At 33.9% G+C, this 144,179-nt stretch overlaps 2 protein-coding genes and 1 long non-coding RNA gene across 6 annotated transcripts; 1 reads left to right on the top strand and 2 right to left on the bottom strand.

The window, feature by feature from the left end:
* Positions 1-1,690: 1,690 nt before the first annotated feature.
* LOC149797742 (uncharacterized) lies at positions 1,691-2,825 on the bottom strand. Its single transcript, XR_016421551.1, has 2 exons — positions 2,641-2,825; positions 1,691-2,089 (listed from the first exon to the last, which is right to left on the bottom strand). It is a non-coding gene; the product is annotated as an uncharacterized LOC149797742 (long non-coding RNA).
* Positions 2,826-28,184: 25,359 nt separating this feature from the next.
* On the bottom strand, positions 28,185-135,846 carry LOC149797740 (armadillo repeat-containing protein 3-like). Of its 3 annotated transcripts, none has more exons than XM_089962683.1 (24): positions 135,824-135,846; positions 120,936-121,000; positions 118,468-118,585; positions 116,156-116,281; positions 114,749-114,820; positions 112,813-112,988; positions 106,886-107,012; positions 100,694-100,833; positions 98,505-98,640; positions 96,283-96,396; positions 94,807-94,959; positions 94,174-94,282; positions 88,115-88,291; positions 86,389-86,461; positions 85,674-85,810; positions 83,169-83,293; positions 77,198-77,336; positions 73,216-73,323; positions 65,727-65,741; positions 54,192-54,248; positions 48,338-48,547; positions 41,156-41,318; positions 38,236-38,331; positions 28,185-30,000 (listed from the first exon to the last, which is right to left on the bottom strand). In XM_089962683.1, exons 2-24 carry the CDS (start codon positions 120,981-120,983, stop codon positions 29,890-29,892), a joined length of 2,730 nt encoding a protein of 909 aa, XP_089818809.1. In that variant the 5' UTR covers positions 120,984-121,000; positions 135,824-135,846; the 3' UTR covers positions 28,185-29,889. The 3 variants fall into 3 exon arrangements, with proteins under 3 accessions (XP_089818809.1, XP_089818808.1, XP_089818811.1); XM_089962682.1 differs by lacking the exon at positions 135,824-135,846 and adding an exon at positions 122,664-122,744; XM_089962685.1 differs by lacking the exons at positions 54,192-54,248; positions 65,727-65,741; positions 135,824-135,846 and adding an exon at positions 122,664-122,744.
* On the top strand, positions 126,046-132,400 carry LOC149797741 (uncharacterized). 2 transcript variants are annotated; one of them, XM_089962680.1, is made up of 6 exons: positions 126,046-126,635; positions 127,198-127,393; positions 127,934-129,939; positions 130,458-130,684; positions 130,907-131,084; positions 131,549-132,400. In XM_089962680.1, the coding sequence occupies exons 1-6, from the start codon at positions 126,158-126,160 to the stop codon at positions 131,782-131,784; spliced, it is 3,321 nt and encodes a 1,106-aa protein (XP_089818806.1). In that variant the 5' UTR covers positions 126,046-126,157; the 3' UTR covers positions 131,785-132,400. The 2 variants fall into 2 exon arrangements, with proteins under 2 accessions (XP_089818806.1, XP_089818807.1); XM_089962681.1 differs by lacking the exons at positions 130,907-131,084; positions 131,549-132,400 and having other exon boundaries at positions 130,493-130,586.
* Positions 135,847-144,179: the final 8,333 nt, after the last annotated feature.

The raw sequence follows: 144,179 nt of genomic DNA, 5'->3' as shown, positions 1-144,179 counted from the left end.
CATTTGTTGGACACAATTTCTGACAGGTTCGAAGCAGCATTTGGCAAAGCACTGAACAGAGACAAAAAAGTATTAAGATTCAGTACCATAAAGTGCCTCGTCGCCTGCTGATGAATTTTCAGGATACCGACAGATTGTTCATCAGGTTTAATGGTAGTTTGTTTGAAATTTTGGGTGGGCATCCACAGATGGTAGCCCAGAATATGAGCCCGAAAATCAACAGTAATATAGATTTTTACAGGGCTTTAGGATCCCCTGTAGAACTGAACGAAGGACTCAATTTGATCTTTGTGTACTCGGATGTGATGGAGTACAACGTGGTGGGACACACGTCCATACGGTTACTGCGTGTCATTCCTTTCAAAGTGGATTCTACCATGGCCAATGACCACGAACGTAGAAATACCTATCACCTTCACCACGAATTTGTACATCCTCACTATCTGCTCGTCAGTAAGCCGTATTTCGACACTGTCAACATTACTATAAAAGGAGATCTGGGACAAAATATGTCATTCTCGAAAGGAAAATTAAGATGAAACTTCATTTTTGAAAACGATTCTCTAACTAGTTGTAACTCATGTATCCAGTGTACCGAGAAGTCGCTTGACAGCGAGGACATGGTTTTGAAGATACGTTGAAATCGGCCTTTCGTTTGGTGGCCCCGGTGTTATAACTGATGGTGGCACGAGGATTGCATGCCTTGAAAGATGCCGCATTGACGCACGGCAAAGAATTTCTCCAAAATGTCATCATCGACAAACAAAACCTCAAATAACCTTTCTTGAGAGCAGGTAAAAATGTCTTGCTTAAAACGGGCAAAGACATTTTGAGTCGGCGAGAAACTCCTATAAATGCCCTGGACGCTGAAGAGTCAGGCATTCCTGCTTCCCCGACGTAACGGCAAGGTCATGCCTTGACCTTGCCGTTACGTCGGGGACGCAGGAAAGAAAGAGGCGACTAAGGCACCCCTCCAGACTTCACACTCATAAAGCTAGAAAGACTAAACAAAAAAGAAATGCTCAAGAATAAGACGATTTTTATTATTAAAAAGTCACAGAGAAGGAAAGTAAGAACGAAAATGATGCATCGATAGTCTTGCGCTTGTTCCAAGTCGGAACTAAATCTGTTTGCCAAGCCACCCACCATGATGACGATGCAAGAATCCCAATAGGTCGAATTTCGTCCTGTCTCCTCTGTCAAGGCCTCAGGATCAGCTCCCATTGAGTTTGAAATCAAAGGACAGCCCGAAGATTACATTGGTCTGAATAGCAGTTACTTGAAAGTGAAATTCATGGACACATCGACAGACGGTCCCGATATAAAGGACAAAGATTAAGTAGCTCCTGTCAACAATTTCATGCATTCCTTGTTCAGTGGAGTAGATTTGTACTGAAAAAAAAACTGATCGAGGCCCCGAGTGGCCGAGTGGTCTAAAGCGCTCACCGTTACAGATCACTGCCATCTCACCTCTGTCTGCGTGAGTTCGAATCTCAGCCTCGGCTAACGTTGTGTGACGTTCTGTCGTATTGGGGTGGGGTTCTCCCAATATAATTTAATTAAATTAAATTGAAAGTTCCACCCTGGCTCGTTAGGTTAGAAAGTTAAATTAGTGATGATGTAGATTTACAGCTCTGAGCCCCCAGTCAGAAATGCCGACGGTTAAATTATAGAGAACACGAAGATGAAATTCAATCAATAACAATTTAATAAATGTGATAATTTAAAACGATAACTTCCAATCACTCGTCTTTCCCTCGACCAAGTGACAGCCTAATTCATCCCGTGATTTACAGTGTGAGTTCGATTTTCCCCCTGTCCTTGCATCTACTCATCTATTTCTTCCCGCTGATTCTTCCTTCTTTCCGTTCCTCTAACTCCTTCTTTGTCTCTGTTTCTCTCTCTACTATCTCCTCCTCCAACTTCGCTCCAGACTTCAACTTCTCCTTTCTTCTCCTTTCCCTCTCTATTATCTCCTCCAATTCCGCTCCCAGACTTCACTCCACCTTCTTCTCCTTCCCTCCTTTCCTCCGTCTCTCTATCCGAGACAACGGGACCAAACTTTAACTGGTCTGTCCCTCAAAGCTTCCTGTGAAAAACCACAAGGCGTTAACAAATGTTTTATCGAACCTCACCTCACACTATAACGACAATTAACCATCAGATAGCTGTCACTGTTTCGGCCACGCATGCATACACATCGAAATTCCCACACACTTCTTGCAGGGTAAACAATGGCGTAATAACACAGTATCAGCGAATTGTTATACAGACATCAATACATTGCGTCACGTCAGTATATACACATATATATTTAATCTCATCGTACTACAATCTGACAAAATCAGACGCATGTCTGTACCTTACAAATATTCAACAATGGCAAAATCTATAATCATATGAACATATGTGTTAGTCTACTATAAAATACCCACATAGTAAAGTACAATATTAACTCTTACGACGGCTGGCAAGCTATATAATTCTTTACAAATATCAACTCATTTCTTCAAATATGCAAACATATTAACAAAACAAAGAAATTCTTTGTACTACGATTCTAGTAATAATAAAGTATACATACGACCTACAATTAAAATGCAGTCGCATTCCACAAAGACCGAACAAATATCTACTGACCGTTTGAAGCTTTCTGTACTTAGACCTTCCCGCTCTAAGATTTTCCCGCCAATAACGAATGGCTATTCGGAGTTACGCTAACCTCTTCTCTGGGTAATTTCTCTCAGCGAACTAACTTTTGCCGGAAAACACAGGGATATCATTCTACCCAAATCAAGGTCTCCCCCTATCTCGATTCTGATTGGGTGGCGCTGTGCCATTGTCCAATCGTCTTAGCGGCCAGTTCAACCTGTCTGTCTGTTTGCAGGGGAAAGAAGTTAGGACACTCCCACTTCTTCAGGCAATTTCTTTTGATCTTGGAAACATTTCGACACCTAGGTGTTAATTGGCTGTCTGTGACTTTGCAACTCCGAAGTCCAGTTCTTCTATTCTAGCCACAACAATCTTACGTAACGGATTAGTGCTAGCCTTCGGCAATGTTCGACATCAAACAATGACCCGTCAGAATTACCTTGATTATACATGTTTCAAACTGGGCTACTCTGGGTCGAGGTAAACATGACACGTTGGTACGTGGGAAAGCCTGCCAGTAGCTTCTCAGGGGTAGGTGGTTCTTCCCGGGGTTTTCAGCGTTCGTCCTCCACCAATTATACTGGCCGCCATGTATAGCCTATCTTGTGCTGACAGTGGCGTTAAACCCTACAACATTAACAACAAACTGGTCACTAGCAGCATGGACACTTACCCTTACCGAGCGTACCTGGAAAATCTCTTGACGTACGGAAAAGAAACCAAGAACATCCATCTGGATGCTTGCGTGGTATTTAAACCTGGCACGGCAGGCAAGTTTGCCGATACCGATTTGATTACAGATAAAGAAACCAACCAAAATATGGGATTCAACGCCCGACAAAGGAAAATTAAAGGACCCAACAAAAATTTAGACTGATGGATCTTTTGCATTTAGACATGTGGTTGCAAGAGAAGTATTTGCTGAACGGAGGTGATGTCCGCCTGAGACTGATTCGTAGCAGTGCCGCTTTCTATTTGATAAGTGATTCTGTTTATTACGAAACCATCATCCAAGAAGCCAGACTCTACGTGCGACGCTTGCAAGTGTTACCTAAATTGGGAAACGACATCAGTTACACTTTGAGTAGAACGACCGCCAAGTATCCGTTACCGGCCAACTTTCACCATTCCTGCCGGACATCAATCGATGATCGAAGATCATCTGTTCCAAGGATAGTTACCCAAACGTTTGATCATGCGTATAGTCAAAAATACAGCCTCCAGTGGAGCCTACGAGGAAAATCCTTTTGAGTTTCAGCACTACAACGCGTCCAAGATCGAAGTCAGTCGAGATGGCAAAACCTTGTGTACCAGGCCTTTCAAACCTGACTTTAGTGACGAGAAGAAGAATTATTTGAGATCGTACTTGTCCCTGTACGAAGCCATGGGACAGTTAGGAACCAACACCAGTCACGGCATTACGTACGAGGATTATGCAGAATGTTATACCTTGTGGGCCTTTGATTTCACCCCAGACCAAGGCAGCAACGAGGGACATTTCCACACTATAACATCTGGCCAGATTCGTGTGGAACTTCAATTTGCAAAGCGAATACCCGTAAACAACACAGTGAACATCATACTGTATGTAGAATTTGATAATAGGATTGAAATCAACAGTTTGAGAAACGTCATTCTAGACTATTAGAAGCAATGGGAGCCTGTAATCTCTCTTTGAATGTTGTAGAATCTATAGAAATTGAATGGGAGGATACCGTGGAAGTAGAACCCCAAGAAATAGACGAAGAGGACATAGTGATAAACTCCAGATGGCCAAAACAAGAACAACATTTAGTCTCCTGTTTTCCAAACACCTGGCAGAAAAAGTATGAAACTGATCAAAAAATATTACTGTGGATGTCAGAATGATCATCCCAGTCAAATTCAACACAATAAATCTCTGATTGATGAGTCCAGAGGAAAAATTGGACGAGTATCTGGACGAAGCTTGGAGTCTCATCTCGGAAGAAGCCGTGTTGCATCAGTGGTATAAAAACTTGCGAGATCATTTCTCTCCTCCACTGATGACTCTAGAGATCCATCACATCGAAGCTCTCTTGGCACAGAGTGCGGAGACGAAGCAAAGAAACGGTTACTTGCCAGAAATTTTCAAACAAAAAGTTCGGACTGAATTAATAACTTATCATTATCTGTGAGAAAAAATAAACCAGGAAACAAAACAACAACACAGAAATGGGTATCTAGAACTATTACCTTTTGAACCACAGTTCGTACACTGCTTTATGGAATCCTGTCGGGTGTGTTAAAGATGAACTTCCTCATCGCAAACCTCAAGACCATCACGCTTATGTCATCAACATGGACGACAGTCATTTCCCAGAAACCTGCTGGGTAGCCGTCTACTTTCCTAAAGAAGGTTGTGTGGAGTATTTTGATTCATATGGATTGCCACCTTTGGAAGACGACATCATTGACTTTATGAGAAGAAATTCCCAGACGACACGATTCAATAATGTGAAATTACAAGTCACATATTCCAAGGTGTGTGGACAATATTGTGAGTATTTTCTTCATTAACGCAGTCTTGGATATTCTTTAGAACATTTAGTGACTTCTTTTGGTCGTCACTCTTATAGAAACGATGAAAAGGTAGATCAATGGTTTTGTGACGATTATGGCTATATTTCGTCTTTAGCTAGGAAACGTAGTGTATATCAATTGCCCAATGACTTCCATCAGTGGAAGTCTAACTTCACTTCACAACGTTGTCAAACTTGTCAAAAATAGTTTGTTATTTGAAAAATGTTTGTTTGTTTGCTTGTTTGAAGAAATAAAGAATGTTTTATGGTTAATTGCTGGTTGTTAGTTATTTGAATAAAAAATGTTGTGTTTTGAAAAATTGTGTCTGTCGTTTGTTTTCAACTTTTTTACGATACATTCTCTTTGACTTCTCTCTATCCCTCACGCTCAAATCAAACTATCATAGCGTTCCGACTCTAAACATTGTAGGAATGTTTTCTATCGCGTCCGCGCTTGAACAATACAAAGCGAGGCAGTCTCCAATCTGACCATCCATTGTTAACTCGTCAACCTATGAAGATGCCTTCTAATTTAGCTAAACTACTCAAGCCTGAAGAGATAGAGAATGTCAGAATACTGAAAGTGGTCGAAGACCTGATAGGAGAGGTCTTCAGAGAGGAAATCAAGAAAGAGTAGAAGTACAGACTTTAGAAGCAGAGAGAACAGAAAGAACAGAGAGTACATCAGCAACAACAGCAACAGCAGGAACCAGACAGAGGATTTGTGAACTGTCGTGTAGACACGAAAGAGTTCTTCTTCTCTTTCCGAAGAAGCAGACCTTATCATTTGGGAAAGCATGTCGCCAGACGGGGACGCAATCTTGGCCGATAAAAGATTGCCATAACTCCCCGTCCAGAAAAACAGCTCTTTTCAGGGCTACCCCAATACTCTAGAAAAGACATACTAGTTCAATTGTCAATTGTATGGTAGTAAAATAAAAATATAGAAGTGTGTCTATAAGCACTTCTTTTCTTTGATTTTTGTCCGAAATAAATAGAAGTGTGTCTATAAGCACTTCGTTTCCGGTACTTGTTATAAATATAGTCTGTGTTTTTGTTTGTGGTTAGCGTTAGTAGGTAAAAAGTAAGCGAGTGTTTCTTTTAGGTCCGCGCGTTCCATGTTTGTTTTGGGTAATAATATGGGTCTTGAAAGTTTTGGTATCAGGGAATGTTTTCCCTCACGTCCGTGCTTGACAAATATAAAGGGAGCGCTCGTCAGTCTGGCTACCCATCATTGATTCGTGAAATAGGAAGAATGAGTAACAGAATGACAAAACTCTTGGAACTTCAGATGTACCTAGAGTATGACAGGCGCCTCCTGGATAAGCTGCCCATATAGGCCATCAAGGAAAGTGCCAAGCTTGAGGAAGAGGAAGAAAAAAAAAAGAAAGAAAACGAGAAGGAAAGGAACGAAATTATCCTGTCTCACCTGATGCTAAGACACAACTGTCAAGTCAAGCCGCTGGTGATGACACCTCCACATAGACAAGCACCACAGCCATAACCAGCACAGTGACCCGTGGTCCCACAAATAGAGAACTGGGACCAAAAATTGGAGAGGCAAGAGCGTGAGCCTCAGCGTCCGCAGGAGGTAAGTAGGCAGCATACTGGTGTGCAGAACAGGAGAAGGACGGAAGTCTTCACTATCCCTCAAAGCGAAAGAGAGTGAAGCCAGTCAACCCCCCTCTGAGCTCCCAACCACAACTGTGAATTGGGGCCGCCGTTGTATCTGTGGTGCCCGGCCTGGGAGATGTCATCATGAACCGGGTGCATCTGAAGTTCCTAAAAATAACACTTTTCAGGGCTACCCCAATTCTCTAGAAAATAGACTATTCAAGTTGCCAGTTTCTGAGAATGTGGAGTAGTGTGATTATAAACACTCACTCCTTTCCTAATGTGTGTATGTGTTTGCATGAGTGGACGTACGTTTGTGTGGATACTAGATTTTGGGTCTGTGTGAGTTCACGCACGTTTGTGTGGATAGTAGAGCGTGTGCCTGTATAAGTTTGCATACGTTTGTGTAGACAGTAGATATTGTGAGCTTTTTCTTCTTTCCGTGCGTGTATAGTAGATTCTGGGTTTGTGGATAGTATATAATAGTTTTTCTTCTTCCCGTATGTGGATAATATATTTTTGTTGATGTTATAGGGTTTAACGCCATTTTTCAGCACACGATATGGCGGCCAGTATTAATGGTGGAGGAAGAACCCGGGAAATCCCCAGAAAGAACCACCGACCCTCGAGAAACTACTGGCAAGCTTTCTCACATACCCACATTGGCCGAATCCTAGACTCGAACCCACGCAGACAGAGGTGAGATGGCAGTGATCCGTAACGGACGGACAGCACTTAAGACCAATCGGCCACTCGGGGCCCCGTATATTTTTGGGTTTGTGGATAGTATATAATAGTTTTTCTTCTTCCCGTATATAGATAGTATATTTTTGGGTTTGTGGATAGTATATAATAGTTTTTATTCTTCCCGTATATGGATAGCATATTTTTTTTTTTGGGGGGGGTCTCCTTCTCGTGTGTGGATAGTAAATTAAGGGGTTTGTGGATAGTATATAAGTTTTTTCTTCTTCTCGTGTGTGGATAGTATATTTTGGGGTTTGTTTTTCCTCTTCCCCTGTGTGGATAGTAGATATTGGGTTTGTTTTTCCTCCTTCCCGTGTGTGAATAGTATATATTGGGGGTTTTGATAGTATATTTTGGGTTTGTAAGCGTTCGCGTACGTTTGTGTGGATAGTAGATATTGGGTTTTTTCTCCTTCCCGTGTGTGGATAGTAGATAATATGTGAAGTGAATCTAATGGATATTTTCCTTTACGTCCGTGCTTACAAATATAAAGTCATGCGTCCGCCATTCGCGCCATTCCACGGAAAAAAGAAAGAAGAGGATGGCAAGCAACCATATGAATAAACTGTTGAAACTACAGAAAGTAGTGGACACGCTTGGCATGGTGGAAATATTACTAGAAAGAATTGAAAATGAGGCCTATGGTTCACACATTTTAAAAATGGAATTAGACAATTTAAAAACGGCTAAGGAGTAACTGAGACAGATGATTAAAGAAGAAAAGGAGGAGGAAGATGAAGAGGACATACAGAGAAAGAATGGAATAACAAAATAGAAAAGGAAGAAGAAAATGAAGGAAAAAAGAGATAGAGGAGAAGGAAAAACAGGAGGGGAAAAATAAAGAAGAAGAAGAAGAAGAAGAAGAAGAAGAAGACAAAAAGTGTAGTACAAGAAATAAGAAGCTGGTGAAGGAATAGAAGAAATTAGAAGAAAAGATCCTTTTCAGGGCCACTCATTTGCCTCCAAAAGATTTGCTTTCTTGCCTAATTTTTTTTAGTCAGTTGTATAATTGTTTGTGTGATAGATTAATGTTCATCAATCTATGTATGTTGTATGTGTTATATATGTCTATGTTCCGCCAGTCCCGTTCCCGCCAAGCATTCTAAGTTTTATTCCGCTGTTTGCTCCGATTGAGGTCACCTTCTTGCAACATTGTTACCAATCTTCAGTATCGTGATGTCACCCCATCTGTTCCATTCCTTTTGTCCCTATACAGCCCCATGGTTTGTCCATGTTAAATTCCCATTGTCCCCTATCGTGCCCACGACCTTTTTGACAGGGTTTCCCATTGTCCCCAGACAGCCTCACTATACTACTATTTATGTTTGTTTTTGTTATAATAAGCACTTTTATTGCAAAAATGTCACAAAACCACTTAATAATACGGTTGAATAGAATTAAGCACCAGGATGATTTCGTGTTTAAAGGTAAAGATAATTAGAAAACATCATTTGCATTGAATTAGTAATCATTAGAAATCAGTTTTGCATTTTACCTGACAGAATAGTTTTTAGTCCTTAATTTATTCTTTCTGTTAAACTTGTTTGGTGCCCCTGCAGTCTGGTATCTTCTCAGTTGGAGACCAGTAATTAAAAATGTATCCAGTAATAATCATGTACACAGTTAGCAGCATGATGGACATTGTTGAGCACGTTTTAAACAAACTGCGTGTATCGGTGCTTTGTGAACTGTACACAGATTTTGGCATTGCCTCCAATAATGTTCTGGTGACATTTACTTGAATTTAGTATTCGAATTGCTTCGAATCTGTGACCTGAATCGTTTCGAATCTGTGACTGAATCGCTTCGAATATGTGACCTGAATCGTTTCGAATCTGTGACCTGAACATATTTGGTTCATATCATCGTAGATTATCTTTTGAAATTTCTGTATTAATGTATAGAAATCATTCCGCTTACGATGTCTGAGTAGCTCGGATCAAGTGCGAATCCTCGGATCAGACGCAGTTCCGCCTTAATTTTGGAAATCTGAACGAATCCAGTTGTGTCTATACTTAACCTATCAAACATCCTGAGACTTCAGCTTTAAGACAGATTGTTGAATTTGATGAGCATTATCCGAAGTTATCATAGAAGTACGTTGCCTCTGTGATCCTTGTTTCCCGGTACCGTTGGTACTGTCTTAACAAAAATAAGAGTCTCGGTCGCCATATTTTATCAATATTGTTATCTTCTGATTTGATTTCGATTCTGTCTGAGAAAATTCATCGTGCCAGACTTTGTATTAGACCGCCAGTCTTTCAGACATATAAATCTGATGAAAGTTTTAAATGATCTGTCGATTATGATTTGTTGGTATTGTTCCAATCTCATTCAAGTAAGAAATTCCAATTACTCTTATTACTGTAAAAACATCACAGTTTCGAATAGTGTCTAATGTCTAAAATGACATTTTTCATATTCTTTTTGTATCTTGTGGTACTCAGATAAACACCATTCTCTATCTTTCAACGAAGCTGGTGACATTACATGTACTCCCTTTCTGATATGTAGCATACATCTGTAAAAGAAAGCAGGCAACATTTCAAATGATGTCCAGAGTCCATGTGCAGCAATGGAGAAATACGAGGGATATTGGATTACATTACTTCATTGATATAATAAATCAAGGGCTTGCAATAAATGTATGTATGAAAGGGGTGGGTCACAGAACTGCATCACGTCATAGAATACACATATAATGTGGGAAGTGAGTGTTGGGTTTGGGGGTTGTTTTTTAATATTTTCGTTAACTATTGCATTATCTACCACTTTTTCTATAATAAAAATCCTATGGATAAAGGAGAGAAAATGCCTCATGTGAGAAAGAGGTGACACAATAATCATAATGTACAATTAGCAAGTTATACCTATTCATATGTTGTTGATAAGTTAAATGCATAGGTGATCTGTTATCAGCTGAGCATGATATAAAAAGAAGAAATTTGAACCGCAAACACCTAATTTCTGTCAGTTCTCATCGTGCCAACAGGTAGAGCATTCAGCGTCCACGAGTCTTCTCCAACCTTAGAGGTCTTCTGCTAGGAGGCCTGTTGTTGTTCATATCAAAATCACCAGTATGAACTCCTTTTCCAAATCGTCTCCAGGTCTTTTTTAGGCCATCCTCCTCCAAGTTTCCTTTTCTAAGAGGTCAATAGTTGTAGAAGCAGGGTTTCATGGGGAAGAAAAATTGGAACCACAAACGCCTAATAGTTTTGTCACAAGTATTACCGAGTGGCTTTATCCGAGTCTATTTGGATGCCAAGTGGTGCTTTCCGAGTTTACTTGGATGCCAAATGGCGTTATCCGAGTCTGCTTTGATACCATGTGGCTTTGCCCGAGTCTACTTGGATGTCATTTCATTGGTTTTATATTCCTGCTTTGAACTTTTGAATCTTCCAATTGTTGGGATTTAAGCAGAGTTGATCCCGTTTGGAGTCTTGTATTCATTTCCTGTATCCAAATGGGCATCAGCAGCAGGCGTGCTATATAAAACAGGAATCGATTTAAAATTGTATAGCTGTTTCATTTGGCGAATTAGATCTCAGTGAGATGACTAATTCAATCAAAAATGTACCATTTCTCAGAATACTATTTTCCGAAGGAAGATAGTGGCGGGTAAATTGGTACAATTCATTTCCGTGTTTTCACTTCAAAGGACGGGTGATGAAATGAACCTCATTTGGAAACAAAAAATATTAAAGGGTTGAAACCAAATTTTTATTGGCATATGCATCATACTGTTTCGTCTTCTTTGTGTGCCATCCATTTCAAATGAAATGGAATATTCACACTTAAATGGAGGACGTATTAATGTGCTATATACAAATATTGCTTTTTTTTCTTCAAATTTAATAACCTTATTGGTTTTTTTAAATTAAAAAAAAAATAATTCTGATCATGTTTGCTAAATAACAAGAGATCAGTCATCGAAAATTACGAATTTTTTCCAACATTGATATAATACCATCCTTTGTAAGCAAGACAAGAAATGATAGACAATTATAAAACTTGGCTTACGGAGAAAATGGAGAACGGAGATAACACGAATTAGATAACTTGAGGTATTGATTACAGACAACGATCAAAGGAGGCAACGATGTCGGTTGGATATGGAAAATGATGTTTGATTTAGGGAGCTAACATTGAAAGATAATACAGTGATACAAATTCAAAACAAACACTGCTTGATACGACGCTCAAGTTGAGCTTTTCGAAATGTATAAAATATAGTAAAGATGGAAACGGATAAGTAACACAATATCGATAAAACGCCTTTACGACACGCATACAAACATACACACACGCACACACACACACACACACACACACACACACACACACACACACTTATGCGACTAATGGCATCGGGTACATATATCGTTCACCTTACCAAGGTGGTTAAAGTATCGCCTAAACATCTATAAATTTTGATAGAGTTTTTAACGAGTTGACAGTTTCAAAGATCAGAAAACTAAACGGAAAAGAAAATTTCAAAATAATTCGCCCCATTTAGAGTGTTGTCTTAGCATATTAAACACCCAGAGACGCACAGATTAACGAGGTAAAAAAAAAAAAAAACAGAATTGGACAGACAGGCTCAAACCCCTTGTCAAGAATTTTAAATTAATCATGACAAATGTGTTCCAGTCGAGGTCAGCATGAAGACAAATGTGTTCCAGTGAATACAAATAACGAACATAAATCAAGACAATATAGAAGTAATGGAATTTCAGAAATTGTAAAGAAACATTTCTTAACAAGAAAAAAAATATATATTTCACAAATTTTACATTTTATATTTGTCATATTTATTTATGGAAACCAAACCTTTTCCCGAAGACTGTATAATAAAAGGGGTATGTATGTATTACGGATCTGTGTATCATCTTTTTAATTTATTACATAGTTCTTTAAGTCATTTGAGACTATGAAAGATATATTTTAAATTCTATAATTTAGTGGCTAGTACTATAGTAAAGTAGATGCACATTTCGTCACAAGATATTCATTCATAAAACCAGGCTAAGGTCAAATCTGCAGCTCAACCGGTCAATTATGCTGCAAAAATATAAACGTGGGTCACGTAAAGAATGCGTGAACTTAATAATGGAATTGCCCTGCAGATAGCAGAAAGATTTAAATTGTTCGAGAAACTAAAGTGAATCAGATTTTGTTTACTTACAATGCAAATGGACGCTATATAATGAACATAGGCACCACTTATATATTCTAATCCAGTTATGCTAACTTTGTAAGAGTCGTTGAAAAGAAATGATTTATTTGGTTCCTTAGATATAGGAAATAGCAGAGTGGGAAATTTTTAATTTAAGTAATCAGTACTTTGGGATTATGAGAATTTATTAAAGAATTTGAATATCTAATTTCATCAGATTATTTGAAACTTTTCCAGAACTTCAGTGATATTCTACGTTCACGTGATTTCATTGTAGTAATAACATTGGGACTAATAATTTGTGTTAATTTCAGTGGTGTTATCACGAAAGCACATAAGCACTTTAGAGGCTTCATTTGGCATATACCTTGGAACAGTTTCCGGATTAGTGAGAAATTGATAGAATAATTAGGACTTTTATGAACACACTGTTTAATTTTATATTTTATTTAAATAAGCTTAAATTTTGGAAACTTGAATACTTATTTGGGTTTTACCTTGTCTCGTTAGTAAGTTTAAACCCCTAGATGTAGCTGTATGTATGTATGTATGTATGCATGCATGCATGTATGTATGTATGTATGTATGTATGTATGTATGTATGTATGTATGTATATATGTACGTACGTACGTACGTGTATGTATGTATGTATGTATGTATGTATGTATGTGTGTGTGTATGTATGTATGTGCGTATGTATGTATGTATGTATGTATGTATGTATGTATGTATGTATGTATGTATGTGTTCCTGATTGCAATCAAATTCTGTTTACGCACAAAGATAATTGGCCGTCCCGAATTATATTCACCAATTAGAGATGGCAATATTTCAACACATATATTTTTGGCACAAGTGATATCAGAAGGCGCCAAATTGATTCTCTCTGGTATACTCTGGGACAAGAACACTGACTTGCGAAATCAGGCACGAGACTCTGTTGTCTGGATTATCACTCAGTGGAAGTGGAATCTGAAAAAGTAATTAATTTAAAAAGCAAGCTTGAAATTTCAGACATGATTTCGGTTTTCGCCATTATCGATCCTATTTTTGGAGTTACTGATGTTGTTCTTTTCTAGTTCTGAAGCAATATTGTTACAGGTTGTTACAGGTTTGACCCCCCCCCCATTCCAGCCCTCTATTCATTGACGGATACTCCTAATTTTCTTTGTAACGCGCTCCCGTGTTGGCGGCCAGTATATTTGTTGAAGAGGAAGCACGAATCCACGGGAAGTTATTGGCAAACTTTCTTACATACCTACGTTGGTCGAGCTGAGACTCGAACTCACGTGGACATAGGTAGGATGTGTGAGTGAACTCAAAAAGGCAGGCGCTTTATACCACTCACACATCTGGGGCTCCACGGTGGGATTGAAGCGATATCGCTCTTAACGATTTTAGATACGTCTAGGACTTCTTCCATTTTCTTAAAGAAATGCGCATACAATAGCAGACAATATCCACTGTTGCAACCAGCAATCATGTGAAAATAATCACCACAGGCATTTTAAGAAATGTATCATAATAAGATTACAAATTACTCTTAACAAGGCGATGATACTTCTGGAGGAAAATGTACAATTTTAATGCCAAAAGCTTGCAATTTGTGTATAATGTGTCACATTGTAACTGACATAAAGGAAATATCCGCGATACGAAAAGGATCTAATCAACTTTAAAGCTAGTCCAAATAGAGTATATATCGTGTGTAATACACGACAGTCTGACCAAGAATCAGTTCTCAACAGTTCTCAAAACCACTCGTTGTACAGCTATAGTTGTTAAAATATCGGTGAATACTTCTTTACGGCAGCTTTTGTCTCCGTATTCTTCTTTTTCGAACTGATACATTTCACATTTATGCCATTTTCTTAATCTACTTTCCTTGCTAGTACAAATTATTAATCGTGTTATAAGCTTATTTAAATGTTGTCTCTCAGAACGAGTAAATACAATTCGTTATTTTAAATACTTCAGATTGTGTTGAATCAGTAGCTATAAGTATAAAGAATAAGATAATATGCATACAAGGTTGACTGAAGTATTAAATCTAAGATGACAACGTAGAACGTTTCATTATTACCTATCAGGGTGTCAAACCTACTTTTAAGTCCGATGCAGCGTTCGATGTCTCATTGTCATGAATGTTATTATCTGCGAATTTCTTCATACTCTGCAGATTGATCTTGTCGTTGTTTGCTATAACGCCTAAATGCATATAAATCATGTGTGTGTGTGTGTGTGTGTGTTATTTTGGATTTTTAACGTAGCTTTAACAATTTTTCAGTCATATCGCTACGATGTCTGCAGTGTGGCAGTTTACAGTGATGTCTAGCACTGGAGCATCATGTCCCATACCCAGTCACATTATCCTGACACCAGGCCGACCAATCCTAACACTAACCTCTTAATTCTGAGCGCCTAGCGAGGCAGCTGCAATACCATTTTTATAAGTCTCTGATATGACTTGGCTGGGGTTTGAACCCGCGACCTCACACATCCGAGGCAGGCGCTCTAACCACTCGGCTACCGGAGCGGTAACCTTGTTTCTAATTCCATGGAAAAAGACATCCATGACTTTATTTCTTTTTGACGAGTTCTTGCATACCTTTAAAACCTATTTGTTTTTTAAAACATGGATTTAAAAATTAAATGCCTAAACTAGATCTTTTGATGGTCAGAATATAATGAATATAATATGGAATTCAATGACCTTTAATGTCATGCTTGCCGTCTATACTCGCTTATAGCTCGCGTATAATGCACCGGCCGATCTGGGTCTCTGAAGTTTGTTAGGAGTAACCAATTGAGCAAACAACATAGACCCTGATTTACCAGTGCACCATGCGAATTGGATTGGACTGTTTACAACATTTAAAGTATAGAAATTTACGAAAATTTTAAGCGTTGACATTGTAAAAAGATGCCGATTGTAAGCGTCGACGTTGTAAAAATCTATCGATGGCAAACGTTGACGTTGTAAAAGATGCCGACTGTCGGCGTTGACGTTGTGACAAGATGCAGATCAAGTTATCTGCGCTTGATTATCCTTGGTCGTTTAAAACATACCATCTCAATGACTACAACATTAATGTTTGGAATCAGATTTTTTGTTTAAGACTGCTTCTGCCACATATCTACATAAAAGTTTAAAGAATTCGGAACCTAATGTACACCTTTAACAAGTGATGAAGACTTTAACAGCAACAGTGCTTAATACGTAAAATTATAGTCGACGTGCAAGCATGTATCGCACTGTCATAACAAATATGTGTGTGTGTGTGTGTTAACTTTAAATTTTACATCGGATACGATCGCATTTTCCTTCACCGCTTACCTTTTTCGTTCGATTTTCACTTCGTTTTTAACTTTGATTTAGCGGGAGGGTGACATAAAAGACGTTTTTAAAATTATTTTCATGTTGTAACCAGAATCAATATTTCAAGACAACATTTCTATCATCGTTGATGTAAACTGAATAATGTGTGGCTAAATTTAATTTGGTCAGAACTAATATCTTAATTCATTATTTCCACTAAATCAAACAGGTCTTCCATATTTTACGATCGTAATTCGGGCTGTTTATAACGTCAAAGTCCATCATTCGGACAAGAACTAATTACTTTCGCTATTCTGAGGTCAAGTAACAGACCAGAGTCATATTAAATTTACAGAAGAAACTGGGACCCTCGCGGCGATAACAAAAATCTTTAGATAAACACATAAAGATGTCATTTTCTTTTGGTAGTTATGATCGAATCAATACAAACCAGAAGGATGAATGTACCAAAGGTACGTCATTTCTAACAACTGTACAAGAGTGTTCTAGCGGGCAATGGGGTGGGGATAATCAGTCTAGGGTATAACGATTATGATCAAATTTTACGTAAGCAAATCCTATCATTTCATGCTTAAAATTTGAAGTGACCAGGGTACTTTATAAGTTGTTTATTATTATTATTATTATTATTCTAGGATATAACGATTATGATCAAATTTTACGTAAGCAAATCCTTGAATTTCATGCTTAAAATTGTTAGTGACCTGGGTGCTTTATGATTTTACTATTATTATTATTATTATTATCATCATCATTATTATTATTATTACACCATTCCTATTTAATGAAATTGTTGCAAGCTGTTGAGCAATTGAACCTGCGCATTTCCTTTAATTTTATTTTTCAAAAGAGCTATATGAACTGATAACTTATAAAATCTAAAAGATAGTCAATATTCTATTTTTAAAAACAAGGGGATGATCCGACTCTTTCCAAGACATGCATTTACGGTATCTAAATCGAAGAAACGGCAGAATGGTCAATGACAACATCTGGCTGTACAACATACTTGGAAGATATAGATTAAGACATCCACCCTGTAATAGTAATAGTATCAGTGACAATGATGACGACGACGACGATGATGATGATGGTTAGTATGCTGTATTCTTTCGCAAAGAGATATTAGGACGACACTAGTGTGTGTGCAAGTGGCATCCAGGTTTCGAACTTTCAGCTTGTACATCAAAATATAAATATTTATAATTCACGGTATATGCAGTTTTGGAGAAAAAGTAAAATAAATCGAACTAATTGGATCCGATTTATTTAACACAAAGTGCTAAATTTTTATCCGTAAAACTATATTGGGGAAATGATTTTTGAAAGCATTCCAATAATATAAAGGACATTACCATTTATCTAAATGATTTTTTTCCTCACATTACTTTATTCCGTTACCATTCCATTTGTATTACAGTGCTTGATATTGTACTGACTACAGATTGTCAGCTGCAAAACGTTGTTTATTGGACTGATATTCAACTTAAAATAACTAACGACTAATTGCAACTAAATGTTCATGTGACATATGCATTTCTGTTTGAAAATTAGGACTGCATATAATATGTAATAATGCATATAATATTTCAGTGCTGTGTAGAGGCTATAGGTATTATTGCAAAACAAAACACATAATTAAAATTGCGCTCATACCCTTTTCAAAATGCGAAGAATTTTGAAGAATGAGACCGACATTTTGCGAAGTTTGAGGGAGTATACGTGTATACTATACTATACTATACTATACTATACTATACTATACTATAATATAATATAATATAATATGTAAATCGATCTGTTGAGTTAAAGAAGTTGTTTAAAAAGAAGAAAAACAACAAAAACATGACCAACATGGCATTTTTGCTTGTTGCTGGGGTATTAACAATAAAATTGTTGTCCAACGAAAGCCTCCATCATAGACGCAACTCTGGAATAAAGGGCCTAAAATTGGTACTCATTTACAGGTGCATTTTTTCAATGTACATTTTTACACTAAATATATGTGTGTGATTTGGATTTTTAACGTAGCTTTAACAATCTTTCAGTCATATCGCTACGATGTCTGCAGTGTGACAGTTTATAGTGATGTCTAGCACTGGGGCATCAAGCCGCAGACATGTAGCATGATGTCCCACCCAGTCACATTATCCTGACACCAGGACGACAAGTCCTAACACTAATCTCTTAATGCTGAGCGCCAAGCGGGGCAGCTGTTAGTACCATTTTTGTAAGTCTTTGGTATGACTCGACCCGGGATCGAACCCACGACCTCCCGCATCCGAGGCGGAAGCTCTGACCACTAGGCCACCGGAGCGGTCCTTTGAGATGTTAGTCTTTCTTATCAATGCAGTCCGTGGTATTCGAAATGATTTTCACGTCATAAGGGTCAAAATGTAGACAGACAAACAGGGATAGATAGATAGATAGATAGATAGATAGATAGATAGATAGATTTATAGGTAGGTAGGTAGGTATGTAGATAAGTAGGTAGGTAGGTAGATAGATAGGTAGGTAGGTAGATAGATAGATAGACAGGTAGGTGGGTAGGTAGGTAGAGAGATAGATACATACATAAAAACATACATATATACGTAGGTAGGTAGGTAGATAGATAGATAGACTTGGTTGACCCTCTTTTTATAAATGTATATCTGTACTTCATTGTGAGAACACTGAAGGGTATCCATTAATACGCGACTCAACCGACTAACCTATGTGGAAATGAATAATCGACCAATCCCTCCACACTAACCATAGCAAAAAGATGTAACAACCCTCACCCCCTTTGAAAAGTTCTGAAAATAGTCCATCGAAATCCGTCGACTCCTTAGAGACTAGAACGAATGAAATATAAATAATCTTTTCTTCTTTCTTCTTTTTTTTCTTTAATTTACACAGCTACAGTGTTATAGATGCGTTTTGCACCACCGAACTGCGTTATATCACAACGAAATTACCTCGGCCCATACTAGCAGATCAACATAACTAGTGGGAAGTAGCTTTCTGCCCGTACAAGTCTTTAATGTCACCGGGAATCAGACGAAGAAATAATAGAAGCACGAGTACAATAGCACTTAGACAGAAAACATCATGTCCATTACGACAAGACAACATTATATTGACAGCATGCACTGAATGCGTACGATATGAAAATCGCTGAAATATACTATTATTAATACTCCGCATCTCGTCTATAATAGTTCCACTATGTTCAATGAACCATTTCAAGACGTGTTCGTCAGAGCCTACAAACGTGTGAATATCACTAGTAAGTCTTGTCGTCTATGCATGGATTTTCTGAACAGGACAACCCTGTCGACTGAGATAGCCAGCCTGAGTTTATCCCGTGGTAGGGTTTGAACCTGCAACCTTTCGGCCGCGAGTCAATCACGCTAACCAGTAAACAACCATAAATCCTAACACACAAACAAACAACGTTGGAGAAACGGCTGCGTTTATATAACGAAGAAAAAACTACTTTTAAAAAATAAAATATCTTTTTAAGGTTTGTGGGTTAGCACGTACAATACCAGCATGGAAATTCGGATTGAAATCATCGTACATGTATACTTTCTGTTATTCTGGGAAATGTGAATATCTTCAAGATCAAGCTTTACTTAATTTTATAATACACAAAGACATACGAGCGACCAATTAATGCTTACGGCAGAATAAGATGGAAAACTCAATCTGTCTCGCCAAAAAAAACCCCAAAGACAATCTATTTCTTCGGTAACAAGACTTATGTATGAATAATTTACAAATATTCATACAGAAGAATGGCCGGCCGCGAGGTGTGTGTGTGTGTGTGTGTGCGCGCGCGCGTAGGTGACCGAGTGGTCTAATCCCTGGGTTTTCTCCGAATTCTTCTCCATCTGTTATACTGGCTGCGATGTATAACCGATCGTAAACACAAAAATGGCGTTGAACTAAAAACAATAACAAAACAATTTTATATTTCAAAAATGATAAAGAAATCAGGCGTTTCGCTTATTTCTACACAAGCATAAATTTCCATAATTGGAGGATCAAACGTCGGTATTAACCAATTTAAAAACAAAACAAAAAGAACCCCAAAAGATCTTAACATCAGAGAACCGATCCACCCATGACAACTCTCTGAGCGCCGAGTTACGACATCGTGGGCAAAATTTGGCGACAACGATATCTGGTTCTGGTCTTCTGAGCCATGTCCCCAATATGGCTGGCGCCAATTTATGTTTACACGAAATTGCCTAACTTTCCAATTAGGTTAACAAAGGAGACACAGATTGAACCGGGCTCTGATATTAAATATTTCATTCAATTCCATCAATATATTATTTATCCGATCAGCCTTCTGACTTCGCGAAAAATGGTTTTAATCACATTACTCCGGGAAACTGGCAGCTGGAATGGTAATAATACGGTTCCGATAAAACATGAAGAAAGAAAACATAAACAAAAAATTCTAATTAGGTTAGCGTCTTAATCTCAAAATTAATTTGTTTATTATACATTAAGACTGGTGCTTCATATTGATTAAGTATAACCTTTGAGAATATTTACAAAAAATATAACCAACACATGAATTGATTTTTTTTTTTAAAAAAAAGAAGTAAAGAAAAGTGTTCTGGAAACACGAATACCCCATCATAGTGCAATAAACTACATGAAACTAAACCTTAAATAATGTGTGACGAACGGACAGACGGATGCACAAAGGTACCACTACATGCCATGCCATGGGACAACAACAAAAATCTATAAAGCTGAACGCTCATGGGTGAAAAGTCCTACAATCATTGTAATTAGTAATTATTAGTGTTATGTTATGAATCATTTAGTGCTTAAACTGCCAAAATATGCCAAAATTATTATACCATGCTGCACACAATGAAAGTTTGCTCCAGTTAGAACTTTCGAGTATTATAGCGCTTAAACGCAACAAATTGATATCGAACGCTAATGAAACTGTGTTTAATCAAGCCGAGTAAAGTCTTTGAAACTAACACTGTTTTAGTGTAAAAGAAAAGTTCCTGTTTGTCTTAGAACTTCCCGCCTGGAGGTCAACAACATTTTACACCGAGTTTTGATCTCGAGGTTAATGTTCGACCGTTCCGGACTTAATCGTGTAACATTATTTTTGTATGGACTTCGAATGAATTTCCACTTCAGATTCAAGTGGCTGCAAGCTGCTTAACGTTGGTCCTACCTGAGCGCGCTAGCTGCTATCTTAGTGTTTTATTGTTATGAATCTTGAATATAATTTCGTTAGCTATCTTGGAGTTATGCTCAGGCACTGCCATTAAATAAAAGATATGTATAGTGAAAAGTATAGATCTGGGTTAGTATAGGGATAACAGACCAAATTAAAAATTTCATCTCAGGTTAATAAATATGGTATTTTTGAGAAGGTCACAGCATCAGAAATAACAAATAAATTATACTCCTTTTCACGGTTTTTGCTCATAGCAAGTGCAAACAACTTATTTTACTGCCTGCATACAAAAGAATTCTCCAAAAAGTGAGCATTTTTTTGTAGTGTATATGTTAAAAACAAACCCAGTAATGGAAAGTTTTGGGGGGTTAATTAATGAAGCATGACACTAGAGAATATAACCAAACTGTTCTTGTGTGTGTAGTATATAAAAGGAAATTTTGGGGAAATGTGCCTCAGCCAATCAAGAATTTGCAGTTTAATTACTCAGAAGTTAAAATTATTAGTGTATGTCCAATCCAAAAGCCATATGTGTAAAGCTTGTTTTTTATTCATGTGAATGTGAAAAACAAAAGGGATTGGTAACATCTGCCTCCTTACTTTTCAAAAGAAATCTATAAGGACAATGTAACAAGACAATCCAGGTATTTATTCCTTTTAAACACCTACCTGTATTAGACTTTGTTTAGATTAATTCATCTAAAAAATATTGTTCTTATGACAGAAAGTTTACATACAATATTTATTTTTCTCTAATATTTCCTGTGAAAAGTAAAATACAGTACTGTAAATACTTTTTATTTGTATTTATTTATTGATTTATTTTGCATTTGCTTTATTGCCTAGTTGGATTGTGCTAGCATTTTTTGTCATTAATAGGAACTTATTTTTTAAATAGTCTAAAATAACAATAAAATCACAGACAAATGAAGATGTTTATGCAGGGGGTATGGATGCTACAACAGAATGAGCTGTGAGTAACCTTAAAAACTTCAAAAGTTTCTTTTAAATTATTACTGGGTTGGGGGGTCTTATAAGTTATTCTTCAAACAGAAAACAATCACATCTCATCTGTGAAGATACAAGTATAAATTTGTATTAATCTTATTCACTACTACATTAATTTCATATCCAAAGGTATCAGGCAGGTTTTATACTATTTTGTAGCAGTAATAATAAAAACAAATTACTGGTTACAGGTAGTGGTAGCAACAATATTATATTCAATGAGTATATAGTTGCTACCGAAGGAGTCTGACACTTTGTCAGGAAAGTATCTTACAATAAATCACCTTAATGTACTATAAACATATGTATATTTATTATACTGATAAGGTGATTTCGTGTTGTCACAGATTTCGTTGTACTTCATTGATAAAATGTCAGACTGGTTGCTACTTCTACCAGGTGCTCAAGGGAGAGAACTGATATATTTCCAGTAAAGATGAGACGGAGGGTATGTTATTATACAACTATATTCACATGAAATGAAGAAAAGTACCATAATATTCTTGGCACATTCTAATTTATATACATAAATAAAACCTCTCCCGCATGAAACCTTCCCTGATCCACACATTTTGTGGATTTTTCATGAAAATATTCTCTGAGCCATATCAAATTCTTTCCAATAACCTATAGTTTAAAAGAAAAGCTAAATGGTTTCCTTTGTGCAGGTTATCACGTAAAATGTTCCTGCTATTCATGAAATTATCTAATAAAAATTAAAAGAATGGGAGCTCTGTAAAGAGGGGTATCCTCTGTACAAAAATAGTAAGATGGTGGCACTCGGCCCAACAAGCGCCCTCTAGTTATATTGTTATCGCTAGTTATTAGCTTTCTTTTATCTTATATATATTACTATCTTATTGTGTCATTCAATACACCATTGTGATAGTTCTGGATCAAATTGCATTCAATTTTTTCTTCATTCGCAACATATAGACCAGCAGACATGATAATAACATGCAAAAGATTTTGTTATATTCAGATGTGTCTCTTTGACTTGTGCCACCATAAGACCAATGGATATAAAGGATCAAAATCAAAGTGATATAAACAATTCACTCAAATGAAGTCTACAGTCTTTTTCTGCTCACCTATAATTGTATCAAAATTACTTAGTTATTCATCACATGATTCAATGTTTTGTTTGTGAAAATCTGATCATTAAAAGTTTATTTCGCCATTTGGTGGCATTTATAAACAATTCAGTTACAAGAAGTCAACAGTCTTTTTCTGTCCACCTTTAATTATCAAATTTATTTAGTTATTCATCACATGATTCAGTATTTCGTTTGTGAAAATCTGATCGTTAAAAGTTTATTTCGTCATTTGGTGGCATTTATAAACAATTCAGTTACAAGAAGTCAACAGTCTTTTTCTGTCCACCTTTAAATATAAAATTTATATAGTTATTCATCACATGATTCATTATTTCGTTTGTGAAAATCTGATTGTTAAAATTTTATTTCGTCATTTGGCTGCATGTAGTTGTTGAACCAGGATAGAAAATCAAAATGTGCACCACAATTTGTAAACAATACAACTGCATAACAAAGTATTATAAATAGCTAGAAACTACTTCAGTAGTTGAAGGGAGCCACTTATCACTCTGCATGATTGGGGGCCCTGAGTGGCAGAGTGGTCTCTAGCGCTCACCGTTACGGATCACTACCATCTCACCTCTGTCTGCGTGAGTACTTGTCTCAGGCACGGCTAATGTTGGTACGTGAGAAAGCTTGCCAGTAGCTTCTTGTGGGTCAGTGGTTCTTCCCGGAGTTTTCCTCCACCATTAATACTGGCCGCCATGTATAGCCTATCTTGTGCTGAAAAATAGCGTTAAACCCTACAACAACAACAACAACTACAACACTCTGCATGGCGAAATTGGCAATTAGGACCATGCCAATTATGATGAAGTTGACAGCAGCAACAATGATGAAGAAGAAATATAAGGCTACCAAACCCGCTGTGGTCTTAAATCATGCCATTCATTGTGCTATGTGGTCATACGAGAGACAGACAGACAGAGAGGGGTATTTATGGGCCTGACATGCTGCCTGATAAATTCATTGTAATAAATACATACATTAAAAAAATAATTAATTAAACTAAGCAGGAAGTAGATATAGCAGGTGAGAACATTTAAGGACATTTGTCAGGTTATGATTTATAAACATCATCTTTTACTAGATTCAAAAAATCATTTAATAAACAAGGAAATCACCAACAGTGGAATGACAGGATAGCAAAGCTTTTTGTTAAACAGTGTAGTATTTCTTATGATTGATGCTATATACTACAATTACAGCACTGCAGTAATAGCACCAAAATAAATGGAACCAATTGCAAAGATTAATGCAGATCACTGGACTGGAGTGTGAAATATAGGTCACAGTTACTTTGTTTTGATTTTTAAAAAGATACACATCACCATGCATCTTCAAAGTAATGTACATAACTACATGGAATAGTGCTTAAGAAACTGAGCTTAACACAAACATTAATGCAGGTCTTTGGATTGTGAAAAATAGGACATGGTGGCCTTGTTTTGAATTAAAGGTGCAGTACTCTTAATGTCAAATCAACGTACCAAGACACAAGACTCTGCAGGCAACTGCATTTGAGAAACCAAGCTAACTATAAAGATTAGTTTCTATCACTGCGGTGGGAAATAAAGGTTATAATGACATATGCTTTACTCAAAAGACAAACCAAGAGACTTTTGAATGGAGTCTGTCAATTCTGGCATGCCACTGGATGGGAAACATGATTTACTCAACAAGACTGGTATCTTCAGGTTTAAGGTTGATATGTATTTTATCAGCTTTATCAAATCATTTGTAAAAGTCTGCACTTCTGTCAGGATTTTCTGTCAAATAATTGCATTGCTATAATTTTTCCAAGATGTTGTGAAAATTCTTGATTCAGCCAATCTTAGTTCAGCCAGTAAAGTTTGAGACGTCTCCACAGAACACCATATCTCAGAAAAGTTAAGTTATGGACACATTCTGCTTTTGTTTATATTCCCAAATATAGAGTTCATATTGTAAGTTCATACAGTACATACACAACATTCCCTCTAAGCTGTGCATGCACGCAGCCGCTTAGATATCCCCGTGCAACTGAATTGTTCTCCGTACAGCAGATCAAAATTACCAAATATTCAATCCAACATTAATGTTAAAATTATCGTAATGCTTGCACAGTACAGCGCGCACATCTACCATTCACTTAGAGGGAACATTGTACATACATGTTACCTTATGAATATAAGTCTTGGGAGACCTTTAAGGTAATGACACCCAAAATTATTTTTAAAAAGCCTTTTCTTCATGGTCTGTAAAAGCTGGAACACAGTAATATCATGATAACTTCATGTCCTATAAGTTCTTGGACACCTTGAAAACTTTCGTCTTTCCTGTGTTACTGATCAACATAAGGTATCCATTGTAACATTATTAAACACTCCCACCCACCCTAAAATGGCCTTTCAATCTTTATGGGATTTCCTATATTAATGAATAGATGGAATTGTTATAAATTAGGTTCATTTAAACTGTTTGAGAAATCAATAAATATATATATAATTTTCATATTTTTTCATGTTGTTTCAGATTAAAATATTTACTTGGACACGGCCAAGAATTTAGCATTATTTACTTTGACAAGCCAAGCATTTAGCATTATTTATTTTGACACAGCCAAGCATTTACTTTGACACAGCCAAGCATTTAGCATTATTTACTTTGACAAGCCAAGCATTTAGCATTATTTATTTTGACACAGCCAAGCATTTACTTTGACACAGCCAAGCATTTAGCATTATTTACCTTGACACAGCCAAGCTTTTAGCATTTTTACTTTGACACAGCCAAGCATTTAGCATTATTTACTTTGACACAGTCACGCATTATGCATCATTTACTTTGACACAGCCAAGCATTTAGCATTATTTATTTTGACACAGCCAAGCATTTAGCATTATTTACTTTGACACAGCCAAGCATTTAGCATTATTTACTTTGACAAAGCCAAGCTTTTAGCATTATTTACTTTGAAACGGCCAAGCATTTAGAATTATTTACTTTGACACGGCCAAGCATTTAGCATTATTTACTTTGACATGGCCAAGCATTTAGCATTATTTACTTTGACACGGCCAAGCTTTAAGAATTATTTACTTTCACACAGCCAAGCATTTAGCATTATTTACTTTGACAGGGCTAAGCATTTAGCATTATTTACTTTCACACCGCCAAGCATTTAGCATTATTTACTTTGACACAGCCAAGCACTTAGAATTATTTACTTTAACACATCCAAGCATTTAGCATTATTTACTTTGACACAACCAAGCATTTAGCATTATTTACTTTGACACAACCAAGCATTTAGCATTATTTACTTTGACACGGCCAAGCATTTAGCATTATTTACTTAGACACAACCAAGCATTTAGCATTATTTACTTAGACACAACCAAGCATTTAGCATTGTTTACTTAGACACAACCAAGCATTTAGCATTATTTACTTTGACACAACCAAGCATTTAGCATTATCATAATGATGTACCAGTGTTAACATTAACTTTTTTCTTTAATATTTATGCTTTGTATTTATTCCATTTAAAACATTTAAAGTCATCAGTAATTACTATGTTTTCTGCCTTGAAAATTTAAATACTGAACTCACTAAAAATTACTATTAATACAACAATGAAAATAGAGTCCAGGTGTAATTCTGTGCATTCATTAACTAACTTTGAGTACATTACAATGTCATCCACAGGGATGCTGAAAATATTTTAACCTGCACTGAATTAAGTACACTTCCTGGTTTTGAATTGTATGCACCAATGCACCAAACCTAATGCCAATAAAAATAATAAAGAAGTCACAGAACTAATACTTTGAAATTATTTGCAGTGATAATTTATTTTGGTTCAAGTGTCTTTTTTTATGTAGATGTTTATTTTGGTATGGTATTTATGCAGATATAACTAAGTAAGTGTCCAGGGTACCAGTCAAACTACCGGTACTGCACCAGCAATGGCTAAAACTTCAGTATATGATAGTCCAGTGTACACTGGAAGTACCAGTACTATGCCAGCAATGGTTACAAAATCAGGATATGATAGTTCTGTGTACATTCAAATTACTTGTACTATGTCAGTGATAGTTATTTCACAAAAATTATACAGAATGATGAAATTGAATTTAAAAAAATTGAAAGTTGATGGACTGTTGTATGTATTGTTTCTACATGTATTTATGAGTGCTTATGTGAGTGTGCATGAGAGAGAAAGGATCTTTGGATCTTTTTTTTAAAACATAGCTTGAACAATGTTTCAGTAATATTGCTACGAGGTGTGCAGTGTGACAGTTTATAGTGATGTCTAGCACTGGGGCATCATGCCGCAGACATGTAGCATGATGTCCCACCCAGTCACATTATCCTGACACCAGACCGACCAGTCCTAACACTAACCTTGTAATGCTGAGTGCCAAGCGAGGCAGCTGTTAGTACCATTTTTGTAAGTCTTTGGTATGACTCGGCCAGGGATCAAACCCGTGACCTCCCGCATCCGAGGCAGATGCTCTAACCAGTGAAAGAAAGAGAAGGCTGGGTTAAGAGTTATTTGGTTTGGGTTAATGTTGCAAAACAAAGGTGGTAAAACATTTAATATCTTATTCCCTCTTCACCCAAGACAATTTCTAGGTTTAAGACATTTACCTGACTTGGACTACTTTTAAAAATAAAAGATGTGTTGCTACGCGACAAATACATCAGTAATCATTTGGCAATGTTAGAAGGATATAAGTGGTAATAAGCACAACATACTCCAAGTACTTTAAACTATACAAGTCTATTTTGTACTATGTATTATGTACTAAGTCAACCATGAAGTCTTTAATTTACTTTGCTTTAATTTCATATTAGCAAAATAAGAAAATATGCACATTAAACAATTAGCATAAAACAAACTGTAGTAGTGTATAACAGTTTACTGACATGGTAATCGAACAAGAGATGATTACTGCAGTGTGACATGTGGCAATCTTGCCAATTAGGCCTCAAAATTTTGTTGTTTGTAAGCATTGGAACAATGAAAAGGTAATATTAATATACATACAAGTCTTTGGACATAAAAAATAATAATGTTTGCCATCCCAAGATTTATATTCATTATGTAGAAGATTATTTCTGTTCTCTATTTCAACTTTTTTTGTTCCTGAAGAGTTAATCCAAAAATCTATATTGTACTGATTGCATGTTTTGCTCAGACAGTAGATTTTCTTTGTAGAATATGGCATCTTATCTATTTCTGTAAGCATTATGTATGTGTCTATATATAAATTCTGTTAAATTTACCATCTGAATTTGTTATAATTGCAGTTACTGTAGTATTGGTAATTTTTATACCCTCAACTTTTTCATTCACAATAATTTTTCTAAGCTAACTGTTCATACACCCTAAATTATCAACCTTTTCATTTTTCATACATCATCACTGTGAAAATAACAATTATTTCTAATTTTTGGTACAAGGAATTATTACATATTTTATATACAATTTTGACAACTTTAGGTACTTAAGAAAATTAGAATTAATTTTTCTGCATCATATTTCTGTACACCTGAAAAATTAACTTCAAAATACACTGATGTTTGAGAAGTTTGTTTGTACTATGGGGTCCTTGTAAGTGATAGGTACATATGAGGATTTTTTTTACACTTCTCTTGAACTGATCTGGTGTAGAAATTCAGCATTTGCCTTCTAGTATTTAAAGTTGCATGGCAGAGACGTTGACCAACCTGACTAACAAAGATTGCTTATACTAAAGAAATATCATGTTTTCATATTAAAAGTGTTACAAAAGATAATATTGATGCAATTTTATGAAATGAATTTTCAGTTAGCTTTGATATAAAAATAAAAATTTACTCTTAACCATAAAAATGATAATGAAAATTGTTTTTAGTTCATTAAGTGCAGCAGTACGTTTGTATTATTGATAAAAAAATCCAAGTAGTTGAGGTAAACGTGAAGCATAGGCATGCACTGCAAATACTTGACAGAATGTTTCTAATTTGAGTTTTCTATAAAACTTTAATTAAAGTGAAACAATGATTGTGTCAATAAATTTTGCAAAAAAAAATAAAGCCCTAAAAATGGATGTAGTGCATCATACATGCTAAATATTACTCAAGGCAGAAACAAATTATAAAAAAATATATTTTGGTATTTTAGATGAAATATTTTCAACTCTGTACCATAAGAAAGAAAATCAGCAAATGGATTTGGATAACAATCACTTTGTTTTTCTAGCAACTGAGAAACTGAAAGTATTTACTAAAACAAAAGAACTTACATGCATTGGAGTTCATGTTTGGAATACCTTTCAATATTTTCCGGTCCATAACAACTGCAAAAAATATCTAAAATATTTTCAAAGTAATAAAACAACTTGGTTTATAAACTCTTCAGTCCTGGTGACAAACTGTCAACATGAAAAATTAGTTCTATTTTGATGGTGACAGACTTTATTAAACTGAAAAATAAGCATGATGAAGGGTGTCTAGTACAGAAAACAAAATAAGAATTTTCTTCTCAGATCTTCTGATATGTGACAGCTTCAGGAGAATCTGTTCTCATCAGCCGGCCGGGTTCATGAATCAAGTCAACCAAATATGCCCTTGGTGGAAACTTTGGAGCTCCAGGCTGAAATCGTTACAGAAACAAATGAGATTGTGTTTGATTAAGATGGTGTCAGAATTAATTCAAGAAAATACAAGAATAGGCTTGTCTTTTGCATGTAAATTGGTCGCCCCTTTGGGGCTCAGTCTAAAAAAAGCTACTTTTTTCCCTCCACTTTATCAGTTCATTGTGATCATTTTTACCCCTCATTAGAAGCCACCCCAATTATGTGGACATCTTTTTATCACCACCGAATAGGTATATTATGACAGGTGACAGACTATTTATCATGACTTGATTATATTGACTTTTATCACAAGATGCCTACAGGAACATCAAATTTCTGCTGACACTTTGGCCCCAACATCTTTTTTTTTAACCAATGCCTATGGCTGATTTCATGTTTTTCATCGTATTCTTTGAAATATTATTAGAGATATCTGTCTCAGTTTGTATGTCAGATGGTGCTATTCATGTATTGTACACATATTGTTTCTGGATAATTCCCAGGCTGAGATGCTATTGACTGGCCTTAATCACATGGACCAATTTTATTTAATTCCTGCTTGCCACACTAAATGTTCCAGCTATAATATATAACTAAGTTTGGAAGAAAGTATCCCTTCTACCATAATTATGACAAGATTTCCCTGAACAGCACTTATACACCCACCTCATGTTTCACAGTCATTTATGTTGGCACTAGTAGGCATGGTTGACCAATAGATTATTGACCAGTAGGTGTCATTGACCTGGACCTCTAATCCTGAAATAAATTTTGTGTTCAAAGAACATTATTTTCTTATTACACTTATCACGACCATGACATCTGACCTCTAGACTCCAGGATTGGTTGGTTTCTTTCTTACCATAGGTACAAGCTATCCACAAAGGCTGGTCCAAAAACTTACTCTAGTGCCAACGTTATTCTCCAAAACCAAGCTTTCTTTAAGTGACAATGATCTTGACCTTTGACCTTTTTTTCCTCTGAATTCAATAGGTTCTTTACAAACCTTAAGTGCAAGCCTTCCACCAACTTTGGTCAAGGTATGTGGTCATCAACTAAAGTTATTTTCCAGAAAAACATTTTTCAGTCCATTACAGTGACTGGTTCTTTTTATCATTCTCAAAAATATTTCCGTTGGTCAGTAAGAAAAATACAGAAAAATGAAAAATCTCAGTCTATTTTGGGGTATCAAGTTATTGTGAAATATAAATGCTTGTATACATAATTTCCTTAATTTCATTACTTTACTGGGTGTTAAGGGCACATCCACACATGAAAGGTTATAGTGAGTCATGGCCATTAGAATAAAGTATCTTGTCCAGAGACAAACAATGGCAGCTGGCCAGTCAACAGTAGGCACTTTCTGGACAAAAGTCTGGCATGCTAACCACTCAGCCACCATTACACTCCCCAATTTCATGCAGAAGCTGCTCCTATATGCTTGATGTTAAACATGACTAAATATGACGACAAAAATTCTCGGTAACATATTAAATAGATACAAAATATGCCAACACTCATCCTGAAAACAAATAGAAACAGCTTAAAATCCTGTACAACTGACCATTTTATATAATTATTCATAAAGAACATGTAAAATAAGTAAATATTTTACAGAACACAAAGCTCAAGTGGAAAGTTTTGGAAATAACTTTATTATTTGGAACAAATTATCAACACTGCCTTTTGTTTGGTACATTTTTACCATGCTCAATGATTTTTGTATATTGCTGTGATAGCTGACCTTCAATAACATTCTTTATTGGGTATAACATTTTTTTAAAAAGCCAACAGTTGTACCATATTTCTGCACCAATGATTTCACTTGTAAAGTCATTAACAGCCTTCATGACTAACTGATGCTGATGTTGTTTTGCTGCTCTAATTCAATCAAATGGTATTTACAACCTGGAAGTTGTTTCTTGAATTTTACATTTCCTTTTAAAATTTCTGTCAACTTAAAATAGACAAAAACATAAACTTGACGGGCAAAAATCTACTTTCCATGGCAACTTGAAGAGGCTTGAAAAAGAATAGGATAGGTGCATTAGTTGAAAATCACTGACTCTGAATTTTGTTTACCCACAAATTTTCTGTACAAGGAACTCAATCATGCACCACAGCAATTAGAATTCTTGCAGTCACATGTTAGTCACTGACAGTCTCAAGGTAACAACAGTTGACAAACAGCAGACCAGAATGTTTGAACATGGGTGCCTGCAGCATAGGTAAAAGGGGGTCATGTGACCCCCTTGGAAATCATACTGCATATATATCTATATATATATATATATATATATATATATATATATATATATATATATTCTGTCAAGTTTAATCATGCAAATGAAGCTGAAAATATGTCACAAGATTCTGTTCAAAATGCTATTAAATATTAGCTTTAGTTTCAGACTGCTTACTATACTAATTACGCAACTAACTCTCCCGGCCATGACTGAATGACCGCACCCACCCCTGCAAAAAATCCTGCAGGTGCCCATGTGTGTAAAGTCATCTGTAAAAAAAATATGCCAATGCAGAGACCCAGCAGAAGGCACATTCCTAAATATCATCATGTATGAAGTTAACACCCACCTTTTAATCCCACCTGGTTAACAAGAACAGTGATTGATCAACATTCCAAATTTGCATGGCAAAATCAACAATATACAAATTATGACTCAGAAATTGATTCAGTCGGCTAGAAATAAAGGAATAAGATAGCTTAAAACAGTATTATGGCGCTAATTCAGGTGCACAAAGAAAAGTGTCACTGACTGAAAACTACCAATCACAACCAATGAAAACAAATATTAAAAATATTTAATTTTATACAAATAAGGTCAGCATAATGAAAATAGACAATAATTTTGTTTCTTTAAACAAAATTCTTGGAATATAATAATGATAACTCATTTTAAAATATGAATTTCTATAAACAGTATTCTTCATGACAATTGATACCAGGAATGAGTCATTATTTATTTCTCTTTCTGTCTAACATTTTCTCCACCGAAATACATGCCTTAGTTTGGGTAATTTTATTGCCAAAAACTCAAAAAGTCCATGCACAATGAGGAACAGACAGATAATTGATCTGAATTTTCTTATCTCAGATGCTTTTAAAATAAGTAGAGGAAACGAAAACTATACATGTATTTGATCAATGACTGACATGTAAAAGACATCTTCATTCATAGGAGTCATTGTAACATGCTGGCAAATAAAATTTTATCCTCATTCACATGGCGAAAATTCACCACATTTGCCTTCTTTCCAGAAATAATGTCCATTTCCATACATCTACTGGTTCACACAGGACTCATTTAAATAAAAGATATTATATTGTAATTCACTTAATTCAAGCCAAAATTTATTTATTGTTGATTTCTAACACAGATAAGATAATGAATGCAAATGTTTTGCAGAAACAAGCATCTGAGATGCGATTAAACATATTTAAATGTTGCACGCTGCAGATAGTGTGAAATTAAACCATATACTTCTAAGTTGTCTCATATCTTGAACCTGTCCCATATTTCTAACATGTCTGATACTTTTAACTTGTCTCATACTTCTAACATGTCTCATACTTCTAACTTGACTCAATTCCACTTTTTACTCATACTGAAGCCTCCAAAACATCTTTCAAAAGTAAAAAGGAATGAAAAAGGAGACCATTTTAACATCTGCTACCATACAACATTACCAGTGGTTAATTTTTTTAAATGCTAGAATGAAATCAACTCATTAAAAGAAATGTTTTAACAACACATACAGCTGATGCAGCCAGAAATTACCCCTCAGCTTTTGATAGTGAGATGGCTTTAAGTAAAATCACAATCACATGTTTGCAGACCAAATCTGTTATTGTAATAAATATCAATGTTAACAGATGTTAGTGTGTCTTTCTTTTTAACTTTAGAAGAAAAAAAACAATGACATGCTATAGAAAAACATTAGTAAACAATAAAATTCAGTGAAGTTCTGACCCTGCCTATCGTGGTGATGTCATCATCCCTTAATCTCAAAAGGAGGGGAAATAAAGGAGTGGAGGGGAAATTAAGATGAAAAACTTAAACATAACCTTAACTTCAAGGAGAGTATTCCCACTGATGATGTTCAAGCTGACCATGTTTGATCCCTTAATCTGGAATAACTTTAAAGGTATGGAGCATTGGTAAAAGTGATGAAAATGTAAAATATTCAGCTGTGACCTTGAACTTTAAGATAGGACTCATGGTGTGTTATGGAGCAGTAGGGAAATGTGTGATGTAAATGTGACCTTGACCTTGAAGGTAGGACTTACAATTCACAATATGGTACATGACATACCTTCTAGGTATGATGTACAAGTATACCATGTTTCATCCCTTAAATGCAAACACCAATAAAGTCATAGAGCAAGATGGGGGAAGGTCATAGAAAACAGACAATACTGAGAATGACCTTCACCTGAAAGATGAAACCAACAAAGTGGTATGAAACACAACCTGTAATGATGATGCATAAGTATACCAAAAGTTCCATTTCTTGACCTCAAATGGCTTTATTAATGTTACAATGCAGAAAAAATGTGTGATGGACAGACAGAAACAGGATACTATGTTGAAAAAGCATGGGATAAAATCACCAACACAACGACAACACAAAAATTCATATCACCGGCCAGATTTTGTCCTGAAACATATTTACAAATAAATTATGGGAAATAAATGTTAATCATTTAAAGCTGCAAGACAAAAATTCAACTTGAATTATTTCTTAATAGATCAAGCATTGAGTGAGTATTACAAGACTCAGATGAACTTTATATATTTCTTTTACGCTTACCAGGAGGCCAGCCTAATTTGATTGTCAAAAGAACATGGTGAGCTTATTCTCAAATATATCCTTAGTAAACATTTGTCAAAATTTCATAAAAATGGGCTTGGGTTTATCATTAAGTATAGGCTTATCATCAAGCGTGGGCCTATCACTGGATAAATATGGCAATAGGCATTTATCTCAAAAGAGATTAGTTTACAATATTTCATCTAAAAAAAGTGAGACTGCATCATTGACTTGAGTTCAAATGAATGGAATAAGTCCCCTTGTTGAGTTTTATTTCTTGATGGGGAGTTTTCAAATCTTTAAAATATTTCACAATGCTGCACACATGAATGCTTCCACACTTGTGCTCTGATGTCCCTTATAATCAACTAGTTTCATTTTAGAGATAAATTACAAAGGTATCTGGCTGTCCTTTACATGAAAAAGCTACTTTCCAAATAAATTAAAAAATATGACTGGAAACTAAAAATGTTTTTTAAATAATGATTTATCCATTGCAAACCGCACCATGTAATTAGATTAGCACAGCGGATTGAATGAAATGATAATATATTTATATATGAGGCATTTATGTATGAGGCATCTAGTTCCAGTACTTTTAAATTGCTTTCATTTTATTTTCAACCTATCATTAAACATTTTCTTAGAAAAATAAAATCACCACTGGTATTTTGGTATCAAACTAGGCTTCAAATGGTATTGTAGCCATTTTGTCTTACTGTCTGAAAACACAATACGGCTATTGTTGAATATCTCATTTCTACTGGGGATTCCTAAATCAAGTAAACTGCATTACATAAAACCATAAAATAATGTACTACAGTGTATATCAATGTGTCATGCAGGTGCAATTACACATCTTAAATTGAATATTACCTGTTGTTCTAAAATTAAATACTTATATAGTTAAAACAGTCTATTCAATCCTGATTATCGAATGCTTTGTTCCTTAACTGTCATCAAGAAACTTCCAGATGAAATATTTTTATTTCTGTGGACTTTTTCAACGTTGGCCAGGTACAAATCCAGGTGAAGGAAAGAGCATGTTGGGTCAAATTATCACAATATACGATAGTGCAAATTTTATTTCCAACATGTGTAGCTTACATTGTGACAACACAGCATGTGACATTCAATCCATTTTGTACTGAATCTCATCTTTAAGCTGACCTCATCCAAAAATGAACACATATTTTAACACTGGGTTTTGCAGTATTTTTGTTTTTCTGGGGCATATAAATAATGACATTCCAAAAAAATATGGAGGTAGGAGGATAAAAAAAAAATGTATATAATCATCATTTAAAGGTATATGTACTCAAATGCTAAAAACTGACACCCATTTCTGACATAGTACTGACTGCATACACGACCTGTATGACTTTTACTATAGGCTGGATCATGTGACCAGTCATGTAAATACCTGCAGTGAGTATGAATGTTCAGTATGCCATTTTTTCTTTTTCATACTTGAAACAGGTATTTGCCAAAAGAGGAAGAATTTTTAATAATGCTCTCATATGGCAAAGACACTGTAGCATGAGACATGAAATACAGAGTTGTACTGTATTTTAATAGCTGCTATGGATAGTATACTTTAGACTAATTCAGGCTGATTTTTTAGCACAAGGGAGCAGTCATTTTAGTTAGTGGTGTGCTTAAATCATGTACAATTTCCAAAAGTACAATATCCAAAGAAATATCATCCACATTACATTAATGTAGCATAGAGGTATCCAACATTCTCTCCACTGTTCATGTTTTAAATGCAAACGACTTCACCTTACATACGTCACTCTCTCAAAAGTACATAATAACTGGTGAACACCCCCATAATGACTATCCATGACTCTATTGCACTATGATCACATAACGACTACCCATGACTCCACTGCACCATGATCACATAATGACTATACAAGACTCTACTGCACCATGATGACATAATGACTATCCATGAGTCTATTATACCAGTTGACACTAGTGCACCATGACCACATAATAACCATCCATGACTCTATTACACTATGACAACATAATGACCATCCATGACTCAATTGCATGACTCTCTCGCAGCATGACCACAATAATGACTATCATAACTCAAACATATATGATTCTATGCCACTTTTATTCAAATTTAGACAGCTGATTTAATTTGTCATTGAAAATGGGAAATCTTCAATTTTTATAACAGCTGCAATTTTCTGTATTTATTATTCACTATATTAATTATTTTTATGTCACAGTGACCTTGACCTTTAGATTCCATGTTCAATATGCCATTTCCATACCCTAAGAGCAATTCCTCCACAAACTTTGGTCAATGAACATGGATTAGAACTAAAGTTGTTATGTAAAACATGTTTTGGTCACTGTGACCTTGATTTTTTTACCCTCTGTGCCCAAAATCAATAAACTTCTTTCTCACATAATGTGCATGTTACCCACCAACTTGGACAAGGGGGAATAGTAAAAGAATTGTAATTTGTGTGAAGACAAAATTTTTCTTCTTTCATTCACAGCAGGAGAAAGTTTTAAAACAAGTATGGCAGGGATTAATCATTACATTCTAATTTCTTTTTTTTAAACCTACCATACTGCTAAAAAGTGTAGAACATTTTAAAAAACTGATATAATGACATGCAAATCTCTTCATGTTATTTACAAATGCAAACAAACATGCATACAAAATTTGATTTGTCTGCCTCAAGTTTGGCTTATTAGAGCAAACAAGCTTTTTGCCAAAAAGTTCCAAGCCAAAAAGAGAAAAAAATCCCAACAAAAAACTGTAACAAAAAAGTTTTTTTTTTATACCATGATCTGAAATTTCATTTGTCTACGTCATGTAGTTTTTGTTTAATTATCTTGACAAGGCAACCTAAATCTCTGTTAAAACATCTATAAAAAAAAGTTGAGAATTCAAATATAATCACCTGAAAATTCCGTTCATCGGCACATGAATATGAATATGTCATAAACTTTCATTTGTCTTTCTCCTATATGCCATAACCTTTCATTTGTCTACTTCCTATATATATGCCATAACCTTTCATTTGTCTACATCCTATATACCATAAACTTTCATTTGTCTACTTCCTATAGCTTCTGCTGAACGTTGTTAACAAATTTGTTGTCAAATATGTCCAAGGACATTTAAAATACAAGAATGAGAAAGCAACTTTAAAAAAATCATCATACTGACCTCAAATTCTACAAATGTTTTTACCATAATAAAATGTTGTAAATTGTATAGGTCCAAGTTAAAAACCTTTGTGCTACCATGCTAAAATGGATTAGAGATGGATGTTCAGATATAAGGATGTGCACAACATACAGACAACAGGCAAAACAAATCCCCCTGTTCTGCTATTACAGTGGGCACATACAAAATCCTAAGACTATGTATCAATACATACCGTATGGTCCTCATCTGGCAACATGACTTCATTCCAGGCTCTGTTATACTCCCCTCTTGTGAGTGTACAACTCACAGCTATCTTGTCAGCTAGGGTCTGAAAAGAAAATATTTAAACAGTGAAAAATTTTAGCCAATGACTTCAAATTAGACAGTTATTTAAGCTAACGTATGTATATCTGTATTTTTTGTACCTCCAGGTACATGATTTTTTTTACTTTTCATAATTTGTATTCATGATTGTAAACTATAAAGAATATCTTTTGTTATAAATCTGTGTATGTGACCTGGCTTTGGTAAGAATGCAAATTACATAGGATCTATAAATAATAGTTTACATAAGTATGGACAGTTATTAATAATAATCTTAATAATAAGATTTGAAATGGTGCTAATAGTATAACTTCTCAGTGACTGATGGGATTTTGACGTTTAAAGAATAATTCTGTAACTTCCCATTGGTTACACTAGGTCATATGAATCAGCCCAATTCGACACAAAATCAGTAGTGTATGCTGTCATGTTGGGTCAATTGCGAGATACAGTGGCAATATATAGTGTATAAAAGGAGAACATTAAGCATTCAGATACATTCTGCTTTCTGAGTCATTCCCACTTTTTCTGGTCCTCTTGGAAGTTTAAAAACGTGTTTTATGTTGTACTTAGATACTATTCGAGAGGAAATACATTTGTTTGGACTGTTCAGTGAAAAAAGAAAGTGCTCATTATTTGGACTATAATATTATTCTGAAACTGTTATAAATTATTCAAAGGAATTATGGACAACACCATCCTGACAATGTCATGGTTCTAACTTCTTGGAGGACCAGTACATTTCTGGTTTTGAAATTTAGAAGGAAGTTTTCATTCACTTAGGATTTTTCTAGACCTTTATAATGACTAGTTTGGATTAACTCCATAATACCATATGGTGCTCTCATATTTTTCATTTATCACTTTAATAATTAAATTGTTTTTAGGTTATATAAAATTTGTTGGTTTTGCTTCATTTCTCTTACTCAAGTTTGTGACCACTGGGCTGTAACATAATATCAAGCAAGATTCTTCTGAGCTGAACAATTATTTAAAACACTTTTAAGAGAAGATTTGCTACTACAGTAGACCAAATAATAATTAAACTATTTAATCACAAAAACTTATTTCAGATTCAAGACACAAAAATCAGAAACCAAACAGTCTTTCTATCAATGAATATTCAAATAAGGACTAAAAATATGAAGCTATGTCTTAACTTTTCATTACACTTCATTGTGGGTAAAATCCTTAAAAACTGAAGCTTTCATGGACTTATTTCATAATGTTTATCTCCCATGATACGATCAGGAAGTTAACCTAATAGATTTATGGGGTGGATTTGTTATAAGGCAAAGGTATCCTTTGCAAATATTACTCAAATGTTTGAAAAAAACGTGAGCTTGTCATCAAACATGGGCATACCATAGGATAAATATGGAAAGTACTTCATTTGTTTGGTAACAGGTTCAGGATAGAGAAACTGTGGGTGGACTTATCATCAAACATGGACTTATGACAGAATAAATATGGTAAGTACAGAATTTGGTACCAGGTTTTAGACGGAAACATTGACTAATGAAGATGACCAAGGAACAGGTCAGCATTTATGCAGCAATTTTGCCAGTAGGTGACTGTCATGTTGTTGCCAATATAAACTGTGTTGCTTTTGGTTCCAGGTTTCACACAGTCTTAAGATTTTAACAAAATATGACTTTAAACACTGTTGGTTACAGCTGTACTATTTTTAATGGTTTGTTTAATAAAAGCAATCTTAGCATGGTGACTACTATTTTAAAAGAGATTGATATTTAATCCACAATCATCAAAAGAGATCTTATTTAAAGATGATAATTACACAGACTGTATGAATTAAAGTCATGGAAAAACAACAACTTTCATCAATGTATTTTCTGGATGACAGAGTATGGTCATTTTAGTAATTTAACAGTGACCATATTGACCTAAGACTGAATTTATAAAAATAAAAAGCCCACAATAAATTGGTACATCAGCATCTAAAAACAAGTACACAAATGTTAAAATAACATACAAATCAAAGACTATTTTAAAACCACTTTTTCATGAAATATCAGTGATATCATATCTACATTCAATACTTGTACATATCTCATATCTACAATAAAAATATCAGTGATATCATATCTACATTCAATACTTGTACATATCTCATATCTACAATAAAAATATCAGTGATATCATATCTACATTCAATACTTATATCCATGATATCATATATATATATATATATATATATATATATATATATATATATATATATATATATATATATATATATATATATATATATATATATATATATATATATATATATATATATAATGGTATCATATCTACATTCAATACTTGTACATATCTCATATCTATATTAAATATATCAGTGATATCATATCTACATTCAATACTTATATCAATGACATCACATACACATTAAATATATAAATGATATCATATCTGCAATCAAAACTTGTATCCATATTATCATATCATATCTACATTTAATATATCAATGATATCATATCTATATTCAATACTTGTATCCATCATAGCATATCTATTACATAAATCAGTGATATCATATCTATATTCAATACTTGTATCCATCATAGCATATCTATTACACAAATCAATGATATCATATCTATATTCAATACTTGTATCCATCATATCAAATCAATATTACATAAATCAATGATATCATATCTACATTCAATACTTACATCACTGATATCATATCTACTTTCAATACTTGTATCAGTGCTGTTACATTAGAGTAATTAATAACATTTACAAGAAAGATGATCATTAGCTTTTTACATGCAGCAGCTTACAAATGGAGTCTGTACCTTAAAAAGAAGGGCTCGATGAACATGGATTCCAGCTTTCAGCCTTCCGATAGGAATTATATTGGACTTCAACTCGAATTTCACCTGGCTCAGTGGAAGCTCCCAGCTGAAGTTTGTTACCTGGCCTCTCTCAACTGGCCCACCAAGCTTGTCAGCAACATATCTATAAAAGTAACAAACTCTATTAAGATTCTTGATATCAAAAATGGTTTTGAATGTCATGAAACCTCTCCAAAGGCACACCTATTGTAAAAAAAAAAACAACCAATACCCTAAGTAATATTCATAAGAAAAGTTGAAATTGTGATAATTTGAGATATAAAAAAAAGATAGGACTTTCATTAATTTAAACCAAAACACAGTCATTTATGGATATAGTTGAAAGTCAATTTTAAGAAATGATTGCCTTAGTTATATAAGACTATGCTCAACACAAGCTCAAAAGACCCAAATTCAATATGATGTTTGTCGTACTGTGGGCCCTTGTTATAGAACTTTTCATGGAACTCATACATGTGTACTGTGCTATAGGTGAAAGCCATCTTATAATTGGTACATTACATGGAAAGATACAAATCAATCAGTACTATGGGATCCCTGAATATACTTGTGACATATCAGAGACAATGGTATAGTGAGTTGTGTTCTGTGAGGAACTAATGTATGCACAAGACAGGTGGGTTCAACCATTCCCACTCATCTTTAAAAGAAAAACTACAATTTTGACTAAGATGCCCATTCAAATCCTACCCTCCTATTTACCCGTCTGTCCACTAAACCATTGATTCCAGAAAGAGTGTCCTTCAAAGAGTGAACACATTTATCTGGACTGTACCTAATTGCCTGTCTAGTTTCCATCAAGGACAAGAAGTGTCCTTTTAGGAAATGAATGGACAAGGGGTTGATTAGTATATATGAAGATAAGCTTGGTGTAATTAGAGATTTCAAATGAAAATCATGGACTGATGATATTAAATAAGCATGTTCAGTGTAAATGCAACATGGAAGTATTGTTAAAAAAATTAAAAAATGCAAACATGATCTAATTAAAGTTGAGTCTTTATTTATCTAAATAGGTTTAAACAGTAATTTCAATAAAACATGTATATCTTTTCATAGATGCAGTGACTAGATTGCAAACTCTCTCAGTTGAATAATGGCTCCCGTTGTATGAATTTCATAAACAAATTATTAAAACTTTGTATCATATCTAGTGGAAGATCAGGTAATGAATATGGTACAACTCTCACATTTTGAATGGTATGTCATTATGTAAGTATGGTACAACTTAACATTTTAAATTGCATGTCATTATATGAGTATGGTACAATTTTTACATTTGTAATGGCATCTCATGGGTAGGGTACAATTATCAGATTTTTAACTGCATGTCATTATATGAGTATGGTACAACTTTCACATTTTTTATGGCATCTCATGGGTAGGGTACAACTTTTACATTTTTAATTGCATGTCATTATATGAGTATGGTACAACTTTCACATTTTTTATGGCATCTCATGGGTAGGGTACAACTTTCACATTTTAATGGCATGTCATTATAAGAGGATCTAAAAAAGATTTTTCTTAATTATATTCTTTTGCTGATGGATAAACGAGTAAATATTTCTCTATGCTTGGAAATTCTTTGTAAATCTTACATTTTTTCCCTCTCCTTTTTAACTGAAAAAATCTTAGAAAATTTCATCTTGGAATTTACAATTATGATGGAATTATAATTTTGTGATTAAAATAAGTGCAGTCTTTATTTTACTATAATATACCATATGTACTTGCTTATATGTTGAGTCAAATTCAGACAACAAAGACCTATTTTTACCATCTCATAATGCACCAGAAGATCAGGGTCTATGTTCTTTGTTCTACTGATTACTCCTAACAAACTGCACACGCTCAACTCTGCTGGCACATTATTTGACATCAGATCAGCACATGTTGTTGTTGTTGTAGGGTTTAACGCCATTTTTCAGCACACGATAGGCTATACATGGCGGCCAGTATTAATGGTGGAGGAAGAACTCGGGAAAACCCCAGAAAGAACCACTGACCCACAAGAAGCTACTGGCAAGCTTTCTAACATATCCACATTAGCCAAATCCGAGACTCGAACCCACGCAAACAGAGGTGAGATGGCAGTGATCCGTATGAACAGCAATTTAGACCACTTGGGGCCCCGATCAGCATATGTACACAGCTCACTCAAACACTGTTGTATCATCATAAATGTCTGGCATCAAAAGTTGTGTGATATAATGGTGTCATTTGACTGTACAGAGACTCTAGGCATGCTGTGTGATATAGTGGTGTCATCTGACTGTCACAGTAGAGAGTCTCTATGCATGCTGTGTGATACAGTGGTGCCATTTAACTTCACAGTACAGAGAATCTTGGCATGCTGTGTTATTTATTGGTGTCATTAGACTTCACAGTACTGAAACTTTTGTAGTGCTATGTGATATAGTGGTGCCATTTGACTTCAAAGTACAAGGAGTCATGGCATGCTGTGCAAAAAAGTGGTGCCATTTGACTTCACTGTACAGAGACTCTTTTGGCATACTGTGTGAAATAGTGAGTGGTGCTATTTGACAGAGACTCCTGACTTGCTGTGTGAATAGTGGTGCCATTTGACTTTACAAGACAGAGATTCATGGCATACTGTGTGAATAGTGGTGCCATTTTACTTCGCAGTACAGAGAGTCTTGGCATGCTGGGATATAATGGTGTCATTTGACTTAAAAGTACAGAGACTCTTGGCATGCTGTACAAAATAGTGGTGCCATTTGACTTCACAGTACAGAGACTTTTGGCATGCTATGTAATATAGTGGCGCTATTTTACTTCACAGTACAGAGAGTCTTGGCAAACTGTATGATAACAAGATGTTATTGTCACAGTAAAGATTCTCTTGGCATGCTGTGTGATATAATGGTACCATTTGACTTCACAGTGTAGAGACTCTTGACATGCTGTATGATATAGTGGTACCATTTGACTTCATAGTACAGAGACTCTTGACATGCTATGTGATATAATGGTTCCATTTGACTTCACAGTACAGAAACTCTTGGCAAAAGTATCTGAACTTAATGATTGCTACTACTACTGGTAGATCAAAGAAATGTTTCAGTTACAACATTAAACTATCATATGAAAATTACATGAAAAAACAAGAAAAAATTATGTATATTTTTTTCTGCCTGTCCATGTCTCTCCTACAAGATATGACTGTCAATCAGCATTGTTTTTGGTGAAACTTATCTGAGCATGAGTTTATTTTGACAAGATGCAACACACATGACCAAACATTGCTGACAAACTGTGTAAACAAGGACTTTATCAGTATACAAACATAAATTATTTTCTATAACTTCATTTAAAAAAAATATAATTTGCCACCAAACCTTCATTTGCATATATTCTAATAAAATCATAGAAAATAATTTATTGTTGTGCACTGAAAAGTTAAGTGTCACTGAAAATTTCAGATGTTTCAACAACAAAAACCTAGAGCACAAAAATTGTCTGTGGCAAACACTATAATAATTTAGACTTTGCCAAACTTCATTTCTGGAATTAAACTATGGTCACCTGCATCAAAAGAGTTGTCTTAGACAGACTTGTTCCCTATGGCATTTTGTTAAGTTCACTCACTGTGCTTTCCAGCATCATACAGTATATATAAATATCCTTGGGTTGAAATGCTGACAGTTGAATTTGGGACAGCCTTCACTTACCAACTGAAATAGAATGGTCACTGGGTTCTGAAAGAAAACTTACCTTTCAAATTCACTTGCAGCGGCCTTTTGGATCATGGATTTTGCACAAAATGTATGTTTGAATGTTGTTGTGTTGTTGTGAGGTTTAATGCCATTTTTCAGCACATGATAGGCTATGCATGGTGGCCAGTATTAATGGTGGTATGTTTGAATGAAAAGTTGTATTGATAACTGGGGGAATAGATTATCACCATGGTTATCACTTATTTGAGTTATTTCAGTTAAAAATCTGAGCAAGCTGTTTCAATTGTGGTGGTTCAAAACAGCAGGCTAATGTGTTGGAAATCATTTCACAAATTGTAATTGAAATGAAAATATGTGAGATGTATATAAGGTAAGAACCTATATGTAGCCATTTACACGTATAAACATTCAATACAAAGGACGACTTTATTTATATAAGGACACAATTTTCTGTTGGGTTGACGAGGGAGAAGGGAGGGAGTGGCCCAAGTTCATTGAATTTCAAGTGGGAATTCAATTTTATCTCATATATAAATGCAGTAATTATAGGTTACCGCATTTGTATGGGAAAATATGAATGAGTTTTTCGGATGTAAATACTGCATCGTGAACCAAGGGAATGTAGTATATCCATCTGACAAAACGAGTTCATATTTTCCCATACAAATGCAGTAATCTTTTTATTATATGCTCATTTTCTTATTCTACCTAATGCTTAATTATATTACGGTAACAAAATACACTACAAGAAACAAAGTAACTGAATGTATGTCATATTCCAAACTAAATACACAAGCACTGATTCATCATTACACCAACAACAACATTATTACTGCGCACATAACTCCGCCCAGATAAATTTGAACTTAGTCGCACGCTCGACATAACTTTCAAAAGAAAATGGTGTGTCTAGGTGAAATTGAAATTTGGAGTCATATTGTGAATGAATACGCATTGCAAAAACTTTTCCATTTGATCTGGAATGAACAGATTTTGGTATTTTTTTTGTTACTAAGAAATTGTATGATTATGGACTGGATTTATATGTGACAATTCCACATGAAATACATGGGATTGAAGAAGCAAGGGAGAAGCATGTTGACATCTGCAAATGTGTTTCTGTTTCTGTCACTGAATGTCTGAAAGCATAATGTGGGAAAAATATGAAGTCCTTCAATTGCAAGTATCAAAAAGACGCTATGGAATTTAATGCTTATTTCATGTTGAGTGCAGTAAGAAGGATGTTACTGCACTTATATTCAAAATTACACTACAATTTCGAAATGTGTAATGAAAATTGAGAACCTATGACATGGCTCATGTAATTCAGATTTGCAGAACTAAGAAAGTACATTTTGAGGAAATTCGATTTTTTTTGCCATTCTTATTACCAGCTAAAGACAGTTTATGCATTGTCACTTGTATGTTATCTGTAAGGACCCTTTCTGGTGTCTACTGTATACCTAGCCTAAATCCAAAACATTGTATCAAAAAAGTTAATGCAGAATGCGCCAAAGCAGCTGGTATGTGGCAGTCCACGAAACATCTGCTTTACTTCATTCAGAAACAAATTTAATCAACCAAAACGGAAAGCACCTACTATGCGAGTGTACATGATTTGTTTACAAATAAAAAGTGCTGGCATTTGCATCCATTGTTTGTTTACAATAGAAAGTAGTTCCTTTATGCACGTGAATGCAATATGAAGGTGTGCAATATCGTAAAATACTGAATGATTCTGACAATGTAAAGTTAACGGAGGAAAAAAATGAGCATATAATAAGTAAATGACTTGCATTTCACTTATAAGTAAAGTATATTTTACTTGTAAGTAGAGTATATTTCACTTATAAGTAGAGTATATTTCACTTATAATTAAAGTGTATTTCATTTATAAGTAGAGTGTGTTTCTCTTTTAAGTAGAGTATATTTCACTCATAAGTAGGGTATATTTCATTTATAAGTAGAGTGTATTTCATTTATAAGTAAAGTATATTTCACTTATAAGTAGAGTATATTTCACTTACAAGTAGAGTATATTTCACTCATAAGTAGAGTATATTTCACTTATAAGTACAGTGTATTTCACTTATAAGTAGAGTGCATTTCATTTATAAGCAGAGTGTACTTCATTTATAAGTAGGGTATATTTCATTTACATGTAAAGTGTATTTCATTTATAAGTACAGTATATTTCACTTATAAGTAGGGTGTATTTCACTTATAAGTAGAGTATAGTATATTTCATTTATAAGTAGAGTGTATTTCATTTATAAGTAGAATGTATTTCATTTTTAAGTAGAGTGTATTTCATTTATGAGTGTACTTCATTTATAAGTAGGGTATATTTCATTTACATGTAGAGTGTATTTCATTTATAAGTAGAGTATATTTCACTTATAAGTAGGGTGTATTTCACTTATAAGTAGAGTACAGTATATTTCATTTATAAGTAGAGTCTATTTCATTTAAAAGTAGAGTGTATTTCATTCATAAGTAGAGTGTATTTCGTTTATAAGCAGAGTATATTTCACTTACAAGTATGGTATATTTCACTTATAAGTAGGGTGTATTTCACTTATAAGTAGAGTATAGTATATTTTATTTATAAGTAGAGTGTATTTCATTTATAATTAGGGTATATTTCATTTATAAGTAGGGTATATTTCATTTATAAGTAGTTTATAGTTCATTTATAAGTAGGGTATATTTCATTTATGAGTATATTTCATTTATAAGTAGAGTGTATTTCATTTATAATTAGGGTATATTTCATTTATAAGTAGAGTGTATTTAATTTTTAAGTAGAGTATATTTCACTTATAAGTAGAGTATATTTCATTTATAAGTAGAGTATATTTCATTTATAAGCAAAATGTTTAATAAGCATATAAAATTCTAATCTATTACTTACAGGTCACTTATAAATGACCTATAAGTAAAGAGAATAGTCACCTATTAGCCCCTTTATAAGTAATGAATATAAATTACCTCTCCAGTAAACCATGTACAAGTTTTTTCCATACAGGTAGTGTCAATACCAGTTCCCTCTGCCCTTCATGATAACACTTTACACAATTCCATGTCTTACTAAAAATTATTCTGATCAATGAAAGAAACCATATTTATATATTTCAAGTAGGTTACAATGTCGAGAGTAATAGTTGTCTCCTTAAATGCTGAGTAAAGTGTTTGATGATGTGGCCTGGTCACAAAGATGTGCCATACATTCTCTGCCTCTTTATACGGGCTACGGTCTTCCCATTACCTGTATTTGGATCAAGGTTTGCACCCCCACCCCCACATGGGCAAGGCCCACAACTCTTGCCTGCATTATATACAGTCCCTCCGACTGTCTCTCTTTAACAGTCTCTCCATCCTTTCCCTCCCCCACCACCAGTTCGAAGTTCTTTCTACTTACACAGCCAAAGCCTTGACTTGGTCCTTGGTAGAGGCAAGAGGTTGCATCCTCTCCACCACCTCCTCAATCATCTTGACCAGAGCCGGATCCGAGGGCATTGTAAATGGCTTGTTCTGTACAACATTAATAGCCTCCGCCTCTTTCTGTAACTGGGCCTGACTTTCTTCTTCTTTCTGTTTTTCCTCACGCTCCTGCTGCTTTTTTGTTTTTCTAAGGTCAGAAAGCAAAGCGAACATCATTTATTTTCAGGGTTAATAAAACTGAAATTGACAAACTGGAGCAAAGAATAAAGCTGAAATCAAAGATCTGCCAAATCATTGAAAACTTGATAAAAGGATTATGTGCCAAGGATGTATCTTGACTGCATAGAATGAGGTCATTGTTAAATTGGTGCATGCACAGGCAGAATACAGGTAACACTCAATTTACACCATAGATGCATTCTTGAGGTTTTGGTGCATATTGAAATTGGCATAAATTGAAAGTAACTGTTCATTCTTGGTGGGTGATGAGATGCAGTCACATACACGTACATGAGCTGTGTGTGAGTTACACCATATGGAGCCACCAATGGCATAAAAACAAGCACAGTGGTGCAAATTGAATGTTATTTCTACATTATAAAACACAGTAATATGTAAACACATAATCAAACTGGCTTATATTGAGTATTACCTGTAATGGGTTTGACAGGAAATATAGGATCTTCTACTTTTTTGTTCTCTACAGCATAACATTCTACGATTTACTGTGTATATCCCATCCTGTCAGGATCATGGATATATAACAACTCAAATGTGCCTTTCTGTGCTTCATAAAGGGCAAGTAATGGAAGAATGTTGTTTGCCATCCATTAGTCCTGATTGCTGTGGGATAAGTCCTGAACACCATGGGATAAGTCCTGATTACCATGGGACAAGTCCTCATTTGACACATTGGCCATGAAATGAGTCCTGTTTTCTGTAGGATGGGCCCTGTTTGCCATGGAAAGAGTTTTGTTTGTTTGCCATGGGATAGATCCTGATTGCCATGGGATGGGTCCTGATTGCCATGGGATGGGCCCTGTTTGCCATGGAAAAAGTTTTGTTTGTTTGCCATGGGATAGGTCCTGATTGCCATGGGATATTTCCTATACTGATGTTCCACCTAAGTGGGTTGTGATATACTTTCAATGAGTGCAGTTTATATTTAAAAAATTCAAACTTTGTATTTTCAGGATTTTACATTTTTGGCTTACCTTTGCATGACCCTTTTTTAAATGTTTTTCCAACTTCTTTACCTTCATACACACATGCACACACACACACACACACACACCCCTCTTTGTGTATTCATTGTTTGTAATGCCAGCCCTACATTTAACTACCTGCAATCTATATAATTTACTACTGACATAAAAACACAGTTGCTTCACAGAAATGATGACCTTTCACATGTTCCCTATTAGATGAACTTGATTGGCTTTCAACATATCACTGGCTATATTGTGCCTAGGAAGTGCAAACTAAGTGGCTTTTCCAAGCATAAAGCAAGATAACCATCCCTGGCTGGTTTGGGCAGGTACTAAACCCAAGACCACTGGACTACGAGTCTGGTGCTCAACTAACTGATCTGTTGAATTAGGGCAGACATGATTCTCAGCAAGATTAGAAGAATAGCCTATTTCATGTCTTACAAAGACAATCTTAACAGAATACAATTTACAACCTCTTTGGGGAGCCGCAGTGTCTCATGGCTAGCATGCTGGCCTCATGACCAAAAGGAAGTGGGTTTAAATCCTACCATCGGACCAACATGGGTCTGCTACCGTGGTTTGTCCTTTGGCAAGACACTTTGCTCCAATTGCCTCAGCACTAAATAACCTACTTGTGCTGCTGTGCCATAAAGCACCAAACCAAACTCTGATAGTTATAAAAGAAAACACTGATTCACACTCTAAAATGTGTGTCCCTAAGTCTCCATAAACATAATCAAATATTAATGGAAAATTTCCTCACATATTGCATATATTTAGAAAAATCTCCCAAAATGAAGCAAAAAATGTCACAGATGCATTACATTCATTAAAATAAAATTCACCAGTTTACAAATCAAAACCAACAGTAGACATTAGACACATTAGCTAATTCAAGATTCCAGATTTAAAATCCAATCTTAGAATATGCACAATTACATATTTTTATTCAGGTACATGTATACATATTTCAGTAAAAATCAGTTTTATCTATTTAATTTTCTAAAATATCATTTCTTCCTAAAGACCCTGGCTAGTTTAGCACCCCCACCCCCCCATGTGCAAGTTCAGTATAGTTTTTTCAATATTTTAATGCATAATTAGGGAATCTCTAAAAAAGACTTTTTATCAATTGTGCAATGTATTTTTAGGCTAAACATTAAAGGTCATGGTGGTGAAACAATTAAGTATTTCAAGGATAGTTAAACTGTAACAATAATAAAAACAAGAATCACTTTAACTCGCACTCCAATATCCCAAATACCATATGTACTCACTTATAAGATGAGTCCAACTGCAAACTGCACAGACCCTGATCTGCCATCACATAAAGCACAAGTGCATCTGAGTTGATGCAAACTGTTAGAATTAATCAGTGGAACAAAAAACATCAACCCTGATCTGCCAGTGCAATATGTGATGCCAATTTAGGATCTAGATTGCTTGAAGTTAGAAATGACTTTCAACTGAGTAAAGATGGTAGTTTAATGTCTTACCAGTCTGTATTTTGACCAATAATGTTGTTTTTTTAAAAATATCTTGGCAGATTGAAGAAAGATAAGTACAGATTAAATCATCACATTCTGAGAGTAGACTTAAAGAAACAGTATTCTGTATCTATTGAGTCAATGAAAGTGACATTAACAAACACATCCTGGCACACTGATGGATGACAAGTAAGAAGGCGGAAATATTTAAGTCTCAAAATGATTAATGACAAGTCTCTGTAGAACCTGTCTTAGTAAATTATGTATGAATACTGAAAATTTAGAAAACTGATTAATAGCCATTTGAAAGAACCAAACTCGTTGATGTGAAAATTGTGTAAAATGTATGGAAAATTTCAAATAATAAAATTAAATTTAAAAAGATTCAACATAAAATAGACAAGAACAAATGAATCTGTCTCCATAAAGTATAAAGCTTTAAACTGCATTATATGTAGCAAAAACGTTATCTTTGTCAAAATTTTTAAAGGGCATCTCATTTTCCAATCCCCCTAAAAGGCATGAAAGATTAAATTTTTTGCATGCAATTTTCACTTGTTCAGATATCATGCACAGAAATGTAACAAAACGTTCACAAATTTATCATTTCCTTGCTACTTCCATACATTTATTTCACAAATGATATATAATTTTGCATACTTCTGATATGTTAAAGACCTTACAATGTCACATATTTCTTAACCATAAAAATATGACATGCATGATGTAAAATAAAAATGAAGATTTGATTAAAACACTGACCATTCTCAATTTTCTACAAATTTTATTCTAAATTTAAAAAAGAAAGTAGCTTATAAAAAAAGTGATTAGTTTCAAAATCTCAGTACTACCTCACTATACAGCCCTTCATTATAACACAGTTCCTGTTGTAAGGCTGGTACGGTTACAGCACTATCTCACTACAAGGCCCTTTGTTATAATGCAGTTCCTGTTATAAGGCTGGTATGGTTACATCACTCTTTCACTACAAGGTCCTTCATTATAACACAGACCCTGTTATAAGGCTGGTATGGTTACAGCACTATCTCACTACAAGGCCCTTTGTTATAACACAGTTCCTGTTATAAAGCTGGTATGGTAATGGATCCCATTTCACTAAGCAGTAGCATGTCTCATTATAGAGCAATATACTCTATGAATAATGACTCCCATGTACAGCATTATAATGAGGGAATACTGTATCATGTACTTCATGATAAGGTAGTCTAACTACAAGGCAATGTTCTCTATGGGTCCCATGTACAGCAATATAATAAAGAGCAATGTAACATGTGCTTCATTATAAGACAATCTCACTTTCAGATGGTATACTTTATGGTTGCCACTAATGGCATTATAATGAGGGAGTACCATATCAAGTACTTACACTGTAAGGCAGTGTACTATATGGCTTCCATTGACAGCCTTATGAAGGAGTACTGCTAGCATTTACCTTATTATAAGGCAGTCTCACTACAATCTGGCATACCCTATGGCTCCAATTGACAGCTGTATAATGAGGGAATACTGTATCAAGTACTTCATTATAAGGTTGTCTCAGTATAATGTGGCATACTCTATGACTCCCATAGGCAGAATTATAAAGAGTACTGTATTATTACTCCAGTATAAACTCATCTCACCATAAGTACTGCATTATCACCAGGGAGTACTATATCCTATACTTTGTTATAAGGCAGTCTCACTTTAAGGCTGCATACTCCATGATCCCACAGGCAATGTTATAATAAGAGAGTACCTTACTTTATTTTTAACATCACATACATGTTTTAAACAGTGATGCTGAAAATAATTTGATGACTCAGCATATCTGTAATTAAAATAAAATTGCAATATGGTGATTCCTTGCAACTGTATATCTTGTAACAATAAAGAGCCTATTATCCAAAACACAAATTATCCATATTTTGTTTATGGTCTTTGTTTGTATCATTATGCCATAAAATGCTGATTATACAGTTCCTTTGATTGAAAGACAGAATTTTTGGAATTTGTGCAGATAATTGGGGTGGGAGATTAAGCAGTACTAATAGGCATAGTAAACGGTGTATTCACAGAAACTCCATTAGTCTGTATCATAAGTCAGGATGATGTGGAAAATTATTTTCTGGACAAAATCTGCATCTCCCAAATACCTGAGACAGTACATTTTTATTGTATATATGAATTCCTGAAAATACCAATTTGTCAAACTACTATGCTCCTTCCCAATAAAATACATGTATAAAAAGAGCACTTCATTATTACAATTGCTTCAGTGTGATATATATATATATATATATATATATATATATATATAAAAGAAACAAAAACATGCATGTATGGTTTCCAAATGATTTTGGATGACAGTAAGGGTCTATTGTATGAGTACAGGTATGATTATCTTTATTAAACAGGAACGAAAATCCAATTCTATAAGGCAAATCACTACAAGATGTTATTACACAGCTGAACCTCTTAGATCTCAAAAATTACTGAAATACAATATTTTTTTAAAAGCCATATTAATGATGCTTTTGATGCCATAAAGAAAAAGGCCGCAAAAAGCTTTCATCATTTTCTTTACTACCAAACACATGCAAGTTACCATGCCACAGCAAACACGCAGATCTTGACAACTTCACATCTGCAGAAACATGAAACTGAAACAATTTGACTAAAGACATGTTGGAGAAATAATAAAACCAATAACAGCTCTGTTTATTCCATCTTTTCTTATGTGATTCCATAAAAATTTATTTTAAATTTAAGTTTTCAGTGAATATGAAAAATTGATAAACTTATTTGTCTAAAACAAAAAAAATAGGATTGATAAGTAGATAAAATGGATGGTATTCAAGTTAATTGAATTACATTATTTTCAATGAAAATTAAAGGCACGCGATTGAGAAACAAAACCCTCATAGAGATGAGATCCTCTTAAAATTTAAATGCCATGTACTTTGTATTACTTAAAATAATGACCAAGAAATGTGCATGAGTAGCAGGTACATCAAGTTCAAAATTGTTAGTTGGCTGCATATGATATTCATGTATCAGGATTTCAAAGCGGGTATTAGATTGTTTAGTGTGGCAAATTAATCCACATCAGTGTCAGGCATTTATGTCTTACTTCGGTGATTTACTTCTGGCCCCCTTTTTCACAGCTTTGGGATTGTGAAATCTTCCACTATAAAGTACAAAATTTGAGTCTGAAAATTTCACTTCAATTTTGCATCATTCCTATGAATATTCATATCAGCAAATCACAATAGGGTATGATGTAACAACAAAATTATATTCCGCACTTATGCAGTCAAAATTGTTGAGAAAAATTAGAATGTAATAAAGACTGATTTTTTTCACCTTATAATAAGACACTTCAAGGAATTATGTTGCACCTGCTCCCTACCTGATGTAGATATGCATACATTTTCACTTTCAAATCACCTTGACCGTGACTGAAAACCAGAGAGGAACAGAGAAGTGTATAAATTTGACAGTGCTGACTAAATCTTCAGTCCAAGTATAACAGCTCTCTCACCCAGGGTTTTAGGACTAACAAACATAAAGCAAAACTGTAATCAAAACCGTAACCACAATTTTCAACTGACCTTCACCTTTTCCTATGGTTCAAGCACAGATAGCAGCAGATGGATATCAAAAGGGTATTGCTAATTCTCCACTCAAAGCTATCCCTCCCCAGATTTGGAACTTTAAACCATAGAGAAAAATGTTACACAATAACCAAACTTTTAAAACAACCTTGACTTTACCTGAGGGTCATAGGGTGGGTAGCACTGCATCAATATAAACTGGCAGATCATTGATTCTACAGTCCCAGTAAGATGCCCATCCCTTCCCATGGTAGGGACTTAGGACCACAGATGAAAACTTTAAACTATACCTTACCCAATATTGACCCAACTGCTGATGCCACTGCCAGTGGAAATAGACATATCAACATCTCACCTACACCGTAGCAGGTGAGACAATAATTCCAATGAAACTTGCTTATGAAATATTCCTGGTTCCAATATTTAATTTTGATCTTAAGGTTTACACAATAAAAATAAAATGATTCAAACAAGAAACTGATTCTGCTATAAAATTTTCAAATGAATAAGCCTTTAAGGGAGGTAATCTGGATGTAATAAAGAACGACTTTCATTTACCATATTTACCCAGGTATAAAACACATCAACTAGTAACAATGAAGACCGACATATGTTGTGGCATTATGTGCTGGAAGAGCAGGGTCCACTTTAGTCTGCTAATTATTTCATGTAAACAGATCAGACCCTGATCTGCAGACACACATTTATACACACAATCGTAATTGCACTAGGTTATTTATATATGCAACTGGAATACCAGACATATTTTTCTGTTAGTCCTGAAAATAACTTTGGACAGTGCACATCCACCATATTTAGAATTATTTATAGAAAAGATAACACCATCACTAATGCTGCTATGGCAACAAATAATGCTGCCTCTTTTAGGAATGGCACCTTTACCAAGGGCAAATGTTTAAAAAAATGTATTGATGTAAATTACTGAACACTATCCAGGTTTCTTTCTGTGATTTTCTGATCTTCATTCATGCAGTTCACAGTTGGGTATACATTTTATATGGGTAACTATGGTAAATATGGTATATGCACATAATTACCATATGTGCTTGCTTATAAGTTGAGCCAAACTTCAAACAACAAAGATCCAGATCTTCCCTAGCATAATATATCTACAGATTAGGGTCCATGTTGTTTGTTCTACTGTTCTACTGATTACTCCTGAAAAAATTACACAGACTCAGATCTGTTGGTGCATTATGCAACAGCAGATCATGGTCTGTGCAGTTTGCAGCTGGATTCATCTTATAAGCAATTATATATGGTAGTACAGTAACTGTTTGAAACTTTAGAGGTTCATTTGTAAATGTTACTTTTATGAGATGTTACAAAACTCAAAACACCAGCTTTGTCCACATGTTGTTAATGTTAGATGACTCAAATGATGGACAAGTAAGTTTTGTTAAAATTATTCCAATTCCACAAAACGGCACATACAAATAAGTTTTCCATTCTTCCCAAAAGAAACAAAATGTACTTACACATCTAGCCTATTGAAACAGTAGTAGTAAAACTTAATTTAGATTTTAAATACTTTACATTTGGTCTATTCTAAGCTATAATCACAAATTTTATTGAAATAGATCGAATATAGTATGTTTTTACTTATATTACTCTATTTCTATGGTACTAGTGAACAGGACACTTGTATGTTTCAATAGAACACATGTACTATAGCATGAGTTTACTTCTATTACTCAATTTATATAGCATTAGTGGACAGAACACTTGTATGTTTCAACAGAAGACATGGAATACAGCTTGTGTTTACTTCTATTACTCTATTTCTATATCATTAGTGGACAGAACACTTGTATGTTTCAATAGAACACATGGAATACAGCTTGTGTTTACTTCTATTACTCTATTTCTATAGCATTAGTGGACAGAACACTTGTATGTTTCAACAGAAGACATGGAATATAGCATGTGTTTACTTCTATTACTCTATTTCTATATCACTAGTGGACAGAACACTTGTATGTTTCAATAGAACACATGGAATACAGCTTGTGTTTACTTCTATTACTCTATTTCTATAACGCTAGTGGACAGAACACTTGTATGTTTCAATAGAACATATGGAATACAGCTTGTGTTTACTTCTATTATTCTATTTCTACTTCATTAGTGGACAGGAGACTTCATTGGAACAGATGAATAATATCATGTGCTCATATGTACTACTATTTCTCTATTTCAACTTCAATCTTGGACAAGACACTTATGTGCATCACATATTTTCCTGTGCATGAATGATTGTAATTTACTTTTTATGTTTTCTTTGAAAACATGAGTAACTTTTGATAAAGGGAGGTTATTTCAATCTCAGATGGTTCTGAGAAAGTAACTACTTGTTGGCAACTATACTGCAACAGATCTGGAAGTAAGAACTGAAGTTTCATCTGGTAGCTCAACTTTCTCTTTGATATATTGAGGAAGTTACCAGAACTTTAGCCAATTACAATTTTGTAGAATATAATTAGTATTTTTCCTGTCCTGTGGGTTGAAAGGGATTGCCAATGGAGTGATCTGAACATCCGAGTTACACTTGCTCTTCTCCAATAATTGCCAAAAACAAAAAAGAATGCACTACACTGTACTTTATCAATTTCATGTACTGTATCTGCAATTCCGAGTTTAGATCCTAAACTGAAGATCAATATTCCAGACGAGGACATCCTAGTATAACATTCTAATCTGAAGATAAATATTCTAAATGAGGACATCCTAGTATAAAATTTGAAACTGAAGATAAATATTCAAAATGTGGACATCCTAGTATAAAATCCTAAACTGAAGATAAATATTTCAAATGAAAACATCCTAGTACAAGATCCTAAACTGAAAATAAATATTTCAAATGAGGACATCCTATAATAAGATCCTAAGCTGAAGATAAATATTTCAAATGATGACATCCTAGAATAAAATCATAGACTGAAGATATATATTGCAAATGAGGGCATCCTAGTATAAAATCCTAAACTGAAGATAAATATTTCAAATGAGGACATCCTAGTATAAGGTCTTAAACTGAAGCCAAATATTTCAGATGAGGATATCCTAGTATAAGATCCTAAACTGAAGATAAATATTCCAAATAAGGACATCCTAGAATAAAATCCTAAACTGAAGATAAAATTTGAAAATAAGGATATTCTAGTAAAGATCCTAAACTGAAGATAAATATTCCAAATGAGGACATCCTAGTATAAATTCCTTAACTGAAGATAAATATTTCAAATGAGGACATCCTAGTATAAGATCCTAAACTGAAGATAATATTTCAAATGAAGACATCCTAGTATAAGTTCCTGAACAGAAGATCAACATTCCAAATGAGGACATCCTAGAATAAAATCCTAAACTGAAGAAAAATATTCCAAAATGAGGAAATGAGGACATACTAGAATAAAATCATAAACTGAAGATACATATTCAAATGAGGACCACATAGCATAATATCCTAAACAGAAGATAAATATTCCAAATGAGGACATCCTAGTATAAGGTTTTAAACTGAAGACAAATATTTCAAATGAAGATATCCTAGTATAAAATCATAATCTGAAGATAAATATTCCAAATGAGGACATCCTAGCATAAGATCCTAAACAGAAGATAAATATTCCAAATGAGGACATCCTAGCATAAGATCCTAAACAGAAGATAAATATTCTAAATGAGGACATCCTAGCATAAGATCCTAAACTGAAGATAAATATTCTAAATGAGGACATCCTAGCATAAGATCCTAAACTGAAGATAAATATTCTAAATGAGGACATCCAGAACTGGAAGACATCTATTTCCATGCAAAACCTATTGAAGAAACATTCACAGACCTAAATAAAATTATTTAAAAAATTTATATTGATAAATTACACCTTAAAATAAATCAATAACACTGACCTTGCAGGTAATTATAATTAGAGAACTAAATATACATACTTTATGCATTGGTATTTTTCAGTTTTACAAAAATGATGTTACATAGAATTACAATTCATGGTAAAACCACAGATATTGGTATTTGTCAACAGAAACAATAAGGTCACAGTCCTACCTACAGTGGAGGTTGGGCTAAGGGAGATAACCTCTTTTGGCTACTTCTGTTATCTCAAAAGAAACATGTTATAATAAGCATTTTGTCCTCATGAAAAATATTCTAAACTACAAGAGATTATTGTATCCCAGTTTGTGATTTATTTCACTTTCTGTTATTAGAATTTAATATTGGTAAAAATTCAGTAAAGTATTTCTTAATTTAGCATGGATTTAATTAAATACACATTTGCCACCAAGGGAAACAAATAATATCAATTCATTTTGTGCGTCAAAACAATCAAACTGTAGCATGGAGATTGAATTCATGTAAAGTGAAGACATCAAAGAATAACCACAGCCACATCTACACAAATAATGAGTTCTCAATGTCAAAGAATCATTTATAATGTACCAAATTTGATAAATTCTCAGATGGTTTCATTTTATGATTTTCCACAACCTTCTATCGTGCAAAATTTTACCTTGATGAATATTCAGAATACTGTATCTACTTGCTTATAAGTTCTGTTCAACTGCACAGATCAAATCTGTCACTGCATAATGCATCAGCAGATCTGGGTATATGTGGTTTGTTAGAAGTAATCAATAGAACAAACAACAGAGACCCTGATCTGCCAGCACATTATGCTATATCAAATTTGGGTCTATGTTGCTTTAGTGGGACTTGACTTATAAGCAGGCATATACAGTACTGGAAAATGACACCTGCAGTATATTGCATAACTCCACGAATTAACAATAACAATCGTAGAAAACTGGTTATTTGTAACAATTTTTATGTTTTTTAATTAGAATTTGCACAACACACAGTATTACACTGGATGTTACATTATATTCAACAAGAAAAAAATCTTCAATTTCTAGGCAGTCTATTAATACTACTGCAGTCCCAACTGAGACTTGTTATTGTATCAAACAAAAAACTTTACCACATCATGTGACTTTATTTTGGATCTCTCACTTAACATTCTTAACTCAATATGACATTTAAATAATTAAAAAAGAACACTTTCACTAAACATTTTATATATTTCTTGACTAGCGGATACTTTTCCCTACTTAGTAGATATATTTCCTAATTGGTAGATATATTCCCTAATTATTAGATATACTTCCTAATTGGTAGATATATTTCCTAATTGGTAGCTACATTTCCTAATCAGTAGATACATTTCCTAATTGGTAGATATATATCCTAATTGGTAGATATATTTCCTAACTGGTAGATATATTTCCTAATTGGTAGATATATTTCCTAATTATAAGATACATTTCCTAATTGGAAGATATATTTCCTAATTGGTAGATATATTTCCTAATTAGTAGATACATTTCCTAATTGGTAGATATTTTTAATTGGCAGATATATTTCCTAATTTGTAGATGTATTTGATATCTGATTCATATATTTTCTAATATAAATTGCCATGAAATCTACTAATTAGTAGATACCTTTCCTAATTAGTACAAATATTTCCTAATTGATAGATATATTACCAATTAGTAGATAGAATTCCTCATTGTAGATATATAATTAGTTGATATATTTTCTATTTGGTAGATATATTTTCTAACTGGTTGTTATATTTCCTAATTAGTAGACATATTTCCTCATTAGTAGAAAAATCTACTACTTAGTAGATACATTTCCTAAGTAGTTGATATATTTCCTAATTGGTACATAAAGATGAGCTAGGCATTATCTTCTTGCCATGTGTAAAATTTTAATTAGTGAGAAATGTTTTCTCTGTTGTTGCCATTAAATAAAGTAAATCTAGGCCATACAATCTTCCTAAAATGTGAATATTTGCTTAAAAAATATTTCAATATCACCAGGTCTGAAAGGGAACAATATATAGTATGTAACTGATCCTGCCTGACACGGGATAAAGTTATTTAATTCAGCAAACATTTTAGGTAATATTAAAACAGATTAAAAAATTTTCATAATTGATCGAATACTATTTGATGCTTTGATAATAAGGTTTTCTACACTATCCAGTAATGGTGAACATTTTCTTTTCGATGTTTTAAGATCAAGTTCGTCAAGAGAGAGAGTGCAAAAACTGTACAAACAAACTTAACCAAATTCTAAATTCATGGGATGTTCTCAAGAACACAGACAATTAGCTGGCTCTTTTGCAAAACAATTTGATTTACAACTTTTAAATTAACCTTCCTCTGTAATAGTTTCAATTAACAGAACAATTTATATCAAATAAATTGCTCAATCAATCACCAGATGAGAAAGTGCATCAGAACATTTGACTTTGTGTTCCACAAGTTGAATCTTCCACCTTCTCTTCACCATCTGTGCAAATCAAAAAGTCCAAATCCCACACTTACCTAGTAATTTTACCAAACATCGAATTAACCATTTCTGACCTTAAAGATATAATTTTTAGGTGATGAGTTTTATTTTGAAGAAAAAAATAAATAAAAAATCAACACATAACAAAGTTGTTGTCGTGGTGTGATACAGTTTGTGGATTTTTAAATCAAAACTATGTCATCCAAGGAAATCAAGTGCCAATATAATATTAATCAATAACAAACATCCTGCTTTCTGAGTTATACAATTATCAACATAAACATTGTAAAGAAAAGTCAAAAGCACATTTATCACTTGAACAACTGATGAACATGCCACTCATTTTACTGGGCTCTTGCCATACCATATATACTCTAGTATAAGTCGAGTCCGACTGTAAACTGCACAGACCCAGATCTGTCATTGCATAATGTGCCGGCAGATCTGGTCCTGTGCAGTTTGCTAGCAGTAATCAGCAGAACAAACAACATACCCTGGTCTGCAGGTGCATTATGCTATGGCAGATCAGGATCTTTGCTGCTTGCAGTGTGACTCGACTTCTGATTAAGTATAAATGGTAACTTCATGCTTTCCTGACACAGATTCACTATTGATCTGATCAATAAATTAGGTCAGGAAATAATGTACTACTATCCAGGAAAGACAAATTAAATCTTTGCCTGCTATTAAAATCCTAAATTTATGTCAACTTAAGTAAAAGACTAAGGATTATGGGGGTTTATATTTTACGTGTCACTGAAACTAAAAAAGGTTCTCCACCAATTGGTTCTCCAACAATTACCACAACACTTTCATATATAAGTCCAACTGGAAGCTGCACAAACACCAATATGCAGAGTATGATGTGCTGGAAGAGCTGGGTCTATGCAGTTTCTAAAGAGTATCTGCAGAACAAAAAAAACCAGCCCCTGATCTGCCAAAACATTTGCAACGGCAAATCAGGGTCTATGTTGTCTGCAGTTGGACTGACATTATCAGTGAGTACATAATGTACAACTTACCCAGTATATATAGCTTCATAATAATACTTAATTTAATCAGAATATTCACTTTCAAGTACCTATTTAGAATATTTAACTAAAGTAAATTTATATTCAAGCTCTTTTCATACATGAAACACATGAAACCTTCAATCAAGCAGCACAGAACAACTGAGATATACAATATTCTGTAAATGTTATTTTATAGGCATCAATTTTCATATTTTTACAAAAGATCATATTTTCATCCATATTTCAGTTCATGAATTGGGACAGGGTTCATATTGTTCATGAATTGGGGCAGGGTTCATATTGTTCATGAATTGAGACAGGGTCCATATTGCTCATGAATTGGGACAGGGTTCATATTGTTCATGAATTGGGACAGGGTTCATATTGTTTCCACAAAAATATCGTATAATATATGGGTAGGTGGGTTGGGTTTAAATGCATGGTTTGTACAAAACATTAAATCAAGGGTGGGGGTGGGGGTGTTTAAATGTATGGTTTGTAGGAAACATTAAATCATGGATGGGTGAGGGTGGGTTTAAATGTATGGTTTATAGGAAACATTAAATCATGGGTGGGTGGGGGTGGGTTTAAATGCTAGGTTTGTATGAAACATTAAATCACAGGTGGGTGGGGGTGGGTTTAAATGCATGGTTTGTATAAACATTAAATCATGGGTGGGTGGAGGTGGGTTTAAATGCTAGGTTTGTATGAAACATTAAATCAAGGGTGGGTGGGGGTAGGTTTAATTGCATGGTTTGTATGAAACATTAAATCATGGGTGGGTGGAGGTGGGTTTAAATGCTAGGTTTGTATGAAACATTAAATCAAGGGTGGGTGTGGGTGTGTTTAAATTTATGGTTTGTAGGAAACATTAAATCATGGATGGGTGAGGGTTGGTTTAAATGTATGGTTTATAGGAAACATTAAATCATGGGTGGGTGGGGGTGGGTTTAAATGCATGGTTTGTATAAAACATTAAATCAAGGGTGGGTGGGGGTGGGTTTAAATGTATGGTTTATAGGAAACATTAAATCAATGAAAATTGATACCTATGAAAAGTAGTGATTTCACAGTAAATTCATGCAAAACACTGTCAATGGTGACTGTATGAGTTCAAATATTAGATAATGGCATAATATAAAAATATGGCTCTGTGTGTCTAGAAATAAATGTTAGTCTGGAACATAGAAATTCAACCATCTTTGCATACTGTGTCAACATGTAGATTCAATCACCTTTGCACACTGTGTCAACATGTAGATTCAATCATGTTTGCATACTGTGTCAACATGTAGATTGAACCATCTTTGCATACTGTGTCAATGTTAATTTGACATAGACGCATTATGCCAGACAACCGCTCCGGTGGCCTAGTGGTTAGAGCATCCACCTCGGCTGCGGGAGGTTGTGGGTTCGATCCCCAGCTGAGTCATAACAAAGACTTACAAAAATGGTATTAACAGCTGCCTCGCTTGGCACTCAGCATTAAGAGGTTAGTGTTAGGACTGGTCGACCTGGTGTCAGGATAATGTGACTGGGTGGGACATCATGCTACATGTCTGCGGCATGATGCCCCAGTGCTAGACATCACTTTAAACTGCCACAATGCAGACATCATGGCGATATGACTGAAAAATTGTTAAAGCTACGTTAAAAATCCAAATTACACACACACACACACACACACACATTATGCCAGACAGTCTGTATGTTCCTTAATTATTTCTATGCATAATCAATTAACTTGTCAAAACCAAATCATGACCTATCTATTGTATCCAACTTTTTGCAAGGTAAACTAAACTGTAAAATAAATTAGACCCTTATCCAGTAAGTCATAATGCCAAAGCCAACCAGACTTGATGTATACTGTCTGTGTTTATGATTACATACCATCAACCAATCGGATGCAGGTCCACCATTATAAAAACTACCTCTTGTTTGGTCCAGCACAGTTAACCAAATATATTGACTGCTTTCTAAAGAACTGAGTATACGGAACATTGCTGATGTATTTTGTCCTGTCCAGTTAACTAAACATATAAGTAGGTTTCCAAGGAACTGAATATGTAAGGGCATTGCTGATGTGCTAACTAAACACATGGGCAGGTTTCCAAAGAACTGGGCATACAGGCAGGACATTGCTGATGTGCTAACTAAATATATGGACAGGTTTCCACAGATTTGAGTATACAGGGCAATGCTGATGTGCTAACCAAACAAATATGCAGGTCTCCACAAAACTGAGTAAAAAGGGCACTGCTGAAATGCTAACCAAACACACGGCAAGGTTTCCACAAAACTGAGTATAGAGGGCATTGCTGATACATGTGCTAACCAAACACATGGGCAGGTTTCCACACAAATGAGTATAGAGGGCATTACTGATACATGTGCTAACCAAACACATGGACAGGTTTCCACGAAACTGAGTATAGTGGGCTTTGCTTATAAATGTGCTAACCAAACACATGGGCTGATTTTCACAAAACTGAGTATAGAGGGCATTGCTGATACATGTTCTAACCAAACACATGGGCAGGTTTCAGCAGAACTGTGTGTACAGGGCATTGCTGATACATGTGCTAACAAAACTCATGGGCAGGTTTCCAAACAAATGAGTATATAGAACACTGCTGGTGTGTTGATTTTCCATCCCTGATGACTTGTCATACAAGAAATTCTGTCAATAAAATATGTTCTCTGTTATTCTGTGTATGAGCAAAACTGACAAGGAACACTCTCCTGACACTCTCTGCAAAAGTCAAATCTTAAGAGTTCAGCTCAGAAAAATGGCATTGAAATAATTATATTGGAGAAGGTCTGCTTGCTACAAATAACAACGTTGTTTAAAAAATAATCCATTTCAAGGAAAAGAGCATTTTGGGTACAGAAATTTGTACACATCACACAGCATTAATTTGATTAGAAAAAGAAAGAAAAAACGTGGACTCTACAGATCTGTCTCCATTAAATAATGTATGACACATTTATGGAATCCCCATGAAAACATAATTGCAATTCAAATCACAACCGGACATAATGGAAAAAATGTCCACAAAAATCACCGAAAGCCGTCTAAAAAGTTGGAAACTGCAAACATTTTAACATGCAATTCTATATAATTAGTTGGACCTTATATAGCTGGATAGATTCCAGCTAGTATTAGGCATATGGGCCATAGGATGCAAATAAATGAAATCAAAATCCAAATCTTACTGTCTTTCTTTACATAACCTATTCTTAGATCATTTTCGTAGTCTTTTGATGCTGAGAGTTAAATACAAAAAGCTGAATTTCATCTTGCAAATGCATTGTGGAATATGACAAATGTAAATTATTCCCCCTCTCTCCCTCTAAATTATATCTCATCAATATAAAGTTTAAAGACAGCAACTGAATTACAGGAGCAAAAATAACTTTGAAATATACAGCACAATATTTGTAACTTGAATATATATGTTATTAATCAAGAAACAAAACTAACACAACAAAGTCAAAACTGACAAGATGATGAATGTCAAAATTCATGTACACAACTTCAGAACATGCATGGAGTGAGAAGTGACTAGTCTAATTAATAACAATTAACTTGAAAAATAAACTCATAACATCAATATCTCTCAACGACTACTTACGTTGGTGAATGAGGACTGGAAATCATAGTGAACATTCATATACATGAATAATGAAAACATAATTTGCATTGAAAATTACATTCAAATTTAAAATTGAGAAAAAAAAAAACATTAGGTTAAGTCTAAAAATAGCAAGAAGTTGGCTTAAGTTGTTTGCCATTGATTCTGAAATTAAGCAATTAAACAGATACAAAAAAAGATAGTATCAATTAAACAAATACAAAAAAGATAGTATTAATTAAACAAATACAAAAAGATAGTATTAATTACTCCAAAAATGTAGGACTTTATGGCATCATACAAAACAAAAATTAATTTTCACACTAAAGGCTGGAAGGATGTGCCATACAAATTGGAAACTCAAGCTTTGCTCTCTCTATTCCCAAAAAAGTTTTGAATTTCAATGCACCCATTCAAATGAATGTGTGGCACTTAATGAAAAAGAATCATTAATATCATACCATCATTAAGCAGCCTGCTTACTATTAGCTAGTATTACTGACAGAAAGTACTAACTAAATTCACCATATTCAACACAATACCAGGCATCCCTTAATAAGTGCACACCCCTTAATTTTGTCAAAACTTGCGTCCATCTAAAACATGTTTTGATTAGCACAAACCTCATGGGAAAATTCTGTTACCATATGCCATCATGATTTTCTTGCTGTAAACCTACTGTTTTGCTACCACTTAATTTTGTGGGATAAAACTACCAGTCTAAAACTGGATCTTACATCTGTTTAACGGATACAACCTTACTAGAAGAAAGAAAATAAACCTCCAAAATGGTAAGCTACTAACATAGAAAAAGGGAGCTAATTCTACTATTATGTGCATGCATGTGATGGTGATATGACATCTTATCAGTAGGTGTACACTTATTATGACAGCTTAAAAATCAATAAAACTACCCCAAAAAATAAATTTTGAACACACAATAAGGGTATTACACAGCATACAGTACTAACATCGGGTGAAAGCAAAGTATAAATTTCCTGCCTGCAGTGATCAATTCATATTTTAAAAATTCTAGAGTTGACTTTAATTACTGGCATTAAAATTTACCAATTAACAAAGATTTTATTATAGTTTTTTGATCAACTGAGACAAACACAAAACAAAATTTTAATTTTAATAACTACTACCTACATAATATCTGATGTCAATATAAAAAATATAATTTTTTAAAATATCGCTGTAAATAAAAAGCAGGAAATGATATTCTGAAACAGAACATTATACTTTTTGAACATCACAAAACACCACTAAAACATAAAATAATTAGAAAAATCATATATATAACATAATAAAAATAAAATAGCACATCACAGATTCTGTCTATAAAATCTATGTAAGATAAACAAAATACCTGTATTATATTGTTTCAAGAAAGTAGAGTAAAACCTGTCTTGAGAGACCACTGCTATGATTGAAAGACTACTATTATGATCAATGACCTGTCTTGAGAGACCATGTTCCTTATTCACATATTTATTTATAACAATGTTATGACCTGTCATGACCACCTCTTTTGAGAGACCATTACTTCTGTGTAGACTGGGTGGTCTTTTAAGACAGGTTCTACTGTAGCCTCCTAATTTCTATCTGCTTTGTACAGTTGCAATGCAAACTGAGATCATGATTAAAGTGCAGGTCATACCTAGAAAAAAATCTGTGGAAGATATCACAGACTTTTATTGGAAATAGTAACATTATGTCCTTTAAGATGTTGCCTTAGAGAACAAGTTATCAACTTAAGAGTGCAAATTAAAATTGCTATGGCTGCATCTGGGTCAGGTTTTACATACATTTTTAAACCTTTTAATATCAGTCTTTGAAATAAGTGACATGCTTTGATGTGCAAGAAAAATAGTACAATTACTGAGCTCAATATCTTTGAGAACAGAAAGTAAAGCTGATGAGACTGAAAAATTTAGTACAATTAACAGTCACGTGTTATCATAGCAAGTCACAAAACAGATGTGGAGAAATATGTTATGCTAAAATAGAAAAAATCAAGGACATTATGTATGTGACAATTAGTAATGTGACAGTCGTTTTTTACATTTGGTGAAAATAGGAAATTAAAGCATGACCTAGTTTGGTTTTGTTTAGTATAAATTTCAGACAAATATTGCTCTTGTGACAAGAATATGGCTTTGTGCATAACTTTGTAAACCTTTCAATCAGAGGTCTGTCAGTGATCAAGTTGCAAGTAAGCTAAATGGTCTATATGATGCGTGTATCTACCATAAATATCCAAAAAATGGAATTAAACATAAAGGTTAATACAGGTTAATGGACAGGTCGTTATAGGTGACAGTAACCTAATTCTGACTGAACTGCATAATACTATTCATGGTGCATTTGTGTATTAGGTAACATGATTCTGCAGGTAATAGCATCCAAGAAACAGAGCTAACATGAAAGCTAATGCAGGTCTCTGGAGTAGGAAACATTGATGACAGTGACCTAGTCTTGACTGAAGGGTGTTATACTCCATATGAAGGGTGTTATACTCCATATGAAGCATGTTATACTCTGTATGAAGGGTGTTATACTCCATATGAAGGGTGTTATACTCAGTATGAAGGGTGTTATACTCTGTACGAAAGGTGTCATACTCTGTATGAAGGATGTTATACTCTATACCCTATATGAAATATTTACAAATCAACTATGTGACCCTACAAGCAATAGTGTCTGAGAATGACATAAATACAAACCCTAACATAGAAACTGAGCACAATGCAAAGGTAAGTACACATTACTGAATCATGAAATACAGATTACACTGGCTACTAGAGTTGACAGTTGTGGTACTCCTCATAAATTGGGCACATACCAAGTCAAGTGACTCTCCAAGCAATAGTGTCTGACAAAATGACCCAACTTAGGGCAATCCTTAACCTCAGTTTTGATGGCAGATGGACTGACAGACAGACATCATCACTCCATATAAGTCAGAATTACCGATACTTTGCAATCAGGCAAAAATGTACTCAAAATTACTGCTTTTAATTTTCTTTTCTTATTTTACATTTTTTATTGATCCTTGACAATAAATATTTCAAGGTGTACATACTTTATATAATAAAGTCTTAGCATTATTTAACTTATAAATTGCCTCAGAACAGCTATGCAAATGTTGTTTTAATTTTTTATAACTGCATTACATAAATATCTTGGATTATGACATCTCGTGGACTACGTTTCATTTTAGTGTAAATTTTAGGTCAATTGGAAGACAATGCTTATAAGGCAGAAAATCAAGGCTTTTAACCTCTCAAACTAACTACTGGCAAGAACTTTCCAAACAGTGTACTATTGCCACCTTGTTCAGGATCAGTGCTATTGGTTTCATAAAATAAGAGGAAAGTGTTTGAATGTGTTAGTGAATCTGTTGCTAATGATGGTTAACTAGAGACTGCTGTATTTAGATCATGCTCCTTTTGGTGTTATTGTGCAAGAGCCTGATGTTTCTCCAAGACTAGCAGACCTAGAACCCCATTACCAATAATTTTATGAAGACGAACTTACCAGTTTTGTTTTTGTTAATTAACAATTAAGAGTGACCAATATGTCTATATCACCTACCTGAATGACCTTTGAAAGAAAAAGAAACTTGGACTTAATTATTTAATATTATCAGGGGATGAACTAGTAGAAAGGCCTAAATTCTGTGTATGAGTTATGGTAAGAAAATAACAGTTTCCTGCTATTTGTCCCACCACTCCCAACTCCAAAAAGATTAATTTGAATTTACTTTTATTTATGGAGTATAAGATTGAATGGGTTTTGTGGCTGATACAAGCCACTAATATTATTTATGGATTACCTTATTTAATGGATGTTGTGGCTGATACAAGCCGCTAATATTATTTGTGGAGTACCAGATTTAATTGGTGATGTGGCTGATACAAGACTAATATTATTTATGGAGTACCAGATTTAATGGGTGTTGTGGCTGATACACATCACTATTGGGGGTGCTCACCAGTTATTATGTACTTTTGAAAGAGTGACGTATGTAAAGTGAAGTTGTTTGCATTTAAAACATGCACAGTGGAGAGAATGTTGGTATACCTTTATGCTACTTTAATGTAATGTGGCTGACATTTCTTTGAATATTGTACTTTAGGAAATTGTAAATGATCTAAGCACACTGGTAACTAAAATGACTGCTCCCTTGAGCTCCAAAAACCAGCCTGAATTTGTCTAAAGTACACTATTCTTAGCAGCTATTAAAATAGGGAAAATAAATTTTGCCAGATGAGACAATACCAGCTTCTGAAAGTGCAATGAATGAATTACCATATATATAAAATGTAAAAAAAATTATCATCTCTTTTTTTTTAAACAATTTACCTCTGAAGTTCAGAAAGTGAAAATGACCAAGTTAAGCAAGCACTTTTTTGAAAGATCCACATCTGGAGTAAGGCCAAGCTGTATACTCTATAACCCATATTACACCCATCAATCATACACCAAAAAAAAGGGAATTAAAGGTTCTTTGAACAATACCTACGATATACAAGGTTATTTTTAAACAGCCAGTATAACCAATGAGGATAGCTGAGGAAATTCTTTTTCTTTAAAATTCTAACCATGTGCAAAATATGAAACTGTAGAGCGCCACCTATTATTTGTGGAGTACCAGATCTAATTGGTGGTTTTGACTGATACATGTACAAGCCACTAATATTATTTGTGGAGTACCAGTTTTAATGGGTGTTGTGGCTGATACAAGTCACTATTATTTGTGGAGTACCAGATTAAAATGAATGGGTGTTATGGCTGATACAAGCCACTAATATTATTACCCAATGAACAATGATTGTTCTGTGGAGACTATAGGACTCTATTCTCAAATTCATGACTTTAAGTGGTGTTAGAAATGATATTTTCTGCAAACCACAAAATGATACTCATTAAAACAGATAAATTCAGAGTAAATTTGGATGAGATTTAGCTGAAATTACATGTCTGCTTTCCTTCCTAGGTGTGCAGATTTAGTTGAAATTACATGTACTTACATGTTTGTGTTCCTAGGTAGGAATGTAGATTTAGCTGAAATTGCTTACATGTTTGTGTTCATAATAATGTCCAAAGATCTCATAATCTGCTAATGTTGGCAAACTTTTTCAGTTTTCTGTATAAAACTTTATAGTGATATACATTAATCAATAGCATCAGACGTGAATAATACTTGATCAATTTATTTTACCTTTCCTCACCTGAATTTATATCAACGATTATTATTAATGCTATATTTTTCTCCTTGCATATATTTCCTAAAACCTGATTAAAAATCACAAAAATATTGTTTCAAATAATTTTAAAAATTTACTTCATTTTGTAATACTGTGATACAAAAAATATACAGGTTAATGGAGTTTAAATGTATGGTTTGTAGTATCATTAAATCATAGGTACTTGTGACCTAATACAGTTTAAATGTATGGTTTGTGGGAAACATTAAATCATAGGTACTTGTGACCTAATATAGTTTCAGTACTTACTGTCAGTATGTGTCATTCAGATGACGCAACATTTGATAAATCAACCATTATCGATTTGCATTGTAAATCAAATAGAATTTGAGTGGTCTCTGTGAAATTTCCTTTAGTCATGCACAATATCTAGTCAACTTGACTTTATCTGACCTTTGTCCAACTACATTAACTTGGTTAACATATATACCTGATTATAAGTTACATTCAAAGGCAAAACAACACAAATGCTGATCTGTCAATGCATAATGCACCAGAAGATCAGGGTCAATGTTGGTAGTTGTACTGATTGTTCCTAATAAACACCACAGACTCAGATCTGCTGGCAGATGACATTTCTAGGTCTGTGCAATTTGTTTTTGCTTTTAAGTTATAAGTGAATATATATCATAACTGTCATGACAAAATTCCTTTCATAATTAAAACCAGTCTATCCAGTGGTTTTATTTTTACTCTCAAGACCTTATTTTGACTTTGCATTTTTTGTGTTCTTTCAGATGGTTTTTGAATACCTTTTTTTGTCTTTTGACTGCCCCTTTAATCATTCTTTCAGATGTTTTCACAACCTTTTCTGTTTTATTTTGAGATGTTTTATTTAATTGCCTGTATTGTAGTGTGACACAGGTTTTTTAATCCATTTTTAGTTCTTGGAGTTTGCTGTTGTGTCTGCCTTTTTGGGTTCTTTGTTCTTTGAGATGGTTTTCGACTGCATTTTGTTTGGTTCTTTGAGACAAATTTTTTGTGTTCTTTGAAATAGTTTTTGACTGCCTGTTTTTGTTTTTGAGATGGTTTATTACTGCCATTTTGTTGCTACTTTGAGATAGATGGTTCTTGACTGTCATTTTTGGTTCTTTATCTCATTAACCCCTGGCGCTGTGTTTACGTGGCAGGAGGTAGTAGCCTACTGCTGAGCTCTGTAGCATCAAGGTCATGTATGATACACTAAAGTGGGTAGTATTATAGAAAGGTAGACAAATGTAGCTCTACAATGATACCAAATAATCTGGAAGTTTTAGTTGCACTACAAAATACAGAGGGAAAAACCTAATGTTTTGGACCCATTTTTTTTCTCACCTAAAAATCGCCTGTGGTCGGAATCCGAATTTTGTGTCTGGATTTTAGACCTTTTGGCCTCAGATCTAAGGCAGACCAGTCTGAACTGCACACAGACTGGTGAACCTTTGCAAAAAGTAGGATCAGGTGGGCATTTGGAATAAAGAGTGGTCTCGATACGAAAATGATGAGTCCGTTAAGCAAAAGAAAAAAAAGAAAAAAGAACTCCAACTTTTACCTTTCTGCTCATGCCCAAGCAAAATAACCAATGGAAAATGATGTTTCTAACACAACTAGACATTAGGATAATGGAAAATCTGCTGGAAGACGATGTATTAGGATGTATTCAGAAACAGCCCCCCAAAGGTGTTTCCTACTCTAAATTTCAGGCAAAAACGACAAAAACCTCCAGGGGTTAATGAGTTAAGTTTGTTTTTGACTAAATTGATTTTGTTCATTGATGGTTTTTGACTGTCTATTGTGTTCTTTGGGATGGTTTTTGACTAGCTTTTTTGGTCTTTAAAATGGTTTTGACTGCCTTTTTGTTGTTTCTTAATGGGATGGTTTGTGACTGCCTTTTTGCTGCTTCTTTGAGATGGCTTTTTATTGCCTTTACTCATTCTTGAGATGATATGTACCATATACTGTAATCCAGTCATCCATTTTTTTAAGATGACACCTTGATTAGTGTGATGTCAAACTGATAGATGTGAGTTTATGAGGATCTACAAGAGGAATATGGAATTTGAATGTTACCATTGTTTACCAATCATAATGGTGAGGAAACCACTACAAAACAGTGCATAGAGTTTTAACTTAATTGCATAAATAGATTCAAAAATGGAGGGGGGGTAAAATATGTATATGTACAACTACGTTGGGTAAAGATGAAAATTCCATTTTTATTTTACAATACATACGTTTTGGATTCCCTTCCAGTCCTAGAGGACTTACTGGACACACTCGTCTTGGAACTCTCTTGTTTGGGATCATTCTCCTGATGGACCTGGGTCTGGGTAACTGCTGGGCTGCAACGGACAAAATATCATCCCTAGAAAACTGAATGGTACCTTTTTTCTCAATACTTGCTTAGACTACAAAGTATCCGGAGTTCTTGTAAACAAATACCGGTAGCAGCCAGCTAAATCTGCTTTAATGATTTCTCTGCCAAGATACATTCAAGATGAATTTATGCTGGCATAGTTGCCATTTCTACTGAAAACCGTACTTTTGACTTTGGACATCAATTGTACAAATATGTTCAATTTTAGTATTTTCCAATATGGTGACCAGTACAAGTGATCTAATAATTCTGCAAAATGATTTCCCATTGATTCTGTCCCCAAAAATGGCAGCAATTTCAGAAAGCAACTTCTCACTGCAGGGGTGTCCTGGTAGGTGGCAAGATCTAAAGCAAGTCATAGCACATGCACTTAAAGCCAGAACACCCCACTGCTTATCGATTCATCCAACACAAATGGGATCCATCATCATTAGAGTTCTCACTGAGTGCTGAAATGTGGAGTATTGTCTGACCATGCCTAGTGTTTCCAAGTTATTACTTTGAAAATACAATACACAATTCTGTTTCAAGTATGTAGCAACATGCTGAAAAACAGTATGGTGAAGCCCATGAGAAACAATGTATGGTCAAGCCCATGAGAATAAAGGTTTGGTCACCTCATGAGAAAAACAGTGTGGTCAAGCCCATGAGAAAAACAGTATGGTCAAGCCTACAAGAAAAACAGTCTAGTCAAGCCAATGAGAAATACAGTACAGTCCAGCCCATGACAAAACAGTACAATCAAACTCATGAGAAATATAGTATGGTCACGCCCATGAGAAGAATGATATCATCAATCCCATGACAAAACAGAAAAAAGCATACAAATTGGAAAAAACTTACTGATGATGCCTTATTTATCTTGAAAGTCATTTTGGTGTTAAGCTGCCTCAAACAGAACTCACCCTACCTTCAACATTTATTATGATTTGCTATCATTCTCTGCAAAATAATCCTACTATTGTTAAGTTTTGATGGAGTCAGATCGTGTCTGTCATTTAGTTACATATCTTCCTTGTTATAACATACTTCATTATAACATGATTCTAGATATAATATGGTACTACTCTGGACCCCACAACCTAAATCATACCAATGTATAAAAATATTTGTTGAAAGAAAACATATCTAGCTTAGTGTTTTATCTATGTTTCCTTTTAAATACACTATTATTTGATAAATTCTGATCGTTCCTGCTATACAATGATTTTTTTTATATATTGCTGTTCTCAATTTACTGCTGTTTGGATATAGCAGTGTTCTCATTATAACGCAGTTCTGTATATAATGTGGTTGATGGTCATGGACCCTAACTATTGTGTAATAAGATGGGATAGTTTATCTGATATAATCCTTTACTCCATGAAATCTCCTTCATATTCTACCTTTTTCCAAAATATATATTATTATCTGGATATATGATTCTAATATAATTCAGAATAAGTGATTGGTCACAATGAAATTCAATTTAAGTCTGTCTCATAGGAGTCAAGTAGAAAGATCCTTACAGCTTCTTGAAAAAATAATCTGCCAAATCAAAAATCATAACTAAAAACCTGAAAAATGTGAGTTCAATCACTTTTAGCAGGTAAATTATTTAAATTTCAATCAGGACTATGAATGATACCAGATGACATTGACATGAAAATGTCTGTAAAAGTGGTCATACTTAAAAGTCACTGGGTATTTGTCTGAAAGGCATGGTGGCTAAAACTGGTATGATGTTACATTATCAAGTTTTAACTTGCTTACCTATTATATAATTAAAAATGAAACAAGAACCTACTGTGATTGATACCCATAATGCCTTGCAGAAAATTACCCATAATAACTTGTTAAGATGGCAAAAATTTACCTGCTCAAAATAACTGAGTGTATGTGTGATTTGAATTTTTAATGTAGCTTTTTAAACATTTTTAGTCATATTGCTACAATGTTTGGGGTGTGGCAGTTTATAGTGATGTCTAGTACTAGGGCATCACGCTGCTGACATTTAGCATCATGTCCCACCAAGTCACATTATCCTGACATCAGGCTGACCAGTCCTAAAACTATCCTCTTAATGCTGGGTGCCAAGCGAGGCATCTGCTAGTACCATTTATGTAAGACTCTGGTGTGACTTGCCCAGGGTTCGACCCCACAACCTCCTACATCCAAGGTGGACACTCTAACCAGTTAGGTCACCAAAGCAGTCAACACAACTAAATTCTCATAAACACAAGGTCTGTAGTAAACAGTTTTAATTTGATAAAGCATTTATTTTATTGAAGAAAACGGGAAAGTCTCCCAAACACCCACCCACCAGGCCACTAACTCTACATAGCAATGAGAATCCCGACATCACAATGACATCAAAGTTTCTAACAGCAGATCCTTGATGTTAATACCGCAGATTTTGACCAATCAGAAAGCATGTTATAACTGCTGGGGTGTTAGAACATGATTTTACTGGAGCAAATATTGACCAATCAGAAAGCATGTTATATATACTGGTGTGTTAGAAAAGATTGTTTCCCAGCTATTTTGTAAAAAAAAGTTATATGTGTAAAAGATGGGCTTTTTAAAATTATATTCCTGATATTTTGCCATGTTTTCTAAATCTTAGCAAAATACAGGTATTGCATTTTGTTCCATCTTTGTAAGACTACAGTTTGCTGACAACATGCAAAAAAAAAGAATACCAGTAAATGGATATATTTGTACCATATATCAGAGATTTTCAAACTTGTATGTAGACAACTGGTGGTTCATAAGCTCCATTTAGGTGGTCTGTGGGAAGGCTTACAATAGTTAGCTAACAGTACAATCAACGTTAGGAAAGATCATTAAGTGGTCCGCCAAGTCCCTCAGCAATCATTCAGTGGTGTGCCATGTCTTTCAATAATTTTCAAGTGGTCTGCAAACAAGTTTGAGAACCACTGCCCTAAATGATATATCCAACACAGGAGATGATTATCATGTAACTATGATTTATCAGTGTTATTCAATTGTAAGAAAAATTTCCTTCCACCATTCTGTAGATGGTATTTTGCTTTCTGCAGACTGCATCGGATATCTCATTCTTAATTTATTGCTGTTCAGAAAACAATGGATGCTTAATTAGTCCTGGATTCTTAATTAATAGTATGATATGTGAACACTAACCTTCTGTGTTTTTATGAGGGCCTCAAGGTAGATTAGTTCTTAGCTAATTGTGTTACCATCTTTAAATAAAGTCATTATTATTATTATTATTATTATTATTATTATCATTATGTTTTTATAGAGCTCTGATTTAAATATTTTATGGCATCAGACTGTTTCTAAAAACTCAAATTTAAATTTAATTTAAGGTGTTCTGAAAGTGTAATGATCAATGACATGGATTGTACACTGGCCGATAGTTTAACAAATTAAATAAATGTTACGGAGATATTAGTACAGACTCTAACATAGCATTGATAAGGATGTCATTAGTACATACTCTAACTTAGCATTGATAAGGATGTCATTAGTACATACTCTACTTAGCACTGATAAGGATGTCATTAGTACATACTCTACTTAGCATTCATAAGGATGTCATTAGTACATACTCTAATGTATCATTGATATGGATGTCATTAGTACATACTCTAACTTAGCATTGATAAGGATGTCATTAGTACATACTCTACTTAGCACTGATAAGGATGTCATTAGTACATACTCTACTTAGCATTCATAAGGATGTCATTAGTACATACTCTAATGTATCATTGATATGGATGTCATTAGTACATACTCTAACTTAGCATTGATAAGGATGTCATCAGTACATACTCTAACTTAGCAATGATAAGGATGTCATTAGTACATACTCTAACTTAGCATTGATAAGGATGACTGGTCGCTTGTCGTTAAGCTCCTGTCTGGCATAATCCTCCAAGAGTAGAAACCGTGTTCCTGGTCTCATCTGACCCACATCATAGAAACCATTTTCTATAAGGTTTGTTGAATCTGAAACATATTTCGACAAATACCATTGGAACTAAAAAAAACATGACTGTGAGATTGGCTTTCTAACAGACAAGCTGACTTTGATCAGAGCCTTTTATTATAACATGAATACCGCATTACTGAGCTTAAAATACATGAAATTATATTGCATTCCTGAGCTTACTGCATTACTGAGTTGCATAAACATGAATACTGCATTAACACAATAACCCCTGGAGCTTTTGTCATTTTCGCCTGAAAATCGAGTAGGAAACACATTTTGAAAGCTATTTCTGAATAGACTCAAAAACACCAAATCCCTGGTCATCTTTCAATAACACACTGCCTAGTTGTGTTATAAACATTGTTTTTCATTGGCTATTTGACTCATGCATGAGCAGAAGGGTTAAAGTTGGAGTTCTTTTTTCTTTTTTTTCTTTTTTTGCTAAACGGAGCCATTATTTTTGTATGGAGACCACTCTTTATTCCAAATGCCCAAATCCTACTTTTTGCAAAGCCTCATCTGTCTGTTTGCAGTTCATACCAGTTTGACTTAGATCTGAGACCAAAATGTCTAAAATCCGGACACAAAATCGGATTCCGACCAAAGGCAAATTTTGGGTTAAAAAAAGTCGGGTCCAAAAAATGAGGTTTTTTAATCTGTATTTTGTAGTGCAACTAGATATTCTAGATTAGTTGGTATCATTGTAAAGCTACATCTGTCTACCTTTCTATAATACCACCCACTTTAGTGTAGGCTACTACCTCCTGTCAAGTCGTCGCTAGGGGTTAATGTGTTAAAGAGTTTCATAAACATGAATACTGCATTACTGAGCTTATGAAACATGAAAACTGCATTACTGAGTTTATGAAACATGAAAACTGCATTACTGAGTTTCATGAACATGATTATTATATGCTCATTTTTTCCTCCGTTAACTTTACATTATCAGAATCATTCAATATTTTATGATATTGTACACCTTCATATTGCACCCACGCGCAGGACACGTGTGCCCAATAGTGTATTAGGAACTACTTTGTAAACAAATCATGTACATTCGCATAGTAGGCGCAAGATGTTTTGGTTGATAAAATTTGTTTCTGAATGAACTAAAGCTGATGTTTCATGGACTGCCACATACCAGCTGCTTTGCTACATTCCATGTTAACTTTCTGATACATTGTTTCAGATTTTGCGATAGACACCAGATTTCATAAAATTGGTTGGTACCTACAAATAACATGCAAGCTATAAATGTATAAACTGTCTCCTTTAGCTGGTAATAAGAATGGCAAAAAAATATACTTACAGTTTTACATCCAGAATTTCCTCAAAATGTACTTTCTTAGTTCTGCAAATCCGAATTACATGAGCTATGTCATGAGTTCTCAAGCATGATTACACATTTTGAAATTGTACTGTAATTTCAACTATATTCCAAGTGTAATTACATCTTCCTTACTGTACTTAAAATGAAATAAACATTAAATTCAAAAGCGTCTTTTTGATAATTGCAATTGAAACACTTCATATTTTCCCCACATTACTATTTCAAATAGTCAATGACAGAACAAACACACTTGCAGATGTAAACATGCTTCTCCCGCACCGCATCAATCTGATGTATTTCATGTACAATTTGCACAGATGAATCCAGTCCAAAATCAGAAACTTTCGTCAAATCAAAACAAAATACCAAAATCTATTCATTCCAGATCAATTGGAAAAATTGTTGCAATGCGCATTCATTCACAATATGACTGCAAATTTCAATTTTAACTAGACATGCCATTTTCTTTCGAAAGTTATGTCGAACGCATGACCAAGTTCAAATTTATCTGGGAGGAGTTATGTGTGCATTAATAATGTTGTTGTGTAATGATAAATCTGCGCTTGTGTATTTAATTTGGAATACAGCATACATTCATTTACGTTGTTTCTTGTAGTGTATTTTGTTTATATAATTAAGCCTTAGGTAGAATAAGAAAATGAGCACATAATAAAAAGGTTACTGCATTTGTATGGGAAAATATGAACTCGTTTTGTCAGATGGATATACTGCACTCCCAAGGTCGTTCAGTAATCCATCCAAAAAACTCGTTCATATGTTCCCATACAAATGCAGTAACCTATAAATACTGCATTACTGAGTTTCATAAACATGAATACTGCATTACTGAGATTAAAATATATGAAATTATACTGCGTTCCTGAGCTTCATAAACATGAATGCTGCGTTCCTGAGATTAAAATATATGAAATTATACTGCGTTCCTGAGCTTCATAAACATGAATGCTGCATTAATGAGCTTATGAAACATGAATACTGCCTTACTGAGCTTCATAAACGTGAATACTGCATTACTGAGTTTAATAAACATGAATACTGCATTACTGAGATTAAAATATATGAAATTATACTGCATTCCTGAGCTTCATAAACATGAATACTGCATTACTGAGATTAAAATATATGAAATTATACTGCGTTCCTGAGCTTCATAAACATGAATGCTGCATTACTGAGATTAAAATATGTGAAATTATACTGCATTCCTGAGCTTCATAAACATGAATACTGCGTTCCTGAGATTAAAATATATGAAATTATACTGCGTTCCTGAGCTTCATAAACATGAATGCTGCATTAATGAGCTTATGAAACATGAATACTGCCTTACTGAGCTTCATAAACGTGAATACTGCATTACTGAGTTTAATAAACATGAATACTGCATTACTGAGATTAAAATATATGAAATTATACTGCATTCCTGAGCTTCATAAACATGAATACTGCATTACTGAGATTAAAATATATGAAATTATACTGCGTTCCTGAGCTTCATAAACATGAATACTGCATTAATGAGCTTATGAAACATGAATACTGCCTTACTGAATTTCATAAACATGAATACTGCATTACTGAGTTTAATAAACATGAATACTGCATTACTGAGATTAAAATATATGAAATTATACTGCATTCCTGAGCTTCATAAACATGAATGCTGCATTAATGAGCTTATGAAACATGAATACTGCCTTACTGAGCTTCATAAACGTGAATACTGCATTACTGAGGTTACGAAACATGAATACAGCATTACTGAGTTTCATAAACATGAATACTACATTACTGAGTTTAATAAACATGAATACTGCATTACTGAGTTTCATAAAGATGAATACTGCATTACTGAGATTAAAATATATGAAATTATACTGCATTCCTGAGCTTCATAAACATGAATACTGCATTACTGAGTTTAATAAACATGAATACTGCATTACTGACCTTCATAAACATGAATACTGCATTACTGAGATTAAAATATATGAAATTATACTGCATTCCTGAGCTTCATAAACATGAATGCTGCATTAATGAGCTTATGAAACATGAATACTGCCTTACTGAGCTTCATAAACGTGAATACTGCATTACTGAGGTTACGAAACATGAATACAGCATTACTGAGTTTCATAAACATGAATACTACATTACTGAGTTTAATAAACATGAATACTGCATTACTGAGTTTCATAAAGATGAATACTGCATTACTGAGATTAAAATATATGAAATTATACTGCATTCCTGAGCTTCATAAACATGAATACTGCATTACTGAGTTTAATAAACATGAATACTGCATTACTGAGCTTTATAAACATGAATACTGCATTACTGAGTTTAATAAACATGAATACTGCATTACTGAGCTTCATAAACATGAATACTGCATTACTGAGCTTATGAAACACGAATGCTGCTTTACTGAGTTTCATAAGCAGGAATACTGTATTAATGAATTTCAGAAACATGAATATGGCATTACTGAGCTTCAGAAAGAATGTAATTGAAACCAGATACTTCCAATATTGTCTTAAGAACAATGTAGAAACTTTAAGTGTTAATTGCTGCATTTTCTTCTTGAAATGGTACATATATTCATGTAGGACAATAAATATTATTCTGAATTTTTCTTGGGCTATTAACAGCATCTGCTACTATCAACATATTGGCATATATTCCACTTATCTTTATAACCCAGAAAAAGCTTAAATTTCTTTTAAAAAGATGGACAAATTGTCGGTGATATAAACAAATGAATGTGCCCGACTTCAGCTTTTTCCAAATTTTTTCTTCTAGTTCTATCTACCATTCATCATGTTATTGTTGATTCATAATTCTCACTGAGGAAAAACCAATAAAAATGTAAAGAAAACAAATTGTGCTAAAAAATTTATGTCATCACACCCTATGAGTGCAGAAACTTCTAATATCATGGCTACAGAGTGAACTGGAAAAAAAACCTGCTAATCACGGTGAACAGATTTATTGATGGAAACTTAAGATGGACAGATGACAAAAATAGATGAGTAGTATCATAACTGAAATCTCAAGGAAAACTGCTTGATTTAAAAACTGACACAATTTTAAAGATCTCAAATAAATGTGAATTTAAAAAAAAAAATTATTCAGCCTGACTATGAGGAAGTCTGACATAGCAATCACTTTGGCATCCATGCGTATGACTACCCATACTTCTGATTAACCTCAATGTTAAAGTTTACCTTTCTTTTCATCCCATCTTCTTAGAAATTGTGCTACAGCTTCTGTATATAATTATCATTATCTAGTTATTATCTAGTTACAAAAATGCCATCACAGCCACCTTCCTATAGAATTTATACTCTGACAAAAGAAAAATATCTTGAGAAAGAAGGGAAGAGTTTCTTAGTCATATTTTTTCAAATCTGATGATGAAAGCATCATGCCAGTATTGTATATTGTTCACAAAATGTAATTATTGTTAGACAACACTGAATTTGTTTTCTTCTATTGGAGATAATTTAATCTGAATGAACAGTTATTTGGGGCAAGTAAAACTAAACAGTGATTTGGGACAAGTGAAACTAAACAGTGGTTTGGGTCAAGTAAATCCAAACAGTGATTTGTGACAAGTAAATCCAAACAGTGATTTGGGACATGAGATACTAAATAGTGGTTTGGGACAAGTAAAACTAAACAGTGATCTGGGACAAGTAAATTCAAACAGTGATTTGGGACAAGTAAAATTAAACAGTGATTTGGGACAAGTAAATTCAGGTAAATTCAAACAGTGATTTGGGACAAGTAAAACTAAACAGTGATTTGGGACAAGTAAAATCAACTAACTAAAAGTAAACCAGGAATAGTAACATGAAAGCTATTAATTTACTGATGATCTACTGTTGATATATGACATAAGAAGTTAGTACTGATATTAACTCCAAATTACTGGCAACCAATTAAAAATACATTGCTAAGTGATAGGCATTGTAGTGAAAAATTATATAGATGCAAAAATCTGATGACAAACAGTGCAAAACTAGATTTTCACTCCTATTGAATCTTTGTCAAATGCAATTCCAAAATACAGACAAACAATAAACACATAAAAATTAGTTGTCCTGTTTGCCTGTTTTGGAATTGCCTTCAGTGATGACTCAATACTTAATAGTTCCATTTGGAAAGAACATATAGCGATGTTATTTTAGCACTTTACTGACATGCTGAAATCAGTTAAGAGCTTTCAAAACTGTTTAGAAATGAAATGTTAATAAAGAGGAAGCAAACAAATTTAACACTGAGGTTAATCTTAGGTGTGGACAGATGAATCGATGGACATAAATACCAAAGTTTTTGCGACTCTGAGTTTCTGGTAGACTTGACAACAACTGGAAGATTTCCTATCACCTCACATCTCATTCTACAATTATATCATTCCAGGAAAATATATATTTTAATTTTTTTTATTGCATAACAAACTACAAGAACTATATGAAATGATCATTACTTAAATGTCCAGTGAGAGCATATTTGGCAGAGAGATTGCTGTCCAGCAGTTTCTGCAGAGCTGCCTCTGCAAAAGGACTTCTCCTGGTTCCTGATACCTGGATCTCCTGTAGGATCTCCATGCCACTGGAAGTACAGACATATCAATCCTCTACTGAATCAAGGTCAATCATGCATAACAAATAGGTATGTGACCTACTTTTGGTATAGGTATCCCATATTTTCTCAAAACACTCATATAAACTGTACTTCTCTTTTATCTATGAAATATTTATCATAGCAGTTTCTATTGACTCCTTCTATATGGGTTCTGAACCCTGTTCAAAAAGAATAATCAAATGTCTGCTACAATATTTTCCTATATAGTCATATCTATTAAAGGTACAAAAATCAAAGATATTTGTACAAAGGGAAGTAACTTGCAAATCCATCTTGGGCTTTGATTTTGGATTATGTCTTCTAGCAGCTGCTTTAATGAAAGTTGCTGACTGTCAAATCTCTACTACCACATGCTTTAATGAAAGATGCTGACTGTCAAATCTCTACTACCACATGCTTTAATGAAAGCTGCTGACTGTCAAATCTCTACTACCACATGCTTTAATGAAAGCTGCTGACTACCATTCTTGTCTAATACCACCTGCTTTTAATGAAACCTGCTGACTGCCAACTTGTCTAATAACACCTGCTTTCAAGAAAGCTGATGATTGCCAAATTTCATCACTACCATCTGCTTTAATGAAACCTGCAGATTTCCAAATCTCATCTACCACAAACTGTCTTTAAAAAACCTGCTGACTGACAATTTCATCAACTTCCACCGGCACTAATGAAACATGATGATCACCAAATCTCATCTTCTACCACCTGCTGATTGCCATCCTTGTCTAATACTGCCTACTTTAATGAAACCTGCTGATTGCCATCCTTGTCCAATAAAACATATTTTAGCAAAACCTGTAATTTGCCATCATTGTCTAATAACACCTGCATTAATGAAACCTGCTGATTGCCAATCTCATCTAATACCACCTGCTTTAATGAAGCCTGCAGATTACCATCCTTGTACAATGACACCTGCTTAATAAAACTGGTTCATTGCCAATCTCATTTAATACCACCTGCTTCAATAAAACCTGTTAACTGCTGATTTCATCTACTACCACCTGTGCCTAAAAAAATCCTGACCCTAAACACATATCACTTATTATTGTAAGACTTACCAAATCTTTAAAAAAATCACATTAAAAAAGATTCCTGTCTAAATAAATAAAGCCATTAAATTGTCATGTTTCTGTCTGATGATATTTGGGAAGTCACAAACTTGGTGTGCCACACTGATACATATTGCAAGTCAATTCTACACTGCATACACTACAAGTAACATGGTAGAGACACAACATATGTATCTGGAAGGGAATCTTGTCTTAAAAAAAAGATGGTTCATTAATCGTACTAATGAAATAGAGTGGGGTGCAAATCAAAGGTCAAAATTAGTGTGGGGCATTCAGAACTGGGAATGGGGCATGGCGCCTTTCAAGACCGTGTTAGCTTTTGTGCTGGACACAAACTCTGTAGCAATTATTGATATAATATTCTTGGTAGGTGGGAGACAGATGCTATTAGACTGTAACATAAATAATACATGTTTCATTATCCTTAGGATCGCATCTAACCTACATTTATTTTTCATTTAATTATTAATGATCAATGCAATTCATTATTTAGACTGAACGTACTCCCAAATGAGTGAAGTTGCCTGTTTATTGGACATAATGAATTTATGTCTCCCAAATGAGTGAGGTTGCAACAGCATGGATATATTAAATTTATGTCTTGTAGATGACTTATGTTGACTTTATGGCACACAAAAATTAGTAATATTCAGTTTATGTCACTAACATGAGTGGTGTTGAATGTCTCCACATGAGGGATACTGCCAGTTAATGAGTATTTATTGAAATGCTGGTTTGCTATATTGAAAAAGTATAGGTTAATTAGATCAGTTACTAACCAGTCTAGTTATTTTGGACCTTTCAGTCTAGTGGTATGTGCACCTGACTGTAAGAGTAATGAACCAGTTTCAATTTCCAACTATGAATGTTTTATACATTCCCATTAAACTGTGGGTGGGAGGATCGGTCGGACTTGCATTAGCATATGTACAGGTTGAGAATGGGCTTTGATTGCTCTTAGAGAAAAATCTGGGGGATATTCAAGGACATATTTTAAAGGCAGTGGGGTGGGGGGGGAAGATGTGCAGCAGTATAGATACATGAGGCCTCTGACTAACCAGTCTAGTTGGTCCAGACCTATTAGTCTAGTGGTATGTGTACCTGGCTGTGAGGCAGACAAACCAGGTTTGAATCCTGATAGTGACTGTTTTTGTATCCACTTCTTTTATAAGATGTCACATATGTGGTTAATTTTAAACTCAGCTCACAGGAATATCATAATGTTTGATAATGTGACACAAAAAAGTGTAAGTTCTTCATTGCAAACTTACTTCAATTTGCAGATCTCTACAGCAGTAGGTTCATCAACTGCACACACTGTTATTGCCCAACAGGCATTTCTTCTGACCTCATCATTTCCTGATCTTAGGAGGTCCACCAACGGGAGGAGTCCATCAGCAAGACGGAACTAAAATTAACAATTATTACATTAGAAAAGTAAGAAAAGAACACCTGAGATATAAAATGTTCAACAAGAAAACTTATTCACAAATGGCAGTGAGCAAAACAATGGCATAAAAAAATAGGTTTTGAGAAACAGGACCAGGTTTGTGCACAAAATTTGGTTTAGGATGTCCGAGGGTCCCCTTCACCTTTTCAAATTTGCCAAAGTAGGTTTTTCAATAATATATTCACAAAATAAAATGTACAATTTATTGGATAAGTTGGACATGTGGATACCATCATAAAGGTCAAATGTTATTATCCATATCTCACATTAAGATTTTGCCTCAAGCCTGTCATAGTGTTAGAAATTCTGGCACAAAAGGAAACGATAAAAAAAAGCATAGAAAGTAGTGCAATCTATATGTTTACCAGCAAAATCAGGCTGCAATGCATAAAACAGATTGAACATTTACACTGTTTCATTTCAGATGCAAGGTTGAATGGATGAGTTACAGAAGTATATATATAATGGACAGACAAACAGTCTCATTTGAATTGAAACTTCAGTCTGACAGGGAATAAGGAGCAAGTACTACTCACAGTTTCTCTGGAATCAGCATCACAGACATAAGCAGCAATGGCCAAGGCAGTCTTGCTTTGTATTACTGTGTTTCTGGAAAATATAAAATAAGAAATCAAGCAGCATTCTTAAATATTGGGTCATTTCCACATAATAATAATAATAATAATAATAATAATAATGAGGACTTTGTATAGTGCCTAATCTTTGGAAGCTCAAAGCGCTTTACAACATTAGACAACACCTATAGCATAAAAAAAAATATAATGATATTATTACAAAAAACAAACACCATGAAATTAGAAAACATAAAAAAAATGCTGAAAATATTCAAGGTAGGGAACATTATTAGGTTTTTAAGTTTGTTCTTGCAGTCAAAATAATAATAATAATAATAATAATAATGAGGACTTTGTATAGTGCCTAATCTTTAGAAGCTCTAAGCGCTTTAAAACATTAGACAACACCTATAACATTAAAAAAAAACAAATACAATGATATTATTACAAAAAACAAACACCATGAAATTAGAAAACATAAAAAACATGCTGAAAATATTCAAGGTAGGGAACATTATTAGGTCTTTAAGTTTGTTCTTGTAGTCAAGATAAGTGAGTTTTAAGAGCACTCTTGAATGAGATCACTGTGCAATTTCCTTTTTCCTTTGTCAGGTCAGCTGTACTCAAATATCAGAGCTATCTGTGTCAACTAAATGCAGTTTTGAAAACTCGTTTACTACAGGTTATTCTTAAATGATTTTTAATTATCGATTCTTCTGAAAATTGATAACATAAGAGTAAATACATAAAGTTTAAGCTAAGTTTTAAAATATGACCAGACACACGGATTCAATCCTAAGGCTTTGTCTGGGTTGTAATTCCTCTACGTATGCAGGCAAAAGTTTAACTAAGCAAATTATACATGATTCCAATGAAATTTAAAGATTTGCCAATATAATTTTATTCTTGATACACACTGTATCAAAGGCCAAGACAGAAATTACTTCATGTCTCAGTGGCCGAGTGGTCTAAGGCGCTCACCGTTCCGGATCACTGCCATCTCACCTCTGTCTGCGTGGGTTCGAGTCCAAGGCTCGGCTAGCGTGGGTATGTGGGAAAGCCTGCCAGTAGCTTCTCGTGGGTCGGTGGTTCTTCCCTGGGTTTTCCAGGGTTCTTCCTCCACCAGTTATACTGGCCGCCATGTATAGCCTATCCTGTGCTGAAAAATGGCGTTAAACCCTAGAACAACAACAACTTCATGTCTCAAAAGAAATGTATTCCTTGTGAAATATACATGAATGTTGAAGAAATAAAATGACCATATCAACTCACTCAGAGGTCATGTCAACTGTAAACAACACACACCTTGATCTGCTGCTGGATAATGTTCCAGCTGATTTGGGTCAATGCAGTTTGCTGTTGGGCTTGACCAATAAGTGGTGATATATAGTATGAAAAAAAGATTGTAAAAGTAAAATAATTTCCAAACAAATATTTCATAAGAAAAGTCACCTTTGAAAAAGATCAGTATGACATTCTGTTCTGTATTAAAAGAATGTTCTTAACCAAGATGAATAAAACAAATATAATGTTACTCACTTAAATAATACTGCGTGGGTAACAGTTCTATATATTTTGTGCATTGGGAAGCTATAACAGCTTGTCAAACAAAAATAAATCAATGAAATCAATAACACAACAATACATTTTTTAACAAGATAACCAAGAAGATTGTCTGTCTACTTACTTGGACCTTAGGGGTTCAATAAGTGCCCTAACAACCCCTTTTGATTGGGCATCGGACCGCAGTGTCTCTATCTGTGCAAGATTGGTGAGCACTACTGCTGCATTGGCGACTGCTTCTTCCTTCGCATCAACCAGAGTGTTGATTAATGGCTCGATACCACCCAAGTTCTGAAGCTCTCTGACCAAATCATAAGAATTGAAAACCTAATACAATGTTTCCTCATTTATTTACCCTTCATTATACTGCCAACCCTCAAAATTATTCAGTATTTTTTTAAACATTGCTACTTCATTTTATCTTATTACAGTTCCTGGCTATGAGAACCAATTATAACAATTATAATGTGATTTCATACCATTTACTACTGATATTGTTGTGTGTTAATGTCCTATTAAAACACAGCCTTGTTATAACATCCCTCCCTCAGTACAAAGCCCCCTCACTTATTAAGGTGGATCATTTGTATGGTTCCCATGAACAAGCATTATAATGATGGAACACTGTACTAATTTCATGATGCAAAATTGACATTATAACCTCTAACTCTGTACAGTAATATTAAAAAGTCATAAGAATCTTAGGGTTGATGTTTTGGAACAAAAATCTGACTATATACCCAAACTCAACTCAAGCTCAACAACAGAAGATTTAGTTGATCAGGGTTTATGTTGTGTGCAGCTGAGCCACATTTGAATATGTAACGTATTTGAAATTAAGTAAAATAGGAACCAAAATAAACAATAAACCAAACATTCCATGAGTCTAACTACCTATCAATGTTACACACTGCTAAAGTTTCTGACTTTTAATTTCAGGCCGTGTTTTATTGTCTAACAGTTTCAAGAATACAGGGCCACTTCTGACTGTCTGTTACACAAGCATACATTTATTTTTTTCTGTTTTCTTTTCTCCCCAAAATCATTTCCAAAATTGTCATGTGCAGTTGCAAATCACTCCTAATTGGACTAATACAATAACCCATCCCCAACATTTACTGTCTGCATTTGAAAGGGTTAAAATTAATGCCATGCTTCTGCTTCAGATGTGCAAGAGTTGTCTCCCTAGGTATACATATAAACATTTTCTATATTTGTCTCAAAAATTATATTCTCTCTGTTCCCTTTTCTCAGAAAGAATTTATATGCAGCCTCTGAAGTAATAAATCTTATAAAAAGTCAGCTGTCTTTATGTCATTACAAGGGCTTACCAGTTTAGATATAAATAATGAATGTACATATAATATATAGCATATAAATGTAATTTGAATAATTAGTACAATGTTACAATAATTCAAATAAATTATTTCTGTGAATACTACACATAATAATCTGTATCTTGTAGCTCCTAAATAAAAAAGTTTGCAGAAATAAATGATAAATGGTTTGACACATGATATTAGTTAAAAATCATGAGCTATTCATAAAGTGATTTACATAAAACTACAGAGGGGATTTTTATGTGATTGAAATATCCAGTTTTCTTTATACTAGGCATTTCTCTGTAAAAAAAAACAAAACTTTACTCAACATTTTGATGAACAAATTTTACTTCTAACTTTGAAATCCTACTCAAAATTGATAAATCCAGCCTTCTGATTGGTCAGAATATTTCTGAGTAAGATTTAAAGTAAAGTTTTATGAGGAAAATGGCCAAACTGAATAAATAAATGAAAGGTGCATAAAATATCCCGACTTATCAAATTATTTTCATCTTGCCAACATGCGGAGGAATATCACAGAAGCACATATGCATGTGTTGTAAGTCATTCAACTGCTAAATGTCAGGCATAAAAACACGCATACACAAAAACATGCATGATGTTTGTCAAGATGGTAAAAGAACACACGAGAACATGTTACACAACACCAAATTTTAAACACAAGCGTTACATGAAATGAATTTTTTAAATGTATTATATTGTTTTATGATGCATTAATATGTGAAAAACATGCTTGTAATCAATGTTATAACAAACAAACTTTAATGATGGATGACAAAAGGTTCAACATTTAAGACTGGGGTATGGCCACAAAAAAATCTAGAAGTGCAAAGCAGTGATAAAATCCTTGACAATATGACTGCCTCGTTAGAAGATGAAATATCCTCATTAGAAGATGCAAATTCGAAGGGTAAAGCTGGACGAGTGAATCTGCAGGTATCAGATTAAAGACTTGAAGTAATTCACTAATAGATGGACCAACAAGGACTTCATTTGTTGAATTTGACGTTGAGCTGATGCATTTCCATGTTGAAAATGATTTTAGTAATTTTGCCAATTTTCATTAATTTCAAATAATACAGATCTCAATGAAGTAGTATCGAGAATTTTTTAAAAATATTTTTGTTTTTTTCACAAATTCTGAAACGAAAATTCTAAACTATTATTATACATGCTACTTTTATGGATCATTAATATAGCAAACAAAAATTAAACAGCGATTTTAAAACTGGGAGAATGCAGCGTATGAAGCTCAAAGCTTATAGACACAACAAAAAAAACCCAATTTGATCAAGTTTGATAAAAGACCAAGTCTGATGAAACACTAAATTTGATAACATTACTGTATGGTCACTAACAATAAAGTCCACAAAAACATCATTATACGTTGAACCTGAGACTGAAACGGAATACCGTATATACTCACTTAAAGTTCAACTGTATACTGCACAGACCCAGCTCTGCCAATGCATACTGTACCATCAGATTTGGGTCTATACAGTTTGTTTGGAGTTATCAGTACAACAAACAATATAGAGGCAGTGTCTTATGCAATGGCAGATCAGCATCTGTGGTGTCTGCCACTGAACTTGAATTATAAGCATGTATATATGGTACTTATCATACAGTTATAATACCTTGCACTAACATGTAAGTTGCTATGACATTTATAGAATGACTAAGGAATGTTGTTTATTTTTGGTAATTATTGTTGCACTGACAAAAATTATATGACAGATAGATAATGGCCAATTTCACAAATACATTTGCGTCTTCACATCAAGATGGCAGCATAGCTAATGGCGAAGTTCACAAATATATTTGGGTCCTCACATCAAGATGGCAGTATGGCTAATGACCAATTTCACAAATATATTTGGGTCTTCACATCAAGATGGCAGTATAGAAAATGGCCAAGTTCACAAATATATTTGGCTCTTCACAATTCTCTAGCATTATTTTTCTACTAAAGCAAGTAAAACCAAAATAAGATGCTTGCTGTTCAGACCTGATACAAAACAATGTATACTCCATATATCACCGAAAAGTGGCCAAAAATGAAACCATTCGATTAAAAAACATGAAAAATGAAACTATTAAGCAAAGAATTAGGGGAATACTGTAATGATTTTAAATGAGTAACAAAATAATCATCTATCTCAGTGGTCGGCAAACTACGGCCCACAGGCTGCATGCAGCCTGCCAAGGGTTTTCATGCAGCCTAGGAACAAGTCATCATTCGCACTGACTCTGTTTATGTTATCTGTTTCTCAAATAAATGTGCTTCTTTTGAAGTTTAAGTTTAAGTTTTCAAATATTAACAACATATTAACAACTGAAAATTAATTATGATGTTATTTAGAAAAACCTTTTGTTTTTGCTATTTCAAATATGAATTATTTTACTTAATGAACTATGCATCCCACGACAAGGTGTAAATTTGTGTATGCAGCACTTGCACTGGAAAGTTTGCCCACCTCTGATCTATCTCATTATCTCTTATTAAATGATTCAAATTATTGGTGTCACTTATTGAAACATTTACATGGAACATAATGTCTCAACCATTTTGGCCTCAGCCTGCCAACTCTGTGTTAGTTACTATCAAGTGTAATTTCGTTTTTATGCCAATTTATTATACATATATTTATGAGACAGAATTCTATCTAGTTATCAAAATTAAGATCCTGGTCCCGATCCCATGTGGGTAGGAAAATTCATGGTGGCTAATGCTGGTGCATATGAGACTTGACCTTTTGATGTCATGAAAAATGCTTATATTAGATACAGGGTAGGGAACTCAGTGTCTTTCAAGATATTATTACCTTAGGGCTAGTTGCAGAATTGAATTCCCAGTGTCGTTTCATGTCAGAGTCTACATGCTATTCCAATCGGGTTATGAATCGTTTGTAATTGGGAGGGGGAGCAATATTGGCTGCATAAATGACCTGACTTTTTTCATGTCGAAATGTATATTTATGGTAATAGAGATGGGATCTATAAAGTGTGCATGTTATGGCCCAGCAAATGGGCCCCAAAGAGGAAGGAAAAACACCTGCATAACCCAGCAGCAATATTGACTACTTTTGACTTATTTCAGAGATACAAGCATACTTAGCAAAGACGCATTAGTAATTTATCAAAATATGTAGAAGCTGCGGATGGACATCACTGCATCTTTCCCTAAATCTCCCCTTTTATGAAGACAAAAATTCATTCTGCCCTTCGTAACAAATGAGTATAGCAAGTTTCACTATATTCCTACCAGTAATTTTAGAGTTATGTATTTGAAAGGATGATGAAAGTAATAACACTGGCATCAGTATCAAAATGACTCATGTCTCTTTCACCTGAAAAGTGGGGGGGAAAAATCAGCCAAAACCATGGAGTATTTCTATCGAATATAACAGTCCCATTCAACAAGACTCTTGCATGGCATCATGAGATCTCTGTCATAAGAAGACATGGTAAAATGGTAAAATGCATCATTGGTCAATGTTACTGATTGACATAGCTTCAATCAAAATTTGCAGAAGCTAAATTACAAAGATATTTCTCAATATCTCAAAAATTATTGAGGCATTCTTCAGCAATTATTCAAGCCAAATTCTGCTGGAAGCTTAAAATTTTATAATTAAAAATTATTTTATAAATAGACATTAATGTAACAGGTGTGTCTCAAACAGCCAATGAAAATTATAATGTTTACACAATACATGATCTCAGACAATGATCACACTGACGTATCACATCACCTCATCTAATCAACCAATCAAATCACCATTCCAAATTTTGGGAAAGCCTCATTCTGGCATCAGACACCCATTTGGCAAAGATCTCATACAGCCACATAAAAATGTCTGGTCAAACAAGTTTGTTGGTTATAACTGACTGCAACAAGCATCTATACAACTCTACTGTTTTTACATGTGTAGCAATAATCCAATCAGTATATAAAGTGGATATCAACCCAAACAGATACCTGGCAATACTGAAAAAGGCAATAAAAACAAATGTGCAAATAAAAGGCTGACAGGAGGCATAAAATTACATTATATTTCATTAAAAAGACATGCTTTTTAAATTTGTCATGCAAACTCTTTCTAAATAGGAGTAAACATAAAGATTATAACTGAATTATTCAGATAATAAAGAAATGGTATCACTCAAAACAAAAAATGTTTGACCATCATGCAATATATATGATAAAAAACAATCAAAAGACAGCATGCAAAATTAATGATGAAGGCTATTTCAATATGAAGTACTGTATGTACTCACTTATAAGTTGAGTTCAACTGCAAACTGCACAGACTCAGATCTGCCATCACATAAAGCACCAATAGATCTGTGTCTATGCAGTTTGATAGGAGTAATCAGAAGTATATACACAACATATCAATATCTGCTGGCACATTACTTAATGGTAGATCAGGGTCTAAACTGTTTGCAGTTGGACTCAACTTAGAAGTGAGTATACAAAGTAAATCAGTTGTGGAAAAATTGAGATTTATGTGGAAAAGAATGTTATCACAAAACCTAAATAATCTGATAAGAAGAAGATACAAAAATCAAATGCAGGTGTTCAGCATATTTACTTGCTTATTATCCTACATTTCTGTTGGGAATATAAATGAGATTTTTTCGAGTCTAAGGTTTAATTTACTGCTTAATGTGAAAAGCTGTTAAATTTGTACTCCGATGAAATGAGATCTCTAGGACAAGACAGGGTATTTTAGAACTAACAACACTCATTTTATCTGCTTTAAAAAATCCAGAAAATAATAAAAAAATACTTGTGATGACAAAATTACATAATTGATATTTGTACGTGTCTTACATAGCATTATTACTGTTGTTGGTTGTCAAGTTGGCAAGGGCTAGGGTAGCTGCCTCCTTCACATTCCCTGACTCGGATGACAGAAGTTTAATCAATGGTTGCAAACCATCTATAAATGAAAAATATTATCTTCATCAAGTCTTATATGATAAGACAGTTGGCTGATTGGAAAATTTTGTAGCTGTAATAATAATCTGACTGCCTCATATTAGAATTTTGTTCAACATTGGATCGGAGAAAATTCTTGCCGATTCAAATGACTAAAATAGATTCCTATCTCAATTCTACTCACCAAGTACAAACTTTAACGTAGAATATATAAGAAAATAATTACAAAATGAAAACAGATTTACCCATTCATGCTTGCAGTAAAGAACAGAAATTAACAGGAAATGATTAACAATATTCTTTTGATAATTTTCTAATTCTTCAATGTTGTTTTGTTTTGTGTCAATCATTTGAAAGTGAAGGGGAAGCAAAATCTTTCTTAAAATTAAATAAGGAAGCATTATATCAATTCGTTTTGTGATTTCATTTTAGCCCAAAACTTGTAATATTTCTATGGAATTTGCTACAAAAATCCATCTGCACATAAATTTAGCAATGGTATTTGCAAATACATGAAGCACGTACCCCACTCCCGGATGGAGTCTTTGCTGAGGAGGTTTTCAGACATGACAGCGAGAGCAAGGGCTGCTGCAGCCTGCACATCAGCTGATTCATGAGCCAGCAGATGGATCAACATCTTCTCCGTTTCTTGCTCATGTAACACCTTCCTGTTCTCAACTGAAATGATATCAGCAAACCATCTTACTGTGAATTTCTTTATTTTTGTGTATATCAAGCTTTGTTGTTCTGTAAAAAAAATAAAATATTTTCATCACTTCTTAAATTTGATGATGGAGGATGGAGTCTTATTTTTTCCAGAGAACAATGAAAGCAGGTCTTAAATTTGTGGTTTGTAATGAGCTTGAAATCTAAGAAAACTGGTACTCCACAAAAATTAGTAACATAATGAAAACTGGTACTCCACAAAAATTAGTACCATCATGAAAACTGGTACTCCACAAAAATTAGTACCATCATGAAAACTGGTACTCCACACAAATTAGTACCAACATGAAAACTGGTACTCCAAAAAAATTAGTACCATCATGAAAATTGGTACTCCACAAAAATTAATACCATCATGAAAATTGGTACTCCACAAAAATTAGTACCATCATGAAAACTGGTACTCCACAAAAATTAGTACCATCATGAAAATTGGTACTCCACAAAAATTAGTACATTCATGAAAATTGGTACTCAATAACTCCCCCCCCCCAGTAAATTCAGAGTAGCATTCAAAAAATAAAGCAATGATGATGGATAATAATGATGAAAATAATTATAAGAAAAACTGTAATGTATCTGTTCAAAAAAAGAATACATGAGTAAATAAAGAGCAAATTCTGATATTTTATTTAGGTAATGAAAATGTTAGTCATACTCCTCATGTTGAGCTACCATCTTACACATCTTACCTCACCTCACCACTCCTCCACCCAATAACTTTGATTCTAATGTCCATTATTTAGCCAGATAAATATATATACACACTGAAGTTATATTCCAGATCCAAATTGGGTGGGAAAAAATGGTTTTGAGATCAAAGGAAAATGAAAGCATGACCATGGAGGTCAATTTATGAGGTGGGCAGATGTAAGGACAGGCATGGACAAGGATGCCAAAGTAATTGCCATGTCAAGTTTCTGCCAAGGCAGGTTCAATAGTAACTGAATATGAACAACATTATCATGAGTACAAATATAATTTCTAGGACAGAAGTGAAAATTAATTTGGATAATCAAAGAAAGAATATAGAATGCTGTTTTTAAAAATACAGCTAAGCTTGTATAGCTTTGAATTTTCACATACATGTATTATGGAGGTAACTGTATAAAGAAGAGTTGGTAATTAGGACTTAATAGCAAGGTGAGTTGATTCAAGAGGTATAATAATTATTTAGTTGGTATCCAAGGAATTTGTCTATTAAGGACAATACATGCATAGAGTATGACGTATTTTCCTGATATTACTAACAGCAAACTGAGAAAAGAACACTACCATTTCTAGCTGATCTAGCAATGGCTTTAGCTGCACACATCTTGACATCAGGTAGGGTGGGAATGATTGCCTCCCCTGGGGGTGGCTCTTCCTTCTCAGAATCTTGTTTCTTGGCTACAGTGCAGAACAAAGAGAACAGAAAACGTAGTTCAGAAATTTAAAAAAAAACATTATAACCTATGAATAAGAAAAAGATATAATTAAAGTGAGAATGTAAAGAAAGATAAGAATTCCATTACTGGTTAGAGTCTTGTTATCATAATTCTTTTCTGGTTGCCATCTGATTTCGACAGATTAAGCTCAATCTTGGAGTTACTTCCCCTTATCTAAATGCAGATTATTGTATTATCTTGCAAACCTCTTTTTTTTTTAAAAATCTGAGATAATGACTTGATATAATTTTTGTGACTCTCTCAATAAATTTTCGAATAAAATAATATTAGTTTTGGAAAGGAACTTACATATAATATTTAAGGTTTAAGTTATGTATTGTTTTTAATTTATTGCAAGGAGCTGTTTGGTACCAAATTTAGCATATAAAATCTGCCCCCCAAAAATATATCAGGAATATCTATTTTAGGTAATCAATTTGTTTTGAAGACAAAGACACAAACATACAAAAGTGTAGCATACCCAGACCCATTTTTTAAGATTTCTGTTCCTGATTACACTTCAAAAAATGAACACGATACCAGATGTAAAATACCCAACCCACTTTTGTATGATTTCCGTTCTTGTTTACACATCAAAGAATGTATGAAATGCCAGGTTTTGCTCAAATCAATTTTCCAAGAAGACTCTAAGACTGAAATTATTTACCTTACGGCAAGCACAAGTCGATGCTACAACTTGAGGGGTTTAAAAATCAGAATGTATTATACAATAACAACATGAAATAGAACCAATTTTCATCACATTATCTCTCCAAGAAATATCAAAGATTTTTACAATGGCTAAAACATGGAATTATCCCATTTGGACTTGAATGCCTGTAAAGTTACAGAAGCATGTTTGGTTGTATTTACAGAAGTATGCTTTGTTCTATTTACAGAAGCATGCTTCGTATTTACAGAAGCATGTTTGGTTCTATTTACAGAAGTATGCTTTGTTCTATTTACAGAAGCATGCTTCGTTGTATTTACAGAAGCATGTTTGGTTCTATTTACAGAAGTATGCTTTGTTCTATTTACAGAAGCATGCTTCATTGTATTTACAGAAGCATGTTTGGTTCTATTTACAGAAGTATGCTTTGTTCTATTTACAGAAGCATGCTTTGTTGTATTTACAGAAGTATGCTTGGTTCTATTTAGAGAAGAATGTTTGGTTGTATTTACAGAAGCATGCTTTGTTCTATTTACAGAAGCATGCTTTGTTGTATTTACAGAAGCATGTTTGGTTCTATTTACAGAAGTATGCTTTGTTCTATTTATAGAAGCATGCTTCATTGTATTTACAGAAGCATGTTTGGTTCTATTTACAGAAATATGCTTTGTTCTATTTACAGAAGCGTGTTTGGTGTTATTTACTGAAGCATGTTTGGTTCTATTTATAGAAGCATGAGCATGCTTGGTTCTATTTACAGAGGCATGTTTGGTTGTATTTACAGAAGCATGAAGCATGCTTTGTTCTATTTACAGAAGCATGTTTGGTTGTATTTAGAGAAGTATGCTTGGTTCTATTTAGAGAAGAATGTTTGGTTGTATTTACAGAAGCATGCTTTGTTCTATTTACAGAAGCATGCTTCGTTGTATTTACAGAAGCATGTTTGGTTCTATTTACAGAGGCATGCTTTGTTCTATTTACAGAAGCGTGTTTGGTGTTATTTACTGAAGCATGTTTGGTTCTATTATAGAAGCATGAGCATGCTTGGTTCTATTTACAGAAGCATGTTTGGTTGTACTTACAGAAGCATGAAGCATGCTTTGTTCTATTTACAGAAGCATGTTTGGTTGTATTTACTGAAGCGTGAAGCATGTTTTGTTCTATTTATAGAAGCATGTTTGATTCTATTTACAGAAGCATGAAGCATGATGCATGTTTTGTACTTTTTACAGATACTGACCATTTGCCCTCTCTGCCCCTTTTTGACTCATTTTCAAGTTGGAACTGGGCAGTTATAAAGGCTGCCACCCTCTTCATACCACCGCTCTATATAATCAGCAAAAATAAACAGCAGCAACACCTGATGTACATTATATTGTGGTCATTATATATAAACCTACCATCCTTAGCACTTTTCTTTGCTGACTTGGCTCCCCCTTTTTTATCGCCCTTGGCCCCTTTTGACTCATCCTCTGGAGGGGGCTGGTCAGTGATAAGGGCCACAAGTTTCTTCAAACCACCACTCTCTTTAATTTGCTGAAACAAACAGTAGAAATATACTAGAATTGCCTTATGTTAATTGCTTATAAGCAATTTGACTTTTCTTTGATATCAAAATAATTACTGTATATGAGCACAGAAGTGACACTGGCTAACAAATACCTTTAAGTCACTGTATTTCGGTTTCCTATGCAACAGATTCTTCACTGAGAGATTAATTTAATGTCTAAAAGGAAATCTTACCTGATTTTGAACATGTCTTTTTAGAATTATCCTAATGTTTAACTTTTTTATAAAGTGATTATCAATAATTTAAAATAATCTGACTAGGATGGAGGAAAAGAGTAAATTAAAATACAGTGAAAATGTTACTTTTCTTATCTAATATTGTTTCATTCCCTACCAAATGTTTACATTAAGTTTTGAACTTACTTGATTATGTCAGTCAAATGGGACATCATGTTTTCTAATACCAACAGTCCGTCTTGTTGGTAATCTTGCTAAATGATTTTACACATTCCTCGCTATTTTTAAAATGACTTAGTTAAAGAAAAAACTTATATGTGTAAACTCATGAAAAAAGACAATGTTGGGACATGAATTACACTAAATATGGTATATAGCTGGGTCCAAATGCAAACAACATTGACTCAGATCTGCCATTGCATATTGTGCTGGCTGATTTTGCTCTATGCCGTGTATTCAACTGATTATGCCAAACAATTTACATGTAGTCATCAGCAGTGTGTATTCAACCATATCAATGAGTCACAGCTGATTTCCATGTAGTCAAGGGCAGTGTGTATTCAACCATACCAATGTGTCACAGATGACTTACATGTAGTCATCAGCAGTGTGTATTCAACCATATCAATGAGTCACAGCTGATTTCCATGTAGTCAAGGGCAGTGTGTATTCAACAATTCCTAAGAGCCACAGCTGATTTACAAGTAGTCATGGGCAATGTGCATTCAACCATACCAATGTGTCACAGATGACTTACATGTAGTCATGGGCAGTGTGCATTCAACCATACCAGAAAGACAGCTGATTTACATGTAGTTATCACCAGTGTGCATTCAACCATACCAAAGAGTCACAGCTGAATTACATGTAGTCATGGGCAGTGTGTATTCAACCATATCAGTAAGTCACAAATAATCAGGATTCCATTGAAAATAATAGATAAAAACAGAGCAGAACAAAACTTTAGTGAAAAAAATTATATCCAGCCAATACAAAGTTTTCTTACATAACAGTCATCATGATGTAATATAAATGAGAGAGAAAGAAATAACAGACAGAAAAACAGAAAAAGTAAGAGATACCTTGTGAGTATAATAATTTGAAAAGTATCTAAAGAAAAATTAATTTCACTTTTTAAAAAGCCTCAATTTTGATTTCCATACAAAACTAATATCAATATTTTCAAAGAAAAATCTTCTGATATATTTCATTTAATATATACATAGATTGGAATTGGTGGAAATGTGAAATCAACATATGTAGATCTCAAGACCTTTATTCAGGTTTTCAGTATTATTTTATATGTATCTGAAATTAACTGTTGATATCTAAAAATATTTTGATATGTGTAATATTTCTTAATCAAATTCAGCTTAGGTATCCCGAAATTAAAAAGTTCAAAATAGGATTTATACCTAATCTGTGGGATTCATGTCTTACAGAAAAGCCGCAAGGATTTCTTTGTTTCCAAGAATGAATGATGATACGGGATCATGAATACTCTCATCCGAAAGATCAAATTTACTTTTATGTTTGTATTAGTCTGTTTTTTTCATCAGAATTAAAATGCTCAGTTAAAAATAAAACAATTAAATTCAGAGTTGACTATCTGTTAACTAGTTGTGTCTGTTTAAGTTTTGTGAATTTTAACAGTATAATACAAGTATTTTTATTGTTGACTGCATCAGTTTTGTGTATTTTAAAAATATATAGTACATGTACTGACATGATTGACTGTCAGATTTTTGTATTTTGACAGTGTAGTACATGTACTGACATCTCTGTCTGTGTATGATTTGTGTATTTTTTAAGTATAGTACATATATTGACATAACTGTACTACCTCCAGACTTTCCAGATCCTCCAGCAAATTAGCCAGAACCATGACTGCCATGACATGCAGATCATTCCACTCTGGGTGTGCCACAAAATCAATCAACTTCGTTATAGCATCCAGCTCTCTCAATGCACCCCGGTTCTCACCTGAAATAAGTATGGCTGAGTTTCCATTTAAAGGATTAGACGCAAGATAATATGAACAATTAGGTCAGATAAATAGTATTTCTCAGCAACAAATTGTGAATAACTACCAGAAAATAACAGTTTAATTTTTAATGTGTGGTACATGTACAGAATTACAAATGTTTTATGGACTGTACATTGTTACTTGGCTATGAAACAAGGTATTTTTGCCACCAAAATATATACTGGAAAACATTCCTTCTTAGAACAAACAAAGTATTAAAAAAATCTGAGAGAGAGAGAGAGAGATGCACATATAATTTACTCAATGACCTAGACTGGATCTAGTCACTGTTACCAAGGAACTACAAGTCAATAAAAATTCAAAGTAGATAAATGACTATTTGATATAAATAAACAACTGGAGTCTAGCTTTGCTGTTTCCTTCAATAGTTTGTTTTGCTCTTATATTTACGGACTTGTAGTTCAGAAATATTTTCAATAATCTTAAAACAGATTCTCAGTATTTGGAAACTATGGGTATTTATCAATTTATCATCTTGCAGCTCAGCAATATTTTAAATAATCTTGTAATAAATTGTCAGAATTCACACATAATGGTTTTTATTGACTCAGATTACTCCATCTGTACAGAAGAATGAGATTTATCTTTTAACTTCAGAGCATTTTTAATATTAGTAAAAATGATGAAGTAAGAGTCATTAAAGTCACTGAGGCATTCAGTACAGTTTATGTCATTAAGGGATGTAGAATTTGACTATACACATCTCAAAATGGTGATTATTCATTTTGTTGTGATCTTCATACATCCATATTCTTTGGAAGCCATTATATATATATATATATATATATATATATATATATATATATATATATGCCCCAAGAAGCTCATATGGCAAAATCAATGCCCAATTATGTGATGATTTTAGTACCTAAAGGTGTGATCCAGTACAAACTGGATTGGATGTCATGCATTGTGATGTCACAATCTTAGCTGCGCATATTGAAAAAAAATGCATATTATACAGTTATTTGTGATCATACAACCTGGTCTTTATTCTTGACTCAGTTTAGTACCTGGCCACCATTATAAAAGTCTGCATTGATTGATACTATTTGTCTCAAGATTTTTGTATGACAGCTATGCTACAGAACAATCAGGAATGAATAGAATAAAGGTTAAACTACATCAGTATTATAATTTAGAGCAACAATTAATATTTAATTTAATATATATAACTGTACCAACATGCTGATATACACTGTGGAAAGAAATAAAAAATGAAAAGTTGTGGTTGTGAATACAATATTCAAAATATCAAACTTTAAATGAATGCACTTTTGAGAGTAATTTTATCAAGATTTTGTGTCCATGAATATCTCCATCTAAAGATTTTTGAGAGTATGTGTATCAAGATTTTGTGTCCATGAACATCTCCATCTTAAGATTTTTGAGAGTACGTGTATCAAGATTTTGTGTCCATGAACATCTCCATCTAAAGATTTTTGAGAGTATGTGTATCAAGATTTTGTGTCCATGAACATCTCCATCTAAAGATTTTTGAGAGTATGTGTATCAAGATTTTGTGTCCATAAACATCTCCATCTAAAGATTTTTGAGAGTACGTGTATCAAGATTTTGTGTCCATGAATATCTCCATCTAAAGATTTTTGAGAGTACGTGTATCAAGATTTTGTGTCCATAAACATCTCCATCTAAAGATTTTTGAGAGTACGTGTATCAAGATTTTGTGTCCATGAACATCTCCATCTAAAGATTTTTGAGAGTACGTGTATCAAGATTTTGTGTCCATGAACATCTCCATCTAAAGATTTTTGAGAGTACGTGTATCAAGATTTTGTGTCCATGAACATCTCCATCTAAAGATTTTTGAGAGTACGTGTATCAAGATTTTGTGTCCATGAATATCTCCATCTAAAGATTTTTGAGAGTATGTGTATCAAGATTTTGTGTCCATGAACATCTCCATCTAAAGATTTTTGAGAGTATGTGTATCAAGATTTTGTGTCCATAAACATCTCCATCTAAAGATTTTTGAGAGTACGTGTATCAAGATTTTGTGTCCATGAACATCTCCATCTAAAGATTTTTGAGAGTACGTGTATCAAGATTTTGTGTCCATGAACATCTCCATCTAAAGATTTTTGAGAGTACGTGTATCAAGATTTTGTGTCCATGAATATCTCCATCTAAAGATTTTTGAGAGTATGTGTATCAAGATTTTGTCCATGAACATCTCCATCTAAAGATTTTTGAGAGTACGTGTATCAAGATTTTGTGTCCATGAACATCTCCATCTAAAGATTTTTGAGAGTATGTGTATCAAGATTTTGTGTCCATAAACATCTCCATCTAAAGATTTTTGAGAGTACGTGTATCAAGATTTTGTGTCCATGAACATCTCCATCTAAAGATTTTTGAGAGTACGTGTATCAAGATTTTGTGTCCATGAACATCTCCATCTAAAGATTTTTGAGAGTATGTGTATCAAGATATTGTGTCCATGAATATCTCCATATTAAGATTTTTGAGAGTACGTGTATCAAGATATTGTGTCCATAAACATCTCCATCTAAAGATTTTTGAGAGTATGTGTATCAAGATTTTGTGTCCATGAATATCTCCATATTAAGATTTTTGAGAGTACGTGTATCAAGATTTTGTGTCCATGAATATCTCCATCTAAAGATTTTTGAGAGTACGTGTATCAAGATTTTGTGTCCATGAACATCTCCATCTAAAGATTTTTGAGAGTATGTGTATCAAGATATTGTGTCCATAAACATCTCCATCTAAAGATTTTTGAGAGTATGTGTATCAAGATTTTGTGTCCATGAATATCTCCATATTAAGATTTTTGAGAGTACGTGTATCAAGATTTTGTGTCCATGAATATCTCCATCTAAAGATTTTTGAGAGTACGTGTATCAAGATTTTGTGTCCATGAATATCTCCATCTTAAGATTTTTGAGAGTACGTGTATCAAGATTTTGTGTCCATGAATATCTCCATCTTAAGATTTTTGAGAGTACGTGTATCAAGATTTTGTGTCCATGAACATCTCCATCTAAAGATTTTTGAGAGTACGTGTATCAAGATTTTGTGTCCATGAATATCTCCATCTAAAGATTTTTGAGAGTATGTGTATCAAGATTTTGTGTCCATGAATATCTCCATCTAAAGATTTTTGAGAGTACGTGTATCAAGATTTTGTGTCCATGAATATCTCCATCTTAAGATTTTTGAGAGTACGTGTATCAAGATTTTGTGTCCATGGACATCTCCATCTAAAGATTTTTGAGAGTATGTGTATCAAGATTTTGTGTCCATGATTATCTCCATCTAAAAATTTTTGAGAGTACGTGTATCAAGATTTTGTGTCCATGAACATCTCCATCTAAAGATTTTTGAGAGTACGTGTATCAAGATTTTGTGTCCATGAATATCTCCATCTTAAGATTTTTGAGAGTACGTGTATCAAGATTTTGTGTCCATGAACATCTCCATCTAAAGATTTTTGAGAGTACGTGTATCAAGATTTTGTGTCCATGAACATCTCCATCTAAAGATTTTTGAGAGTACGTGTATCAAGATTTTGTGTCCATGAACATCTCCATCTAAAGATTTTTGAGAGCATGTGTATCAAGATTTTGTGTCCATGAACATCTCCATCTAAAGATTTTTGAGAGTACGTGTATCAAGATTTTGTGTCCATGAACATCTCCATCTAAAGATTTTTGAGAGTATGTGTATCAAGATTTTGTGTCCATAAACATCTCCATCTAAAGATTTTTGAGAGTACGTGTATCAAGATTTTGTGTCCATGAATATCTCCATCTAAAGATTTTTGAGAGTACGTGTATCAAGATTTTGTGTCCATGAACATCTCCATCTAAAGATTTTTGAGAGCATGTGTATCAAGATTTTGTGTCCATGAACATCTCCATCTAAAGATTTTTGAGAGTATGTGTATCAAGATTTTGTGTCCATGAACATCTCCATCTAAAGATTTTTGAGAGTACGTGTATCAAGATTTTGTGTCCATGAACATCTCCATCTAAAGATTTTTGAGAGTACGTGTATCAAGATTTTGTGTCCATGAACATCTCCATCTAAAGATTTTTGAGAGTATGTGTATCAAGATTTTGTGTCCATAAACATCTCCATCTAAAGATTTTTGAGAGTACGTGTATCAAGATTTTGTGTCCATGAACATCTCCATCTAAAGATTTTTGAGAGTACGTGTATCAAGATTTTGTGTCCATGAACATCTCCATCTAAAGATTTTTGAGAGTACGTGTATCAAGATTTTGTGTCCATGAACATCTCCATCTAAAGATTTTTGAGAGCATGTGTATCAAGATTTTGTGTCCATGAATATCTCCATCTAAAGATTTTTGAGAGTACGTGTATCAAGATTTTGTGTCCATGAATATCTCCATCTAAAGATTTTTGAGAGTACGTGTATCAAGATTTTGTGTCCATAAACATCTCCATCTAAAGATTTTTGAGAGTATGTGTATCAAGATTTTGTGTCCATGAATATCTCCATCTAAAGATTTTTGAGAGTACGTGTATCAAGATTTTGTGTCCATAAACATCTCCATCTAAAGATTTTTGAGAGTACGTGTATCAAGATTTTGTGTCCATGAATATCTCCATCTAAAGATTTTTGAGAGTACGTGTATCAAGATTTTGTGTCCATGAATATCTCCATCTAAAGATTTTTGAGAGTACGTGTATCAAGATTTTGTGTCCATAAACATCTCCATCTAAAGATTTTTGAGAGTACGTGTATCAAGATTTTGTGTCCATGAACATCTCCATCTAAAGATTTTTGAGAGTACGTGTATCAAGATTTTGTGTCCATGAACATCTCCATCTAAAGATTTTTGAGAGTACGTGTATCAAGATTTTGTGTCCATGAACATCTCCATCTAAAGATTTTTGAGAGCATGTGTATCAAGATTTTGTGTCCATGAATATCTCCATCTAAAGATTTTTGAGAGTATGTGTATCAAGATTTTGTGTCCATGAATATCTCCATCTAAAGATTTTTGAGAGTATGTGTATCAAGATTTTGTGTCCATGAACATCTCCATCTAAAGATTTTTGAGAGTACGTGTATCAAGATTTTGTGTCCATGAACATCTCCATCTAAAGATTTTTGAGAGTACGTGTATCAAGATTTTGTGTCCATGAACATCTCCATCTAAAGATTTTTGAGAGTACGTGTATCAAGATTTTGTGTCCATGAACATCTCCATCTAAAGATTTTTGAGAGTACGTGTATCAAGATTTTGTGTCCATGAACATCTCCATCTAAAGATTTTTGAGAGTACGTGTATCAAGATTTTGTGTCCATGAACATCTCCATCTAAAGATTTTTGAGAGTACGTGTATCAAGATTTTGTGTCCATGAACATCTCCATCTAAAGATTTTTGAGAGCATGTGTATCAAGATTTTGTGTCCATGAACATCTCCATCTAAAGATTTTTGAGAGCATGTGTATCAAGATTTTGTGTCCATGAACATCTCCATCAAAAGACTTCTGAGAATACACTTACTGAGATTTCATTTTTTGAAGCAATAATTTTCCATAGAACAATATATTATTCTTTACAAAGTATATCACAATCATCATGAAATTAAAATATTAGATTGAAGAAATCTTTATATTTAACCCAATGCGTGTTTTAAACCAGTAAATATAAGTTTGTATTCACCATGTCCACAGCTGGGAATCGACCCAGTACCCTTAGGTTGCAAAGCTGGACAAAGTATCATATAATCTGTCAGATTTATTATTAATTATCAATTATAAATTACTGTATATCCTGACATTTAAGTTGAGTCCAAGTGCAAACAACACAATGTACAAGCAGATCAAGGTCCATATTGTTTGTTTTACTGATTACTCCTAACAAACTACATAGATAATGTATTATGCAATGGATGATCTTGGTCTGTGCAGTTTGCTGTGCAACTCAACTTATAAGTGGGTATATATGGCATCTGTGTGACATTACCATCTTGTGAGGCCCTCTCTAATGCTAGCAGAGCCAGTTTCTGTATGATGGAATAATCAGATTTTAGCAACTCTAACATGGGGTTCAAGCCTTCAACCTCTTTCATACTGGCCCTGGTCTGGTAATCCTGTGAAATATAGATACAATACCTAAAGTCTATAATTTAAGCAATATTAAAAATCCATATTCTAGAGTCTATAATTTAAGTAATATTAAAAATCCATATTCTAGAGTCTATAGTTTTATTAATATTGAAGATTCATAGAATCTGTAATTTTATTAATGTTCAAAATGCAGTCTGTAATTTTATAAATATTGACAATCTATATTCTAGACTGTAATTTTAATAATATTGAAATCCACAGTCTATAATTTTATTAATTTTGAAAATCCAGTCTGTAATTATATTAATATTGAAAATCCACAAAGTTTACAATTTTATTAATATTGAAAATCCACAGTCTGTAATTTTATTAATATTGTAAATCCATATTATAGACTCTGTAACTTTATTAATATTGAAAATCCACAGGTTGTAATTTTATTAATATTGAAAATCCATCTTCCAGAATCTACAATTTAATAATATTGAATGTCCACAGTCATAATTTTATTAATATTGAAAATTCATATTCAAGAGTTTGTAATTTTATTAATATTGAACATCCACAGCATATAATGTTATTAAAATTGAAAATCCAGTAATTTATTAATATTGAAAATCCACAGCATGTAATTTTATTTATACTGAAATTCCACAGAATCTGTAATTTTATTTATATTGAAAATCAGTATTCTAGAGTCTGTAATTTTATTAATATACAAAATCCAGTCTGTAATTTTATTAATATTGAAAATCAGTATTCTAGAGTCTGTAATTTTATTAATATACAAAATCCAGTCTGTAATTTTATTAATATTGAAAATCAGTATTCTAGAGTCTGTAATTTTATTAATATACAAAATCCAGTCTGTAATTTTATTAATATACAAAATCCAGTCTGTAATTTTATTAATATACAAAATCCAGTCTGTAATTTTATTAATAATGAAAATCCAGTCTGTAACTTCATTAGTATTGAAAATCCAAAGTTTGTAATTTTATTAATATTGAAAATCCATCTTCTAGAATCTGTTATTTAATCATATTGAAAATCCAGTCTGTAATTTTATTAATATTGAAAATTCATATTCAAGAGTTTGTAATTTTATCAATATTGAACATCCACAGCATGTAATTTTATTAATAATGAAAATCCAGTCTGTAATTTATTAATATTGATAATCCACCATATGTAATTTTATTCACATTGAGAATCCACAGAGTCTGTAATTTTATTAATATTGGAAATCAATATTCTAGAGTCTGTAATTTTATTAATATACAAAATCCAGTCTGTAATTTTATTAATAATAAAAATCCAGTCTGTAAATTTATTAATATTGAAAATCCACAGTTTGTAAATTTATTAATATTGAAATCCATCTTCTAGAATCTGTTTTTTTAATCATATTGAAAATACAGTCTGTAATTTTATTTATATTGAATCCACAGAGTCTGTAATTTTATTAATATTGAAAATCCAGTCTGTAATTTATTAATATTGAATTACCACAGCATGTAATTTTATTCAAACTGAATATGCACAGAATCTTTAATTTTATTAATATTGAAAACACAACGTATGTAATTTTATTCATATTGAGAATCCACAGAGTCTGTAATTTTATTTATATTGAAAATGCAGTCTGTAATTTCATTAATATTAGAAATCAATATTATAGAGTCTGTAATTTTATTAATATACAAAATCCAGTCTGTAATTTTATTAATATTGAAAATCCATAATCTGTAATTTTATTAATAATGAAAATCAAGTCTAACTTTTATAATATTGAAAATCCAGTTTGTAACTTTATTATTATTTAAAATCCATCTTTTAGAATGTTATTTAATCATATTGAAAATCCAGTCTGTAATTTTATTAATCCTGAAAATCCACAGTCTGTAATTTATTAATATTGAAAATCCACAGCAAGTAATTTTATTCATACTGAAAATCCATAGCCTGTAATTTTATTAATATTGAAAATCCACCGTATGTAATTTTATTCATATTGAGAATCCACAGAGTCCGTAATTTTATTAATATTGAAAATGCAGTCTGTAATTTATTAATATTGAAAATCAGTATTCTAGAGTCTGTAATTTTATTAATATAAAAAAATCCAGTCTGTAATTTTATTAATATACAAAATCCAGTATGTAATTTTATTAATATACAAAATCCAGTCTGTAATTTTCTTAATATTGAAAATCCACAGTCAGTAATTTTATTAAAAATTAAAATCCAGTCTGTAATTTCTTAACAATGAAAATCCAGTCTGTAATTTTATTAATACTGAAAATCCACAGTCTGTAATTTTATTAATATTGAAAATCCAGTCTGTAATAGTATTAATATTGAAAATCCACAGTCTGTAATTTATTATTATTGGAAATCCACAGAGTCTGTAATTTTATTAATATCAAAGAACCTTATTCTAGAGTCTGTAATTTTCCACAGAGTCTGTAACTTTATTAATAATGAAAATCCACAGAGTCTGTATTTTTTTAATATTAAAGATCCTTATTCTAGAGTGTAATTTTATTAATATTGAAAATCTACAGTCTGTAATTTATTATTATTGGAAATCCACAGTATGTAATTTTATTATTATTAAAGAGACATATTCTAGAGTCTGTAATTTTCCACAGAGTCTGTAATTTTCCACAGAGTCTGTAATTTTCCACAGAGCCTGTAATTTTATTCAAATTAAAGATCCTTATTCTAGGGGGCCCTGAGTGACCAAGTGGTCCAAAGTGCTCACTGTTATGGATCACTGCCATCTCACCTCTGTCTGTGTGGGTTCGAGTCTCAGATTCTGCCAATGTGGGTATGTGAGAAAGCTTGCCAAGAGCTTCTTGTGGGTCAGTGGTTCTTTCCAGGGTTTTCCCTCGAGTTCTTCCTCAACCATTAATACTGGCCACCATGTATAGCCTATCTTGTGCTGAAAAATGGCGTTAAACCCTACAACAATAACAACTTATTCTAGGGTCTGTAATTTTCCACAGAGTTTGTAATTTTATTAATGCTGAAAATCCACAGAGTCTGTAATTTTATTAATATTAAAGATCCATATTCTAGAGTCTGTAATTTCATTAATAATGAAAATCCACAGTCTGTAATTTTATTAACAATGAAAATCCACAGAAGGTAATTTTATTAATATTCAAAATCCATAGTCTGTAATTTATTAGTACTGGAATCCACAGTCTGTAATTTATTATTATTGGAAATCCACAGTATATAATTTTATTAATATTAAAGATCCTTATTCTAGAGTCTGTAATTTAATTAATATTGAAAATTCACAGTATGTAATTTAATTAATATTGAAAATCCAGTCTGTAATTTATTAATAATGAAAATCCAGAGAGTCTGTAATTTTAGTAATACTGAAAATCCAGTCTGTAATCTATTAACATTGGAAATCCATTGTCTCTCATTGTATTAATATTAAAGATCCACATTCTAGAGTCTGTAATTTTATTGATAATGAAAATCTGCAGTCTGTAATTTTATTAATATTGAAAATCTACAGTATGTAATTTTATAAATACTAAAAATTCACAGTGTGTAATTTATTAATATTGGAAATCCAGTCTGTCATTTTAGTTATATTAAAGATCCTTATTCTAGAGTCTGTAATTTTACTAGTATTGATGATCAATATTCTAACAGCTGTTGTTGTAAATGCTTGAAACACATATAACAGTCCCTAAAATAGAAATGTATCCATAAGACACAGGTGCCCTTGCTTATATGATGCAGTTGAGGGCAAATTTCCAAGTCAAATCGGAACTTTAATTTCATTCCATTTTGTTTGAAGACCAAATAAGACTGAACCAAGATCTTGTTAAATCAAAAAACCAATAATAATATTGGTTTCAATTAATGAAGTCTGTGAAAAGTTGCTGAGTGAAAACTAAATATATCTGTGAAGTATGTGACACGAAGGGTCAGGATGGGACAGATGGACATAGGCAGCATTAGGGGCATGAAAAGAGGATTTGTATTTTAGAATTATGGTCCAATTGTGTTCTTTCACAAAACTGATCAAAAATACAACATTTGGAGGCCAACAACTGCAATGTTTGTAACAGGATTATTCTTTGAAAATATTTGTGTAAGAAATGTCGAACCAGGCAAAACAGAATCCCAGGAAAATGTGACAGAAGCTGCCATAATTATCAGAGAAATGCTCAAATAAAAAGGAAGATATAAAAAACAACTTAACTACAAAAAACAAAAGTGCTGTCAAGGGTACATTACATGGATGCCCATATGTTTAACAGTTATCTATATAGGTCAGGCATGTGCATCATATAGCTTGCAATCTGGTTTTATATATTTATTTACTTCATAGTGTGTGGTTTTATATTATTGTTTTGAGCTTGACACCATTTCTCAAGGGGTCCTGAGTGGCCGAGTGGTCTAAAATGCTCACTGTTACAGATCACTGCCATCTCACCTCTGTCGGCATGGGTTCAAGTCTCCGATTAAGCCAATGTGGGTATGTGAGAAAGCTTGCCAGTAGCTTCTTGTGGGTTGGTGGTTCTTTCCGGGGTTTTCCCCATGTTCTTCCCCCACCATTTATACTTGCCACCATGTATAGCCTAGCTTGTGCAGAAAAATGGCATTAAGCCCTACAAAAACAACAACAACAACAATTTCTCAGCGATACATAGGCTATACATGGTGGCCAGTATAACCAGTGGTGGAAGAACCTGGGAAAATCAAATGACTTATGGGAAGATACTAGCAACTTTTTCACTACCCACTTTGGTTGAGCAAAAATATTCAAATCCATATAGACAGAAATGAGAAACCCATTATTTTCTTATCAGACTTATCATGACCATGTCCTCTAACATTCAGACCTCAGAATCTACTGGTTTCTTCATTGCCCTAAGTACAAGCCACAAGAAATCCTGATCAAGGAACTTACTCGAGAATAATATTTTATCTTCAAAACCAATTTTTCTTTGAGGTACAATGTCCCTGACATTTGACCTTTAGATCTCCAAACACTGGGTCTACTCATCACTTTACATGTAAGCCTTCCAAAAACGGTGGTCAAAATATATGGTCAAGAACTAAAGTTATTCTCCAAGAAAACTTTTGTCTTCTTTAATTCTGATGAGCTTGACCTTTGACCTTCTGATCCCAAAACTGATAAATTTCTTCCTTACCTCAAGTACAACCCATCAACAGAGTTTGATAACTGCAGATAGTGGAGAATTCAAGTTACTGTGAAGAAACAGTTTTCTTCATTCAGTCATAGGCTCATTAACCTTTGACCATGTGGTTCTAAAATCAACAGGCTTCTACCTTACCCAAATTGCAAGCCACAAAGTTCAGTGGATAACTCAAGTTATTGAGGGGAATTGTTTTCTTCTCACAAATATATTAAACAATGCAAAATTTAAGAGCTTATGGAACAAAATTTCAGTGCATGTTTCTGATTGATTGGAGCTTTCTATGGTGTCAGATTACAGAATCTTCTGCATGGGGACTGAGCAGGTTATTAAAGTAAAACGGTGTATCTGAGTAATAGATGCTTGAGTTATTGAGGTTTACTGTATTAAACTCAGACTCAAATTTAATTTTGTTAAAATTTATTTTGGAAATCTTAACTCAAAATAAAGTTAATATCAGCCTACTTAAAAATCAGCTAAAATGCTGCTGTTCTAACATGATTTTATTCAGTACCCAAGACCATTTGTAGATTGTCTTATTCTTAAAGTTCTATGTCTAAATTCACTTTTTGGGGCATTCAGAATAAAACCATGGACCAGAGTGAGCAGAAACCCAGTCTCTTACCAGGAGAAGCAGAGCAAGAGCCTCAATACTGTTCTTCTGCACATCAGGATCTGGGGAACTCAAACACTTTACCAGGGGCTCGATGCCATGGTTATCAAAGATGGCAGACTTGCTACTGTACTCAGAGGCCATATTGGACAGGGCCAAAGCTGCGAACTCATGGCAAACAATTTCCTCTGAAAATACAAATTAACATGCTGTTGAGTACATTTCTCTTGTTTGGAAAGCAAAATGAAATAAAACTACAGTTCATTCAGCTTGGCATCATCAATGATATGTACATACGAAGCACACCGAATTTTCATGTAAGCATCTTGATAATTAAGTACTGAATTCATTTCACGCAGCAATGACTTTTATACAATTTGTAAGGACTTAATGAGTAACAACATTCATTTGATAAATGGTGAAAAAAAGTGGACTGTGTAGTCCCAAATGTATCAAGGAGTTTTATTTTTTTATAATGGACTGAATAGTTATGCTGAGCTGAATGAACTATGGTTGGTAAAGCAACTGTTTTGAGGAGTATTATGTAAACGTTTTCCACATGTATGTACCCAATGAATAGCACTTATCAGTAAGCGAACTACGAAAGTATATACCTGGTAAATAGTACTGATCACAGTGAGGATACTCCACAAGTATGTACCTAGTGAACAATACTTATCAGTGAAGGTATTCCACAAATATGTACCTAGTGATAGTACTTATTACAGTGAGAGTATTCCTAGTGAATAGTACTTATCAGTGAGGATATTCCAAATGTATGTACCCAGTGAATAGCACTTATCAGTGAGGGAATTCCAAAAGTATATACCTGGTAAATAGTACTGATCACAGCGAGGGTACTCCACATGTATGTACCTAGTGAATAATACTTATCAGTGAAGGAATTCCACAAATATGTACCTAGTGATAGTACTTATTACAGTGAGGGCATTCCACATGTATGTACATCATGGATAGTACTTATCAGTGAGGGTATTCAACAAGTATGTACCTAGAGAATAGTAATTATCAAGAAGGGTATTCCACAAGTATATCCCTAGTGAATAGTACTTATCAGTGAGGGTATTCCAAATGTATGTACCTAGTGAATAGCACTTATCAGTGAGGGAATTCCAAAAGTATATACCTGGTAAATAGTACTTATCACAGTAAGAGTATTCCACAAATATGTACATCATGAACAGTAATTATCAATGATGGTATTCCACAAGTATGTACATCATGAATAGTAATTATCAATGATGGTATTCCACAAGTATGTACCTAGTGAATAGTACTTATCACAGACAGGATATTACACATGTACCTAGTGAATAGTACTTATCACAGACAGGATATTACACATGTACCTAGTGAATAGTACTTATCACAGACAGGATATTACACATGTACCTAGTGAACAGTCAAACTATCCTGACACTTATGGGTTTAAAATTGTATGTGGCTTGGATGAAAATCTTTTTAGTAGTAATAGTATGGTAAAATATTCATAGACAAATCTGTCCAAAACAAAATTAGACTCAAACTAGTTAGGCTTTCAAAAGGATGACCACATTTATTTGTGAAAAAGAAAACATTCCCCAAAAAATCATTTCATGTAAGTAAGAAAATTTCACTGGGGAATGAATTTAGCTTAACAAAACTGTAACACCACCAAGTATAAAATTTTTGACCTTGAAAAAAGTCTCATTCTATTAATCTTGCTGAAACTAAAGTATGTTGAATGGCTGTCTAGTATTGATATTGCAAAGAACATCAAGACTATAGAGGAAATTCAACACTCCAGTTCTCCATGTTATCACCTTAGTTGTCTACTTACAAGATGTTGGAGTTTTATTATAAGCAGGTCTTAAATGTACTATATTTGAAACTGGTAATCTTTATAACAGGCAGATACGTCACACAAATCCTTGACTTGAAGTCTTACCTTCGGGAGCCAATAAACTAATGAATGCTGCATAGGTGTCCTCTTTCTTCCTCAGTGCTCTTCTTACATCAACTACATCGAGAAATGCATGGCATCATAAAAATGAACATTGTACTAAAATAGGAATCCATTATCTTAGAACATTTCTTGCTCAAAATGGCAAAATAAATCAATGAACTTGACAGGTTAGAAAGCATCAACAATCAAACCTAAAAAATTTCCTCTGAAAGTAATCATTATCATTACACCAGCCCCATTTTAGCCAGACTCCTTGATAGATAGAATAAAAAAAAGGGGCTCAATTAGTTCATTTAATATTAATTAAACCTATGCATACTGGTCACTTGTATAAAATGAAAAATATTATTGGTTGCAACAGTTTTTAATTTGTTCGTAAGTAAGTCCAAATACAAACTTCACAGACTCAGATTGACTGTCACATAATGTCATGGCAGATCCTGGTCTATTCTGTTTGTTTGGAGTAATCCCCATCATTTTTTAAATGATTCGCATCATTTTCATTGGTCTATCTTAAAAACATGTGATTTAAGAGAGTGATAAGATTGGGATGAACTAAAGACTTGCTGTAAATTATATTTTACATCTTGTGTAAAATTTTCTCTTTCTGACCTCAAAGAAAGTCTGATTCAGCAATGCATCACACATGGTTTATCACTGTCATCAAGGTAGTAATGAAAAATAACTTCATGGAGATGCAAATCATGTTGTGTTAAATGTTCTCTTTCTGGCCCCAAAGAAAGTCTGATTCAGCAATGCATCACACATGGTTTATCACTGTCATCAAGGTAGTAAGGGAACAAAAATTCATGGAGATGCAAATGATGTTGTGTCAGGTCTTTTTAGCAAATAATAATTTCCATGCCTGATATGTAATCCAGGTCCCATTTACTTGTTCTAACTCACAAAGTGCTCATTTTTCTTGCTACAGATATAACAAACAGAATCAAGTGTTATATGGCATGATGGGATATCTTGTAATTTCACATGTAAAAATTAAATTATATATTTTTTATATGTGATATTAAAAGAATGAAACAAATATAAAAATTATTTCACCAATTATTTTCTATATTTCAAACATAAGTATATAAATAAATTATTCTTTTGTTATATAATCTTTATTTGTTTATAAGGATAAACAGGATAAACAAAAGCTTACTTTGGAGCTACGCCATCATCTCCCGTAGACGGACGGATGCCAAGAGGCCAATTAAATCTTTACATAAATGTTTCTTATTAAAAGTTAGCAAATATTTTGTATTAAAGATCAACCAAAAAATAATATTTAGCATTCTTAAGGATAAGAAATAAAATACCTCATAGAACTAATGAAGTAAAAAGTTACAAAATATTATACAAATCAAAATATTATTCATTGCTACTCACTGTGTGAAGTCATGGAGCTGAGAGCCATGCAGGAGTTTCTGCGGACAATTTTATCCTCACTACGTAGAAGGTGAAGGAGGGAATCTACTGCTCCCAGCTCTAACAGTAACTTTCTGTTGTCATCACCTGCAAATAAAACAGTGGCATTCTCAAGGTATTTGGCTGTGTTTATCATTAAAATGAACTCAAAAGATAGCAGAGTAGACCCAGACTTGCTTCTGATAAAGTACCAGCAAATCCAGATCCAAGCTGTATGGTTCGATCAATACTACCATGAACAGTGGAAACTCTGTCCCGCTGGCATGTAATGTCATGGGGAATCTACAACCATGTGGAAACTCTGTCCCACTGGCATGCAATGTCATGGAGAACCTACAACCATGTGCACACTTAAAATCATTAGTAAGCTTATAGTCTAGACCCAGACTTGCCGGCACATGATATCATGGGAAATCTAGGTCAAGGTGTACACTTAAAATCATCAGTAAGCTTATAGTCTAGACCCAGACCTGCTGGCACATGATGTCATGGAAAATCTAGGTCCAGGTGTACACTTAAAATCATCAGTAAACTTGTAGTCTAGACCCAGACCTGCTGGCACATGATGTCATGGGAAATCTAGGTCCAGGTGTACACTTAAAATCATCAGTAAGCTTATAGTCTAGACCCAGACCTGCTGGCACATGATGTCATGGGAAATCTAGGTCCAGGTGTACACTTAAAATCATCAGTAAACTTATAGTCTAGACCCAGACCTGCTAGCACATGATGTCATGGGAAATCTAGGTCCAGGTGTACACTTAAAATCATTAGTAAATTTATAGTGGGGACCCTGTCCTACTGGCATATGATGTGATATCTACATGCAGTTGATTTCTTGAGACCCTCCCCTGTTAGAATAGGATTTGATATCTACACTAGCTGCATGCTTGAGACCCTGTCCTGCTAGAATAGGATTTGATATCTACACTAGCTGCATGCTTGAGACCCTGTCCTGCTAGAATAGGATTTGACATCTACACTAGCTGCATGCTTGAGACCCTGTCCTGCTAGAATAGGATTTGATATCTACACTAGCTGCATGTTTGAGACCCTGTCCTGCTAGAATAGGATTTGATATCTACACTATCAGCATGCTTGAGACCCTGTCCTGGTAGAATAGGATTTGATATCTACACTAGCTGCATGCTTGAGACTCTGTCCTGCTAGAACAAGATCTCATATCTACACTAGCTGCATGCTTGAGACCCTGTCCTGCTAGAATAGGATTTGAGATCTACACTATCTGCATGCTTGAGACCCTGTCCTGCTAGAATAGGATTTGATATCTACACTAGCTGCATGCTTGAGACCCTGTCCTGCTAGAATAGGATTTGATATCTACACTAGCTGCATGCTTGAGACCCTGTCCTGCTGGCATATATGATATCCACATCTAGCTGTAGGCTGGAGACCCTGTCCTGCTGGCATATGATGTGATATCTACGTCCAGCTGTATGCCTGAGGCCCTGTCCTGCCAGCACATAATATGACACAAGATTTGGGTCTAGCTATAGGCTTGAAATCATTACTAATACAGTTAATGTAGACCCAAATCTGCTGGTAAATAATAGGACACAAGATCTATGCCTAGCTGTATGCTTGAAATGATTACTAAAATGTACAGTATAGACCTAGACTTGCTTGCATGTGATGTGATGGGATATCTAGGTCTAGTTGCATGTTTGAAATCGTTAGCGAAAAACATGAAGTAGAGACCCTGTACATGTGGCTCATGGTGTGACATGGCATCCTTTTCTGGTTGCTTGCTTTAAATGATAAATAAATAACACAGTGGAACATTCTGTTGGTACATGATTTGATAGGTCTAGCTTTTTGCTTAAAACTGACTAGTAAGGAGATTTGGGTCTAGCTGTTTTCTTGATCTCACTTGTAAAAAGAGTGGATCCTGTCTTGCTGATGCATGATGTGACTGGAAGTCTGGGTCTAGATGTATGTTTTAAATCACTAGTAAAATGTCCAATGTCCAGCGTTTTTCATATTTTTCACACAAAAAACTTTCATTCAATTCATACAAAAAAAACCAGATTTAAATGTGGGACCCTGTCCAATGTTTTCATATTTTGCAGCAAAACTTTCATACAATTGTGAAAACCAGATTAAGTATAAGTATCTGTTAAATGATACCATACATTCTTTAGTAGATTTGCATGGAACTGAAGTTTGTGCAACAGTATCTATTAGAAAATGAAATAATTATCCAGAAAAGTAATTCTATATGTATCATGTTATAGGAAATGGTCTTTACTAACATTTATCCACAAATTTGTAGACTGCTTCACAAGCTTTAGCCAGCACATCCTCCTCCTGGCTGTTCAGCATCAAGACCACAGTAGCAGCCTGTCTGCTCTCCACCAACAGAGGGTCAAACTGCAAGACAGGAGACAACTGGTTAAGTTTGTTGAATAGATGTCTCAAATGCAGTCAGCCTTTATTACCTTCTAAAAGAGTTAAACCTTTAAATCTCAGGGTTTCATGGCATATACTAGCTGATGATCATGACAAAATTTGGAAACTTGAACTGCTGTTTTAAAACCTTTTGGTACCCTAGTGCATTTGATCCTGAAATACCATACATGAGAATTCTCCATATGTTATTGATCATTTAACAAATTAGATATATAATTCTAGTAACCTGAAGCCAATCAATGACAAAAACCACGAGAGGATCAAGTGGGTATAAGGGTTTACATCAGCCTAACAGTCAATTTTAGTATATGCAGTACTCCTCTCACTCATAAACTTGCACAAAATGGGGCCAAAAAACTTAAACCATGGCATAAGTGTCATACATATTTAATTTACATTATTTGTTAGTTAGTTTTTTTCTAAACTTTTATTTCATTATATGCTATTGTATTGTAATATTATATGTTGGACTTAATCTTGTCTAAAATCAAGTTTTCCCCCCACTTGAGCTGAATTATTGTTTTTATTTCATTCTGTAAACAACTAATACATAGCCAAAATATTCTCTGTGGTGTGTATGGGTTTTATATCAGGATCATTATTAATAGAAGTAAATGTTTATTTGGGTCTGGGTCTAGGTTTTTGGGATTCCCAACAATTTACCTGGTGTACCTGACATTGTCAAGGTTACATATTGTAATCTGAGTAACATACTTACTAATAATAAATAAGATTTTATTTTGTAAACATTAAGAACTTTCTAGAAAGTTATTTTCCATTAGATAATCGTTTTTTTAGAATATGTTGACTGTGACCTGAAGTCAAGTAGAGGAATATATAAAATTGTCACTGGAAGGATTATTCATTCCTGCTTAAGAACTAGAAAAATCAATCCGTATTATTGTTGTGTCAAGTAGTTCATCTGGGCTGGAATTTCTTTCTTCAAATTGTTTATTTCTCTGGAAATACAAAGTGCTCCTAAAAAGTAATATTCTTGGACAGAGACATTCACTGGAGTGAATTCAAACCTGGAATTATATTACTTTTTCAACAAAAGACAGTTGGTACAACAACAAAATACAGGTCATCATTTTCACTTTGTTTCTAGAGAAATAAATTATTTGTTGAATTTTACGGAGCCTGTTGCTTTTCACTTTTTTCTGTTACTTGTTTTACAAGCATAACCTTTGTAACATAAGTGAGGATTTGAGTTACTTAGGGACCCTTCAAAATTTAGAAGGGATGGATGTTTACAGCGGAATGGAGTGGTGGCAGATTAAGTGGCTCAATACTTGTTTAATGACCATGTTGTGACTAATTGTCAATAATAAGATTTTTCTAGAGAAGTTTTTTACTTTTCTATTGAAATTATATATATATTCAGTCTCAGAGAGATTGTCTGCTTTATCAGTTTTCAAACCACTTCATATGTGTACCAGTGAAAACATTGTTTATTATGTCACTACTTTTTACATGTGAATGTGGATACATTCTAGTGTTACTGCATGTCGATTCAGGTTCAAACAAGATTCTTTACTTAGAAAAATAGTGACATTTGTTTATAGAAATAACAATGTCGAAACGTTAATTTGTTTTACTGTTATGTTAGTGAAATACTGATGCTGCCATTTCATTACAAGTTATGGAGAATTTTTTTTCTCATCCAAGAGCAACATCTAAGTGCCAATTTAGAAATTTTAATTTCATTGTAAACCAGGAACCTACTTCTCCATAATGAACCCCATTTCAGAAAATAAGTTTTCCACGCACCCGGTGGTTCTTTCCAGTGATTTTTTGGGTTCTTCCTCCACCATTAATACTGGCCACCATGTATAGCCTATTGTGTGCTGAAAAATGGCGTTAAACCCTACAACAACAACCATGCACCTAGTCTGCCATTTATGCGGTTCCAATCGCATATGAGAATGAATTCGACAATCCCCTGATTAATGTTAGAATACTTTTACTTTCTTTATGTTACATGTACTAACATTGTTCTCAATGTTCAATTAGTCAATCAAAATGAGTCAACTTTTAACTGACTGGTAAAAGCTGTGCCAGCATTTTAACTGATTGAATCAATGCAACCAAGACTTCCACAAGTCAGAGATCAAAAATACAGTCACTACTTAAATTAGGTTCTCATTGAAATGCTCTCTGGCATCTCTGTGACTGACACTTTTCACATTTGAATATGTGATGGCATATTACATTTACGATGATTACACTGAAACCTAATTAAAACAATAAAACTGTAACATGAATATCACTTGACAAGACTTTTTTAAATCAGTATTTATTTGTAACATACCACGTCACTGGGTGGTGGTTTCTCATCCTTCTTTACTTTTTTCCCCATGCTGGTGTTCTAATGATCTGAAACAAAAGACAATTCAGACTACATCATACTAAATAAATATTTGGCTTTTTATTATCAAGTACACCAAATTTGCATCTTCAAGTATCAACACATACTTTTCTGAAAATTAACATCTAAAATGTTTAAGATTTTGTCAAGTAAATGTTGCATTATACTGAAGTTCACATCTTGAAAAGACTGCCAAACCAGAGCTTTCTTGTGCAAATCCTTAAAATTTTCACTCACTGAAAAATTCTCATTCTTATTATTCACTGACTAATCTAATGTCACATTTTTAAATCTTATTCCATTGATCAAAATGGCATCAACACTACAAGATATAAACAACATCAACCTCACAAATTATGATGAACATACCATAGCCAGAAATCTGTATGTGTGTATCTTATTTGTTTATTCCTGCTGTATTCTCAGAAATAAGAGAATGTCACTGGAATTGATATTTTTAGCCCATTTTATTATTCTCTCCCACCCCTTGCCCATTGTACCATTAACATCACGAATTAAAATGACTAAATTCCATCCATCAGTCAAGATCAAGACAGTATTTCTAACAATGGAGAGAGAAAAATCATTATTCTACCATCAGATAGTGTGGCTTTAAAATTCATCTGTCCCACACCATTGAGGAAGTTACTCATGCCTGGTCTACATCCATGATACTTTTTATGAAATGCATGCATATAGTGATATACATGTGGGGGATTTCCTCCTGAGATGAGAGGTATCTCCTGTTCCTCCCATCACTCACTGAAATCTCTCTTGTACACAAAATTATTATTTAAAATTTGTAAATATTTTTCCATTTTTTTTCACACATTTCTTCCAGTTTAGTATGTTTATTGATAATACTGATTGTGAACGGACTTGAGCATGAAAAAAAGGATTTAGTTTCTAATTCAAGCAGCATAAAACAATTAACATCATTATGATTCTGTTGGCAGGGTCAGCAAGCTTCAGTGTTTGTTGAGTTGACATGGATTATAATTAAAAGTAATTCTGAAACGGTTAATGAGATATTCACTATGTGTTTGTTTTAATCATCTTTTTCAGAACATTAACAAGTGTATTGTTATAATTAAATTATTAAAGTTTTCACCTATCCTGATGGCAGTCTCTGCTCCCTTTTGATTTTTAAAAACAAAATGCCATGGGGTAGGCAAATATTAAAGAAACAACATGGTGATGAAGGTAAACATTAGATAACTTATTAACAATGACACATACACTGATGCAATCCAATAAATAAGACTTTACACTTGTCGGATAGTATATAAGCAGTGCTATGTTTTTACCCAGTAGACTATTGGATAAAATCAACACCATTATAATGTTGCTGCAGGACTTGTACCTGAACCACAGGCTGGAGAACATTAACTACTAAACTAAATGTACATAACGACAAAGAAAACGAGAGCTGTTGCTTCAGATAAACAAATTATATCTGAAAATAATGTAACGTTTACCGCATACTGTGTCATGGATTAAATTCAAATGATATGCTTTACTTGTCTCTCCCTAATATCGATAACTACGGTGTTTCAAGACAAAATTAGTTTCAAATTAATAATATTTCTACTTTTTAAAATTATTTTAAGAGAAATACAACATGTTTGAATATAATCAATTTGCAAGAATATATTAATATATGTCAGTTACCCCTCTTTTATTCGAGAAATCTTCCTAAACACGAATTTGCCTCCTTTCCATAGCACTGGAGAAACAAGCGTATGTTGCTATACAACGTCACTGATATTTGTGTTTCACCTTCGACCTCCATAATATAACAGGTGGCGGGAAGCTGCTGTGCCTTCCTCCAGTAGAAAGAGCCTGAACAGTATGAACGACGGATGTGTTGGAAATGCAGTTGCAAAGCAGTTCACTTGGTTTAGAACTGTTTTACATTAATGCGTTCAGTTGTATGCAGTATTACTTATAGCATGTATAATATTTTGACTGCAGCGAGCTATAGTTTGTTTAGCATAGCATTGCAGATGATACTATTATCTGCGTGTCTCTCGTTGAATATTCACGTCAGCGTCTCAAAATGTATCTAAAGTTACCGAATTCGTTTCGTACACGAATAATTTAAATACAGTTCATATTGACATACGGCGCAACGTAATTTATTTGATACATGTCAAAGAGTGGCCTGTGTACATGTTATTCGCAATGTTCGTCCCGAGTTCAGGAGAAGGCCAATTTTAATATGGGACCGAGCCTTACAATAACTGTTGCGTATAAGCAAACATCTTCATTGTCAGTAATTAGCGTTCTTCATTCAGTTAGTATGTCCGTTTCAAGAAAAAAATAAAAACCAATGAAAAATTTGGCAAAAGATGAATGCAATGAATTTTGCTGTTGCTGCTAACAATAAAATAATAATAATAATGGACATTTTCCAGCAGATCTATTTTTTTTGTTCCAGATGTTGAACTTTTAAATTATTGCTAAATAGTTTGACTTCATTGTACTGTTCATGACTCGTTTTAAAGGTAAATCATATATTGTTTATGTATTTGAAACTTTATTTATTTTCAACACCTATAATTTAGTGCCCCAAATATTGTATCGGTCATACAGTTCTTTTATTTTTATTATTATTACTTTTTATCATTTTTATAAATGGCTGAGTTTATTTATATAGTTATAGTCAATTATAAATTCAGTTTCTTTTCTTAAGCAAGCATTATTTGTTAAAAATACAGTAAAGATAATAAAGTGTGCCTTTAATTTTAATTTTGAATACAACATTGTTCAGTTGTAGAATTATGCAGCTCCCTCCACCAGATCTGTCATAACATTTGTACATTGTTTACATTTTAAAGGTAACATATATTAATATGAATTTGGCAATCATATGGGCAAGAAAAAAGGATCTGCAGAGTACATTGGTTGAATTGTTTTTTATTTTTACCTTTAACATGTTAATAAGATGCAGATATTATTAACTGCAAATACAATATGTTAAAACACTGATACAGAATGGTGTACAGCATAAATTGAGAACAAAGACTGAATATGAATTGCCATTACTTCATACTGTTGCAAATTTTGCAATATTTGATGCCAAATATTTAATTTATTTACATTAAGTTATTAAAGTATATGCCTTGATATGTACCATATTTGCCTTGTGCCACATTTCAAATAAAATCATTTGCCAGGCAATAATTAGATATGGATAACATTTTTTTTACTCACTCCTATTCTATAATATTTTTCATATATAGTATATTAAATAAAAATGAACAAAATTAAACAAGAATTCTTTTTTATCATCGCTCAAGACTTATGTTTTCAATATGGCATTACCTCCCCTTGCCACATTATCATCATATTGTGATATGCCTCAGTTCAATTCAGTTTATTTTTCATCAAACTTTTAAATGACAGTTTAATAAGTTGTTTCTAGCAAAACAAACTTTTAAATGACCATTGGTTTCCAGCACAATTTGTGTAACTATGCCAAATGATAATTTACTTCTCAAACGTATTTTACCATCCCTACTGTATAAAACGCCATATAGTGTACAAAACTTAGGAGGAGACAGTGGCTGAGTAGTTCAAGTTGTGACTTAAGACATCTTTCATATCAAATGAGGAAATGAAATTATCACAAGGAAAATAAATTAGTCTTTACAAATAACGACATAATCTTGAGTAGACTACAAGTTCTGCTATAATGGCTCACTGCTCTTCTTGGCTGCTGGGGTGCTCCTGTTCTGTGTGGCTGCAGGAGTGCTCACTGTTCTGTGTGACTGCAGATGTGTTTACTGCTGTGTGGCTGTTGGGGTGCTCACTGCTGTGTGGTTGCTAGGGTGCTTACTGTTCTGTGTGGCTGCTGGGGTGCTGACTACTATGTGGCTGCAGGGGTGCTCACTGCTCTGTCTGGCTGATGGGGTGCTCTTGCTCTGTGTGGCTGCAGGGGTGCTTACGGTGCTGACAACTTAGAGACATTTATGTGACAAGTTTGGGGAAAACTTGGGCAATTTGAAATAGGCATCATATAATGTTTCCCAGAATAGTTATTATTAAAGGTGGACTAGAGAGAATTATTCAGATTTTGATGGGAGTGTAAAAACTTTGGCAGTTGGAGACAGTCAATATTGATTGGCTGAGTTTAACGAGGGGTTGTGTTTCTAAAAATATTCAAGGTTTGAAATAATTTCCTTGTGAAATTTGGCAGTGCAAGTTCTTCTGTGGAGGGGGAAGATTTTGACAACAAGATAAGTGAAAAGTACTTATCTCATTAGAATTGTCTTGAAAGTTGACGGACGTGAAAGAGATTCAGCTCCATAGAAAAGAGAGCGAGTTGAGTCTCAGAATATACAAGGTATTGTCTCAATCCCATACAATATGTTCATTGATGTTTATAATTATTTGTTGAATTTTTTGTTATAAATTCATAATTCAAATTTCCTTGAGTTCAGAAGTTAATCGTGCATTCCTTGGCTCGAATGTTATATAATTCATTTATTGTAAAAATGTCATACAATACTTCATTGGCATGAATGTGTTTAGATTTAGTGGTTGGTATGTTGTAGAAGTCATGTAGGTATTTTATGCATTTTTCTGACATGAATTGTGGGAATTATTTTATCTGCTGTCAGTGATGTGTATCATGTGTTAAGAATTGATTTTACCACTCTAGTTTATTTTTTACGTAATATAATGGAACAATTTTCATGTACATGAAACATTTGCCACTGTAGATAAACTGAATTATTGAAGATTGTAAGTAAATCATAGTACATGTATTTTACAATTTTGCTTTTAACTCACCACTGTGCAGAGGTACAAATAAATTATATACCAGATTTTCTTAATCATGGGAATTAACCAAATGCTAAGATCCCCACCCCCCAACAAAAAAGAGTGTTTGTGATTGACTGATCATCCATGGGGCCAAAATTAAAATTAAGTTTGTTTCCCCTTACCCGACCGACCCTCTTAAAATCCGCCGACTGAAAAAAAATTTTTGAAAAATTTGCGATAGTAATTTTTTTTTTTTTTTTCGTTTTGTTCAAAAATTCGTTTTTTCGTTTCGTTTCGTTGTGCGATCCGTATTTTCATGCAGTCAACAAAATCGATGTCACTAGCGCGCGAAAAACGTTTGTTGCAAGGTGTTTAAATTAGATAGGAAAAGCATCATGACCGGCATGGCCGGCAAAAGAAAATACGAAGAAGATTTCATTATATGTGTAAGCGTAATCGCGAAATGCGGGAAATCAAACAAAAAAATTTGTAACAACAGAATACTAGAATACTCAACGGAGTGTACATGGGATGATGTATATCACGACATTACCAATGATACAGACTTTCGCCCTCATAAAGCAGATGTACTGAACGTCAGTTTATCAGACAAACTGGATGGAACGATGACTTTTCATCCAGACCTTCACGAAGGTCTGCATGTGGTGAAAGAGTTTAATCAGCGACTGAAATATGTTACATTTACGGTGACCCGTGATGAAAGTGTTGGGTTGGATGATGTTTCCTCAACTACTACTAGTACAGAAAATCAACAAGCACCACCTGCACGGACTGCCTTTTCTGTTTTAATGTCTACTTCCGTGGCAACAAAGCTACCACAACTTAAGGACACAAATGCTGAGCGTTTCACTGGTATAAACAATTTTTTTTATATGAAATAATGTTATTTTCAAACATCTGTCTGACAGTTATTAGAAATGAATTCATGCACCCTCTGACAACTGCAATCTTTCTAGAATTTTTACTGCCTTCCTAATAATATATTTAAAGTCTGTTTGTCAAGTACAAATGTTTAAGCTTTGACCGACAATAAACACAGAGCATACACAATATAGCAAAAACTATACATATATAACATACAAAACAAAAGCAGACAATAAAAACATTAAAGACATACATAAACATGATTAAAACATTATTTTGATACCTGCAGTGCATAATGAATATGGCAGTGTTAAAGTCTATTAATTATGAAATCCGTTTGTTGATATTAGATTCAAGGTTTTGAATTTTATCTGCCATGGGGCACGATTGCAAGACAGCCAACAGTAACTGGTGTCACATTGAAGACTGCTGTCTGTTTTTTGTGTGCCATGTACACTTATTCCACATCTCATATCTCATTTAATATTATCTATCAGTAAAGCTGGCCATTCCATCTCAGTGAAAGGTTTTTTTTATTCCATTTTTTCAGCTAAAGATGAGTTGTTTAACGGCATAGTCAAAGATATGATAGAATGTGGAGACAAATTTCCTGGAAGCATGTCCCACCAGAGTATATCTGAACAAGTCCTGGTGCTAGTAAATGCTTTGTGGTACATAAGTGGCAACATGTCCACAATAGAAGAGAGAGCGGCCCACCTGACAAGAATCAAGCACATCCCGGAGAGGTGTTTATCTTTGATAATATTAAATTGAAGTAAAAGATTAATCTTTATTCAATGTATATTTATTACAAACATTCCTGCAACACATAATTCTAGAGAAATTTAATATAGTAAGTGTCTTAATGTCCATAGTTTTTTTTTTTTTTTTTTGATTTTCAATGATAAAACTGAGCAAACAATACTATCTCACGTTAAAGGAAAATATGACATAGACTTTTTAATATTTGGTAAGCTGATTAAAATAAAGGTTCAATGTCATAAGATTTAAAAAATTGGTTGAACACTGACTTTTTTATTTCTTTTGTGTTGCTACCCAACCCTAATATTGCGATGGAAGAGGGTGGTTTTATAGCACCATAAAATCTGGTTCAACCTTCCACGGTTTCATTTAAGCCTGTACAAAGTCAGGACCATTGCGGTTGTCAATTTCTCCATTATGTACATGTAGTAACCTCCATTTTGCTTACTTTACTTTTCCGTGACATTTGTCAGAGATTGATTATCCTTGTTCAGTAATTTTGTTGTAACTTACCTTTTTTACAGGTTTTTAAAGTTTGATGGTGCTAATGATTATAAAAGAAAGAAGCAAAAACGTCCACAGCTTACTGCAAAAGATCTGAAGTTACAAGTCCAGTGTTTATTCAGGCTAATCTCAAGACCTTTTACACAGCATTGGACCATAAGAGGTGACATTGAAACCTTAACTGGATGTTTACAGTCTTATGCAGATTATTTAGAAAAAGCAAATGAAAAACAGATATCACGACAATTACAAATGAATCCAGTTCGTCAGATTGATTCCAATCTCTCCATTGCACATCGTCCTAGACAAGATGAAATCCTACCATGTTACAGTCGATTGGATGGTCAGGTATCTCAGATGGCAATGTTTCAACCTCTCTTCTTTGATGAAGATTTGCATTTAAATGAACCATTTAAAGGGCCAGAACAACGATTTAGATATTTTGAGAAACTTTGTCTGACCATACCAGTACATATGTTAAGGTACGACCCTGGTGGAGGGATTGGGGCGATTTCTTTTATCTGGAGAATTCCTGAAGATGGGATGTCTTCTTCGGAAATGTTTATGAGAGACAACCAAGTTTTGCACAGCTTACGCAGTAAACTGCCTGAATATCACACAAGACAAATGAGACAGGAGTTCTTCAATGCTTACGGAAATATTGCTGGAACCATTATACCTCCACACATTTTGCGGTCTATCTACACAACCTTTACAAATGATGCTTCAGCAGATCAAAATAAGGAAATAGATAACCGAGTACGTCTTTCTGTTTTGGGGATTGATCCTGATCTTGTGGTAGATTTACGTCACTTAAATAAGGGTAGACCTAATGACACTTTCGATGTATTTTTTCAGACCCTTGAAAAGGAGATGCAGGACATGGTTGCTGCAGATGAGAGGAGACACAATACAGAGCATATTTCACGTTTTTTGTCTGTTAGGGATATGATAGAGCAGGTGAAAAGTAAAGTACCAGAAGGAACCAATATTCCCAGTGTGTCATCAGTCCTACTAGCATTTGTTCCAAAAAATGCACATCAAAATGTAGCCAAGTTATACAAAGGTAGAGTACCTATTAGATTGAAAGTACAGACCAGGCAACTTCGTGCACAACACCAAGATGATCACTACTGTTCAGCTCTTTTTAAATATTGTAGAGCATATGCAACACAATTTAGAGACATTAGTAATTTTGTGTGTATGGACGACAAGTCTAAGCTGGACTTTGGAGAACCTGATCTCTTCACCTCAACAGGGGTAAGAGGGAAGAAATCCATAGTTCCGATGAATTCAGTACTTTCCTGTCTTGATCATGATGTGCAGAGCAAAGGCTCACTTACTCCTTCTGTCGTACTTGATGTAGATATTCCAGGTGATGCAACAGAAACATTCTACAGGGGACAAGTCTCGGTTACATTCAAAGATAGTATCTTCCAGGCAAGCACCCCCTTCCGTCACATAGTAGAGCTTGAAACTATTCTGAAAGCTAAAAATGAGAACAAACCAGCTTTATTTATGTACACAGATGGTGGTCCTGACCATCGGGTCACATATGGAGCAGTAAAGTTGTCATTGATTGTTTTATTCAGAAGACTCCGGTTAGAATTCTTAGTTGCCTGCAGAACTGCACCAGGTCACTCTTGGACTAATCCGGCTGAGCGGATTATGTCACTTCTCAACATTGCCTTCCAAAACACTGCACTTGCACGAGAGCTTGCCTCATCTGATGTAGAAACAATTCTGAAAACATGCGGAAGTATGAATGAAATCAGAACAAAAGCTGGAAAAAACAATCAAATTAAAACAGAATGGCTACAGTCAGTTCAACCTATGATCAAAACCCTGTCCTCAAGAACAGAGAGAGTCCAACTTAAGGAAAAGTCTTTCAAAGTATTTAAAGCAGCAGAGGATGCTGATGTTGAAATGGCTGAAGCTGAAGTGACCCTTATAGACCCTGCCATCAAAGTTGGAAAGTATCAGCAGCAGCAACTTAGCCATGCAACACAGCTGAAAAAATTTATTGGTAAGTACAGAGATCTACAGAACATTTTTATTGCTTGCGACACTCAGAAAGTGCCAGGGTTGAAGTTGCAATATCTTGTCAGTCTGTCCGTAATTTCAAGGGTGAGTGTCAGAGCATTTTATAATTCCAAACTGAAAGTGGACATGCAGCTCTCCCGATTTGTTAGACTTCTACATTATAAAAACTCAGCATTGACAGATAAATCATGATTTATTTACAGATATACACAAATTTTAAAAATAGAATAACATTGCATACAAATTGTCTTTGTAAGTCGACAGGAATTATTTTGAAATATTAATTTAATGGCCCAGGGCACTACTCTTAAACATTATGCCAGGAACCCGTTCATTGTGCATTTTCTCATTTTTTCTTCATATGAAACATAACTCAAACATAATTTAGTCCTTAGTTTAAACTTATTGGCTCATTTTCAAAAGTGATGTGTTAAATGTCCCTGCATGTCAGCCCTTTCTATTAAATAAAAGATTTTCATGTCTCTTGGTATTTTATTACAGCTGATCACTGCCGTGAACGCCATTACTCCTTTCAGATCAGAAGATGTCATGATGAGGGTTGCTGTCCTACTCCAGAGAGGGAATGGGCGTGGTTACCAGACCCCATATTAGACATAACTGGACAGCATTGCAAGCCATTTGATGAACTGCTTGGTAAAGAAACTACAGATAAGGACAGGCCGTCTAGTTTAAAGCAAACTGTAGCTGCTGTGGCACAAGAACAACAGGTAAGGATGTTCATAAATCTTATTAAAATATAGAAGTTTTATAAAGTATTGATTTAACAGTTATAAATTGTGCAATAATAACAACACATGTATATAAAAAAGTTATTTAAGAAACTGCAACTTTAATAGAACCCCTTGTAACATAATAAGTTACAAAATAGAGGGCATGTCACTACACAACACTTAAAACACAAGTGATGATATTTATGTTTCTTTTTACAGGGTTGTAAAAACAGTATTCTTGTGGGACAGAATGTTAGACAAACTGTTAACTGCTGTGAGTGTCTAAAACCACGATGCATATACGCTAAGACGAAACTAACAGCAAGAGACCAGAGAGCTTTGACACATACTTTGGAGAAATACGACTATACTTGTGGTTCTGTTATCACACCTGATGGTAAGTTCTAATGATTTAATATTTTATACTTTTATCCAAGTCCTTAATACTTTATTCAAAAATATACCTATACACTCTTCACATACTGAATGCGGTTTGACTCTTACCTTGATTTAGAATCATGTCTGACACTGTCAGAGAGCCCAGATAGTTTTTAATGCTCTTTCATGTCAGATATTGCTTTTTTTAACTGTGATTTTCTCTTAGTACTAGCCATTGCACTAAAATTTTAATGTGAATATTATTTTACAAGTATTCCTGTTTCCTGGTCCATGCTCCCAATTTTTAGTGAAGTCCAAGTTGCTCATTTATCTTTTTATACTAGTTTCTCTGTGTTTATAAAGATAATTATTTACAGATTTAGTTTCAGGTTCTATATGCTATTTGTTGTGTATCATGTCTAGTCACCTTCGGACATTAAAGTTCAATTTTGGATAATTGGTGTTCTATTTAATATATTTTAGGAGACATCCTACAGGGAAAAGTGTTTGTAAGACTACAATTGTCTTGTGCTGTACACATTGAATTCCCATACTATGCCAGCAACATTGGCAGACCAGATATTTGTGCTCATTGTGGAGCCATAGGAGCAGAAAATTCCCAGGAAATGACTGGAAGATTCCGTACTGTTCTACCAGTGTGCCAGCAATGTTTAGCATCTGGAAAGGACATTCCAAAACGAAACCCAGTTAAAAACTAACCAGCAGCTCTTAGTGACATTTAAAATGATGTTTTGCATTGTTTGTTTCTTTTTTGTTAGTTAGATTTCTACATGTATTTAGTGTTCTGACATTACTTTATTGACATGTTTCTGCATATTTGAGACACTATTCAATGTCTAACTTTATATTTGTGCATTTTGACAGGTCTTGCAAATATGTTAAGTCTCATTATATATTGAACCCAATGATACTAGTCAGAAAGAATACTCAAGACTTTTAAAATACTTTTATTAATTATTTTAAAACATTTTTATACATTTGACCTAGTCAGAAAAAATACTAAGGGTTATTCCAGCAAATATCTACCTTAACCCAACACTCCTCAAAAACTCGGAAAAAAACACTTCTTGCACCTTTACATGTGTATCTTTATATTTCATTGAAATTACTCTCATTTAATATATGTTTCAAAATTTGAGTAAATCTGTTAAATTGGTACCCTGGCCAATGCCTGCAGGGAGTATTTTTATTGGAATAGCCCTTATCAAAAACTAATCTAGTCTATAAAACATTTTAAACTTGTTCACAAGTTACTGTATTTCAGTTCATGAGTTACTGTATTTCAGTATTATTATTAAAGTTGAATTTATCGTTTTTCTGTTTCCTATGTGTCAGTTTATAGTGTCATGAATTTCATGAGAAAAAAAAATTATTAGCCTACCTACCTACCCAACTTCAAATTGTTGGGTAGGGTAAGGGGAAACAAAGATATTTTTAATTGCGGCCTGGGTTTTTTTTGCCAACTCTAGCACTGTTATCCCTAAGGTTGCATTTGTTTTTGAATTCCCAAAATTGATTTGTGCATCTAATTGAACCAGTATAGCCCAGTACTTCAAGCGTTTGAAACGTTATATATAATAATCATAATATATTTTTAGTTTTAAAATAACTACCTTAATTTTACAATCAATGCAATAGGGAACATATTATTTTGTTTTTCCTAATGATAGCAAAATGCATGCATTAGAATATAATCTTTTCATTTTTCTCAGGAGTCATCTACTTTTCAAAACAGTGACTTAGGGGAGACAACCACTTAGAGCTTATTTACAAGGACCTGCATAACATCAAAAAATCCTCCTTTCATGGGTAAGTTAATCCTATATAGTTGATGCATGATACTCTTTCTGATAATTATTTGTCAGTACACTTACTTTTAATTACATTAGTTGAAAAGTTGCTGATTATTTCATTTTGCTAACCTTGTAAACTAATATGAATCCAGTGTATGGTTTACAATGTAACTAATGTACGTGTACAATGTAACTAATGTACGTGTACAATGTAACTAATGTACGTGTACAGTGTAACTAATGTACGTGTACAGTGTAACTAATGTACGTGTACAATGTAACTAATGTACGTGCACAATGTAATTAATGTATGTGTACAATGTAACTAATGTACAATGTAACTAATATACGTGTACGATGTAATTAATGTACATGTGCAATGTAACTAATGTACGTGTACAATGTAATGTACATGTACAATGTAACTAATGTACGTGTACAATGTAACTAATGTACGTGTACAGTGTAATTAATGTACATGTGCAGTGTAACTAATGTACCTACTTTAATGTCCACCTGCTAATAAAGTTTGAGAAGTATTTTCTTATTTTAATAATAGTCTCTTGATGACGAGATAATAGTTATACGCATGGCTTGTACAGTCTCCATAATTTTTTTAATCTAAAGAATTGACTTTGGGCTGTGATAAAAATTGTTTTATCCTTGAAAAGTCCTAGAGTTTGTTTCGGATCTTCTTGAATTTAGCTTTGTGAATAAAAATCATTAAAACTGAATAAAATATTTGACACGTTTTACACTCAGAATTTTCGTTGTTGTTGTTGTTGTTGTTCTAGGGTTTAACGCCATTTTTCAGCACAAGATAGGCTATACATGGCGGCCAGTATAACTGGTGGAGGAAGAACCCTGGAAAACCCAGGGAAGAAACACTGACCCACAAGAAGCTACTGGCAGGCTTTCCCACGTACCCATGCTAGCCGAGCCTTGGACTCAAACCCACGCAGATAGAGGTGAGATGGCAGTGATCTGGAATGGTGAGCAGTTTAGACCACTGGGCCACCCGGGCCCCCTAGAATTTTCGTTCTTTCCAAGACTAACTTGTTATGAAGTATATTACTCCCTCATTTTAATGCTGTACATGCTTTATAATGAGACTCTCTTACAGTGAAGTACATGATAGAAGTACTTTCAGTTTAATGCTATGATAGGAGGTATAGATTATACTAAAGTTAAACTACTTTATTATGAAGTACATTATATAGTATTCTTATAGTGAGACTAACTTGTGAAGTTGAGTACCCATTATAATGCAGTCCATGGAAGTGATGTGTACTGTATACCAACTAACATGGGAGTGAGAGTATACTTCCTTATATTGAGACTGTTATATAATAAAGTACATGATAGTAATCCCTTGTTATAAAGATGTCAATGGGAGTGAAAGTATACCACATTATATTGAGACTGTCTTATAATGAAGTACATGATACAGTATTCGCTTGTTATAAATATGTCCATGGGAGTGATTGTATACTACCATATATTGAGACTGTCTTATAATGAAGTACATGATACAGTACTCCCTTGTTATAAAGATGTCCATGGGAGTGAGAGTTTACCATCTTTTATTGAGACTGTCTTATAACGAAGTACATTATGCAGTGCTTCCTTATTATAATGATGTCCATGGGAGTAAGAGAATACTTCCTTATATTGAGACTTATAATAAAGTACATGATACAGTACTCTCTTGTTATAATGCTGTCATGGGAGATATATATTTTACTGACTAAGAGTGGGACTATAATAAGATATCAAATACAATACTCATTATAAAACAATCCTTTGGAGTCAGAGTACAGTGACTAATAGTGTGACTACCTTATAATGAGGTACTTGTTAGAGTACTCGTAACGCAATCCATGGGAGTGATAAAGTATACTAATAGTGTGATCCCCTTATAATGAAATATATGATTCAGTATTCCCTTATTATAATGCTGTCCATGGGAGCCATAGAGTTCACAGCCTTATAGTGAAACTACACAAATACTCCCAATTTAATGCTGTCCATGGGAGCCAGAATTCACTGCATTATAGTGAAAGTACACAAGTACTCCCTCAATATAATGCTCTCCAAGGGAGCCATCGAATATGCTAACAGTGAGACTGTCTTATAATGGAATACATAAATACTCCCTCATTATAATGATGTCAATGGGAGTTGAGAGTACCATTCGTGAACACTGCCTTATAATGATATATATTATACAATTTCATTGTGCCTATTATCCCACCCACCCCCCACCCAACATATGAGTGATTCTTTATAAATTGAAGAGAACAAAATACAGTTGATAGGAAGACCTTTTCTTGGGTCCCAGACTGATTTTTATGAAGCTTGAAATAGAAAACAAGTGTCATTTGATTTTAAATTTAGTTATGTCCCTTTGTTTACTTTTAACTTAAATAAAAAATAATTTCCATATTTTCCCATAAGCATTAAAATGAAAATATAGGTGCTTCAGGTAATCAGAACCATAAATTTGTTTATTTGGCCCTACCATATCAGCCTTATCACAGAAATAGTGTTTTAAGAACGAGCTTTTGTTGTGAGTGCTGTATATAATTACTAAGCAATTAGTTAAGATCCCAAGTCATAGAAAGTACTGTTATACATTTATGGGTTCAGTTTTATTACACAATTGGGACAAAACTCATCAATTCTTATTTGCTTTTACTTCTGTTTAAGTTATGCAGTTATTATCCAGACGTTACAGAATTTTTCGAGAAAATATTATGGAAAGAAAATGAAAAATTAAGATATCGAGAAGGAAACATCAGTAAAGCTACTGTACATAGATAAATGAACAAACTTATTGCTAATTAATGAATAGAAATCATCAGAAAGTCAATTTAATTTTTGACACTTTTTCTGTTAAACTGGCATATATATATATATGTGTGTTTATATTTGCAAAAAGTACCTGAAGGCCTGTGTGAGCTTGTAAATTGCATCATCAACTTAAGTCCCTTTAAATGCTCTCCACCACCAAAGATAATAAGATAGAACCACCACTTCCAGGGAGCAAGATGTCAAATTTAAGGAAATTTCTACTGGGTTAACATCAATCCTAATGATTGGTTACCCAGGTACCCAATCAAAGTAAAATTGTATTAAATGTGAACCTGAACTGCTTTGTTGAAGGTTCACACATGCCAACCCCCAAGAGAGGTATAAGTGTAATTATTTCTAACATAAGTGGTAAAAGAGTGTAATCTGAGCATAGGAAGAGCAATCTATATTTTGCATGCCATATTTACAGAAAACTTTTTTAAAAAAACGTTAAATTATGTTTTGCTACTTACCTGGATCTGCTGTTAAATTTTCTGTCACAAATCTGCTAAATCCATGCAGAATAGTAGTACAAAGTATCGACACTGAAGAAATTGATTATTTATGCTTAACACTTACTTTAACTAGTCCACATGTCTACAGCAACTTTTACGAATAGTCGTAATTTCTATAAATGATGACTTGTATTGCATCACTGTTGAATTCTTATTTAAACATTTTTAAAGTGCTATTGATTTGTCCTTTTCCAGATGCAACATGTTTTATTCAAGTTTAACAAATTCCCTCTCCTCTAAATTTTGTAGTGATATAACATCCATCAGTCACAGCAATAAAGCCTGTTTATTGCTAAATCTGGCACCATTTTTTTTCAAATTAGACTGGTCCACTACTAATGTGGTATCAAAATAGAATGAATCTGTTATACATGCTTTCACGAACAAGAAACCCATCTATTTTCTTGGAATTTTTTCATGTGGATACTAGAAAAAGAAAATAAGGAAAGTAGACAGAGGTCTAGCGATGAACACAGTGGCTCATGTTGCTGTTTCCAGCATAACAATGTCATATGTACAATACTATAATACAAAATAAGTTGTAAATAGGTATTTTTAACATACTTTTTTTTGCCAGTGAGAGGGCAGTATTCCATTCAGCGAGTTGCACTTGTATATTAAGTGGGCATTAATCACAATCATGGCAATGTCGAGCGGTAACATGGGAAAATGGCCTGGCAGTCATTAAAGGTATGATAGCAAGCCAAACTTTGGACAGTCATACAAAGTCGAATTCCTTAGCATTGGTACCAATTTTATTATGCTACAAGAAATCTGCCTTGAAATATCATCATTGATTCTTAGAGAGGTCTCACAAGAAAGGAGATAAGTGTCCTCCTTTGTATTATTACACTATATAGTACAGATACGACAAGTAAATTGTAAGAACGATACAAGCCACTGTGATGATGAAAAAATGCGCACACAACATGAGCCTCAAACTATAATTGTTAAATCGTGTCTTGACCTGAACTTGGAAACTATTTTTGATGGGGTGCCTAGTTGTCAATTTTATTACCCAGGTTATTGTCAATGGGCAAGTACCCAGGTACCCATTGGCATCTTTAAGCCTAACAATGGCTAGTTTACCAGGTTCAGGTTTCCACAATGGTAGTGTCTCATGTGTTTGCTAATGCATATTGAAAGACAAATTATATATTGTAGAAAGTCCACCACAGTAAGAAATTTATATCTTACAGAAATACTTTTAAGGGACCGATATCTCCATAAACAGAATTTTTCATGAGTGAAAAAGAGCAGGACAGCTCATTGATTTTGACAATGTATACTCGCCCAAACAAAAAGTCATAGTAGATAAGTTAATTAAGACTAAAACTACATGATAATTATTGATTACAGTACAGTTATTTAATTATAGAGATTTAACATTTTTATGTTACATTTTGGCATTATTTTAGCTGTGTTATCTGAGAGGCCCATGATTTAATTTTGACTTCATACAAAATAATGGTACTTGACTTGAATCATGTAAAACACGGTTGGCATTCATGTCTGCCTGGTAATAATAATAATAATAATACTTTATTTATAACGGCTCCATTGAAATGACATTCTTTTGCAAATAATGAGCAGATGCATGTGTTATTGCTCAAAAAGAATATTCAAATTACTTACTCTGAATAATGAATGTTAAATTTTTGTCATGGATACAGCCAGGAAAACTAAAGTCAGGATGAGGAACAAAGGTTGCTTTGCTGCCAAGGAATTTGTAGGTTAGCTTTTATACTGATTCCAAAAGTTACTTTCAGGATCCTTTGAATGCATGCCTCCAATAAGGGAAATCTCACAGTCTCAGCAATGGAGAAAGAAATGCATATAAATTGCATTTACAGCAACACAAATTACACGTAACTGTAATAGAGTTCTCAGAGGAATGTACAAGTTATTATCATCAGATAGTTTGATACTAAACCAAATAATAAATAAGGTAGGTTTCAGTTTTGCCTAAAAGACTCATGGTACTAATTCAGTTTCCATTTTAAACCTATGCAAACACCATGATATAAAAAAAATTCAATAACTTAAACTTTTTGAGTGCTAATGATTATTCTTATTTATCAGTATGGTAGAAACCTGGATGTCAGCTTCTTTGTAGAGGAAAGGAAAGGAGCTGTGGCATTTTCTGGACCTGCATATGTTTGTAACGTGATTTCAATTCTGCACCAAAGAGTCAGGTGCTAATTTTAGTAATGAGTGTTCCGAACTCAAGACTGTTAAGGGGCCCTGAGTGGCCGAGTGGTCTAAAGTGCTCTCCGTTATGGATCACTGCCATCTCACCTCTGTCTGTGTGGGTTCGAGTCTCGGATTCAGCCAATGTGGGTATGTGAGAAAGCTTGCCAGTAGCTTCTTGTGGGTCGGTGGTTCTTTCTGGGGTTTTCCTGGGTTCTTCCTCAACCATTAATACTGGCCGCCATGTATAGCCTATCGTGTGCTGAAAAATGGCGTTAAACCCTACAACAACAACAACAACAACACTGTTAAAGCACTGAAATTCCATCAATAAAAAAATGTCTCTATTTTTCTTTCACTTACAGCTGGCTAAGCTCTTAAAAGATTCTTTTTCCTAAAACATGACTTACATTATCAACCAATCCTGGCCAGCCAAACCCATATATACTCTATTTTATGCTCACCCATTTTCATGCTGGTTCTTATTTTTCCATACAAATAGTACCATGTGTCCTAAAGAAATAGAGTTGTACTCCCCCATACAGAGTAGAAATTTAGAGACAGTTTTCATGATGAGATAGCAACGAATTCTCTCCAAAAAATATGAATTTCAATGACAGATACGAATTTTTGTCATTTTATGTCATGTTTGGAAATATAAAGGGATATAACTTACTACAAAGTTTTTATGTTAATCTCATGATGGTACGGCAAGTGTTTTTCTAGGTATACTGGTGTAAACTTTATGTCAGACTTAATAGTTAAAGTTTTTCCCTGGAAGTGGCTGGTGGATGCACATTGCAAGAATAATCACTCTGTTGCTACTCTTTAAAGGAGGTAAATCATGTTATTGAAGTGGCCCATAGCTGCTGATAACACTGTTTACATATTGCTGTATATAATGATGTTTACATATTGCTGTATGTAACAATGTTTACATATTGCTGTATATAACAATGTTTACATATTGCTGAATGTAACCATGTTTACATATTGCTGTGTATAACAGTTTACATATTATTGTATATCAGAGTTTACATATTGTTGTATATAATGTTTACATATTGCTGTATGTAACAATGTTTACATGTTGTTGTAAATAACAGTGTTTACATATTGCTGTATTTAATGATGTTTACATATTGCTGAATGTAACCATGTTTACATATTGCTGTGTATAACAGTATACATATTGCTGTATATAACAATTTACATATTTGGTATATAACATGTCACAAAGTTCACATATTGGTGTATATAACAATGAAAACTATATTGCTGTACATTACAATTTACATATTGCTGTATAGAACAATGAAGCCATGTGGGGAAATAAAGATGCAGGACAGTTTACTGTCAAATTAAATTTGTGATAAAACAGTTAATTTTAGCAAAGTTTTCTGGAATAAATTTTTGTTCAAATTAAAAATTATCTTAAAGCTGATTTAGTCAGAACATATTGGAAATCTTTATAATACTAAAAATTGTTTATTTTTTTAAAGTGGGAATTCATTTTGTCTCAAGTGGTAAATATTTGTGTTCATTGTCATTATAATAGTGCCATGAAAATGTCACAAAATCTCTGTATAGAGGAATGTGAAGACAGTTGAGTAGGACTCGAGTTTACCTTAAATCAACATGTTGTTTTCTATATTACAGATGTGAAATTTTGAATGTTCTGTTGGTCATTAAATAAAGGAAGGGACTTGCAGATTATTGTTTTTGTTGGGGTTTAAGGACTTGTCAGCACATCATTATAGGTTATATTGCGCAGAGGCAATGGAGTACAGTTCTATGCCTAGGGCACACCGTGTTGCTTAACCCGGTGTATGTGCTAGGTGGGACTAGAACCTGCAACGTTTGTCATGAGTACTGCAAATTAATCACAGAGCCACTGTGGCTTCAGGTGACTTGTAAATGTACCACAGCTTGAGGTTGGCAGTGTATTGAACGTAGAGAATTACAGTTTAGAGGAATATTAATTATTGAATTGGGGGTGGGGTTGTATCAAGTCATTAGCAATATTGGGTAAATACGTTAGTATTAAACATGCTTTTGGTTACACAAGTGACTTGGAAAATATAGTCCAGACTAGTGGTTCAAACCACAATTAGATTCCATAACACTTCAGATTTTAAAGTAAGTGTGCAACATAAATTGTACAGATTGGAAAGACCAATGAAAAATTTCTTGGTCCAAAAATAATTATATAATGTTAATATTTCAGCTATGTCTCTCTCCCCTCCATGTTTTTTTCTTCTTCCTTTAAATTTTAAGCATAAAGGCCATCTTTATGAACAAGCAGACGTTTCCGCAGGTTGAGTAATAAGGTCCTGTGTGCATGTGAATCTACGTCCATTGTGTGTCATTTGTCCCTATTTCAATTTTATTTTAACAACTGAGTACAAAATTCCACCAATTTCAGTCAGATTTGACATAGAGCCTTGTGCCATTACAGGTTTTCTGAGCAAATTAGCAGTGAATGCCAGTCCCTTATTAGAGTGTGCTGCAATTCTGAAGAGATATGAAAGTTTCCTGTTAAAAATAATTTGACCAATTTTGACAAGGGATACCATGACTGATAGTGTCGGTGTTGACGATGAATAGATACACTGATTGCTAGTGTCAAATTTGTCGAGGAATACCCTGACTGCTAGTGTCAAACCTGGTTGAGCCAACTTAGACCTATATGGGACTCTGTTTACTTTGTACAGGCTGCTCAATAGAGGAATTTTAATTCTCATCTTAAAACTGTAAGATATTTACTTACAATTCTGTCTGAGTGTGTGTATATGTATATATATATGTGTGTGTATATATATATATATATATATATATATATATATATATATATATATATATATATATATATGTGTGTGTGTGTGTGTATATCCATTCATTGTTCCAGCCAGGATTTCAAATGATGGGTGCTGACCAGGGCACTTTGAGCACAGTTGGACAATGTTTCAAGATTAGGGCACTTCATATGTGAACGGATGTCACATAGTACCCAATACAAATGAGAAAAAATAGGTAACTGCGACTCAACATCATTTATTTCTTAAACTATACACTATTTCAACCAACATATAACTATAAGCTAGGATTCTTCTTTATAGGTTTTAGGTTTTGGGTCTGCTGTCATCTCATCTGTCATAGGTTCCCGTGGTAGGTTCATTTTGAGAGAATCTAAAACAAATACAAATGATCATTTTATTCTCCATGCTCCAATAATATTTATATAATTTGAAGTTCCAAATTTGTGTTGAAAATAATAGAATATAATAATAATAATAAAACAGCAACAATAATAATAATAATAAATCATCTTATGGTTCACACAATATATGATAACTGGAAAACTAATTTCATAAAAATTAAAACCATGAAACTTAAGCATAATTTCTTTCTCTCTGTATGATTTAACTATACACATCATTCATGTAATTGTCAGGTATGTTAATTTCATTATAAGGCAAATCATCGAACTGACATTGAGAAAGAAATATGTCCATTTATATATCGTGCATTCTGAATAAATTAGAGTTATTTGTGCATTGAATAGACCGAGTAGAAATGAAAAAACAATAAATTAAATCGAGGGCTACTGATCATCAATAATTGTGTCTTTATATACACATAAGTAAGAGTATATGGACAGAAAAGGCTGCAGTTTTTTGTTTTTGTATGCTTAAAAGCAACACATACCCACAACAGTTTACCAAGATGACAGTTCTTGATGACTGTGCAGGGATAGGGGTATCAAATTGGAATAAAATAAACATTTCGACCTCATGAATAAAATGAAAATAAAATGCATTTACCAAAAATATTGTGTCAGTTTCCTCTTTTGCTTAGATCCCGTCTTTGCAAGTGAATTACAAACTCTCTCTGTAGTCATTCTCTGTGGTGATTGTTTGCGCATTGATAATGAGCCTTAACGATAAAAACCGAAGTAACCAATTGCACAGCTGTGGCAAAACTGGCCAAGAGTATGGTGCCAGAATCAAATTTTGGAAGTGAATGATCGGGGCGCTTTTAAAATTTATAGGGGTGTTCAGTAGCATCATAAATTTAACAGGGGCACTAAAAAACTTGGGCAGGCGTAGCGCCACTCTATTCATGTTTAGCAGGAACATACACACACATATATACAATTCATGGTTTTCGTAAAATCGACATTAGTGTGGTGGAAATAGTTTGTCCATGTTTTCCACCCTGGACCTTGCATAATGGTTATGAATTTTCTTGCTCACCAGAGGAATGTCAGAACAATATAATTATATGACAGTAGTTATCCACAACATTGTATGTAACTTGCCTGTCGATTGAGATAAAGTTAAAAGAGGGCTATGCTTTTCAAGCTATTTGCTATGATTTACAATAATAATATAAATAATATATTTATTATTATTATCATTATACAATGTGTACTAGTTTAAAAATGTTCCAGATTTTATCCCAAAGACAAATGCAATAAATAAAAGCTGTCTAGCATTCATATGAATGTCATGATGTGTAGTACAAGGGATGTTTTCATTTTATTTTTTTATTACTGGAAATATTATTGAAAGTTAAGGAAATTATAAAAAAAAATTCATTACTCATGACAAAATAGTTTACAATAAAAAAAAATTTTATTAACAAAACAGATGTATCTCTCAAAAAGTAACAGTCAATTTACAAATATAACTATACCTGTGATACTTCAGTCACATGTTTGACACATGTCATGCATGCCAATGTTTTGTCCAAAAATTTGGGATTTAAAAAAAACTAATGCATGTCATGTTTTTGTTATTTATTAGCATATGGGCTAAGTACAAGCATTCATTTGTAAGATGGCAAATCATTCTATGATTTTTCAGAAGCACACTTGTTTTCTGTCTGAACTTGATATAATTTATCAAGTCCACTAAATAGTTTTTCTTTTTCTGATAAGCCTGGTTTTTTTGTTTACTGGCCCCCTCTGATAAATAGCTTGCCCAGGTGTTGGCATGCCACTCAAAGTTTCCTTGCCTATTAGATCAATAGTGTAGTTAGAAAATTGTAGGCTTCAGTATCAACACTTCCTATTTTTATCTATAATCTCTCTAATGTCAGCATGTTGTCTTTCACAGTATCAACTATGATGTAAGCGTAATCATCGCACTTTAGTTGCAGTAGTTAGATTACAATTTGCACAACAATTATCATGCACGTAGCTGCGAATATATGCACAATGAGGTACTGACCATTTAGTGTCATGGACAGGGGCAGGGATTTACTTTTGAGCTGAAATATTTTCTTTTTTTTATCCTAAAAAATTCAATGTTTATTTCAGATAATTTCATGGATATACTATGCTGTCGTTTTGCTATAAATGAGAGCACTATATTTGTCCTCTGCCCCAAAACATCTAATAGTTGGTCCTTAATATAATTGCAGTATACCGTGATACATATTGCAGTATGTTCATAAATTCCATGGTATGTTGTGGTACATATTGAGGTACGTTCATACATTCATGGTATACAGTGGTATATATTGCAGTACGTTCATAAATTCCATGGTATACTATGGTACATATTGCGGTACATTCATAACTTCCATGGTATACTGTGGTACATGTTGCTGTACGTTCAAATATTCCATGGTATACCATGATACATATTGCCGTACATTCATAAATTCCATGGTTTACTGTGGTACAAATTTTTTTGCAGTACCCAACTCTAATAGCCAGGAAGTTTTCTTGTCTGT

This window comes from Sinohyriopsis cumingii, chromosome 6 (assembly GCF_028554795.1).
Source record: "Sinohyriopsis cumingii isolate HCF-2022 chromosome 6, ASM2855479v2, whole genome shotgun sequence".
NCBI lineage: Eukaryota > Metazoa > Mollusca > Bivalvia > Unionida > Unionidae > Sinohyriopsis > Sinohyriopsis cumingii.
Note: the sequence above shows the minus strand (reverse complement) of the source record. Positions and strands in the feature narration are given on the sequence as shown.

What these genes read in the sequence shown, in the direction of transcription:
- LOC149797740 (XM_089962683.1), bottom strand. Translation starts at nt 120,983, where the DNA reads ATGGGGAAAAAAGTAAAGAAGGATGAGAAACCACCACCCAGTGACGTG. An exon ending in GTAGAGATCTGCAAATTGAA is followed by an intron (nt 83,294 to 85,673) that starts GTAAGTTTGCAA and finishes CTGTACTTCCAG; the next exon opens with TGGCATGGAGATCCTACAGG. An exon ending in ATCGAGCCCTTCTTTTTAAG is followed by an intron (nt 38,332 to 41,155) that starts GTACAGACTCCA and finishes TTTTCTTTTCAG; the next exon opens with ACCCTAGCTGACAAGATAGC.
- LOC149797741 (XM_089962680.1), top strand. Translation starts at nt 126,158, where the DNA reads ATGACCGGCATGGCCGGCAAAAGAAAATACGAAGAAGATTTCATTATA. An exon ending in CTGTGGCACAAGAACAACAG is followed by an intron (nt 130,685 to 130,906) that starts GTAAGGATGTTC and finishes TTCTTTTTACAG; the next exon opens with GGTTGTAAAAACAGTATTCT. An exon ending in TTCTGTTATCACACCTGATG is followed by an intron (nt 131,085 to 131,548) that starts GTAAGTTCTAAT and finishes AATATATTTTAG; the next exon opens with GAGACATCCTACAGGGAAAA.